A 123,837-nucleotide genomic window follows, 5' to 3' on the forward strand; every position below is an offset into this window, starting at 1 on the left:
TTTCAAACACTAGCTTTCGGAGCGCAGCTCCTTCCTCAGGTGAATTCAAATTTTACCACTGCCATTGTGGGATTCAAACCTGGAACCCCCAAGCCATGAGGTGTCTGGATTACTAGTCCAATGGAAGTACCACTACGCCACTGTCTCCCCTGAATTACATTGCGAATAGTAATGTAACATCAATTGTGATACCTACGAGGTAATGTAAATACATTATTTTCCCCATGGACCACCTGCATTGCCCCATTGACAATGTCCTATCTGAAGATTCTGCCGTCAGAGAATGGCAGAGCACCTCCATAAAACACATGGCGGGTTGCATGGAAAATCCAATCCTACATCTTTCATGCCCTCCAAATGTTCCAAAGTTTTCTTTTGAAGTGCGTTAACTTCTATGCAAATCAACCAGAATGGCCAAATGATGCACAGGCAACCGAGAGATAAATAATTTTAGTGATGTTGGTTCAGGGATAGATGTAATAATAATAAGCTTTTATTGTCACAAGTATGAAGTTACTGTGAAAAGCCCCTAGTCACCACATTCCGGCGCCTGTTTGGGTAAGCTGGTGTGGTGATATGATCTGCATATTCGTCTGCCATTGGGCCAGAACGTCGGCTTACCATTGGCCCTGGTCGGTCATGTGCCTCTCGACCGATTGGCCGAGAGGCCGAGTTAACCACGCCTCTATTAACGAGGTATAAATGGTCAGATGCCTGACGATCGTCCCTTTCCATTGCAGACGATCGCAGAGCTGTGTTCTAGTCAATTAAAGCCAGACTTTGGTAAATCACTCGCCTCACGTACAATTGATGGTACATCAGCTGGTATTGGAATTGAACCTGTGCTGCTAGCCTTGTTTTAACATAGAACAGTACAGCACAGAACAGGCCCTTCGGCCCTCAATGTTGTGCCGAGCCATGATCACCCTACTCAAACCCATGTATCCACCCTATACCCGTAACCCAACAACCCCCCCCCTTAACCTTACTTTTTAGGACACTACGGGCAATTTAGCATGGCCAATCCACCTAACCCGCACATATTTGGACTGTGGGAGGAAACCGGAGCACCCGGAGGAAACCCACGCAGACACGGGGAGGACGTGCAGACTCCGCACAGACAGTGACCCAGCCGGGAATCGGACCTGGGACCCTGGAGCTGTGAAGCATTTATGCTAACCACCATGCTACCGTGCTGCCCCTATAAATTTAGAATATCCAATTCATTTCATCCAATTAAGGGGCAATTTCTTGTTGCCAATCCACCTAACCTGCACATCTTTGGGTTGTGGGGGTGAAATGCACGCAGACCCGGGTAGAATGTGCAAACTCCTCACAGACAGTGACCCAGGGCCGGGATGCGAACCCGGGTCCTCAGTGTCATAGGCAGCAATGCTAACCACTGTTCCACCGTGCCGCATCACAAACCAGCTGTCTAGCCCACTGAGCTAAACCAGCCCTATGTTGGCCAGAATGTCAGGACAATCTCCTTGCCCTTGGTTCAGTAATGCAGTAGGATCTTTTATGTCCACCTACAAAGACACATCTGAACATCGCATCTGAGAGACAGTACCTCTGCCAATGAGACACTCCCTCAGTACTACACTAGTGTGTCAGTGTGAACTATAGGCGGGATTCTCCGACCCCCCCGCTGGGTGGGAGAATCGCCGCGGCGCCGCGCGAATCGCGCCACACCGCCCCGACGCCGGGACTCAATTCTCCCACCCCTGTGAAAACGGCCTTGCGTGAATGGCGCCTGGCCGCACGGAGAATCGGCGCAAATGGCCACAGTGGGCCAGCGGACACGTGTTCTTCAACCCAGCCCGTCCACCGTCGCAGCCCACGGGACCGGCCATCCTGATGTGTGCCAGCCCCCTCCTCCCCCCCACCACACCGGTGGCACCCATCGGTAGGTGGCTCCAGGGCGGCACACATGCCCCCCTGTGAGGGCAGTGCCAGAGGATGGTGCCCCTAGCAGGGGGGATAGCCGACAGGTGCCAGGGCACCGAGGGGGCGGGGCTGGGGCGCGTGCTGGCAACCAGGCCTGCCATGCTGCCCATGGCACCTGGTCGTGTAGTGGGTATACCAATGATGAAACCCTGTCTACTCCAACCCCCACAGATCGTACAATGTTCAGCCATCTTCCAGCATTGTTGGCCAACGTGGCGGGGGCTGCTGCCCTGCGTGAGGCCCAGTGGGAGCTGGAACACGGGTGTGAGAGGGAGGTGGTGGAACCTGCTGTAGAGCAGCGGGCTGCAGTGGGGCACGTGCAAGCTGCCCAGGCCGCAGTGCCACACGCCCGAGAGGCGCAGGAGGTGACGGTCGCCTTCAACTTCTTCGCGACGGGGTCGTTCCAGTCATCGAGTGGGGACCTGTCTGGCATCTCCCAGCCATCGGTGCACAGGTGCATCCGGGCCGTCACCGACGCCCTGTACGACATCGTGGACCGGTACATACAGTTCCCTGCGGACCACGCCCACCAGGATGCCCACGCAGTGGGGCATGCCGCTGTTGCCCAGGTGCCCACGCTGCAGGAAGGATACACATTCAATGAACGCGCAGGTAGTCTGCGACCACAGGAGGATGACAATCCTGCACGTCTGCACCAGGTACCCTAGCAGTGTGCATGACTGCTTTATACTGGCCCAATCATTCATCCCTGCCATGTTTGAGGGACATTCCCCCCCCCCCCCCACCCCCCCCCCCCCCCAGGCTGCGGGGCTGGTTGTTGGGCGACAGGGGTTACCCATTGCGGTCGTGGCTGATGACGCCTATATGGTGGCCACAGACCGACGTAGAGCAACCCTACAATGATGCCCATGCAGCGACCAGGGGTGTGGTCAAGAGGTGCTTTGGGCTGGTCAAGATACGCTTCAGATGCCTGGACCGCTCTGGAGGGGTCTCCAGTACCCGTCGGAGAGGGTCGGCCGCATCGTTGTGGTCTGCTGCGTCCTGCACAACATAACCCAGCAGAGGGGCAATGTGCTGGAGGAGGAGGAGGATGGTCAGGATGAGGGGAACACCTCCCCAGATGAGGGGGATGGCGAAGGGGGAGCCGATGTATGGGATATGGGGTATGGACAGGAACACGAGGCAGCCTGGCGCCACCAGAAGGGCCTGGAGGCACAGGTAGCTGCCCGTTTCGGTAACCACGGTGGGCGGCAGTAGTGATGGGTATGGGCACAGACAGTGGGTTTGGCACCTCCCCAACAGACTGCCACCCTCACCTCCCCCACCCCCACCACAACATCCTCACCTCCCCCACCCCCATCACCACCACAACACCCTCACCTCCCCCACCCCCACCACCACCACAACACCCTCACCTCCCCCACCCCCACCACCACCACAACACCCTCACCTCCCCTACTCCCAACCCCCCCACCACCACAACATCCTTACCTCCCCCACCCCCACCACCACCACAACACCCTCACCTCCCCTACTCCCAACCCCCCCACCACCACAACATCCTTACCTCCCCTACTCCCACCACCACCACAACATCCTCACCTCCCCCACCCCCACCACCACCACCACAACACCCTCACCTCCCCTACTCCCAACCCCCCCACCACCACAACATCCTTACCTCCCCCACCCCCACCACCACCACAACATCCTCACCTCCCCCACCCCCACCACCACCACAACACCCTCACCTCCCCCACCCCCACCACCACCACAACATCCTCACCTCCCCTACTCCCAACCCCCCCACCACCACAACATCCTTACCACCCCCACCCCCACCACCACAACATCCTTACCTCCCCCACCCCCACCACCACCACAACATCCTTACCTCCCCTACTCCCAACCCCCCCACCACCACAACATCCTTACCACCCCCACCCCCACCACCACCACCACAACACCCTCACCTCCCCCACCCCCACCACCACCACCACAACATCCTTACCTCCCCTACTCCCAACCCCCCCACCACCACAACATCCTTACCTCCCCCACCTCCACCACCACCACAACACCCTCACCTCTCCCACCCCCACCACCACCGCAACACCCTCACCTCCCCCACCCCCACCACCACCACCACCACAACACCCACATGCACACCACCCCTCCATGACACATCCGCCTGTGGAGTCTGGGAAGAGTGTCCTGCAGTCAGCATTGCAGTGAAGCAGTCTTGGGGACTTCCAGTGTGCATCATGAAGTGAGTGAGCACACAGAGGCAGCTCCTGCCTAAGGTTGCAGAAAAGAGCTCTTTTTTGGGCAGCACGGGTTGGAATTTCGATGAAAAGGCGTGGGTGAATGTTCAAGGAGTATTTTCCCCCAGGAATAGGATGTTTCTTGGTTATCAGACCCTCAGAAACAGTGCAAGATTTGTCTGAACAGCAACAAACAAAAGCCTCTGCAAGCATGCTAGCGGGGGAAGGGCCAGCTTATAGGTCTCAAGCTGACCTGAGGGCCTTTATGAAAGCTGAATTCTAGCAGCAGAGGGAAGAACTGTGAAAAGATCTCACCAAGGCCATTGAAGAAGCGGAGACGGACTTCCGGTAGCGGTGATGCGGAGCTAAGCCGCACGTTCAGTGGCTCCCACTATTTTCGGACTTTGGGGCTCTTTTAAGGGCTCGTAGTGGTGCTGTTTGGAATTTTCCCCGTGTGGGAACACTCCTTCTCAGATTCTCCACCGGTGGATGGCCTGGACTAGGAGTGGAGCGGTCAGAAAACCGGCTTTGCAGTTGCGGCTAAGCCGCACCGCAGCTCCCGCTACTTAAGGACTTTTGGGCCGATTTGAGGGCCCCAAACGGCGCTGTCTCGACGAATCCCGGTGGGGGAAGGTGTCTAGAGGAGCATTCCCCATAATTTATGGTGCTCACCCGGAGTGGGGCAAAGGAAAAGGCTGCAGCAGCTCCACAAGAAAAGCGGGGGAAGAAGGACAAAATGGCGGCCGGCGGAACACCTGAGGATTGGTGGAAATGGGCGCAGGAGCAGCAAGCTGCTCTTCTGCACTGTTTTGCGGAGCTGAAGGCTGAGTTGCTGGACTCACTGAATGCGACTACGAACAAGCTGCTTGGGACCCAGGCGGCCCAGGAGGTGTCTATCCGGGAGTTGCAGCAGCAGGCCGCTGAGCGGGAGGAGGAGGCCGTGGTCCTCGCGGGGAAAGTGGAGTTGCACGAGGCACTTCACAAAAAGTGGCAAGACCGCTTGGAGGAGCTGGACGTTCGCACGAGGCGAAAGAATTTGAGGATCCTGGGCCTGGCGGAGGGGCTGGAGGGGTCGGATCTCCCGTGGTACGTGACCACGATGTTGAGCTCGTTGATGGGAGCGGGGTCCTTCCATTTGCCCCTGGAGCTTGAGGGAGCTCACAGAGTGCTGGCCAGGAGGCCTAAGGCAAATGAACCCCCGCGGGCGGTGCTGGTGCGGTTCCATCGATTTAGTGACCGGGAGTGTGTGCTGCGCTGGGCCAAGAAAGAGAGGAGCAGCAAGTGGGAGAATTCGGTAGTACGAATCTACCAGGACTGGAGTGCGGAGGTGGCAAAGCGGAGGGCCGGGTTCAACCGGGCGAAGGCGGTGCTGCATGCCAAGCAGGTCACATTTGGAATGCTGCAGCCTGCGCGTCTGTGGGTGACATATAAGGACCGGCACCACTACTTCGAGTCCCCGGAGGAGGCGTGGGCCTTTGTACAGGCGGAGAAACCGGTGGTATTTTAGAAAAAGTATGCGGATCTGGTGGGCCCCCTGTTGGTGCGAGCTTTCAATGAGGCATGGGAAGGGGGGGCTTTGCCCCCGACGATGTCGCGGGCACTGATCTCTCTGATCCTAAAGCGGGATAAGGACCCCTTGCAGTGTGGATCTCGGGGTATTATTGGGCGGCCAATGTGTCGATGGTGCGCAAGTGGGTAATGGAGGGGGAGGGGGCAGCATGGAAACGGATGGAGAGGGCGTCCTGTGGAGATACAAGCCTGGGGGCCCTGGTAACGGCGCCGTGGCCGCTCCCTCCTACGAGGTATACCACGAGTCCGGTGGTGGCGGCTACCCTCAAGATTTGGGGGCAGTGGAGGCGACATAGGGGTGAAGTGGGGGGCTCGATGGAGGCTCCGTTAAGGGGGAACCATAGGTTCGTCCCCGGGAACATTGATGGGGGATTTCAGGGTTGGTACAGAGCGGGCATCAGACAGCTGAGAGATCTGTTTATTGATGGGAGGTTTGCGAGCCTGGGGGAGTTGGAGGAGAAATTTGGGCTCCCCCCGGGGAACATGTTCAGGTATCTGCAGGTAAAGGCATTTGCTAGGCGGCAGGTGGAGGGATTCCCTTCGCTTCCCGCGAGGGGGATGAGCGACAGGGTGCTTTCGGGGGTCTGGGTCGGAGAGGGGAAGATATCTGATATCTACAAGGTTATGCAGGAGGCGGAGGAGGCGTCAGTAGAGGAGCTGAAAGCTAAGTGGGAGGGGGAACTGGGGGAACAGATCGAAGACGGGACATGGGCTGATGCCCTGGAGAGGGTTAATTCTTCCTCCTCGTGTGCGCGGCTTAGCCTCATCCAATTCAAGGTGCTGCACCGGGCCCACATGACTGGGACAAGGATGAGTAGGTTCTTTGGGGGTGAAGACAGGTGTGTCAGGTGCTCGGGGAGTCCAGCGAACCATGCCCATATGTTCTGGGCATGCCCGGCGCTGGAGGAGTTCTGGAAGGGGGTGGCGAGGACAGTGTCGAGGGTGGTGGGATCCAGGGTCAAGCCAGGATGGGGACTCGCGATTTTTGGGGTTGGGGTGGAGTCGGGAGTGCAGGAGGCGAAAGAGGCCGGTGTGCTGGCCTTTGCATCCCTAGTAGCCCGGCGAAGGATCTTGCTACAATGGAAGGATGCGAGGCCCCCAAGCGTGGAGACCTGGATCAATGACATGGCGGGTTTCATTAAGCTAGAGAAGGTCAAATTCGCCCTGAGAGGGTCGGTACAAGGGTTCTTTAGGCGGTGGCAACCTTTTCTCAACTTTCTGGCTCAACGATAGGGTACGGGGACAGTAGCAGCAGCAACCCGGGGGGGAGAATGGGGAGGGAAAAGGTGGGGGGGGGGGGGGGGGGGGGCGGACGATGACTATGTTTGTTTATTTAATTTAAATTTATTTTGAAGTTCTTTTGTTGTTCATTGGGGTTGGGGGGGGTGGGGGTATGTGATACATGCATCGATACGGTCTGGGGGTGGTACGGTTATTATGGGTTATTTTGTTGCATTTCATTGTTTGTCGTTATGTTTTATATTTTCTGTAAAAAATTCCAATAAAAATTATATTTAAAAAAAAAATAGGAACTGCTGAGTATCTATTCTACTCTTTAAAAAAAACTGTGTGGAGTCTGCACATCCTCCCCGTGTGTGCGTGGGTTTCCTCCGGGTGCTCCGGTTTCCTCCCACAGTCCAAAGATGTGCAGGTTAGGTGGATTGGCCATGCTAAATTGCCCCTTAGTGTCAAAAAGTGCCCTTAGTGTTGGGTGGGGTTACTGGGTTATGGGGATAGGGTGGAGGTGTTAACCTTGGGTAGGGTGCTCTTTCCAGGAGCCGGTGAAGACTCGATGGGCCGAATGGCCTCCTTCTGCACTGTAAATTCTATGAAATAACGGGATGGGGGCACGGTCGATGGTGAACATGAGTTTGCTGCAAGTCATGGAGGATGATGACAGCTTGCTCTGTGATGGGATCTGAGCCATACATCATTCGACAATGTCTGACTCATGGCCACATCACGACCCTCTACCTGGGTGGACTCTGCACGCAGTCCTGACATTGCATCTCATGGCCCTGTCGTATGGCGGGGGCGGGCTGGCGTGGAAGAACCGTGGGGGGGGGGGGGGCGCAGGTCACACGCAGCGGAACCCAACCTCTATCACAGCACCCCTCACACACACTGGCACACAGTCCCCGCCCCACCCGCATGCATCATACAGAAGCAGTTCGCATAGGTGTGGAATGTGTTTAATAACAGACGTCCTGTAGGTGTGCCCTAGCCTATCTAACTAATCTGTGCCCTGCACCCATGTCAACTCACTCATCCGTGTCTACCTTTCTAGCCTAACGGGCCCTATGACTACGTCTAGGTGTTCCCCCAGACGGTACAGCAGAACTGGAGGTGGACTCCTGTAATTCGTGCACTGCGACTGGGGTCCCCGTCGGCGGCCGCTTCCTGGGGTGGCCTGGCCTGGTTGGGCCAGGCCGCACCTCGGGCAATTGGGATGGCGTGGTGCCACCCAGTTCTGCCCACTGCCCATCTGATGCACCAGGGGCTGTAGGGGGCGGGGGTCGGAAGTGGTGCGGGGTTCTGGGCCCACGCTGGTGTCAAGCAGGGTCTGGACGTTCACGGCTTTGAAGCGCAGGGAGTGCGCCATCCGTGTCTGGCTCTGTACAACGCCGTCCATCACCCGGCCAATGGCGCTGATACTGTCAGCGATGGCCGACAGGGACGGGGCCGTGGCCTGCTGGGACTTGGCCATGGCCTGTTGGGACTGGGCCGTGGCCTGCTGGGACTGGGTCATGGCCTGCTGAGACTGGGCCGTGGCCTGCTGGGACTGGGCCGTGGCCTGCTGGGACTGGGCCGTGGCCTGCTGGGACTGGGCCGTGGCCTGCTGGGACTGGGTCGTGGCCTGCTGGGACTGGTCCGTGGCCTGCTGAGACTGGGCCGTGGCCTGCTGAGACTGGGTCGTGGCCTGCTGGGACTGGGTCGTGGCCTGCTGAGACTGGGCCGTGGCCTGCTGGGACTGGGCCGTGGCCTGCTGGGACTGGGTCATGGCCTGCTGGGACTGGGTCGTGGCCTGCTGAGACTGGGCCGTGGCCTGCTGAGAGTGGGCCGTGGCCTGCTGGTACTGGGTCGTGGCCTGCTGAGACTGGGCCGTGGCCTGCTGGGACTGGGCCGTGGCCTGCTGGGACTGGGCCGTGGCCTGCTGGGACTGGGCCGTGGCCTGCTGGGACTGGGCCGTGGCCTGCTGGGACTGGGTCCTGGCCTGCTGGGACTGGGTCGTGGCCTGCTGAGACTGGGCCGTGGCCTGCTGAGAGTGGGCCGTGGCCTGCTGGGACTGGGCCGTGGCCTGCTGGGACTGGGTCATGGCCTGCTGAGACTGGGCCGTGGCCTGCTGAGACTGGGCCGTGGCCTGCTGGGACTGGGCCGTGGCCTGCTGAGACTGGGCCGTGGCCTGTTGGGACTGGGCCGTGGCCTGCTGGGACTGGGCCGTGGCCTGCTGGGACTGGGCCGTGGCCTGCTGGGACTGGGTCGTGGCCTGCTGGGACTGGTTCGTGGCCTGCTGAGACTGGGCCGTGGCCTGCTGAGACTGGGTCATGGCCTGCTGGGACTGGGTCGTGGCCTGCTGAGACTGGGCCGTGGCCTGCTGGGACTGGGCCGTGGCCTGCTGGGACTGGGTCTTGGCCTGCTGGGACTGGGTCGTGGCCTGCTGAGACTGGGCCGTGGCCTGCTGAGAGTGGGCCGTGGCCTGCTGGGACTGGGCCGTGGCCTGCTGGGACTGGAACATGGCCTGCTGAGACTGGGCCGTGGCCTGCTGAGACTGGGCCGTGGCCTGCTGGGACTGGGTCGTGGCCTGCTGGGACTGGGCCGTGGCCTGCTGAGACTGGGCCGTGGCCTGCTGGGACTGGGCCGTGACCTGCTGGGATTGGGCGAGGTTGTTGAGCGCCACTGAGATGTTCAGCTGGCTCTGGCCTATGGCTTCCTGTGTGACGGCAGCCCTGTCCCGGGCCACGGAGGCCGCGTGCCCGGATAGCCCCAGGCCTTGCAGGCTCAGACCCACGCCCGACACCGTCGCCACCATTGTCTCCACCGTGGACGCCACCCATGCGGTGTTGGCCTGTGCGGCACTCATGACCGGTGCCATTTCCTGCTCCTGGACGCAGACGCACTCCAGCACTTGCGTCTGCAGCTGCTGGAAGCTGACCGTCACCTTCTCACGCCACTGGGTCCCCGACTGCATCGGGTCTATGGGTGGGCGGGGGAACTCCAGGGACCCGGGACCCGTCCGGGCGACAGGTGTTTGCCGGGGCTGGGCTGCCTTCCCAGTATTCCTACTCCACCTGCTGTAACGGAGCGGCTGTGTGGTGCCAGGAGCCTCATCACTAACATAGCCAACCGAGGTGAGTGTCTCTGCGATGACGGGGGTGGAGGAGATAGCTGTGACACAGCCTCAGTGACTTCATCGGACTTGTGGTCGGGGGTCCCCTGGGGTACCGTGTCCTGTCTGTCCGTCCCCACCGTGTTGGTGTCGTGTTGTGTCCTTTCATGTCTGTCTGTCCCCTGTGTGCTGGTGTCCTGTGTGGTTGTGTCATCACTGGACTGGGCCGGAGGGCTGTTGTTGGAGCTGCCCTCCCCGTTGTTGCTAGAGTCCCTGTGGGCTGGCCGCCCAGGCGCTGGATGCAGGCGGTGTCCGCCGGGGTCTCCGTGTTGGTCACCGCGTGGCCCTGCAACACACAATACAACATCATGGTTAAGCGGGTGCAGGGGGGTGTGGTTCACGGTACGGGGTGGGGGGGGGGGGGGTTGCTGAGGGGAATGGGCTGAGGGGAGAGGGCTGAGGGGAGAGGGCTGAGGGGAAGGGGCTGAGGGGAGAGGGCTGAGGGGAAGGGGCTGAGGGGAGAGGGCTGAGGGGAGAGGGCTGAGGGGAAGGGGCTGAGGGGAGAGGGCTGAGGGGAGAGGGCTGAGGGGAAGGGGCTGAGGGGAGAGGGCTGAGGGGAGAGGACTGAGGGGGGAGTGCTGAGGGGAAGGGGCTGAGGGGCGAGGGCTGAGGGGGGAGGGCTGAGGGGAGAGGGCTGAGGGGAGAGGGCTGAGGGGAGAGGGCTGAGGGGCGAGGGCTGAGGGGCGAGGGCTGAGGGGGGAGTGCTGAGGGGAGAGGGCTGAGGGGAAGGGGCAGAGGGGAGAGGGCTGAGGGGGGAAGGCTGAGGGGAGGGGGCTGAGGGGGGAGGGCTGAGGGGGGAGGGCTGAGGGGGGAGGGCTGAGGGGAGAGGGCTGAGGGGAGAGGGCTGAGGGGAGAGGGCTGAGGGGAAGGGGCTGAGGGGAGAGGGCTGAGGGGAGAGGGCTGAGGGGAAGGGGCTGAGGGGGGAGGGCTGAGGGGAGAGGGCTGAGGGGAAGGGGCTTAGGGGAGAGGGCTGAGGGGAAGGGGCTGAGGGGAAAGGGCTGAGGGGAGAGGGCTGAGGGGAACGGGCTGAGGGGAGAGGGCTGAGGGGGGAGGGCTGAGGGAAGAGGGCTGAGGAGGGAGGGCTGAGGGGAGAGAGCTGAGGGGAAGGGGCTGAGGGGAGAGGGCTGAGGGGGGAGGGCTGAGGGGAGAGGGCTGAGGGGAGAGGGGCTGAGGGGGGAGGGGCTGAGGGGGGAGGGCTGAGGGGAGAGGGCTGAGGGGAGAGGGCTGAGGGGGAGTGCTGAGGGGAGAGGGCTGAGGGGAGAGGGCTGAGGGGAGAGTGCTGAGGGGAGAGGGCTGAGGGGGGAGGGCAGAGGGGAAGGGGCTGAGGGGAGAGGACTGAGGGGAGAGGGCTGAGGGGAGAGGGCTGAGGGGAGAGGGCTGAGGGGAAGGGGCTGAGGGGAGAGGGCTGAGGGGAGAGGGCTGAGGGGAGAGGGCTGAGGGGAAGGGGCTGAGGGGGGAGGGCTGAGGGGGGAGGGCTGAGGGGAAGGGGCTGAAGGGAGAGGGCTGAGGGGAAGGGGCTGAGGGGAAAGGGCTGAGGGGAGAGGGCTGAGGGGGGAGGGCTGAGGGGGAGGGCTGAAGGGGAAAGGGCTGAGGGGAGAGGGCTGAGGGCGAGGGCTGAGGGGGGAGGGCTGAGGGGAGAGGGTTGAGGGGAAGGGGCTGAGGGGAGAGGGCTGAGGGGAAAGGGCTGAGGGGGGAGGGCTGAAGGGGAGGGCTGAGGGGAGAGGGCTGAGGGGAAAGGGCTGAGGGGAGAGGGCTGAGGGCAAGGGCTGAGGGGAGAGGGCTGAGGGGAAGGGGCTGAGGGGAGAGGGCTGAGGGGAGAGGGCTGAGGGGGGAGTGCTGAGGGGAGAGGGCTGAGGGGCGAGGGCTGAGGGGAAAGGGCTGAGGGGAGAGGGCTGAGGGGAGAGGGCTGAGGGGAAGGGGCTGAGGGGAAGGGGCTGAGGGGAAAGGGATGAGGGGGGAGGGCTGAGGGGAAAGGGATGAGGGGGAAGGGCTGAGGGGAAAGGGCTGAGGAGAAAGGGATGAAGGGGGCCAGGCCCGGGAGGGGAGGGGGTGTTAGGGTTAGGGTTAGGGTTGGGGGGTGGATCTCACTTGGTGGCGCGCCCCCGACCTCGGCATTGGCATTCTCCCGGTCCTTGGGTGCACTGTCTATGTCCAGTGCCCTCTGCCCGTGTACGGTGAGCTGGCGCAGGTCAGGTTCACCCCCTCTGGTTCGGTCTCGCTCCCGTTGGTTATGGGCGCTCTTTTCCTGGGGGGGTGGGTGAGGAATAACAGCATTGTTAGGCGGTCCACTGCAAGCAGTTGGGGCTATGTTGGCATGGTTGCACAGGGCACAGTGCCAACGCGGCTTGTATGGGTGGCTGCAGCCATGTGCCTCACATCTGTGGTTGTACCATCCCCCTGGGGCGGCGTGGGTGTCACACATGTGTGGGGTAGGGGGGTTGGTGCCGTGGGCACATTGCTGGGTACTCACCCTGGCTGCCATCAGTAGGTCGTGGAGCTTTTTGCGGCACTGCTCGCCAGTCCTGGGTGTCACGCAGTGGCACTCACGGCTGTGACCACCTCCCTCCACAGACACCGGGTCACGTTGGCTGGCACCCTCCGGCCTGGTCCAGGGTACAGACGCCCCCTCCTCTCCTCGAGGGCGTCCAGCAGCGTCTCCAGGTCATGGGCGTTGCTCGGCGTGGCACCATGGTTCCCCGTCGGCAGGTCTGTGCACTCGCATCACCTGTTCTGCGCCGCGGGGCCGCGTTGTTTATGTGACGCCGGGTTCCGACGCTGCTCCGAGGCCGCGCCCCTGCGGTTCCCGCCACGCCCCTGCTAGCCCCTTTATAGGCCGGAGAATGCCGTCTTGGAACGGGCACCGACGGCGAGGTAAAACGTGCCCGTTTTCCCGCCAATGCCCGCACTCTGTCGCCGGAGCGGCGAATCGCGGCCTATGTTCTGGAGTGGGGCTTGAATTCCTCATTATCTAAGGCGACACCGCCAGTGAGACAAGCCTGAAAAGAGAGGATTCCAATACTTTCTGTGCTATTCAATGCTGTACTGGGCAGTATCTTTTAGATGATAGAGTGTCAACGAGTCAACATGCCCAACTGAAAGATAAATTGAAATTGTCAAAGACGGAAAAAAGAAAATGGGTGGGAATTTCCAGCCGATCCTTTACGCCGCCAATGGCGATGCCCCCGTCCCCCAGCGGCAGAGGGTATGAACAACTGGAAAACCCATCGACAGCTGTGGGACTGGATGGTCACAATCTAATCCCAAACGGGTGACACGCTACCTGAAACCCTGCTGAGTGTAAATTTCCCGTTGCAGGCCTTTGTAAAAAAGGCCTTAACAGCTGCAGCACTTTATGCCCCCTATTGGCAGGCAGCAGTAAATCTAATCTGAGAGGCTCTGATGGGAATTACCATGTTCTCTAAACTTTCAGTCTAATTTAGACCCTTTTAAAATCATACATTGTGTCATAAAAATGGACATTTTGATCATTCCAAAGTCTGGAAATCAAATGAGAGCTTGAAATTTACCAACTTACTTGCAAGACTCGATGGGTGGAATCATCCCATAATTTGTCAGAGTTTCAGTCTGAAACCCAGTGTGTAGCTTTCCAGATGCACAGCCGAGATTTCTCTCCAGATTTTCAGGCACCGAGAATCTAGGGCGTGGTTTACGCCGTCACTCTGCTGGGGTAAGGACTGAGAGCTGGCAAGGCTGGCTCCATATATCGGGCACCCTTTTTTTCTGCGCGAAAATTATTCCCCCTCCTCACCCCCCAACCAACACCCAGGAGCCCCTCACAAGCATCAGGGCAACCCCCACAGGCACCGGGGCACACCCCCCTCTACCACACAAGAGGAACACTCACAATGAGGTTCTCCAGGGTGCTATATGTAAGTGTGTTCCCTTGGCGTGGTAATCACAATTGGTTTCCGTTTTTGAAAATCACTAGTGACTTGCACCGGTATGATGTCGCACCGGCTGGATGGGAAGATACATTGAGGGCAGAAATAGTGGCGTCAAGCCCACTGACAAGATTTTAATGTACGTAAATCAGGCGTGTGCCCTTCCTTGGCGTAAACCTGACCACGTTATCAGGGAGGGGCAGGAAAGAACGGAAACTGAAATCTCGCCTGCACAAATACTGTTTGTTGGTGTCTGGTGAGACCTAGTGGCCATTATGGGATTTGCGCCTGCGGCTAGTACGGCCTCGAAATCACAGCCTATTTGCTTATTTTTCTTTAACTTGCCATGTACAGATGTCTCTGGTCTGTTTCAGTGGCTTTCTGGAAGCAATCACATGAATCATAAAAGAGTTAAAATTCTGACCACAGGTTACATTGACTAAAGGTTCAAACGATGATCCAATGGAAGTATTTAAGATGATTAAAAGATTCGATTGAGTAGATGGAGAGAAACAATTTTCTGTGGTGAAGGGAATGCGGAACAAGGGGCAGGACCTTCAAATGCGAGCCAGGTCATTCAGGGGTAATGGAAATCTTGAATCCTTTCCCCCAAAGAGCTATCAGGTTGTATGAAAATTGAAAATTTCAGAACTGAAATTTATAGATGGATAGTGTATGACCTCCAACCAGCAGGCGGCAGTGCAGACACACCTTGCACTCCATATAAGGGGAGACACATCTGGCCATCTTCAGAAAAAGGAGAGGGTATTAAGACACACAAGTGAATGGTTGGTGCTAGGTACAGATTCCAGAGGAGTAATAAGCAGACTCCATGATAACGTCTCTGGAACAGATTGTTATTTTACCACACGAGGCTCAATAAAGATTCTGGTTTGGACAAGTTGAGGTGTTTGATGGATTCCTTCTTAAAGTATAGAAATAGTGGCTAAGGTATGTGGTGAATGTATAAATACTGTTAATTCACCAGTATATTGTATTATGTTATACTATGTTATTAACCCTGTGGGCTCCATTTATGGGCCATTGTGTGGCTTCACCCACAGGGGGAGATGTTGGAGCACGTACGGGCTCCACCCATGGCTCCTCCCTTTAGAGGAAGTGTAAGAGCAGCTGACCTGCGGGACCGCCTTCAGTATTGTACCGGTTGCAGGCAGGCAAAGTTGTAAGCTGATTAAAACCACTGTTTACTTCGACACAAGTCTTTGAGTGAATTTATGGTCGCATCAAGGTATAGATATAGTGGCTAACACTGTTGCTTCACAGCTCCAGGTTCGATTCCCGGCTTGGGTCACTGTCTGTTAAAAAACTGTTAAAAGATTACATACCTTTAAAACACTTGTTAAAATAGTTTCCTGTCGTCTTGAATATAAATCTATTCTTTAAATGCCTGCCCTGAATGGGGGTTCCCAAGCTGGCTGCATCATAAGGGTGCGGGCTGCACCCTTCCTGCTCCATGCTGGAGCCTGCGTGGACCGGGGCCCTGGAGGCCTGAGGCTGCCAAAGGGAAAGGAAGGTTGAACGCATCATCCAAGAACAGGTAAAAGCTCAGTTTTCCCTATTAAAATCGGAGGCCCGTGGCTTCCTGCTGCTAGCCGGACGTTACGGGCCAATATCATGTTGGATGTCTTTCAGATGTGTTTTGGAATGTCAGTGCCTGAAATTGGCCATCATTGTGCCGATATTTATGATTTATTTCTTGGCATGTCGGCGTCATGGACCAGGTCAACATTTATTGTCCATCTAATGTTGCCCCTGAACTGAGTGCCTTGCTCAGCCATTTTATTTGAAAAAAAATGTTCTTATTGGTTTTCACATTTTTATGTTACCAGTTTAAATTTACAGGCTTCATCCCACGCATAGCATTGAGGAAAGCAACCAAAGAAAAATTCAAAATTACAAGCGAGAGATAAGCCAATGAAGAACGGGGAGAAGAAAGCAAATATGACACAGACAAACAAAAATCATTGCACATTGTGGTAAACCACGTTATTATATTATATTCACTGTGCTGTATTGTACATGTCTGGGCTTGTCCAGGCTGGCTCCGTCTGTGGCTCCTCCCCTCAGGCTTCTGTATAAAGGTGGTAAGTCTCCGCCTCCGGCCCCAGTTCGGGTCCAGAGGGAGGAGACTTGCTGTTTAGTGCTTTAAAGCCTCAGTCACGTTTATCACTCATCATGCATTATTGATTGTGTATCGCACATATTTACATGTTCCCCCCCTCCCCTGTGGCTATGGGCCCCCTCTGACCGCTCTGTCTTAGCTGAACTGCGCAGTGTTGGCCATAGTTTGTCTTGCCCAGTGTGTTATTGCTTCCCTCTGCCTTTTCCTGTTTGCCCTCGGGCCCATCTCCTGCGGCTACCCCAGCTTGTGCCCTGGGGTTTATGTAATAGGCTTTTGCCCCCCTCCCCCTCCGCCCCCCTTCCCTTCCCTTTGCGATCCGTGGCTCATCTGTGCCCCCCCACCCCTTCCCTGCCCTACTAGTAGCTGGCTATGAACAGGTCTTGGAACAAGTTGGTGAATGGCTTCCCCATCTTGTAGAAGCCCTCATCTAATGCATGGATGGCTGTGGTGATATGATTTGCATACCTGTCTGCCATTGGGGCAGAACACCGGCTTACCATTGGCCCTGGTCGGTCATGTGCCTCTCGACTGATTGGTCGAGAGGCTGAGTTAACCACGCCTCCTTGCCGAGGTATAAATAGTCAAACGCCCGGCGGTCGTTCATTTTATTGTAGACAACTGCAGGGCTAAGTTCTAGTTTATTAAAGCCTAACTTTTGTAAAGCAACTTGTCTCTCGTGCAATTGATGGCACATCAATGGCAAATTTTATCTTCTCCAGTTGGAGAAATTCCAACAGGTCAGACAGCCAGTCTGTAGCTTAGGGTGGTGCTGCCGATCACCAGTTGAGCAGGATTCTTTGGCGGGCAATTAGGGAGGTAAAGGCTAGGGCATCAACCCCCCTTCCCATAAAGAGTTTTGGCTGATCTGAAACCCCGAAGTCTGCCATTTTTGGGCCTGGCTCCACCCTCACCCCCATAACCTTGAACATTGCCTCAGAGAAGGTTATCCAGAACCTGGCAAGTCAGAACAGGTGATTGGCCTCTCCTCCCTGGCACCGTTCACATTCGGGACGTACCCTGTTTATTCAGGTTCCGATTAGGTGCACTCTGTGCATTAGGCTCAGCCCTGTGCATGTGGGAGTGGAGTTCACCCTGTTTAGTACTTCAATCCAGAATCTCCTTCTTACTTCCATGCCTAGTTCTTCCTCCCATTTTTCCCTTGTCCGGTGGGAGCGTACCTCCCCCAACAGTCGTCCGTACAGGTCCTCACAGTTCCCTTTCCCTACGTCGCCCACGCCCAACAGTTCCTCAGCTAGCGAGTGTCCTGGCTTCCAGGGGTACATCGCCGTTTCACTTCTTAACCTGTATATACCTCATCTCATTCCCTTTAGGTAGTTGGAACCTCTCCGTGTGTGTGCCCAGGGTCGCTAGTCTGTCTTCTGTGCACATGTTGCTAAATGTCACTGTCCCTTTGTCCTGTCTTCACCTTTTGAAGGAGGCATCCATTGTTGCGGGCGTGAACCTGTGGTTGTTAAGATGGGGGCCACAATGGACATTCTGGTTAGACCGAAGTACTGTCTGATTTGATACCACACTTGGAGCGTAGCTACCATCACTTGGCTTTTTGAGTGCTTGGTCGGGGGGGGATGGGAGTGCCATTGTGACTAGGGCTCAGAGGGACGTCCCTATGCAGGAACTCTCCTCCATCTTCACCCATTCTGTTCCCGGTTCCTTCAACAATCCCCTCACTTTTCCTGCATGGCCACCCAGTGGTAGAGTTGTAGGTTTGGGAGGACCAGGCCTCCCATACTTCTTTTCCTTTGTAGGAACTTTTTTTTGGGATCTTTCGGATTCATCTGCCCCCACAAAAACGGCATGTTTAGTTTATAAAGTTGATCATTCCTCGTATCCGCAGGATGCCTTTTTTATGTGTGGGACATGGCATTGTCAAAATGGCCCTTATCTTCTCATTATCCTGCAGGCCGTGTGCCGAGAGCCTGTCCCCCAGGAAGGTAATGCCACCAACTCTGATTTGACATTTTGCTTTATTCAGGCCATTTTTAAAAATCTGTAGTAGGTTTCTGAGAAGCTTTCTGCCATGCTCGTCACGCGTGGGCCCCCAGATTATTATATCATCGACATAAACACAGGCACATGCTAACCTTTAACCTATGTGCTCCATGGCACAATGGAAAATTTCTGATGCCAAAATTATACTGAATGGCATCCTCAGGAAGCATTAGCACCCGAAGGGTGTATTAAACGTGCACAGCCTTGTGCTCGCTTTGTTCAGCTTGAGCTGCCAGAAACCTTGTTACGTGCCCAACTTGCTGAAACATGTCATTCCAGTCATCCTGCAGGTTATTTCTTTCCTCTTTGGAAATGGGTAGTGAACCTCTTTCTGTTAAGGTTCAGGTCTTTCGGATCCATGAATATTCGTCGGTCGTTATTTCTTTTTATGCAGACCATAGAGTTAACCCAGTTGGTAGGTTCCTCTATGGACCTGATGACTCCTAAAGCCATCATTCTGTCTAACTCAGCCTTCAGCGGAGCAGCTACATGCCGCAGTGTGTGTACGACTGGCTTCGCATTCTCCTTCAGCTGGATGCGGTTTGACAGAATGCCAAAGCCTTGAAATATCTCTGGAAAGTCCTTTATGATGGATTCTACGGCTGCATGTTGGCGGGGGCCATGCTGTCTGCAGTTAACGAGTCCAAGCACTTCACATGCTCCCACTCCTATGAATGATTCATGCTCTGTCTCCACTATGTGATCATACATGTTCTGTCCTAGACAGTTACTGCGAGCTCCTAATATTGTGATCTGATGACCATTATAGTCCTTCAGTAGTATTGATCTTCAAACCATTTTCAGTTTGATTTTTAGCCATTTCAATGCTGACAAAATGATCAGATTGGCCCTCGCTCCCCTATTGAGCTTGCATTTGGTTAGCGTTCCATTAACTATCAATGGAATCGTCCATCTATCTTCTACGGCAAGACAGAAGGGTAGCACAGTGATTAGCACAGTTGCTTCACAGGTCCAGGGTCCCAGGTTCGATTCCCGGCTTGGGTCACAGTCTGTGTGAAGTCTGCACGTTCTCTCCGTGTGTGCGTGGGTTTCCTCCGGGTGCTCTGGTTTCCTCCCACAGTCCAAAGATGCGCAGGTTAGGTGGATTGACTAAGCTAAATTGCCCCTAGTGTCCAAAATAGGTTAGGTGGGGTTACGGAGATAGGGTGGCGGTGTAGGATGCTCTTTCCCAGGGCCAGTGCAGACTCGATGGGCCGAATGGCCTCCTTCCGCACTGTAAATTCTATGATACTATGATTCTATGGTCTTCGCATCTGCATCACTATGACTGCAAATGGTGAGGAAAGATTTGCCTTTTTGGCTGGTCGGACTATTCATATCCTCCATCAAAATCATGTTCACAGCAGCCAAGTCACCGATGCATATCTCATTATCCACACTAACTGGTCCTGTTTGGTCAACCGTTGGATGTGAGAGACATCGCCTAGCAAAGTGACTCGTTCTGCCACACTTGGAACAGACATTTCCAAGTGCGGATGTCCGGCATTGTAGTGGGACATCCGCCTGGACAAGCCCAGGCATGTATGATACAGTACAATGCACAGTACAATGGCGTGGCAAATGTCAATTGCCGCATTGCTGGCACAAAATGGCGGATCTGGTCAGCCACTCAAAATGGCCACCCGCAGTGCGCCCACGTTTCTTTTTTGACTGCGTCACAGTACTTCTGGCGCTGGCGGCTTCCTCCCAATTGGCGCCAAAACATTGCAGGTTGAGCCTACTAATCTGCTGTGCAGCTAGCTCAATCTTGATGGCATTTTCTAATTTCAGGTCCTCTTCCCCCAATAACCTGTCATATACTTTTTTATTCGATACGCCAAACACTATTTGGTCACAGAGCATTGATGAGTTTAAAGTACTAAAATTGCACGACTGCGCCTTCAACCACAATTCGGTTCCAAAGGAATCAACAGATTTGCCTGCTTCTTGGGTACACGTATAAAACATACAACGTTCAAATGTTTCATGTTTCTTCGGAGAGCAATGCTGGTTCAATGTATTGCATTACTTCATCAAAGTTCTTGCTTTCGTCTTCGCTGTCCAAGGCAAAGGTATTTAATATTTATATTGCTTGATGACGTGCTACTGTTAGCAGCAACACAATACACCTCTCACCAGGCTGTTTCTACAGGCCAAGGGCTACAACATAGAGTCTAAATTGCTGCTTGAAAACACACCAATTTTCATCTGCGTTACCCGAGACCTGAAGCTGGTGGAGTGCCTTCAAACCTTCCATCTCTAACGTCACAATCTTTCCGCCGTAATTTACCAAGTCGACGGAAGAATTTTATCTTTTCTTTCTTCAGCCTGTTTCGCTCTGTCTTTTCCGTTGTTACCTTTAATTGTTCTGCACTCCTGGTACCATGTTGTGTTCTGTGTGATGACCATTGTAATGATGTACACGGAACATCTAGTTGTTTAACTAGAAAGATGATTGATTAACAAACACGTGGAAAGATAAGTAACAAACTATAATACAGACAATGGCTACTAGATGAATTCAGTGTATTCTCCTGGAGCTACTCTGAGTATGACTACACTCTTGTATGACTTACTACCAACAGGAGGGTGTCTCAAGTCACATTGTGGATCTCTATTGCCACCTGATGGTCAGAGGTCATATGGATAACTAAAAAACGTTGATAAACAACCATATACATTGATGTGTACATGCAAATGCCCACACATAAGAGGGCCATTCAGGAATCTGGTAACAGCAGGGAAGAAGCTGTTTTTCAATCTATTGGTGCATGTTCTCAAACTTCTGTCCAACGGAAGAGGTTGGAAGAGCGAATAACCTGGTGGGAGAGACCTTTGATTATGTTGCCCGCTTTCCCAAGGCAGCGGCAAGTGTAAACAGAGTCAATGGATGGGAGGCGGGTCCACGTGATGGACTGGGCCGTGTTCACGACTCTCTGTAGTTTCTGAGGGTCTTGGGCTGAGTAATTGCCATACCAAGCTGTGATGCAGTCAGATAGGATGTTTTCTATGATATATCTATAGAAATTATTAAGAGTCAGTGTGGATATAGAACATAGAACATACAGTGCAGAAGGAGGCCATTCGGCCCATCAGGTCTGCACCGACCCACTTAAGCCCTCACTTCCACCATATCCCTATAACCCAATAACCCCTCGTAACCTTTTTGGTCACTAAGGGCAATTTAGCATGGCCAATCCATCTAACCTGAACATCTTTGGACTGTGGGAGGAAACCGGAGCACCCGGAGGAAACCCACGCAGACACGGGGAGAACGTGCAGACTCTGCACAGACAGTGGCCCAGCAGGGAATTGAATCTGGGACCCTGGTGCTGTGAAGCCACAGTGCTATCCACTTGTGCTACTGGGCTGCCCGATATTCTGAATTTCCTTAGTTTTCTGAGGAAGTATATGCCCTGTTGTGCTTTCTTGGTTGTAGTATCGACGTGGGTGGGCCAGGAAAGTCCCCCCCCCTCCCCCCATGATGAGACGGTGTAAGTCTATGTCAGGCATTTCCGCCATGGTCTTCTTTATGAATTCTTTGTCATCCCAGTTAGGAGCGTACACATTGAAAAGGACCTCTGGTGCTGACCATGAAGTACTGTCCCCTGGGTCCGTAACCGTCTTTGTCACTGTAAACACTGTCCCCTTATGGAGCCCTCGCCCCGTAGCATGAATGGTATGTCTGTCCCACCCAGCCCTTTCTTACCCAGTCCTCCTCCCTCAGGTGGGTCTCTTGGAGAAAGACTATGTCGGCTTTCATACTTTCCAGGTGGGTGAAGACTCCGGGTCTTTTCACTGGGCTGTTCAGAACCCAGACGTTTCAGAGTATTATTCTGATGGGGGATTACTGTCTCTCCCATCCTACGAGATTAACCATACCTATTTTGTGGACGAGCCCCTGCACTCCGGGGTTTCCCTTTGTTTGGGGGCCCTCCAAAGTGGCTGTTTGTGGTGCCTTTGTGTTCCTTGCTGTCATGTGTGATCCGTTGTAGCCATCTTAGAGCCCTCCCCCCCCCCTTGTCCCTCTGTCCTTTCTTTCCCCCTTACCCCACCTTGCTCCTGTGAGTGCCCCCCCATTTACCTCCCCCTTGATACCCCCCAGTTTGTAGTGTCCTCTCCCCCTGTCACCAGGCACCCTTTTCCCCGCCCTTCGCTTGTTCTTCCTGGTGTTAGCTTATCTGATAGTGTGGTGGCCTCCCTCCTGTAGTCGATCAGTATCACCCCACCGACCGCTGTGTGTTTGTTTGCCCTTCCTCCTCCTCACCCCCTGCGGTTCTCGCCCACCCCTTTGTGATATTTAGCTCCAGCATTCACAATGAGGCAATACAGTTTCAAAATGTCTCAGTATGTTAGTGTGTCCGGTTCATCGCTGGTTCTGTTGCTGGCTTCCCAGCCCATGTTTGCGAATTCATCCGCTCCCGCTGGTGGGGTTAAGTACTATTCCCTGCCTTGGAAAGTCACACAGAGCTTAGCTGGGTACAGCATTCCAAGCTTCACATTATTACTATGAAGGGCTGCCTTGGCTTTATTGAATTCTGCCCGGCGCTTGGCCGGGTCTGCCCCAATGTCCTGATTCACACTGACCGAGTGGCCCTCCCAGTTACAGAACATTGTCTGCCTGGCCCGGGTCAGGGTTCTTTCCCGGTCCTTGTACCGGTGATGGCCCTCGGTTGTTCCCCGGCCTTGGGCTCTAGCCAGAGTAATCTGAGAGTTCTGTCTATTTCCTGCGGCTTGGGGAAGCGATTTCTTCCCACCGGGTTACCCAGCATTTGGGCCATGTATTCTTTGGGGTTCCTGCCCTCGGTTTCCTTTGGTAGGCTCATTATGCAGAGGTTCTGTCGCTGTGATCAAATTTCCTGATCCTCAACCTTTCCCCCGGTCGCTCTGGTCTGTCGAGGCCTTCTCTAGCTCCCTTATTGACGTGTCCTGGGTCTCCAGCTGCCTTTCCAACTTTCGAGAGCCGTCTGTAGGGTGACCAGAGCCAGTGCCTCTGCCACCACCACCTTGATTATTTCCCTCATCTCTGTCTTAATGACCTCCTTGAGCTCCTTTGTGAGGAACTCCTTCTATCTGTTCGTCGCGGGGAGGGGAGCTCTTTGCGCTGCCTGCTGATGTGGCGGGGGCCTTGCCGCTCCGCCTGCTTGGCTTCACCTCATTCCTCTCTCCAGGCTTTTATTGCCTTTTCTGTCCTCTTGGCTCCTGGAGCTGCTGCCGCTTGACACGTCTTGTCCTGATGGTATTGGGGGAGGGCGAGGGGTGTTCTCTCCTGATTTTAGCGGGCTACTTTGGGCTTAAAGTGCCTTTTTCCAAGTTTTCAGGAGGACCTTTCATGCGTCCACAAAGCACATGCCCGTCACTGGAAGCTGATGCGCCATTTAAGAAGCCATTTAAGGGTCAATCGCATTACTGTGAGTCTGGAATCATGAGGGCCAGACAAGTTAAGGATGGCAGATTTCCTTCCTTAAAGAGTATTGAGGAACCAGATAAGTTGGTCACCATAAGGTAAGAATAGTGGTTAGCACTGTTGCCTCACAGCATCAGGGACCTGGCTTCAATTCTTTCCTTGGGGTGATTGTCTGTATGGGATTTGCACCTTCTCCCTATGTCTGCGTGGGTTTCTTCCGAGTGCTCCGATTTCCTCGCACAGTCCAAAAATGGGCAGGTTAGGTGGATTGGCCATGGTGAATTACCCCTTAGTGCCCAAAGATATGCAGGTTAGATGGGGTTTCGGGATAGGGTAGGCTAGTGGGCCTACGTAGGGTGCTCATTCGGAGGGTCGGTGCAGGCTCGATGGGCTGAATGGCCTCCTTCTGCATTGTAGGGATTTTACGTTAAAAAAATTAATTTACGTTAAATTTCATCTGCTGCCATGATGGGGTTTGAACCCATGTCCCCAATGTATTAATCTTGAATACTAGTCCAGTGACTTTACCAAATGCCCAACATATCTTGAAGGGGTATGGGAAGTGGAGAGGTGGAGCTGTTTAAGCAGTTTCAGTGGCACGGGCCTCAGTGGGCTTTAAGTTGACAGTGAGCATATCATAACCACAGCTAAGGTCAAATCCCGCTCTCTCAACAATATTTCAGTTGTGCCGAGAAGATTGAATGGCTTGGAGGGCGAAGGGAAATATTCCCAGATCACCTCACTTCACTTTACTCCTCCTAGAACCTCCACTGTCTGGGTCTCTCCTCCTCACCCTCCTGTTCATGCTCCTCGGCCATGTCCCCCAGGCAATGCCTCTTGCTGGAGGGATGCCTCTCCCTCCTTTGCCTCTTCCATTGAATGAGGACTCTGAGGAACTCAGCCTGGAGCCCTGGATCCATTCACACTTTTGCCTTCTCTTTGAAAATAAACATAGAAGACAATATTTAAAGGGTGCAGAAAGGGAAACTGTGATTGAAGAAATGTGACTGCACAGCTTTGGGGGCCTTGCCTGCATTTTGCCTGATGCAACCTTAACCTTAAGACTCTAGCACACACATAGAAGGCAGCAGCATTCCATACATTCCATTCCAGAGATGTGAGATCTGGATTTTGGGGGGAGGTGTTCTGTTGCTCATGGTCAGTGAGTGGAATCTGTTTGCCACTGGTGAACGGCGTTAGTAGTTAACCTGTGTCTCCCCTTCACTGATTGCAGGAATAAAGCAGCTGTACTCTCTCCACTCTCCAAGGCTGCATTTCAACCTTCCACTTGTGGTGAATGTAATATATGAATGTATATATACTAATTCACACTGTTATTGTAAGCGCAGTAGCGCCATCCTACCACTAGGGGGAGTAGCGCTGGGAGCACTTAGGAACTTGTACTGGGCTCCACCCTTGGTTCTGCCCACGACTCCTCCCCCTAGTGCAGCTGTATAAGTATCCGTGTCCAGAGTCAGCCTGGGTCACTACGAGTTCATCGACAGGTAACAGGCTGGCTCTGAAGTAAGTCGATTAAAGCCTAGATTCACATCGGAAACACGTGTCTGGTGAATTGATGGTTCCATCAATTTAATCGACTTAAGAACAGTAAAGATCGATTATGGAATCGGCCCTCAAGCCTGGACGCCTGGAACTCAACCCGCAGGATGCAGAGGCTAAAGAAATCTTCTCCCATTGGATCCGGTGTTTCAAGGCCTACCTGGCCAAAGCAAGCATAGCCGAAACTACAGAGGATCAGAAGCTGAGTCTACTGCACGCGAGGGTGAGCCATAGAATCTCAATGCAACTAAACTCGGCCAGTTCATATACTGCGGCGCTAGCAGTTCTCGAAAAAATGTATGTAAGGCCCATTAATGAAGTTTACGCTCGCCATGTGTTTACAAATCGCCGTCAGCGGCCTACTGAATCACTCGCCGAATTCCTAAGAGAACTTAACAATTTGTCCAATGACTGTAATTACCAAGCGGTTACCGCGGCTGAACACAGGGAATTGGCGGTACGCGATGTTTTTGCAGCGGGCCTCAGGTCTAACTATGTGCGCCAACGACTGCTGGAAAAGGGGGCTCAGGACTTAGAAACGACAATGGAAGCTGCGACCATGATGGAGGTCTCCTTCTGTAGCCTTAACTCGTTCCCCGCGACCCCATCATGGGCCCCCGACCAGCGACTCCCCCAGGCCTGTGCTACCCGGCCGCCCAGCCACCATGCTGCCCCAGCCAGCCACAATGCTGCCCCAGCCAGCCACCATGCTGCTCCAGCCTGCCATTTCTGCGGCCAGAACCAGCACCCGCGGCAGCACTGCCCGGCTCGCAACGAGACCTGCAGCATCTGCGGGCGAAAAGGGCATTACGCCAGCGTGTGCCTTGCAAAAAGGGCCCCAGCTTCCAACTCCCCAGCAACTCGCAGTAACCGCTCCCCGCACTCTCAGCCCCGCAGGGCCCGAAGCGCTGCGGCCTATGCCCCGACTCCGCCCCCTCCAGCCACGTGCGATTCATGGGGGCCGCCATCTTGGAAAACCTCCACCACGCGACCGGCCACGACTCATGGGGGCCGCCATCTTGGACGCCATCTTCCTCGCCGCTCGCCAGGTGCGATCCACGGGCCCGATCGGCATCTCCGCGCTCAGACAACTCAGCGGAGGAATTCGACCAAGACTACGAACTCAGAGGGCAGTCATCACGGGGCCACTCCAGCACAGCTGATCGAGCCGCCGACTACCCGCAACTCAGCGCGGTCACCCTAGACCAATCCCGACCGAAGAACCTACGAAACTCGATGGCAGAGGTCCATATCAATGGGTACAAAACGCCATGCCTCTTCGACTCCGGGAGCACAGAGAGCTTCATACAGCCAGACCTGGTAAGACGCTGTTCGCTCCCCGTTTTCCCCACGCAGCAAACTATCTCGCTCGCTTCAGGCTCAGGAAGTTTAAACTCAACGTTTTGCCCGACCTCTGCGCGCCACTCTTATTAGGCCTAGACTTCCAGTGTAACCTCAAGAGCCTCACCCTCAGCTTCGGAGGGCCCCTTCCCCCACTCACAATCTGCAGCCTCGATACGCTGCAAATCCCTCCCCCTCCTCTCTTTGCCAATCTCACTAAGGACTGTAAACCCTTAGCCACTTGTAGCAGGCGGTATAGCCTGCAGGATAGGGTATTTGTCAGAGCAGAGGTCCGAAGGCTACTCAGTGAGGGGGTTATAGAGGTCAGCAATAGTCCCTGGAGAGCTCAGGTGGTGGTCGTTAAGACTGGGGAAAAATTCCATATGGTGGTCGACTACAGTCAGACTATAAATAGATTTACGCTCCTCGACGCGTATCCCCTCCCCAGGATTGCAGACATGGTAAATCAGATCGCCCAGTATCGGCTCTTCTCCACGGTGGATCTGAAATCTGCATACCACCAGCTCCCAAACCGACCGGAGGACCGTCACTACACGGCATTCGAGGCCGATGGCCGCCTCTTCCATTTCCTTTGGGTCCCCTTCGGCGTCACTAATGGGGTCTTGGTGTTCCAACGAGCAATGGACCGAATGGTGGACCAGTACAGGCTGCGGGCCACGTTTCCGTACTTGGACAATGTCACTATCTGCAGCTATGACCAGCAGGACCACGACGCCAACCTCCACCGTTTTCTCCAGACGGCACAGAAACTCAACCTAACGTACAACAAGGAGAAATGCGTTTTCCGCACATCCAGACTAGCCATCCTCGGCTATGTTGCGGAAAATGGAGTCCTGGGCCCCGACCCGGACCATATGCGGCCCCTCTTAGAACTCCCTCTCCCCTCCTTGCCCCAGGGCCCTCAAACAGTGCTTGGGATTTTTTTCCTACTACGCCCAGTGGGTCCCTCAATATGCTGACAAAGCCCGCCCTCTCTTTAGGACCACACGATTTCCCCTGTCAGCCGAGGCACGCCAGGCCTTCGGACGGCAGTCACGGAGGACATCGCCAAAGCGGCCCATGCGGGCGGTGGATGAATCCACCCCATTCCAGGTAGAGAGCGATGCCTCAGAGGTAGCTCTTGCAGCCGCGTTAAACCAGGCAGGGAGACCCGTTGCATTTTTCTCCCGTACCCTCTCCGCTTCAGAACTCCGACACTCCTCAGTCGAGAAAGAAGCACAAGCCATTGTGAAGGCCTTCCGTCACAGGGGGCACTACCTCGCAGGTAGGAGGTTCACCCTCATCACCGACCAAAGATCGGCTGCCTTCATGTTCGACAACTCGCAAAGGGGCAAAATAAAAAACGAAAATTCTGAGGTGGAGGATCGAACTCTCCACCTACAATTACGATATCAGATATCGACCCAGGAAGCTCAACGAGCCTCCGGATGCCCTATCCCGCGGGACATGCGCCAGCGCACAGATCGACCGATTAAAGTCATCCACAATGACCTCTGCCACCCGGGGGTCACCCGGCTCGCCCACTACATCAGTGCCCGAAATCTGCCTTTCTCCAACGAGGAGGTAAAATCGGTCACCAGGGACCGCCCGATCTGTGCGGAGTGCAAACCGCACTTCTATAGACCAGACAGGACCCACCTGGTCAAGGCTTCTAGGCCCTTTGAACGCCTCGTGATTGATTTCAAAGGGCCACTCCCCTCAACTAACAAGAACATCTACTTCTTAAACGTCGTAGACGAGTTCTCCCGTTTTCCATTCGCTATCCCGTGCCCCGACATGACCTCCCACACAGTCATTAGGGCCCTGCATAGCATCTTCACCCTGTTTGGTTTCCCCAGCTACGTACACAGCGACCTGGGTTCGTCCTTCATGAGCGACGAGCTGCGTCAGTACTTGCTCGAAAAGGGCATTGCCTCAAGCAGGACTACCAGCTACAACCCCAGGGGGAATGGGCAGATGGAAAGGGAGAAAGCGACGGTCTGGAAGACCGTCCTACTGACCCTCCGGTCTAGAAAGCTCCAAGTCTCCCAGTGGCAGGAAGTCCTCCCAGACGCGCTCCACGCTATTAGGTCCCTCTTGTGTACGGCGCCCAACCAGACCCCTCACGAGAGGCTCCTCATTTTTTCCAGGGGCACTACCACGGGGGTCTCACTTCCGGCATGGCTGAGGACGCCGGGCCCCGTACTCCTGAGGAAACACGTCAGGGGGCACAAAACCGACCCCCTTGTTGAAAAGGTGCGCCTGCTCCACTCCAACCCCCAGTACGCATTCGTCGAGTTCCCTGACGGCCGTCAGGACACTGTATCCCTCCGGGATCTGGCACCCGCCGGATCCAGCACCCCCTCTGCCCCCACAGAAGGATCTCTCACCCTACACCCCATGCTGCCGCCCCCTTGCGCTCCCGAGCCCACGAGCTCGCTCCACCAGTCCCGCGCACCCGCGCCAGCCAGCCCCCAGCGCCCCAGTCCCCGGTCGAACCAGGAGAGTATGAAGCACGAATACAACCCTCCCTGGAGTCCGCCATCGTACCCCAGCACACTACACCCGTCCAGCCACCGCAAGAGGCTGCAACCCCGGTGCTCCGCAGGTCTCAGCGGACAATACGACCACCGGACAGACTGACGTTATAGACTAGACCACCACCCCCGCCGGACTTGATTTTTTTTGCAGGGGGTGAATGTGGTGAATGTAATATATGAATGTTTATATACTAATTCACACTGTTATTGTAAGCGCAGTAGCGCCATCCTACCACTAGGGGGAGTAGCGCTGGGAGCACTTAGGAACTTGTACTGGGCTCCACTCTTGGTTCCGCCCACGACTCCTCCCCCTAGTGCAGCTGTATAAGTATCCGTGTCCAGAGTCAGCTTGGGTCACTGCGAGTTCATCGACAGGTAACAGGCTGGCTCTGAAGTAAGTCGATTAAAGCCTAGATTCACATCGGAAACACGTGTCTGGTGAATTGATGGTTCCATCACCACTCTGTCGACGTTGGAACTTTGAGCTGAGGCTTTGAGTTCTGCCTATCCCTTTAACATCGCAGAATGAAATTATTGGCTTGCCGTTGCTTTCTGAGCAAAGGTCTCTACTGTAGAATTGACCTGGATCCTGTCCGTTGTAGCAGCACCAACGAGTGAGCATGCATCCCAAGAAGTAGCCCAGCTTGGGAGTTCTCCCACAGTCCCTCCTACCCCTCCCAGATGGAACCAGTGTTAATTTGTCGTTTTGCACTATGCCATTCTGGGACTTTAAGATGGCGATGCTGCACCTTTTGAACAGGATAGAGTTTGACACTCCTCCCTCACTGTGCCTCTGATTTATACCTGGAGCCTCATGATGTAAAAACGGCACCTGCTATTCTCCAGCCACCATGACTCATACTGGATCCCCCCGCCACCATCACCTGTGAGGCTCCTATGGTCTTCGTGGACAACTCCTGCCCCATCGAAGGCTGTGTGCATCTTTAGTACAGACGTGGCACTCGCACCACAATGTAAGCTTCACATCCTGCCCCCCATCACGCTTTCTTTCTGTACCAAGAACAAGGAACAAAGAAAAGTACAGCACAGGAATAGACCCTTCGGCCCTCCAAACCTGCGCCGACCATGCTGCCCGTCTAAACTAAAATCTTGTACACTTCCAGTGTCCTTATCCCTCTATTCCCATCCTATTCATGTATTTGTCAAGATGCCCCTTAAACATCACTATCATACCTGCTTCCACCACCTCCTCTGGCAGCGAGTTCCAGGCACCCACTACCCTCTGTGTAAAAAACTTGCCTCCTACATCTCCTCTAAACCTTGCCCCTCGCACCTTAAACCTATGCCCTCTTGTAATTGACCCCTCTGCCCTGGGAAAAAGTATCTGGCCATCCACTGTCTACGTCCCTCATAATTTTGTAGACCTCTATCAGGTCGCCCCTCAACCTCCTTCGCTCCAGTGAGAACAAACCAAGTTTATTCAACCTCTCCTCATAGCTAATGCCTTCCATACCAGGCAACATCCTGATAAATCTTTTCTGCATCCTCTCTAAAGCCTCCACATCCTTCTGGTACTGTGGCAACCAGAATTGAACACTATAGTCAAAGTGTGGCCTAACTAAGGTTCTATACAGCTGCAACATGACTTGCCAATTTTTATTCTCAATGCCCCGGCCAATGAAGGCAAGCATGCCGGATGTCTTCTTGACTACCTTCTCCACCTGTGTTGCCCCTTTCAGTGACCTGTGGACCTGTACACCAAAATCTCTCTGACTGTCAATACTCTTGAGAGTTCTACCATTCATTGTATTTTCCTGACCTGCATTAGACCTTCCAAAATGCATTACCTCACATTTGTCCGGATTAAACTCCATCTGCCATCTCTGCTCAAGTCTCCAAATTATCTAAATCCTGCTGTATCCTCTGACAGTCCTCATCGCTATCCACAATTCCACCACCCTTTGTGTCGTCTGCAAACTTACTAATCAGACCAGTTATAGTTTCCTCCAAATCATTTATATATACTATGAACAGCAAAGGTCCCAGCACTGAACACCACTAGTCACAGCCTTCCAATCAGAAAAGCACCCTTCCATTGCTGCCTTCTATGACCTAGCCAGTTCTGTATCCATCTTGCCAGCTCACCTCTGATCCTCTGTGACTTCACCTTCTGTACCAGTCTGCCATGAGGGACCTTGTCAAAGGCCTTACTGAAGTCCATCTTGACAACATCCACTGACCTACCTGCATCAATCACCTTTGCGACCTCCTCGAAAAACTCTATCAAGGTAGTGAGACACGACCTCCCCTTCACAAAACTGTGCTGCCTCTTGCTAATACGACCACTTGCTTCCAAATGGGAGTAGATCCTGTCTCGAAGAGTTCTCTCCAGCAATTTCCCTACCACTGACGTAAGGCTCACCGGCCTGTAGTTCCCTGGACTATTCTTGCTGCCCTTCTTAAACAGAGGAACAACTTTGTTTATTCTCCAGTTTTCGGGACATCACCTGAAGACAGTGAGGATCCAAAGATTTCTGTTAAGGCCTCAGCAATTTCCTCTCTTGCCTCCTTCAGTATTCTGGGGTAGATCCCATCAGGCCCTGGGGACTTATCCACCTTAATATTTTTCAAGACGCCCAACACCTCATCTTTTTGGATCTCAATGTGACCCAGGCTATCTACACAACCTTCTCCAGACTCAACATCCACCAATTCTTTCTCTTTGGTGTATACTGATGCAAAGCTGCAGGTGCCCCCAGTCACCATCACCATGCTCTCTGCAACCCAATACAAAGTCTGCCAAACCCAAGGACAGCGGTCTGTAAGACCGATTGCACATTATAATGTGCTTTTTCCCTGTCGAGCATACAGTCCTGTCCTTCCCTAAAGCTGAGGCACACCACATTACCAATGATTGCTCCTGCTGCATGGCTCTGCCTTCTGCACAGCCTCCGATCTCAAACATCTGACTGTGTGGTCCACATAGCCCCTAAACTGCCTGTTATGTGTGACTCCTTTCCTTTTTGCAGTTGGAATGTCTTCACTCTCTGACTCCTGTCTGCCAGCCCCTGCATTAAAACAGGAGTCTTGACATAGTTCCCATTTCTAAAGAGGATTCAGGACAGCAGTGACCCTCCAAAACAAATACAGCTGCGACCTCTGAGTGCTGGTGCAAACCATTGCTAAAGTGCCACACTAACAAACCTCTGCATGCATCCCCCTGAATAAAATATGTGGTATCCCTTTGACCCTCTTGTGCTTGAGCTTTTCATGCAGCCTTGTCAAGGTCTGCCCCTTCGGTCTTCCGTCAAGCCCCCTGGCCTTGCATAACTCTCCTTCCTCATTGCCCCAATTGTGTTTGCCCTCCCTTTGGCCCAGCCCTCGTTACACACTTCCCCCCATGGCGTTGTCAGCCCCACTCCCGGTCGAGCTTCAGTCTCTTCAGAGTGTAGGCTGCAAGAGTACCACAGCAGAGTGCTGTCCAGACATGCAATGGTTTGTGCACTCCCCAAGCTCGGGCGCAGTGCTGAGCCGAGTCAGTGAAAGGGGAGGGTCAATGAATCCAGCAACACAGTACTGTCTATGAAGACTAGCTCAGGATGGAGCTGGACAGTTCAAACTGGTCTGCCCCAGCAGAGTTCAGTCCATTAGGAGCAATGAAGCGCTATGGCAGATAAGCTGTCTATGTTACACTCACCTTGAAGTGTCTTGCGAACTGATGTCTGCCTTAGAAGGGGGGGAGGAGTTGGATTACTCGTCAGAGATGATATCACAGCTGTGATTAAGGAGCCATGATGTGGAGATGCCGGCGTTGGACTGGGGTGAGCACAGTAAGAAGTCTTACAACACCAGGTTAAAGTCCAACAGGTTTGTTTCAAACACGAGCTTTCGGAGCACGGCTCCTTCTTCAGGTGAATGAGCTCGTGTTTGAAACAAACCTGTTGGACTTTAACCTGGTGTTGTAAGACTTCTTACTGTGATTAAGGAGAGCACGATGGAGGATTCGAGCACTGAGGCAATATGGGTGGAGTTAAGAAATAGGAAGGGTGCAGTTACATTGTTGGGACTTTACTACAGGCATCCCAAAAGCGAGCATGAAGAAGTGGTACAAATAAGCAGACAGATTATAGAAAAATGTCGGAGCAATAGGTTGGTTGTGATGGGAGATTTTAATTTCCCCAACATTGAATGGGATTTGTGTAGTGTTGGAGGTGTAGATGGAGCAGAGTTTGTAAGGAGCATCCAGGAGAGTTTTTTTAGAGCAGTATGTAAATAGTCCAACTCGGGAGGGGGCCATACTGGACCTGGTGTTGGGGAATGATCCCGGCCAGGTGGTTGATGTTTCAGTCGGTGATTACTTTGGGAATAGCGATCACAATTCCGTAAGTTTTAGAATACTCATGGACAAGGACAAGAGTGGTCCGAAAGGAAGAGTGCTAAATTGGGGAAAGGCAGAGTATAACAAAATTCGGCAGGAGCTAGGGAATGTGGATTGGAAGCAGCTGTTTAAGGGTAAATCCACATTCGAAATGTGGGAGTCTTTTAAGAAAAGGTTGATTAGAGTGCAGGACAGACATGTTTCTGTGAAAATGAGAGATAGAAAAGGCAAGATTAGGGAACCATGGATGACGGGTGAAATTGTGAGACTAGCTAAGATGAAAAAGGAAGCATTCATAAGATTGAGGCAACTCAAAACTGATGAAGCTTTGGAGGAATATCAGGAAAGTAGGACGAATCTCAAACGCGCAATAAAGAGTGCTAAAAGGGGTCATGAAATATCTTTGGCTAACAGTGTTAAGGAAAATCCCAAAGCCTTTTATTCGTATGTAAGGAGCAAGAGGGTAACTAGAGAAAGGATTGGCCCACTCAAAGACAAAAGAGGGAATTTATGCGTGGAGTCAGAGGAAATGGGTGAGATTCTTAATGAGTACTTTGCATCGGTATTCACAAAGGAGAGGGACAAGACGGATGTTGAGGCTAGGGATGGATGTTTAAATACTCTAGGTCAAGCTGTCATACGGAAGGGGGAAATTTTGGATATTCTAAAAGACATTAAGGTGGACAAGTCCCCAGGACCGGATGGGATCTATCCCAGGTTACTGAGGGAAGCGAGGGTCGAAATAGCTGAGGCCTTAACAGATATCTTTACAGCATCCTTGAGCATGGGTGAGGTCCCGGAGGATTGAAGAATTGCTAATGTTGTCCCTTTGTTTAAGAAGGGTAGCAGGGAAAATCCAGGGAATTATAGACCTGTGAGCTTGACGTCAGTGGTAGGCAAACTGGAGAAGATACTGAGGGATAGGACCTATTCACATATGGAAGAAAATAGACTTATCAGTGTTAGGCAGCATGGTTTTGTGCAGGGAAGGTCATGTCTTACAAACCTAATACAATTCTTTGAGGAAGTGACAAAGTTAATTGATGAGGGAAGGGCTGTAGATGTCATATACATGGACTTTAGTAAGGCGTTTGATAAGGTTTCCCATGGCAGGTTGATGGCAAAAGTGAAGTCGTATGGGGTTCAGGGTGTACTAGCTAGATGGATAAAGAACTGGCTGGGTAACAGGAGACAGAGTAGTGGTGGAAGGGAGTGTCTCAAAATATGTTGGGCATTTGGTAAAGTCACTGGACTAGTATTCAAGAATAATACATTGGGGACATGGGTTCAAACCCCATCACGGCAGCGGATGAAATTTAACGTAAACGGGCAGCATGGTAGCATTGTGGATAGCACAATTGCTTCACAGCTCCAGGGTCCCAGGTTCAATTCCGGCTTGGGTCACTGTCTGTGCGGAGTCTGCACATCCTCCCCGTGTGTGCGTGGGTTTCCTCCGGGTGCTCCGGTTTCCTCCCACAGTCCAAAGATGTGCGGGTTATGTGGATTGGCCATGATAAATTGCCCTTAGTGTCCAAAATTGCCCTTAGTGTTGGGTGGGGTTACTGAGTTATGGGGATAGGGTGGAGGTGTTGACCTTGGGTAGGGGGTAGGGTGCTCTTTCCAAGAGCCGGTGCAGACTCGATGGGCCGAATGGCCTCCTTCTGCACTGTAATTTCTATGTCTATGTAAAATGGAGAAGGGTGACTAGTGGTGTTCCACAGGGATCCGTGCTCGGACCACTGTTGTTTGTGATCTACATAAATGACCTGTAGGCAGGTATAGGTGGTCTGATTAGCAAGTTTGCAGACGATACAAAGATTGGTGGAGTTGCAGATAGCGAGGAGGACTGACAGAGAATACAACAAAATATAGATAGATTGGAGAGTTGGGCAGAGAAATGGCAGATGGAGTTTAATCCAGGCAAAAGCGAGGTGGTGCATTTTAGAAGATCAAATTCAAGAGCGGACTATACGTTCAATGGAAGAGTCCTGGGGAAAATTGATGTACAGAGAAATCTGGGAGTCCAGGTCCATTGTACCCTGAAGGTGGCAACGCAGGTTGATAGAGTGGTCAAGAAGGCATACAGCATGCTTGCCTTCATCGGACGGGGTATTGAGTACAAGAGTTAGCAGGTCACGTTACAGTTGTATAGGACTTTGGTTAGGCCACATTTGGAATACTGCGTGCAGTTCTGGTCGCCACATCACCAGAAGGATGTGGATGCTTTCGAGAGGGTGCAGAGGAGGTTCACCAGGATGTTGCCTGGTATGGAGGGGGCTAGCTATGAAGAAAGGTTGAGTAGATTAGGATTGTTTTCATTGGAAAGACGGAGGTTGAGGGGGGACCTGATTGAGGTCTACAAAATTATGAGAGGTATGGACAGGGTGGATAGCAAAAAGCTTTTTCCAAGAGTGGGGGTGTCAGTTACAAGGGGGTCACGATTTCAAAGTGAGAGGGGGAAAGTTTAAGGGAGATGTGCATGGAAAGTTTTTTAACGCAGAGGGTGGTGGGTGTCTGGAACGCTTTACCAGCGGAGGTGGTAGAGGCGGGCACGATAGCGTCATTTAAGAGGCATCTAGACGGGTATATGAACGGGCGGGAACAGAGGGAAGTAAACCTTGGAAAATAGGAGAAAGGTTTAGATAAAGGATCTGGATCGGCACAGGCTGGGAGGGCCGAAGGGCCTGTTCCTGTGCTGTAATTTTCTTTGTTCTTTGTAAATCCTTCTGCAGCCCCCCAGCTTCCTCAATACTACCTGTCCCTCTACATATCTTTGTATCATCTGCAAACTTAGCAACAGTGCCTTCAGTTCCTTCTTCCAGATCATTAATGTATATTGTGCAAAGTTGTAGTCCCAGCACAGACCCCTGAGGCACACCACTAGTCACCGGCTGCCATCCTGAAAAGGAGCCCTTTATCCCCACTCTCTGCCTTCTGCCAGTCAGTCAATCCTCTATCCATGCCAGGATCTTACCCTTAACACCATGGGCTGCTAACTTATTTAACAGTCTCCTCAGCGGCACCGTGTCAAAGGCCTTCTGGAGATCTAAATAAATCACGTCTACTGGTTCTCCTGTGTCTAACTTGTTTGTTACCTCCTCAAGGAACAGATTTGTCAGACATGACCTCCCTTTGATGAAGCCGTGCTGACTCAGTCCTATTTTATCATGTACTTCCAAGTACTCTGCAATCTCATCTTTAATAATGGATTCTAAAATCTTCCCAATGACTGAAGTCAGGCTTACTGGCCTATAATTTCCCGTCTTCCGTCTCCCTCCCTTCTTAAACAGCAGTGTTACATTAGCCGCTTTCCAGACCTCTGGAACCCTTCTGGCCTCCAGTGATTCCTGAAAGATCATCACCAATGCCTCCACAATCCCCTGAGCTATCTCTTTTAGAACCTGGGGTGTCATCCATCCGGTCCAGGTGACTTATCCACCTTCAGACCTTTCATTTTCCCCAGAACCTTCTCCTTAGGGATGGCCACTGCACTCACCTCTGCCCCCGATTCTCCTGGAGCTTTGGCATCCCACTGGTGTCTTCCACGTGAAGTCTATTGCAACGTAACTATTCAGTTCCTCTGCCATTTCTTTGTTGCCTACTATTACTTCTCTAGCCACATTTTCCAGTGGTCTAATGTCTATTTTTACCTCTCTCTTACCTTTTATATATTTGAAAAAACTCTGTCTATCTTATTTTATATTACTAGCTAGCTTGCATTCATATTTCATCTTCTCCCCTTAGAGCTTTTTTGGTTGTCCTCTGCTCACTTTTAAAGATTTCCCAATCCTCTGCCTTCCCACTAATGCTCACATTTTGTATGCTTTTTCTTTTGCTTTTATGCTGTCCATGACTTCCCCCGTCAACCATGGATGCCTTGTTCTCCCCTTAGCATATTTCCTCCTCCTTTTGTCCCTCCCGAATAACCCCCCAAAACCTCTGCCATTGCTGTTCCACTGTCTTCCTGCAGAGCTCCTTTTCCAATCAATATTGGTCAGCTCCTCCCTCATGCCTTTGCAGTTACCCTTATTTAATTATTTAATTCCCTCTCAAACTGCTCCCTAAGGGTCCCTTCACCTTAAGATCCCTAATTAAGTCTGCCTCATTACACATCACCAAATCCAGAGTTGCCTGTTCCCTGGTAGATTCTGTCACAAGCTGCTCCAAAAAAACATCTCTTAGATATTCCACAAATCACTTTTCTTGAGGTCCACTACCAACCTGGTTTTCCCAGTCCACCTGTACATTGATGTCCCCATGATTATCTTCCCATTTTCTTTTCACCTCCCTTATCGGGACTCCCTCCCATTCCATCATATCCTTATAGATCCAGAAACATTCCCCTCTCCTACTCCTGTTCTCGACACCACCTTATCCTGTAGCCCCTGGGTAGGCAGGTGCGGGAAGGTCAAAACCTGACTCCGCACAAAGCCCTCACTTGCAGATACCAGAACCGATTCCCACCTGGCAGCTCGAACTCCTCCTCCAACTCCTCCAAGCTCAGGAAGCCCTCATCAATAAAAAGGTCTAAAACTTTCTCGATCCCCACCCACTGCCACCTCTGGAACCCCCCCATCAAAGACCCCGGAGTGAACTGATGGCTACCACATATCGGCGCCCACACAGATGCACCTTCCAGTCCCATGTGCAGCTGCTACTGTCCCCACACCCTCAGGGCTGCCACTACTGCCGGGCCTGTGGAGTACCGAGCCGGCGAGAACGGCAGAGGTGCCGTTAACAGTGCCCCCAAACTCGTGTCTTTACATGAGGCCGCTTCCACCCACTGCCAAACCGATCCCTCTCCCAGTACCCACTTCCTGACCATCGCTATATTCGCCATCCAATAATAATTTATAAAATGCGGAAGAGCCAGCCCATCCCCCCCACGCCCCCGCTTCTGCAACACCTTCCCCACATACGTGCCGGCGTCAGCTCCCTCACTCCCCTCTGGCAGGCCACAATCCTAATATTCTGACTGCATGACCGGTTCTCCAGGTCTTCGACTTTCTCCTGGAGTCCGCCTCCGCTGGTCCCGCATCAGACCCATCTCCGCTGCCATCAAGGCGAACTGCTCCCCGTGTTCCCCCACCACCACCTCCACCTTCTGGATCACCTGACCCTGGGCCTCCAGCCTCGTCTCCACGCAGTCGATCACCGCCTTAATTGAATCCACTGCCCGGGCCAGGTCCTACAGATTCTCCTTGCATTGCTGGGTGAACTTCCCATTCTGGCAGCTCACCAGCTGCTCTGTTGACCACTGAGCTAGGAGGGCTGCTCCCTGACCCTCCGCCATCCCCACGTGTGTTGGAGACACTGCACCGGCTTTTGCATTCTGTTCTATTTTTTGACTGCTTCTGGCCCTCAGCTCCATGCACCAGTGTGTCACTCTCTTCTACTAGCTCTCCTGCATCTTTTTACCTCCTCAGATCCACCCGTTAATCGGGGAAAAGGTCCAAAAAAACCGCCATGAGCAGGAGCCACCAAATGTGCGACCACTCACTCCATGGTCGCCACTGGAAGTCATCATTAGACTTATAATTCCAGATTTTCACCATTTGCAGTGGTGGGATTTGTTCCCTGGTCTGCAGAACATTACTCTGGGTCTCTGCTTAATTAGTCCAGTGACAATACCACTATGCCATCACCACTGCCTATCCTGGCCATAGGCAAACTTGCTTCTGATCTGTCCCCCCTAGTCAAATCTTTAAAAAAAATAAATTTTGAGTACTCAATTATTTTCTTTCCAATTGAGGGGCAATTTAGCATGGCCACTCCACCAATCCTGCACATCTTTGGGTTGTGGGGGTGAGACTCACGCAAACTCTGGGAGAATGTGCAAACTCCACACGGACAGTGACCTGGAGCTGGGATCGAACCCGGGCCCTCAGTGCCTTGAGGCAGCAGCGCCAACCACTGTGCCACCGTGCCATCCCTCCCAATCAAATCTTTAACTGAACTGCAGTGTGACCAGATGCTTGGTTTCTGCTCACATCTCAATCTAAAAATAAATTAAACTGTTTCTCTGCAAAATGCCTGGTACTCGAGCTCCTCCCATTAATTACATCATATTGGGGCTGGTTTAGCTCACTAGGGGCTGGTTTAGCTCACTCGGCTAAATCGTTGGCTTTTAAAGCAGACCAAGCAGGCCAGCAGCATGGTTCGATTCCCGTACCAGCCTCCCCGGACAGGCGCCGGAATGTGGCGACTAGGGGCTTTTCACAGTAACTTCGTTGAAGTCTACTCGTGACAATAAGCGATTTTCATTTCATTTTCATATTACCAAGCTAAAACACAATGTATCTAATTAACTACTCCACAGGAAATCGTCTTAATCCAAACAAAAATCCTTTAACCCGAGTTTTTATGATGTTTTAATTGCACATCTGGTTCCCAGAAACAGTCTTTTAAATCAGGATTTTTAATAACACTACTGCAGCAGTCATACTTTTAATCCTTCCTGCAATATTTTACACTCACTTGAGAGGCCACTGTTTCATCTGAAAGACAGTGGGCGGGACTCTCCGCCGGCGGTATGCTCCATTTTGCCGGCACCCGGGGATTTCCTGATGGCGTTGGCCCACCCCACAATGGGAAACTGCATTGACCGGCCTGAGTAACGGAGAATCCCGCCGGCGGGTCGAGGCAGAAATGTGGCGCGGCGGGGTGGGGAATCCAGCCCAGCATCTCTAATAGTTCAGCCCACCCTCAGTACTGCTCCGAGTGTGAGCCTTGACTATGTGCTAAAATGCTGTAGGAAACTGAACTAGGATGTGGGGAATGCCGAAGTCCAAGTACTTGGAGCAGCGCAGTCATGCAGTGGTTAGCACTGCTGCCTCACGGTGCCGGGGTGCCAGGTTTGATCCCGTCTCTGGGTCACTGTCCGTGTGGAGTTTACACATTCTCCCCGTGTTTGCGTGGGTTTCGTCCGCACAACCCAAAAATGTGCAGGGTAGGTGGATTGGCTGCACTAAATTGCCCCTTAATTGGAAAAAATGAATTGGGTACTCTAAATTTATTTAAAATAAATGAATCCAGTATTTACAGGTCAAATCTGGGTGGTTATAGACCCATTAGGAACAAATCGCAAGTGATCCTCCAAGGCTTATTTGGCCCAGTCTCAAAATGGTCTCCCAGTTCTACTGCACAATTGTTTGTGCTGCTTTGGACAAAATGTGTGCACAAGAACCTGCTCTACAAAATCAAAGCCTTGACTAAAATACTGTTTCACTCCATTAGTCAGCCCAAAATAACCCCCATTGGTCAGTCCCTGTCAATGGCTGGTCAGCCCAGAAGCACCCATATTGGTCAGCCCCTGTCAATGTTGGTCAGCCCAGAAAATCCCCATGGACAGCACAGTAGCACAGTGGTTAGCAAAGTTGCTTCACAGCTCCAGGGTCCCAGGTTCAATTCCCGGCCTGGGTCACTGTTTGTGCGGAGTCTGCACATTCTCCCTGTGTCTGCGTGGGTTTCCTCCGGGTGCTCCGGTTTCCTCCCACAGTCCAAATATGTGCAGGTTAGGTGTATTGGCCATGATAAATTGCCCTTACTGTCTAAAAGTGGTTAGGTGGGGTTACGGGGATAGGGTGGAGGTGTGAGCTTCAGTACTGTGCTCTTTCCAAGGGCTGGTGCAGACCCGATGGGCCAAATAGCCTCCTTCCACACTGTAAATTCTATGATCTCCATTGGTCAAGCCCAGGGTCACCTCTTCCCCAATTGGTCAGTCCAAGTAGCACCTCACTGGCCAGGCCCAGAGCCATACTAGTGATCAGAAACAGCTGGCCCCTGCCATTGGTCAGTCCCAGTGACCCGCCCGCCCCAAGCCCTGGGCTCTCTAACCGTCACGTCCGCGTGCTCCGCTTTGAGTGGGCGGGAGACCCGCGGCGTCTGCTGGGAAGTGTTGGTGCTGACCAATCAGGAGGGGGTTTTGTCGTGGCGCCTGCGCAGTGCCAGCTGCCGGTCCGGGCTCAGTTAGTGGGAGGATGGCCGAGCAGTCAGACAGCAGCTCGTTCACTGCAACGGAGCACTTCACCACTCGCCATCTCGCACTCACTCTGCGGGTGGAATTCCAGAGCCGGCGGATCGCTGCTTCAGCCGCACTGACTGTTGAAGCTCTGCGGGACGAGCTGTCCGAACTGGTAAGCACACGGCCACTGCCTCGGTTCCTGCGAGCAGTGGACCCAGAGCCGGTCACTATGCAACCCCTCCGGGCGAAGCACCTTAGAAACCGACTGCCAGGCTCATCCACAAACCGTTAGAGGTGTGCGCCCCATGAGGTGGTGGGGAGTGATGTGCGGTCCTAATGGACGGGGGCGGGAGGGCGACGTGCACCCTGTGGGTTTGGGGGGGAGGTGATGATGTGCACCCCATGGGTTTGGGAGGGGGGGGGAGGTGATGATGTGCACCCCATGGGTTTGGGGGGGGGGGGGGGGACGTGCACCCTGTGGGTTTGGGGGGGGGGGGGGGAGGTGATGATGTGCACCCTGTGGGTTTGGGGGGGGGGGAGGTGATGATGTGCACCCTGTGGGTTTGGGGGGGGGGGAGGTGATGATGTGCACCCTGTGGGTTTGGGGGGGCGGGGGAGAGAGGTGATGATGTGCACCCCATGGGTTTGGGGGGGGGGGGGTGACGTGCACCCTGTGGGTTTGGGGGGGGAGGAGGAGGTAATGTGCACCTGTGGGTTTGGGGGGGGGGGAGGAGGAGGTGATGTGCACCCTGTGGGTTTGGGGGGGGAAGGTGACGTGCACCCTGTGGGTTGGGGGGGGGGGAAAGGGAGAGGTGATGTGCACCCTGTGGGTTTGGGGGGGACGGGAAGGTGATGTGCACCCTGTGGGTTGGAGGGAGGGAGGAGATGTGCACCCCGTTGGTTGGGGGGGGAGAGAAGGTGATGTGCACCCTGTGGGTTTGTGGGGGGAGGTGACGTGCACCCTGTGGGTTGGGTGGGGTGATGTGCACCCTCTGGGTTTGGGGGGGGGGGGGGGGGGGGTGACGACGTGCACCCTGTGGGTTTGTGGGGGGGGGGGGAGGTGACGTGCACCCTGTGGGTTTTGGGGGGGGGGTGACGTGCACCCTGTAGGTTTGGGGGGGAGGTGATGATGTGCATCCCATGGGTTTAGGGGGGGGGGGGGGAGGTGATGTGCACCCTGTGGGTTTGGGGGGGGGGGAGGGAGGTGATGTGCGGTTTTGGGGGGGGGGGAGGTGATGTGCACCCTGTGGGGGGGGTGAAGGTGACGTGCACCCTGTGGGGGGGGGGGGGGTGAAGGTGACGTGCACCCTGTGGGGGGGCGAGGGGAAGGTGACGTGCACCCTGTGGGGGGGGGGGAAGCACCCTGTGGGTTGGGGGGGGGAGAAGGTGACGTGCACCCTGTGGGTTTGTGGGGGGGGAGGTGACGTGCACCCTGTGGGTTTGTGGGGGGGGGGGGAGGGGAGGTGACGTGCACCCTGTGGGTTTTGGTGGGGGGGGAGGTGACGTGCACCCTGTGGGTTTGGGGGGGGGGGGGGTGGTGGTGACGTGCACCCTGTGGGTTTGGGGGGAGGTGACGGTGTGCACCCCCTAGGTTTGGGGGAGGGGGGGAGGTGACGTGCACCCTGTGGGTTTGGGGGGGGGGGGGGGAAGGTGATGATGTGCATCCCATGGGTTTAGGGGGGGTGGGGGGGAGGTGACGTGCACCCTGTGGGTTTGGGGGGGGGCGGGGGAGGGAGGTGATGTGCGGTTTGGGGGGGGGGAGGTGATGTGCACCCTGTTTGGGGGGGGGGGGGGGAAGGTGACGTGCACCCTGTGGGGGGGGGGGAACGGTGACGTGCACCCTGTGGGGGGGGGGGAGAGCACCCTGTGGGTTGGGGGGGGAGAAGGTGACGTGCACCCTGTGGGTTTGTGGGGGGGGGGGGGAGGTGACGTGCACCCTGTGGGTTTTGTGGGGGGGGGGGGAGGTGACGTGCACCCTGTGGGTTTGGGGGGGGGGGGGGAGGTGACGTGCACCCTGTGGGTTTGGGGGGGGGGGGGGGGTGGTGGTGACGTGCACCCTGTAGGTTTGGGGGGGGGGGGGGGAGAGGTGACGTGCACCCTGTGGGTTTGGGGGGAGGTGACGACGTGCACCCCATAGGTTTGGGGGAGGGGGGAGGTGACGTGCACCCTGTGGGTTTGGGGGGGGGAGGTGATGTGCGGTTTGGGGGGGGGGGGAGGAGGTGATGGGCACCCTGTGGGGGGGGGGGGGGGGGGGCAAGGTGACGTGCACCCTGTGGGGGGGGGGGGGAGGTGACGTGCACCCTGTGGGTTTTGGGGGGGGGGAGGTGACATGCACCCTGTGGGTTTTGGGGGGGGGGGGGAGGTGACGTGCACCCTGTGGGTTTGGGGGGGGGGGGGGGGAGGTGATGATGTGCATCCCATGGGTTTAGGGGGGGGGGGGAGGTGACGTGCACCCTGTGGGTTTGGGGGGGGGGGGAGGGAGGTGATGTGCGGTTGGGGGGGGGGGGGGGAGGTGATGTGCACCCTGTGGGGGGGGGGGGGTGAAGGTGATGTGCACCCTGTGGGGGGGGCGGGGGGAAGGTGACGTGCACCCTGTGGGGGGGGGGGGGAGAAGCACCCTGTGGGTTGGGGGGGGGGAGAAGGTGACGTGCACCCTGTGGGTTTGTGGGGGGGGAGGTGACGTGCACCCTGTGGGTTTGTGTGGGGGGGGGGGGAGGTGACGTGCACCCTGTGGGTTTTGGTGGGGGGGAGGTGACGTGCACCCTGTGGGTTTGGGGGGGGGGGTAGTGGTGACGTGCACCCTGTGGGTTTGGGGGGAGGTGACGGTGTGCACCCCATAGGTTTGGGGGAGGGGGGGAGGTGACGTGCACCCTGTGGGTTTGGGGGGGGGGGGGGGGGGGAAGGTGATGATGTGCATCCCATGGGTTTAGGGGGGGGGGGGGGGGGGGGGGGAGTGACGTGCACCCTGTGGATTTGGGGGGGGGAGGGAGGTGATGTGCGGTTTGGGGGGGGGGGGGGGGAGGTGATGTGCACCCTGTGGGGGGGGGGAAGGTGACGTGCACCCTGTGGGGGGGGGGGGGAGGAGAAGGTGACGTGCACCCTGTGGGGGGGGGGGGGAAGGTGACGTGCACCCTGTGGGGGGGGGGGGAGCACCCTGTGGGTTGGGGTGGGAGAAGGTGACGTGCACCCTGTGGGTTTTGTGGGGGGGGGGGGAGGTGACGTGCACCCTGTGGGTTTTGGTGGGGGGGAGGTGACGTGCACCCTGTGGGTTTGGGGGGGGGGGGGGGTGGTGGTGACGTGCACCCTGTAGGTTTGGCGGGAGGTGACGACGTGCACCCCATAGGTTTGGGGGAGGGGGGAGGTGACGTGCACCCTGTGGGTTTGGGGGGGGGGGGGGGGAGGTGATGTGCGGTTGGGGGGGGGGGGGGAGGTGATGGGCACCCTGTGGGGGGGGGGCAAGGTGACGTGCACCCTGTGGGGGGGGGGGGGGAGTTGACGTGCACCCTGTGGGTTTTGGGGGGGGGGGGGGAAGGTGATGTGCACTTTGGGGGGGGGGGGGGGGGGGGGTGGTGCCGTGCACCCTGTCGGTTTGGGGGGGGTGGTGGTGGTGGTGACGTGCACCCTGTAGGTTTGGCGGGAGGTGACGACGTGCACCCCATAGGTTTGGGGGAGGGGGGAGGTGACGTGCACCCTGTGGGTTTGGGGGGGGGGGGGAGGTGATGTGCGGTTGAGGGGGGGGGGGGGGAGGTGATGGGCACCCTGTGGGGGGGGGGCAAGGTGACGTGCACCCTGTTGGGGGGGGGGGGGGGAGTTGACGTGCACCCTGTGGGTTTTGGGGGGGGGGGGAAGGTGATGTGCACTTTGGGGGGGGGGGGGGGGTGGTGGTGCCGTGCACCCTGTCGGTTTGGGGGGGGTGGTGGTGGTGGTGACGTGCACCCTGTAGGTTTGGGGGTTGGGGGGGGGGGGGAGGTGACGTGCACCCTGTGGGTTTGGGGGAGGTGACGACGTGCACCCCATAGGTTTGGGGGAAGGGGGGAGGTGACGTGCACCCTGTGGGTTTGGGGGGGGGGGGGAGAAGGTGATGTGCACCCTGTGGAGGGGGGGGGCAAGGTGACGTGCACCCTGTGGGGGGGGGGGGGGGGAAGGTGACGTGCACCCTGTGGGTTGGGGGGGGTGGGCGGTGATGTGCACCCTGTGGGTTGGGGGGGGGGGAAGGAAGGTGATGTGCACCCTGTGGGTTGGGGGGGGAGGTGACATGCACCCTGTGGGTTTGGGGGTGGGTGACGTGCGACGCATGGAGATGGAGGGGGGTTGGGTGATGAGTGACCCATGGAGATGGGGGGGGGAGGGTTTTATGATGTGTGCCCATTGGCCGGTGGGGGGGGGGGGCAGGTGGGGGTGTGTGTGCCCTATGGAGATGACGGGGGGATGTGTCCTATGGCGATAAGTTGGTGTGTGCACCCTTTGGAGATGGGTGGGGTTTGTGCGCTTTGGAGATGGGAGGGTGGGTGTGCCTTATTGAGATGAGAGAGGGAGTGTGCCTTATGGAGATGGGAGGGGGTGTGTGCCTTATGGAGATGGGAGGGGTGTACGCCTTATGGAGATGGGAGGGGGTGTGCGTCTTATGGAGATGGGAGGGGGTGTGTGTCTTATCGAGATGGGAGGGGGTGTGTTCCTTATCGAGATGTGGGGGGGGGGTGCCTTATCGAGATGGGAGGGGGTGTGTGCCTTCTTGAGATGGAAGGGGGTGTGTGCCTTCTTGAGATGGGAGGGGGCGTGCGTCTTCTGGAGATGGGAGGGGGCGTACGTCTTCTGGAGATGGGAGGGGATGTGCGTCTTCTGGAGGGGGCGCGCGCCCGATGGGGACGGGAGGGGGCGTGCGCCCGATGGGGACGGGAGGGGGCGTGCGCCCGATGGGGACGGGAGGGGGCGTGCGCCCGATGGGGACGGGAGGGGGCGTGCGCCCGATGGGGACGGGAGGGGGCGTGCGCCCGATGGGGACGGGAGGGGGCGTGCGCCGGATGGGGACGGGAGGGGGCGTGCGCCCGATGGGGACGGGAGGGGGCGTGCGCCCGATGGGGACGGGAGGGGGCGTGCGCCCGATGGGGACGGGAGGGGGAGTGCGCCCGATGGGGACGGGAGGGGGCGTGCGCCCGATGGGGACGGGAGGGGGCGTGCGCCCGATGGGGACGGGAGGGGGCGTGCGTCTTCTGGAGATGGGAGGGGGCGTACGTCTTCTGGAGATGGGAGGGGATGTGCGTCTTCTGGAGGGGGCGCGCGCCCGATGGGGACGGGAGGGGGCGTGCGCCCGATGGGGGCGTGCGCCCGATGGGGACGGGAGGGGGCGTGCGCCCGATGGGGACGGGAGGGGGCGTGCGCCCGATGGGGACGGGAGGGGGCGTGCGCCGTATCGAGACGGGAGAGGGGCGGCGCCGTATCGAGACGGGAGAGGGGCGGCGCCTTATCGAGATGGGAGGGGTTGTGTTCCCTGTGGAGGGGGGTGCATGCCACTTGGAGATGGTGGAGGGGGGCGTGTGCCCCTTGGAGATGGTGGAGCCGGATGTGTGCCCTGTGGAGCCTGATGCGTGCCACGTGGAGACGGCGGAGGGGTGTGTGCGCGCCCCGTGGAGACGACGGAGGGATGTGTGCGCGCCCCGTGGAGACGGCGGAGGGGTGTGTGCGTGCCCCGTGGAGACGGGGGGGGGGGGGGGGTTGCATGACCTGTGCAGGGGGTGTGCCCTATAGAGGTGGGGGAGTGGTCTGTGAGAAAAATGGAGATGGGGCTATATCCCTGCCAGAGAGAGGTGGCAGGGCAGACTTTTACTCGGGTGGGAGACCCTATTGGACCTGAGGAGCAATGGGAGACCTCAATACGAAGTCTGAATTCCATGAAACCTCGTAGCATCAGATCAACATGAATATGGAAACCTGCTGATCAGCAGCTCTTCTGCTTCTGAATCAGTATACCACCTTACAGAAGTACTGAAAGTAGAGAGGGCATACCACAGTGTTCTTCTAACTTTTTTTGCTGGTGACCCATTTTTTCCAGCCAGCCGACATTTGCGACCCACGCCGGCCGACATTTGCAACTCGCCATTTTCTCTTACCTTGTTTGCTGCTGACAAAAATGGAGGAAGTGGTTTTGGGTCTGTTTGGACCTCGTACACGCTCCTCCCATAGAGCCTGTTGGATGAAGGTGAAGCATTCCGGTATCGGAAAGTATGGAGTCTCTTATCTGTCCAAAGTTCTGAATTTTCTCCCTGTAACATTTTATCAATTAAACCCCCCTCCCACCGAACTTGTAAAGAAGAATAAAATGAATAAAATAAATGAAAAAAAAAATTAATTGAATAAAAACCACTACAGAACTGTGCCCGATTTGCACATGCGCGTCGATCATCGTATGCGCAATGCGGCCGAATTTTATTTTGACATGTTTGCGGGCGCTTGCAGACGGCGTTATGAAAAGCCAGCTGCACGCGGGGATTTGCGCGATCGGGAGCGCCGCGGACAAAGGCTCTCCTGAAACCCGCCCGCGGGTCGCATCCCCGACTTTGAAGAACACTGGCATACAGTGTCCATCGCCAAGGAAGCTTTGACAAAGAGTCATTGGACTCGAAACATTAGCTCTTTTCTCTCCCTACAGATGCTGCCAGACCTGAGATTTTCCAGCATTTTCTCTTTTGGGTTCATAAATTGCAGTAGCTGAGTTTCACGTGTTCAGTTTTCATTTTATGCTACAGATTAGTAAATTAGCTATTTGTAATGCTTTGACAATATGATCAGACTTTGACTGGATACATTTTGGTGACTATTATCTTGATTTGCCGCTGTGATTGAGATGCAGCATAACAGTTGTTCCCAATGTTGCAGCTACTGACTGGAAAAATCCAAGGAGCACACTCAGCAAAATTGATCTGACTGAGACCGTTTTGCTGAACCACTTCCTGGAGAGAACCTTGGTACATGGACTTTGTGACATGATGTGATAATTAGCTCTCTGAATTTTGCTGATGTGGAAGTTATTGTAATCTACAGTTTAAAAAAACTACAATGTATTATTTTACTCCCTGTGATAAGCTATCGTTATTGAAAGATTACCATACATTTGCTTGATTTTGAAAAATGAGAAAGTTATGCTACTATTATTGCCGCCTTTCCCAACTTTCTTTTCCCTTCTGAAGGCAGCAAGCTGGAGCTGCAGTAGCCTTTTATGGGTATTGACTGCTCACTGGGTTCATTTCTTTCACCGGTGTGTTGGTTGGAGAATTATAGATTTATGTTATCTGTGTAACAAAAGTGTAAACTAGTTCTGTCTGAATTTGTTTTGCTTAATTCATTTAGTTTGTCACCCCAGTAAACAAAGGAAATCTTGGTAGTTGAACACTTTTATATTCAGTTTTTGGGGGTTCAGCTGCTTCGTTGCAGGCAAGTGAAATCAAGCTTTCCAGTTTTTAAAGGATGCTTAAAGTGGCTTTGTTTGATTTAGCTTTGGAAATGATTTAAGCAAAACTGAGTCGTACTTAACTGTGATTATTTTGTGTAGTTTCAATATTTGCCCTTTATTTACAGACTTTGGATACAAGAGACCTTAAAATACTCAAGATTACTGCCAATGGACAGGAGGTCAAATTTGCACTTGGAAATAAGCACTGCTTTAAAGGAGCGGCCTTAACAATTTCCCTTCCATTTAAATTGCTACGGTATGATGTTAAAACCTAGAAAGTGTTCTCTACTTTGTTTAATCTTATATTTTTAAAATTGGTCTCAAATCTTGTTATTTAGCACTAGCCGATTTCTATGGAGTTACAGGTGCTCTAAGGAGTCACAGGTGGGAGTTAAGACCCAGTAGTTTGTGGGTGACGTGATGTTAAATGGTGTAGGTTAGTTGGACCAGGATAAATGGATTTAGCTCCCATTTTAAAGGTTTTATAATATCCTTGTGTTTCTATCCATCCATGTAAGTTCCTGCACCTACATTCAACATGGAAACTGCCAATATAAGAGTTGCACTTTAATTACACCCTCCTGTTAATGTTGTTGTGCCTTCATGGGGCAGAGTTTCTGGTAACTTGACAAGTACTGGTTTAGTACACGGCTAAATCGCTGGCTTTGAAAGCAGACCAAGGCAGGCCAGCAGCACGGTTCAATTCCCATACCAGCCTTCCCGAACAGGTGCCGGATAGTGGCGACTAGGGGCTTTTCACAGTAACTTCATTTGAAGCCTAGTTGTGACAATAAGCGATTTTCTTTTTCATTTTTTCATTTTCAAGTATTACATCAGTTTCCAGTATCAATCTGGTTACAGGAATGAGAACATTTATAATGACACTCACTTTTGAATTTGTTTGTTACAATTCCATTTATAATGCATTCACACTCAGTTCTGCAATTTGTACAACAACAAAAGGCATGTTTACAGAGATCCAGAGATATTTTTAAAGGCATTTGTTTTCGGATTTCTTTCATATTCGATTCTGAAGAGTCCATTTTAACCCTTCCTTCCCTGCCACAGGCTGCGAAGATATGAAAAGACCAGCTGGCCCCTGAAGCCTACCCACACTTAAGATTGTTGGGTGCCTAATGACAAGTCACTTCCCACCACCTTGGACCATAAGATATAGGAGCAGAATGAGTCTGCTCTGTCATTTGATCATGGCTGATTTGTTCCTCATCCCCATTCTCCTGCCTTCTTCCCATAACCCCTAATCCCCCTATTAATCAAGAAATTCCCTTATTAATCAAGAAAACCAGATTTGTGCTTGAGGTGCTGTTACCTACAGGGCTCCAGACCAAGAGCTGGAAGGTGGAGTTAGACAGAATAGTTATTTCTTATAACAGAAGAACTTGAAGCAGGAGTAGGCAGGTTAGCCTCAACTCTGCTCCACCGTTCAATATGATCATGGCTGATCTCATCATGGCTTCAACTCCACCATCCTGTCTGTTCTCCGTAACACTTCAATCCATTGCTAATTAAAAATCTGTCTAACTCTTCAAATTTACTCACTGTCCCAGCATCCACTGCACTCTGGGGTAGCGAATTCCACAGATTCGCATCCCTTTGGGAGAAGTAGTTTCTCCTCATTGCTGTTTTAAATTTGCTGCCCCTTATCCTGAGACCACCTTATCCTGAGACCACCTTATCCTGAGTACCCCACAAGAGGAAGCATCCGCTCCATGTCTACTTTATCTATACCATTTATCATAATATACGTCAATTTGATCTCCCCTCATTCTTCTAAATGCTAGAGTATAGGCCTAAATTGCTTACTCTTTCATCATAAGGCAAACCGCATAACCTCTGGAATCAATCTAGTCAACCTCCTCTGAACTGCCTCCAATGCCACTACATCTTTCCTCAAATAAGGGAACCAAAACTGCACGATACTTCAGGTGTGGTCTCACCTATGTCTTGTACAGTTGCAATAGCACTTCCTTACCTTTATACTCACAGTAACTTCATTGCAGTGTTAATGTAAGCCTACTTGTGACACTAATAAAGATTATACTCTATTCCTTTAACTGTACACGTCAACATTCCATTTGTTTCCTTTACCTGCTGTATCTGCATGCTAGTTTTCTGCGGCTCATGCACGAGGACATCCAGATCCCTCTGCGCCTGAGCACCCAGAAGCCTCTCTCCATTTAAATAAGTTGCTGTTCCGTTTTTCCACCCAGAATTGATGACCTCACACTTATCCAAGTTAAACTCCATCTGCCACATTTTGTTTTTTTAAAAATTATTTTTTAAATTTTCCCCGAGAAACTTGACGAACGGCAGCCACCTCCAGGTGAACCTGACCGTTGACCCTCTTAAGTCAAACTTTATTTTCTCGAGACTGAGAAACCCAGCCATGTCAATAACCCAGGTCTCTACACTGGGGGGGGGGGGCTTCTCCTCCCTCCACATTACCAAGATCAGTCTCCGGGCTACCAGGGAGGCAAAGGCCAAGATGTTGGCCTCTTTCGCCCCCCTCCCGGCTCTTCCGACACTCCAAAGATCGCACCTCCAGACTCGGCACCACCCGTGTTTTTAGCACCGTGGACATTGCCGTAGCAAATCCCTGCCAAAACCCTCTTACGTTTCGGGCATGCCCAAAACATGTGGACATGATTTGCTGGGCTTTCCGCGCACACCTATCTTCTACCCCGAAAAACCTGCTCATCCGAGCCACACTCATGTGTGCCCGGTGAACTACTTTAAATTGTATCAGGCTGAGCCTGGCACTTGATGAGGAGATGTTAACCCTGCTGAGGGCTTCCGTCCATAGACCTGCCTCTATCTCTCCTAGCTCTTCCTCTCACTTGCCCTTAAGCTCCTCCACCGGAGTTTCCTCTGCCTCCGCAAGCTGCTGGTAAATATCTGAAACCTTCCCCTCTCCCACCCAGGTACTGGAGACTACTCTATCCTGTATCCCCCCAGTGAGTGCTGTTAGAATAGAACAGGGAACTTGCAATAATAAAGTACTTTCCATATTATTAGGATCACCTTAAAGTGCAGCTTTTGACATGTATTCACACTATTGAAAGAAGGAACTCTCTTTATGCAGTGCAAAAATCCAATAAAGCAAATGTGATAATTGACTAATTAATCTGTTTTAAATTTGCAACGGGATGAATATTGACTCAGGAGAGTTCCCTTGCTTCTCGGCATCTTTCATGCCCACTAGAGCAGGTTTAATATCTCATCTTAAAGATGGTGCTAAAATAAGAACATAAGAAACATAAGGACTAGGAGCAGGAGTAGGCCATCTGGCCTCTCGAGCCTGCTCCGCCATTCAATGAGATCATGGCTGATCTTTTGTGGACTCAGCTCCACTTTCCGGCCCGAGCACCATAATCCTTAATCCCTTTATTCTTCAAAAAACTATCTATCTTTATCTTAAAAACATTTAATGAAGGAACCTTAACTGCTTCACTGGGCAAGGAATTCCATAGATTCACAACTCTTTGGGTGAAGACGTTCCTCCTAAACTCAGTCCGAAATTTAATTCCCCTTATTATGAGGCTATGCCCCCTAGTTCTGCTTTCAACTGCCAGTGGAACCTGCCCGCATCTATCCTATCTATTCCCTTCATAATTTTATATGTTTCTATAAGATCCCCCCATATCCTTCTAAATTCCAACGAGTACAGTCCCAGTCTACTCAACCTCTCCTCGTAATCCAACACCTTCAGCTCTGGAATTAACCTAGAGAATCTCCTCTGCACATCCTCCAGTGCCAGTACGTCCTTTCTCAGGTAAGGAGACCAAAACTGAACACGCTACTCCAGGTGTGGCCTCACTAGCACCGTATACAATTGCAGCATAACCTCCCTAGTCTTAAACTCCATCCCTCTAGTAATGAAAGACAAAATTCCATTTGCCGCCTTAATCACCTGTTGCACCTGTAAACCAAATTTTTGTGACTCATGCACTAGCACACCCAGGTCTCTCTGCACAGCAGCATGTTTTAATATTGTATCATTTAAATAATAATCCCGTTTGCTGTTATTCCTACCAAAATGGATAACCTCATTTGTCAACATTGTATTCCATCTGCCAGATCCTAGCCCATTCACTTAACCTATCCAAATCCTCTGCAAACTTCCAGTATCCTCTGCACTTTTTGCTTTACCACTCATCTTAGTGTCGTCTGCAAACTTGGACACATTGCCCTTAGTCCCCAACTCCAAACCATCTATAAATTGTGAACAATTGCAGGCCCTGAGGGACACCACTAGCTACTGATTGCCAACCAGAGAAACACCCATTAATCCCCACTCTTTGCTTTCTATTAATTAACCAACCCTCTATCCATGCTACTACTTTACCCTTAATGCCATGCATCTTTATCTTGTGCAGCAACCTTTTGTGTGGCACCTTGTCAAAGGTTTTCTGGAAATCCAGATATACCACATCCATTGGCTCCCCATTATCTACCGCACTGGTAATGCCCTCAAGAAATTCCACGATATTAGTTAGGCACAACCTACCCTCTGTGAACCCATGCTGTGTCTGCCCAATGGGACAATTTCCATCCAGATGTCTCGCTATTTCTTCCTTGATGATAGATTCCAGCATCTTCCCTAATACCGAAGTTGAGCTCACTGGTCTATAATTACCCGCTTTCTGCCTACCTCCTTTTTTAAATAGTGGTGTCACATTTGCTAATTTCCAATCCACCAGGACCACCCCAGAGTCTAGTGAATTTTGGTAAATTATCACTAGTGCCGTTGCAATTTCCCTAGCCATCTCTTTTAGCACTCTGGGATGCATTCCATCAGGGCCAGGAGACTTGTCTACCTTTAGCCCCATTAACTTGCCCATCACTACCTCCTTAGTGATAACAATAATCTCAAGGTCCTCACCTGTCATATCCTCATTTCTATCAGTCACTGGCATGTTATTTGTGTCTTCCACTGTGAAGACCGACCCAAAAAACCTGTTCAGTTCCTCAGCCATTTCCTCATCTCCCATTATTAAATCTCCCTTCTCATCCTCTAAAGGATCAATATTTACCTTAGCTACTCTTTTTTTATTTTATATATTTGTCGAAACTTTTACTATCTGTTTTTATATTTTGAGCAAATTTATTCTCAATCTATCTTACTCTTTATAGCTTTTTTAGTAGCTTTCTGTTGCCCCCTAAAGATTTCCCAGACCTCTAGTCTCCGACTAATCTTTGCCACTTTGTATGCTTTTTCCTTCAATTTGATACTCTCCCTTAATTCCTTAGATATCAACGGTCGATTTTCCCTTTTTCTACCATCCTTCCTTTTTGTTGGTATCAACCTTTGCTGAGCACTGTGAAAAATCGCTTGGAAGGTTCTCCACTGTTCCTCAACTGTTTCGCCATAAAGTCTTTGCTCCCAGTTCTTCTTAGCTAGTTCTTCTCTCATCCCATTGTAATCTCCTTTGTTTAAGCACAAAACACTAGTGTTTGATTTTTACCTACTCGCCCTCCATCTGTATTTTAAATTCCACCATATTGTGATCGCTCCTTCCGAGAGGATCCCTAACTATGAGATCATTAACCAATCCTGTCTCATTACACAGGGCCAGATCTCGGACCGCTTGTTCCCTTGTTGGTTCCATTACATACTGTTCTAGGAAACTATCGCGGATACATTCTATAAACACCTCCTCCTCAAGGCTGCCTTGACTGACCTGGTTAAACCAATCGACATTTAGATTAAAATCCCCCATGATAACTGCTGTACCATTTCTACATGCATCAGTTATTTCTTTGTTTGTTGCCTGCCCCACCATAATGTTACTATTTGGTGGCCTATAGACGACTACTCTCAGTGACTTTTTCGCCTTACTCGTCCTGATTTCCACCCAAATGGATTCAACCTTATCCTCCATAGCACCGATGTCATCCCTTACTATTGCCGGGATGTCATCCTTAAATAACAGAGCTACACCACCTCCCTTACCATCCACTCCGCCCTTCCGAATAGTTTGATACCCTTGGATATTTAACTCCCAGTTGTGACCATCCTTTAACCATGTTTCAGTAATCGCCACTAAATCATAGTTATTCAAAATATTGGGCTAGGTCGTGTGCTTAAGACTTGGAGTGGTTTGATTCTTTGCTAAGAGGTTTACCAACTAGGGTACTACCAACTGAGCTAATCTTAAAATGGCAATCTAGTCCAAGATGGGTGAATCACAGCTAAACTCATCTCTGTTTCATTTCTGCATACAAGTTTCTCTCAGGAATAAATGGGTGGCATATTTGCATTTCCTGCCATTTGGAACAATAAAGACAATTGAATTAACTAAATGAATCTCGGTAAGGATATCAACTAACTCTGCATGAAAAGGGTGTGAAGCCTGAGATTTTCTTGCACCATTCTATTGGAGGAACGATGTGAGTTTATTGATAGCGATTTGTAACCTTTCTAATCCTGCAGGGGCCAGCATGTGGTTGTGGAGGTTTCATATGAGACATCACCAGAAGCTTCAGCTTTGCAGTGGCTCACTGCAGAACAGACAGCCGGGAAGAAGCACCCATACCTGTTCAGCCAATGTCAGGTACAATATTTAGAATACCTGAATTGCTTCTTTACATCATGCAGTGGACTTCTGCGTTTAAATATAGCTTAAATTTGTTTTATTAAGTAGAATAAGCTTGACCAATTTCTGATGAGTGTGAGTTCAAACCCTAAACTTCTCATGATTATTATTGAATTGAGAATTTTTACTCCGAGCTGGGAATAATAGCAGACCTAGGAAATTAGTGACTATTCATAAAGTTTGTTATACCATCTCTTTGTGATCTAGGTTTTTTAATTTTCCTGTGCTGAAGTTGGGCAGGGCACCTATTGTTTCTTTGTCTGCTTTCTAAATTTCATATTCTCATACCTGCAGTTCCTGAAATTGCAGTTTTATGGATTGGCTAAGAGGCTCTGTTAAGATTGTATTGCGAAACATGCACATAATTCTATGTATTAGTACTTTTGCAGCAATTACACTGTGAAACAACTGATTTAATCATGCTTACTCAGCTCTGCGACTGTCTTCGCTATTTACGTTGTTTTGCAAACCAGTTGACATTGTCTGATTGGCTGTTTCTCAGCTCTGCATGCATGCACAACATCACCTTGCATTTGTATGGTTCTTGTAAAGTTATAAAAGATCCCAAAGCATTTTTCAGCAGTATCTTCAAGCAAAATTTAACACCTAGTCACATCAGGCGATTTGAGGGCAGGTGATCAAAAGCTTGGTCAAAGAATTAAGTTTAAAGGAATGTCTTAAAGGAAGAAAGCGGTCTGAAGGACAATGGCTTCTGTCTCCAGTGGTGGACTGACGCAAGTCAAAAATGCCTGAGGCCAGATCGATGTACAATTCAACTCCGTAATGCAAATCATCACAGTCTCTCTTCAACCAACTCGCCTGTCTTGGCTTTCAGACTTAAGTGCCCCCCATCACCACCAACAAGTAGGTAATTGCTATCCTTGCTGAGATTAGTTTAGTTAATTCAATTGCACCAGGCTACAGACAAGGTTTACTTTAGCCCAAGCCTGCTGTTCTTCAGTTCCTTTCTTAATGCACAGCAGTACACATTCCCTCACGCTACTCTATATGGTTAAACCCAGCACATTTGCGGTGTAACAGCTGAGGACCTGTGACAGGAGGAAAACATCCATCAGAAATTACACTCATTCGGGGGGACCTGTTGGAATTCTTGACTCTTGAGAAGGTTAAGTTTGAACTGAGGGGAAGGATGAAGGGGTTCTACAATTCATGGGCATTATTCATTATGCACTTTCAAGAATTGGATAACATCGAACATTAGTGAGGGTGAGGTGGGGTGTTGGGAGGGGGACTGTATGTGTTAATGGTGATTCCCGATTCCTTTTTGTTATTTGTTTATGTTAACATGCGGGCAGTTGTTTGGGGGTTGGTGGGAGGATGGGATTGTTCTTGGTATGGGGATTGACATTATATTCACTATTGTTTATTGTTGGTGGGTGCAAATTTGGGAGAAAATGTGAAATAGGAGGAGAATAAAAATATTTTAAAAATAAATGACTCTCATCATAGAACCCACTTCTCATTCACCCAGATCCCACCGCAACAAGCCAGTTAAATCATTTCCAGCCTGGCCAAGGCCTCTGTGTAGCCACTCGACAGTAATAGTTTGGCTAAGAACATCTAGAACATAGAACAGAACAGGCCCTTCGGCCCTCAATGTTGTGCCGAGCCACGATCACCCTACTCAAACCCACGTATCCACCCTATACCCGTAACCCAACAGCCCCCCCTTTAACCTTACTTTTATTAGGACACTACGGGCAATTTAGCATGGCCAATCCACCTAACCCGCACATCTTTGGACTGTGGGAGGAAACCGGAGCACCCGGAGGAAACCCACGCACACAGGGGGAGGACGTGCAGACTCCACACAGACAGTGACCCAGCCGGGAATCGAACCTGGGACCCTGGAGCTGTGAAGCATTTATGCTAACCACCATGCTACCCTGCTGCCCTTTTTAAAACAAATCCCCTTATCGCTGCTGTGACTCGGATTCGAACCGAGGTTGCTGCGACCACAACGCGGAGTCCTAACCACGAAACGATCACGGCGCCACACGTTACTGCCTAGACCAGGAGTTCCCAAACTGGGGTCTGTAGAACACCAGGGGTCTGTAAAGGTCCAGTCGGGGGCCCGCAAAGCTGGTGGCTACCACATTACCAGTAAACGCTGGTTGGAACATGCAAACTCTTAAATTGCAAAATTAAATATGCCATGTAGAGCAAGACCTCTTGAAGCATTGAATGCTCATAGGCTGCCTAGTCAACCTTCAGCAACCAGCGCTCTGAGAGGCTGTCTCTGGGCCCCTGGGAACTGAGCAGGCTGAGGAGGGGTTTCTGGCATTGTGCAATGAGCAGGGTGAGTGTTGCGTGTGTGAGGATGCCCAGTATTAGAACTATTTCTCGTATATTTCCAACCTGACCCATTATGAGGTCAGAATTGTATCACTTGGATATGTCTGAACAACACTAATGTTAATATTAAAGATTTATGTTGGTTTTATGAAAGAGCCTTTCTAGTGAGTTACTGTTTAGTATCAGAGCTTTGGGATAATGGTTAATCAAGTATTAAAAATCTGCAAAAAAAACACTGAGGCTGATTTTTCATTTTATCTAACTGATCAGGTGCTAAATTATTTATCTGTTAAAGTCAAGTGTTAGAGTCTGATCTGTAATTATTGTGTTTTTGTGTATTTATAGGCTATACATTGCCGAAGCATGATCCCTTGCCAGGACACGCCCTCTGTGAAAAGCACGTATTATGCTCGGGTAGGTAACTACACGTAGGCCAGTAAAATGAATGGAGATTTATTGCCCAAACCAAACTAAGGTGCTGACACGATTGCATTGCTGTTAGTACTAGGCTGCTCCAACTTATTGCTCAGTTCTTTGAACTTTACACTATGCTCAATTTGTGTGGAAAGAACAGGCTTCATTAAATCATTTGATTGGCCACTTTTGAAGTTCCTGTGGATCGGTTTAAAGCTAATATGTTTTGCAACCTTACTTGTGATGCTGTTTCTTTTTGGTTGCCAAGGTCATGACATCTTGGCTTTAAATTCCTCCAAACTTGCTTTTCATTAGACAATGAAAGGCAGTCTTTTGGGTGTGATCAGTCTTTGTTTATTTATTAATTTGCATCATCTATCTGCCCACAACCCTCCCTTCCAAAATATTTTTATGCAATCGTGTGCTCTGGAGACAAAGGCTGACATTTATTGAAACTTGACTGTTTGTCTTGGCACAGTTTTTGTTTCCTTTTGTATCATTTTTCACTTAGTGTGAAACAGTAAGTGAAAATGATCTTCACTTGTGGGTAAAAGAGTGGCAAATTACATTAAAGAATCAAAGTGAGGATACTGGATACCCCATTGAACTCCACTTTATTAAATGTGATCATTTCATCACTATACAAGGGTATTTTTTTAAAAAACTGCTTTACCATCCAAATGGGCTTTTATAACTTTATTAATCAATTTGGCGCTTTATTCCATTTCCTGCCAGTGCCTTGGTAGATGTATCTACATTAAATAAATTGAAGTACATGGGATTACAGAGGCAGTGTGGGTGCAAAGTAGAATGTTGTGGTCAACAATTGTTGGCCGGTTTCTGTTCCATGTCTTATGTATATTATTTTCCCGGAGACAATATTAGGACCACTGCACTTTTGCTGTGCATTAATGAACTTGATTTGGGTATTGGGCTACAGTTTCAAAGCTTACAAATGACACAAACCCTGGAAATTTGGAAAATAATGAGGAGGGTAACAACAGATGTAAGGAGGTGTAATAGATCTACACGACAGTTGGAATTTAATGCATAGAATGTGTTGCATTTTGGAAGCAGAATCAGGAGAGACTATATAAATGGTAGTAAATTTTAAGAGGTTACTCGGAGAGAGGTCTGGCAGTTTGCACATACACTAGTCTTTCAAATGGCAGGGCAAATTGACAAAAAACCTTTTTGAGAAAAAGCGATGTGGGATCCTTCTATAATTCAGTTCTTTCATGGGAATGTTGTTGTTGCTGATGAGGCCATCCCAAGTTGATATTTGTGTGTATGAATCGAGGCATAGCTTATAAACACAAGAAAATGGTACGCACAATCTTCAAAAACGACTGGTAAAGTCTCAAGCTGCAGCAGGGCCGGCTCAAGGCACCGGCAACTCGGGCAGTCGCCCGGGGCGCCATGTGCTAGGGGGCGGCAGAGACTCGGATCCCGCGCATGCGCAGTTGGGCCGGCGCCAACCAGCGCATGTGCGGTGGCCGCCCTCCCCCATGGCGGCCCCCCCCCCGGTCCGCCCCCACCCCGGTCCGCCCCCACCCCCCCGCTCGGTCCTCTCCCCCGCCCACCCCCCTCAGTCCCCCCCCCTCCGCCCCCCCCTCCGCCCCCCCCCCCCCCCCCCTCGGGTCCGCCCCCCCCCCCCCCCCCCTCGGGTCCGCCCCCCCCCCTCGGGTCCGCCCCCTGCCCCCCCCTCGGGTCCGCCCCCCGCTCGGCCTCGCCCCGCCCCCTCGGCCCCGCCCCGCTCGCCCCCCCCCCCCAAGGGCGCCGAAGTTCATCTTGCCCGGGGCGCCAGCAACCCTAGGGCCGGCGCTGAGCTGCAGTGTTGTCGAATTCTGGACACTACTTTACTTTGAAGGATTATCAAAGCTTTGAAGAGTGTGTAGAGGAGATTTATCAGAAGAATACCAAATATGAGTGTCTTCCGTTATGTGGGATCGTTTTTAGCGCAGAGAAGATGAAGGGGAAATTTGATGAAGGAATTTAAAATGGAGGGGTTTTAAATCAAGTAAACAAAAAGGGAAACTTTGACGTGTCAGAATGGTCGGTACCCAGAGGGGACAGATTAAAGATAGAATCATAGACTTTCTGCAGTGCAGAAGGTGGTGATTCGGCCCATCAAATCGACACCAACCCTCTGAAAGAGGACCCTACCTCGGTCCACTCTTCCACCCTATCCCCGTAACCCCATAACCCACCTAACCTGCACATCTGTGAACACCAAGATGAAATTTAGCATGGCCAATCACTTAACCTGCACATCTTTGGGCATCAAGGTCGTTGACAAACGATCCAGTGGGGGAATGATCTGGAATGCACTCCCTGAAAGGCGTTGTGGAACAGATTCAATAGTAACTTTCAAAAAGAAAGATAAATACTTGGATAAAGAAAAAAACTGCAGGGGAGTGGGACTAATTGAACAGCTCCTTCAATGGGCTGAATAGACTCCTGTGTTGTGGGATTCTAAATGCTTTTAGAAGAAACTTGTTAACTTTTGCTTCAGAATTGTATTAAAACTATTGTATTTTAATCCATTATGTGAGGTATCTGTAGCTTTACTTTTCTATCTTAAAGTTACTGAGATAACTAGGCAGTTTAATCATTTTTTGTTCCCATTTAGGTATCTGTTCCAAAAGAGCTTGTTGCTCTAATGAGTGCGAACCATGATGGGGAGTTTGCTGATGACCAGGACAAGAGCAGAAAGATTTTTTGTTTTCGACAAACGGTAAACAATGGATATGAGACACTTGGAAGTGGACCTCGTTATAAGCTGGTGGATAAACTGTTAAAATGTTTTATCTTAATAGTTTAATTTGGTGAAAGTTTTTCAGTTGTCAAGGGTTTAATTGGTCCCCTATGCTAAGATAAATTGGTGTGTGTATTGAAATAAGTAGCTATTAGTTTGAAGATAATATTTAGGGATCAGACTGGCTGCTGCTGTCCTTCTATTGAACATGCTTGGTCAATGTAAAGGGAGTGTTGTGCAGGAGGGAGGGAGTAAACAATCTAATTAGAAACCATTTCAATGGGCGGAATGGCTGTGGTGGCTGGTATGAAATTAGGAAAATCAGGGGCTGGTTTAGCACAGTGGGCTAAATAGATGGCTTGTAATGCAGAACAAGGCCAGCGGCGCAGGTTCAATTCTTGTACCGGCCTCCCCGAACAGGCGCCGGAATGTGGCAACTAGGGGCTTTTCACAGTAACTTCATTGAAGCCTACTTGTGACAATGAGCGATTATTATTATCCAAAAATATTCCTAGTTTTGTTGCTTTGCCACCTTGATCTTTTCTTCCTTTCAATTGAATGCTATGGTTATGTAAAGAAAATGGACAGTATAGTAATCTAATTTTTAGAATCACTCCCTACTTGATTTCCTCCATGTGTTGGGCATGCATCTTATAAAGTAATGGGAGGAATGGAAATTGAAAACTTAACCAGATTTGGCTAATGGTTATGACATTTAATGAAGTTAAAAATACAGATAGCAAATTCAATTTAACACTGAACAATGTAAAGTATTTCCACAAAGCTCAGATGTCCGGGTAATGTGGTAAGTCAATTAAAAAAGATAACAAGAATACCTAGCGAGAACTACAGAAGTAATGGTAAAGCTTTACAGTGCACTGGGCAGATTGCACTTGAGTACTGTGCTGAGTATGTTGATGAAGGCTCAGTACAAAATGATCATTGGGCCTCTTGATTAAGGCAAAAGTTGATGGCCGTGGCCATGTCTGGGACCTAGACTAATTTCTAGGCCCGTACTTCACAGTAATCCAGAACAGCAAGACTGCAGGAAAATATTGAAAGGTGACTTGAAATATTGAACGGTGGGCAGCGGAGTAGCACAAGTGGATAGCACTGTGGCTTCACAGCGCCAGGGTCCCAGGTTCGATTACCCGTTGGGTCACTGCGGAATTTGCACGTTCTCCCCGTGTCTGCGTGGATTTCCTCCGGGTGCTCCGGTTTCCTCCCACAGTCCAAAGACGTGCAGGTTAGGTGGATTGGCCATGATAAATTGCCCTTAGTGACCAAAAAGGTTGGGAGGGGTTATTGGGTTACGGGGATAGGGTGGAAGTGAGGGCTTAAGTGGGTCGGTGCAGACTCGATGGGCCGAATGGCCTTCTGCACTGTATGTTCTATTTAAAATCTGAGGGAAATTACTCATAAATGTTTGGAATAAGTCGTCGCAGAGCTATAGATGTAAAAACTCTGGGATTGGTCAAACTCTAGTCTCCTACTCTGATGGGAGAGTTGATGGAACAAAGGATCAATATTCCATGACTGGCTTCTCTTTATATCAGTGAACCACTCCGTGCAAAATGCTGTTTTGATTGTCGCAGATTTATGTGAATTTGTCCAGAACAATTATTTGATTTAAAGTTAAAAGTAGAAAACATGCTTCCAGTAACATTGCCACAGACGTGCCCCTTATTTAAGGAAAACAGAACTGTAACATGAAGGTATTTATTAGCTTTTATGTCACATTTTACAACTATCACTTTGTTATGGCTAGGGCTTGGCAATAGGCTATTAATTTATGAAATAGATTCAAAATGCATTGTCTCCCAAAATTGAATTATATTTTTCTCTCTAGGTGCCAATGCCATGCTACTTAATTGCACTGGTTGTTGGATCTTTGGAGAGCAGGTATGTTATTGAAATGATTGCTATACTTAAACATGGTGATTTATATGCCAAACCTAATATTCTCTGAAAGTATGGGTAAGTAGGAAATTTAAACTATTTTGACTAAATCACGATGGCATCTTTCTGCCATTTCTGCCTGAGTTGTATGGCTTTTTAACTTCCCAAGAACCACAATTTGAATACGTTGGTCCTAGTGGGGGCTTTCCTTGGTAAGTTCTTGAATCCGTATTCTGTAAAGTTCAGCAATGTCATTGGCTTTCTAAATTGCTCCAAAAAATGATGTTCTGTAACCATTTTTCTTTTTCAGCAGACAGTTGCAGTCTCATATCAACATTTCTGTACTTGACCTTGACTTTGCTTTCTCAAAATGCATTAGCTGAACTACAGGGATAGTTCAATCTTTAATTTCATGAATGATTTCCTAAACTGTTGCATTACAAAGAAATCACTTGGAAGATGACAGTAAATTACAGAAAAGCTAAAGGAAATTTTACTGATCATTCTCAAAAGAGTGAAAGTGTGCTCTAACCACTATTTTGTATTACCCAATGAGAGAACTTGATTTCTACTGGTGTGCATTGCAGATATATATTGATATAGGTGATTGTAAGTTAAAGTGCAATGAACTGTTTTCTGACATTAGAAATATGGACCATAAGAATGAGACGCTTGTGTTCAATGAGGGTCATCCAGCCTATCTTCATTCCTCCACTAAGAGAAGGTCTTCAGCTCTTGGTTCTTCAGCTCTATCTTCTTGGTTCTGATCTTTTTTCCTTCACTGCTCCGTAGACTCCATTAAGTGAGTTGATATGTCTTTGTATGCATAATGACTTCTGAAACCAGTTCAGTAGAATGAGGTTTTTTAAAGATTTCAAAATTAATTTCCTGAAGGGATCATGAAGGATGAATGGATCTTGTCACATATGACCTTCCTGGTACAAAGAACTGGGGCTGGTTTAGCTCACTCGGCTAAATCGCTGGCTTTTAAAGCAGGCCAGCAGCACGGTTCAATTCCCGTACCAGCCTCCCCGGACAGGCGCCGGAATGTGGCGACTAGGGGCTTTTCACAGTGACTTCATTGAAGCCTACTCGTGACAATAAGCGATTTTCATTTCATTTCATTTCAACTGTAGGGTGGAAAACTCTGGTTGAATTAACCAACAGGAAGAGACCCACTTCGATAATGTTATAAGCTCAAGAGATAATCTATGTCTTGTACTCAGATTACATATGTTCTTCCCCATATGTTGCCCATGTAGCTGTAGGTGAGAGGTTGGATTGTTCTATTGCTGAGTTCTGTCTCATAGTCTTGGTAGTGATGAGCGTGATGCACTTGTGTCAAAATCCTGGAACTCCCTGCCTGACTGCACTGTGGGTGTGCCTACACCACACTGAATGCAATGGTTCAAGAAGGCAGCTCACCACAACCTCGAGAGCAATTGGGAATGAGCAGTAAATGTTGACCTTGTTAGTGACGGCCCCATCCTGTAAATTAATTTAAAATGTATTTTTTATGCAGTTGCTAAACTTTAATGCTCCTTTACAGAATCTCAAACTAGATGCTTGACCAATACTTAAAAAAACAAATGTTACTTATTTATATAATGTGAATTTACTTTGCAGAGTAATTGGCCCAAGATGTAGGGTCTGGTCAGAGAGAGAGATGGTGGATGCTGCTGCATATGAATTTGAAGAGGTTTGTTTCAAGTGCTTTTAAATGTGTACTGGAGTGCAGTTGTATTCCTTCTCTATGTCTCTAACTTTGGAATGGTCCACACTATCCTACAACAACACAGCTCAATGTCCAACTCATTGGAACTGTCCGTGTCTATTATCTATTACTGTATCCCCACCAATGGCTTTAGTTCCTCACCCCCAGTACCTTGGAGTCCTCCATTTCCTGCATGCAACCCCTCAACAACATCACCTTCACTGCCCTTTTTGTTTAATTGAAGTGTTTGAAAATATATTTATCCATTCATGGGATGTGGGCGTTGCTGGCTCAGCCAGCATTTATTACCCATCCCTAATTGTCCTGCTAGGCCATTTTCAGAGGGCTCGGAATGGTCAACCATATCGCTGTGGATCTGGAGTCATCCATGGCCATTTTCTTCCCTTAAAGGACATTAGTAAACCAGATGGGGTTTTATGGTTTCAGGTTATCATTCGACCTTTAGTTCCAGATTTTTATTTCATTCAAATCTGCCGTGGCAGGTTTCAAAGTTGGGTCCCCGGAGCACCATACATTATGCCACCGTCTCCCCATTTACTATTGGATGAACTGCAATTTCAGCTAAACATTGGGAAGATTGAAGCTGTGAGCACTGATGTTATCCTAGAAGCAGTGCCAAATGAGGCCTAATTGGTGTCAGAACAGGGCGGTATTCAAGGGGGTGCAAAAGAGGTTTCAAAATAAATCTGTTCACACAAAGAAAAATTACCCCACCCCATACAGGTGTTGAGTACAGAATATGATGGGGCAAAAAAGGAAAATTGTACAAGGTGTCAAAGCTCTGCAACAATACTGCAGAAAGCAGAATAGAAAATGCAAGTGTGAAATTATAGAGGAAATCACGAAAACAAAGAGTTAGCATGAAAAGCATTGGAAGTAAAATCAAGGAAAACCCAAAGAAATTTCTAATACTTAAAAACTGGAGAATAACAAAGGAAGGAGTAGATACCAGAACGGTATGTGCAGAGGTCAAAGGGCCGGGCGTAATTCTTAATGAATACCTTTTATTCATTTTTGCAAAGGAAAAGGAAGAAGCATGTAGAATGTAGTTGAGGATAGACTGAATCAGGGAGGAAATTTAATCCTTGAAAATGGATAAGTCACCAGGCCCAGATGAAATGTACCCCAGACTACTAAGGAAAGAATTAGAGGAACCTCTGACCACCATGTTCCAGTCCTCCCTGGCTCTTTGTTTGGGGAGTGCTAGCATTGTACCATTGTTTAAAAAGAGCAAATGGACAGAGTATTAACACACTAACCTCAGTGGTGGCGAGATTATTGGAAATCAAGTCTGAGACAGTATAAATTGTCATGGACTAATCAAGGACTGTCATCTTGGATTTGTTAAGGATAGATTAAATCTGACTAACCTGACCAAGGTCAACAGGGAGGGCTGCATTTTTCACGTGGTCTACATGGATTTTGGCAAGGTTTTTGACAAGGCCCCACATGAGGGGCAGCAGGGTAGCATGGTGGTTAACATAAATGCTTCACAGCTCCAGGGTCCCAGGTTCGATTCCCGGCTGGGTCACTATCTGTGTGGAGTCTGCACGTCCTCCCCCTGTGTGCGTGGGTTTCCTCCGGGTGCTCCGGTTTCCTCCCACAATCCAAAGATGTGCGGGTTAGGTGGATTGGCCATGCTAAATTGCCCGTAGTGTCCTAATAAAAAGTAAGGTTAAGGGGGGGGGAGGGGTTGTTGGGTTACGGGTATAGGGTGGATACGTGGGTTTGAATAGGGTGATCATGGCTTGGCACAACATTGAGGGCTGAAGGGCCTGTTCTGTGCTGTACTGTTCTATGTTCTATGTTATGATAGACTGGTAGAAAAATATTGGGCGGGATTCTCCCGGCCCCACGCCGTAGAATCCCCACAACCGCGTCCTGATGCCGGCACAGGATTCTCTGTGGTGCGTTTGGCGCGGCGTCAGTTGCGGGCCGCTCTACGCGGCCTGGCTGCCGATTCTCTGGCCCGGATGGGCCGAGCGGCAGCTCTAAAAAGGCAGGGTCCCACTGGCGCCGCCCACACCTGGTCGCAGCTGGCGGGAACTCTGCGCGCATGGTCGGGGGGTGCCCTGTTTAGGGCGGGGGGGGCGGCCTCTCTCTTCCCGGGCCTATTTTCTTACACACCGGCCCCTGAAACCCCCGTGCCATGTTGTGCGTTGATGGAGGCCACCGCACATGCGTGGATTGGCGTGGCGCACAGTTTGCGCCGGGATGGGAGGCTGGAGCGGCGTGACCTGCTCCAGCGCCGGTACTCCCAGTGGCCCGTTCACACCTTTGTGAATAGTGATGGCGTTTCCGGCGGCATGGACACTCTGCCGCTGAATGGGAGAATCCCACCCAAAAGTTCATGAGATCTAAGGGTAAGTAACTAGTTGGATCCAAAATTGAACCTCGAGTCCGCCTGTTCTTTTACACCACAGAATCCTTCGATGAAGATAGCAGGACGGGTAGATAAGGTGACCAAGAAGGCATACTTAATACTTTTTATTGGCATGGCCTAAGAGTATAAGAGCAAGGAAATGCTAGAAATTTATAAAATACTATTTATGCCACAAGTAAAGCCCTGCATGCAATTCTCCTCACCACATTACCTGAAGAATGAGTTTGCTGAAGAGAGAATATGGAGCAAGTTTATGTGGATGTTGTCTGGAATGTTGAATTTTGGATACGAGGGAGTATTGGATAGGTTTGAATTGTTTTCTTTGGGACATAGGGGTTTGAGGGGAGATTTAATTGAGGGGCCTGGATACAATTGTAGGAAGGGCCCAGGTCCTTTAGTGTCCTAAGTCTTAACAATCCTCAGCTGCTTCATCAATGACTTTCCCTCCAGGGCAGCACAGTGGCACAATGGTTAGCACTGCTGCCTACGGCGCTTGAGGACCCGAGGTCGAATCCCGGCCCTGGGTCACTGTCTGTGTGGAGTTTGCACATTCACTCCACGTCTGCGTGGGTTTCAGCCCCACAACCCAAAAGATGTGCAGGGTAGGTGATTGACGATGCTAAATTGCCCCTTAATTGGAAAATAAATAAATAATTGGGTACTCTAAATTTATTTATTTTTTTAAATTTAAAAAATGACTTTCCCTCCATAATAAAGTCAGAAATGGGGATTTTGGGGATGATTGCACAATGTTCAGCGCCACTCGCAACTCGTACTGAAGCAGTGCATGTCCATTTGTAGCAAGATCTGAGCAACATGCAGGCTCGGGTTGATAAGTGGTAACAACATTAACACCACAATAGTGCCAGACAACCATCTCTAACAAGGTAGAATCTAACTCATTTCCCCATGATGTTTAGTGGTATGATCGTCGCTGGTTGCCATTGACCAGAAACTAAACTGGACCAGCCATATAAATACTGTGGCTACGAGTCGGAGGCTGGGAATTCTGTGGCTGGCTCGCCTGTCCACTGGCACAAGCCAGACATGTGATAGAATATTCTCCACTTGCCTGGGTGAGTGCAGCTCCAGCAACACTCAAGAAGTTCAACACCATCCAGGATAAAGCCTATTTGATTGACACCCCATCTACCATAATAATCATGATCTGGCGATGCCGATGTTAGACTGGGGTGAGCACAGTAAAACGACTTAGAACACCAGGTTAAAGTCCAACAGGTTTGTTTCGAATCACTAGATTCAGAGCACTGCTCCTTCCTCAGACCTGAAAGCTAGTGATTTGAAACAAACCTGTTGGACTTCAACCTGGTGTTGTAAGACTTCTGACCATAATAATCAGCCACCCCATCTATCACTGATGCATTGTGGCAGAAGTGTGTACCATCTTCAATACTGTACCAAGAATCCTTTGACAGCACCTTCCAAACCTACAGTCTCTACTAATTCTAAGGATAAATGCAGATACATAGGAACACCATCATCTGCAAGTTCCCCTGCAAACCATTCACCATATTGCCTTGGAACTATACTGCTGGGCCAAAATCATGGAACGGCTTCTCAAACAGCACTGTAGGTTCAAGAAAGTGCCTATCTTCTCATGGGCGATTTGGAATGAATAACAAATACTGGTCCAGCCATGGACACCAACATCCCATGAACAAATAAAACCTCTTTGTTAGATATTTAAAGCAGGAGCATAGATTTAAAAATAATTGGTAGAAAGAATAGAGGGGAGTTGAGCAATTTTTTTCACCCAAAGAATGAGGAGGATCTGGAATGCACTGCCCGAAATGGTGATGGAGGATAAAACCCTCACTGCTTTTACATGAATATGTGCTCGAATAGAACCATAGAATCCCTACAGAATGGAATAAGGCCATTCGGCTCATCGATTCTGCACCAGCCCTCTGAAAGAGATCCCTACCTAGGCTCATTCTCCCACACTATCCCTGTAATCCCTGCAAATCTTTGTATGCTAAGAGGCAATTTAACATGGCCAATCCAATTAACCTGCATATCTTTGGACTGTGGGAGAAAACCGGAGCACCCAGTGGAAACCCATGTAGACACAGGGCGAAAGTGCAAACTCCACACAGGCAGTCACCCAAGGCCGGAATTGAACCCGGGTCCTTGGCGCTGTGAGGCAGCAGTACTAACCACTGCCACCGTACTGCCCTGTTAGGTAGGAATAGGCTGGATCACAACTTTATGGCAGTATGGCCTCCTTTGCCAAAATCTTACTATATTTCTATATCTTATCATATTTTGTGTGTTGCCACGTATTCCAATTTCAAAACCAATTCTATCCTTCTTGCAACCAGTGTCTCAAGCTGAATCGGTCTTTCTGATCACAAACTTGCTTCCAACTCGATTTGGGCTTGATTACAAGTACCTGCACCTCTCTTAATCATAGAATTTACAGTGCAGAAGGAGGCCATTTGGCCCATCAAGTCTGCACCGGCTCTTGGAAAGAGCACCCTACCCAAGGTCAACACCTCCACCCTATCCCCATAACCCAGTAACCCCACCCAACACTTAAGGGCAATTTTGGACACTAAGGGCAATTTATCATGGCCAAACCACTTAACCCGCACATCTTTGGACTGTGGGAGGAAACCAGAGCACCCGGAGGAAACCCACGCATACTGGGAGGATGTGCAGACTCCGCACAGACAGTGACCAAAGCCAGAATTGAACCTGGGAGCCTAGAGCTATGAAGCAATTGTGCTATCCACAATGCTACCGTGCTGCCCCAAACATCTGTCTTCACCCATGCCTCATCAGCCAAACATTTGATCCATGTGTTTGTTACCTCCAGGCTCAACTCTTCCAATGTCCTTCTGCCTGAAATGCATTGTCGTAACTTCAACGCATTCAATCCCCTGTTGCTTCACCTACCCTGCAAAGTTCTGTTTTCCCATCATCATTGTCCTTACTGACCCTCAATCCCCAACATCCAAATTTTAAAATGTTCTGGTGTTTAAATGTGTTGATAACCTCATCCGTTCTTTCTTCCAACCCCCTCCAGCTGCTCCCTAAACTCTTGTTAGTCATGGACCTTCTCATTCCCTCTTCGAACACCTTTTATTGGCACTTGCTTTTAGCCATGTTATGTTACCTGCTGTGGAATTCCCGTTCTGGGCACCAGTGTCACTCCATCTCTGTTCGTTCTAAAGACCATGCTTAAAACTCACCTCTTTGACCAAGCTTTTGGGCAGCCTCCTAGGCCTAGCCCTTCCATGATAGAAAAACAAAGAAAATTAAAGAGCCAGTTGTTACGGAGCATTCATGAACATCATGCATTAATTTTAAAGCTGCATTGATGGAAAGGGGCTTGAGAGCAAGCTCACAGCAGTCAGGACATGGGCAAGAGACAAAAAGGGAATTTGCTATCAATTTAAATACAAAATATGCTGTCTGCCTTGACAAAGTGACAAGTGTTCGCAGTTGCTCATAGGCTGAAATTGTTGAAGGGAAATGCGCAGCATGTGTAACTGATATAATGGAATGCCTTCTTGTGACACTTTCCGAATGTCCTAAATTCTAATATTATTTGTGCTGACAGACTGAAACCATGCTGAAGAAAGCTGAAGATCTAATGGGCCCATATGTTTGGGGACAGTATGATCTCCTTGTACTTCCTCCATCATTTCCTTATGGTGGAATGGAGAACCCCTGCCTCACCTTTGTAACGCCAACTTTGCTGGTAAGATTTGAAAATGCACTTTGGTTATCTGGCAGTTCTGTATTCTGTGTACTGATAAACTGAATCTGATGTTGTAAATAATTATTAAGTGTTATCTTTGAAAAATGAATTTTATTGTATATTTATTTGGACGGCTAGCATATCATAGTCATAAAATGTAATAAATTTTAATCCTGACTAAAGGTTGCAGACTGTAATATATTTTTATCTTGTTCTAGGCTGGTGATAGAAGTCTTTCTAATGTAAGTACAATATTTTATTATTAAGATGAAACTTGTTGAATAGTTCTGCTCAAAATTATTTCTTACAAACCAGACTGGTGACTATCTTTTCAGCTACTGTGATTGTCCTATACTATGGGCATCACGATAGCACAGTGGTTAGCACTACTGTTTTGCAGCACGAGGGTCCCAGGTTCGATTCCCGTCTTGGGCCATTGTCTGTGCAGAGTCTGCACGTTCTCGGTGTCTGCGTGGGTTTCCGCCGGGTGCTCCGGCTTCCTCTCTCCAGTCCCGAAAGACGTGCTTTTAGGGGAATTGGACATTCTGAATTCTTCCTGTGGACCGGAAACAGGTGCCGGAATGTGGCGACTAAGAGCTTCTCACAGTAATTTCATTGCAGTGTTAATGTAAGCCTACTTGTGACACTGATAAAGATTATTGTTATTGTCAGAAACTTGAACAATGCAGAGATCAATCATAGTAAATCATGTCTTGCAGCCAGTTAACTTTGTGTCCCTTTTAATTTAATGTGCTTTGGTTGTGGGAGGAAAAAGAAAAGCTGTGGAAAGTTCCCTTTTCATGGTTCACTAAATTTTTCTTTTGTTTCACTGGTCACTGAGCTGTTTCACTGGTCACTGAGCTGTTTCACTGGTCACTGAGCTGTTTCACTGGTCACTGAGCTGTTTCACTGGTCACTGAGCTGTTTCACTGGTCACTGAGCTGTTTCACTGGTCACTGAGCTGTTTCACTGGTCACTGAGCTGTTTCACTGGTCACTGAGCTGTTTCACTGGTCACTGAGCTGTTTCACTGGTCACTGAGCTGTTTCACTGGTCACTGAGCTGTTTCACTGGTCTCAGCTGTTTCACTGGTCTCTGAGCTGTTTCACTGGTCACCTGAGCTGTTTCACTGGTCACCTGAGCTGTTGTGTTTGGTGTTTGATATCTAGCAAGGAATCCATAGAACTGCTTGTGACTTGTCCAAACCAAGATCTTTCTTAATACACATGATAAGGTAACAATCAGATACAGAGCAAGTTATCATGGAGTTTCTTTATACTCCCCTAGAACTACTCCTATGATCGATTGTCTTCATGTACATTTTATAACCTTCTCAGGATCACCGTATCTGCCCTGGCTTATATCGGAGTACCTTGTCACATGACCACGGTCTCGAGACCGCATGGTGGATCTGCACCACCACCTGCTGGTTGGAAGTCGCAACACCAACTATCTACAATATTGTTTATAGGCAGAAATATTAATGTTTGTTTACAAACATGATTACTATTTTAATTTTATACGTATGTGATATGTTTAAACAATACGAACAGATTTAACTAGGGTGACCATAAACATGATATGTCTGGTCAGTGTCCATCCCTTTCACACAGGTCATTGTGCCTCCCTCACGGGATCGCCCCTATGATCACTTGGGCTGTTGCCAGCCTTTTCGAAAACTGGTTTATGTGCCGGTCTCTTGTTTCGTATCCTCTTTACTCTGTGCCTTTGGAAGGCTTGCATCCGTGATTGCCATGTGTGCGTCACCAGCTTCTTTTTCGTTTCTTGCCGGGGTGCTGTTTTCTGCTTCGCTGTATGTTTTCTGTCTTTGGCTTGTCAATCATGACCCCACCTTCTTCTCTCTTTCTTTTGTCAGTGGGATAAGTTAGTTCTCCCAGCCTTCTCTTCCTCCTTGTTTTAACAATTAGTTTGCAAATTCTTTTCTTTTTATGTTTGGGCTTGGCAGCCCCTGGTTCGGTGCTGGTCTGCACCCTGTGCCAAGAAATATTTGGATGCTCAGGTGGAGCCTGAGGTGTCAACGAGTCATCACTGGGTTGTGTGACCACGCCCAATTCTGCAGCCTCAACTGGATGTTGGAGGTCTTGCTTTCTGGTGCCTGGGTGGAGCTTGGATCTATGACAGCAAGTGCTGCCCCTTGGCTCGCTGGAGCAGCGCTCAAAGGCTCCTTATTACTGGGAATATCGATGCAGACACTCTGGTCGTGGCAATACAGGTGTTGGTCTTGCTCGAGTAGATGTGCGTGATCCTTCGAGCTACACAGTGAGATAGTCATCCGTTTCTCTCACTCATCTTCATCAATATCAATGCTATTGTATTCATCATCAATGTTTTCCGACTCATACTCAGTATCCTTGAGGATCAGGGAGTCCACTACAGAACCATTTCAGAGGCTTGCAACGATTCACCAAATTCCTCTGGAGCAAGTTTCTCTAAGACTGGCACAAAGTCATCTGTTTCTAGCTTGTTCAATAGTTGGTCCTTGGAGATATCAGCCACTGCAATCTCAGTTTTTATTTTGGAGTGCACCATCTTGGAGCTCCCCTTCTCAGTTTCCAGTGCAGTCTGGACATCCCCGTGACCACCTCGTCATTCCTTCCAAACCACCGGAGTAGTACTGCTTGGGCCTCTTCATTAAGCCCGTCCTTGCTCCTGCGAAAGAGATTTACAAGCATTTTACATGGGTTTTCACCTGGCTCAGCTTCCACGCCATTACTTTCCACATCATCTTCGAAGTCTTCAGCGATATCTTCATAGTACTCATCGTTGGATTACGCATCGTCTGCAATGATTTCTCCTGTAAAATACAGCATTGCACATGGAATTGTGTGTTCGCACAGGAGGCAGCCAAGTTCAAAGTCAGCATCGAGCTTTGTTGCTGAACTGTTACTTAACATGCTGTGGAACTTCAGGAGGACTGAAGTAATTAAAGAATGATTCATTTGTTACAGTTTTGTAACTGTTCTGCGAGTGCTTCAACCTTTGTGCTTCGGGGTAGTTTTAATTGTTTTCAACATGACGTTTTTGCCCTCCCTCCAGTCGATCTTACAGCCTGCACACCCCATGATTTCTGGTTTATCAAAGAATGAAGATTCAAGCTTGTCAGGCTGCTAGTCCATCTGGTATACGTTCGTGATCACCTCGTTTGTGAAATAGCCATTGGACTTGAACTTGCTCCAGAGTGAAGATCCTTGGCTTCTCATGCTCTGAACATTTAACATTCACATCTTGTTGATGCTTTAATACGGGCTTGTCGTGCTCCTGTGTCATGCCACTGAGCACATGCATGTTCTTTAAGACTGTTAACCAGGATTGCAGAATGCTTGCTGGCCCTTCCGTCTCTTTGTTTGATTTGTAGTCCTCCGGCTGCATTTCTTCTGAATCCTCATCAGATGTGCACACTATGATATCTTGTGTGGATTTATAGTATTCAGCTGGCCACCCATTTTCTGGGACATAGTCGCTCAACTAAGTTCAGGGATTCGTATGCATCCGTTCCCAAGATGGGCTAAATTTTCATGTCCACAATATAAAACAGTAACGTGTATATTATGTCATGCACGGAGAGCTCAAATTGACATTCACCGAACGTTCTCCACATTTTTTGTACCGGAATGTACCGGCAGTCCTGGCCAATCAGTGACTTTCCGCTACATGTTCAGCTGATGCAAGGCAGACCGACAGAAGAGGTAGGCCCTCGTTTAATGTCAAGGTTGCATCGTAATAATTTATTTAGGAACACCCATTGTTTTCCATGGTTTTTGAAATTGTGTCTTCATCTTTTATGGTCCTTGTTTGCAATGAGATTGATGAAGAACTGTTTGTCCGGAGGTATCTCACCAACCACATTTACTGATCTTCTATGCTCCATTGTAGCACGTGCAAAATACTTTTGCAAAATGCCCTACATGGCCGCACCTGGAACAGACTTTTCCAAACTTTGGACATAAGGTTGCGGTTCCTGTCAGCTGCTTAAAATGGCTGCCCGCACTGAGAACACATATCTTCATGACTTGCTCTCAGCATTAATGGCGCTGGCGTCGTCCTCTATTTTGGCGACAAAATGCTTCGAGTGGAGTCTGATGTTTGGCTGTGCAACCATCTCACTCGCATGTCATATCTTAATATGGCTTTCTGACTGAAGCCCTTCTTTCTAGGTACACGTACTAAATGTGTCACATTCATGTGCTTTGTTTTTTTAAGAGAGCAATACCGATTGAAGTACCTCAATGCCTCATCGTAGCTCCTGTCCTTTTCGCTGCCACAGGTGAAGTTGTTATATACAACATAGAACATACAGTACAGGAGGCGGCCATTCGGCCTATCGAGTCTGCACCGAGCCACTTAAGCTCTCACTTCTATCCTATCCCTGTAACCCCTCCTTACCTTTTTGGTCACCCAAGGGCAATTTATCATGGCCAATCCGCCTAACCTGCACGTCTTTGGACTGTGGGAGGAAACCCACGCAAACATGGGGAGGACATACAGACTCCGCACAGACAGTGACCCAGCGGGGAATTGAACCTGGGACACTGGCGCTGTGAAGCCACAGTGCTATCCATTTGTGCTACTGTGCTGCCCCATAGTTCTGTTGCTTGAGGACCTGCTGCCGTGAGCAGCAATGTAATAAACCCCTCACCAGGCTGTGTCTGCAGGCCAAGGGCTACAATCTCGAATCCGAATTGCTGCTTAACAGCACGCCAATCTTTTCCAAGTTACCTGTGAATTGAAGCTGGTGAGGTCCCTTTAAACAGTCAATCTCTATTCCGCTTAGTCGCCAATGGTCACAGTTCACCAGGTCGGTTCTTCCACCGAATCTTAACTTTGTCACTGCCGTCGTTGTCATAATATACATCCATGGATATGATGGAGTGCAGACAGGCAGTGATTGACACACAGGCTGACCAGTGAGCGCACAGAACACAGCAGCCAATCACCAGACAGGACACGACCACTATAAAGCCAGAGGGCACCAGTTTTCCCGCTCTCTCGGGATCCAGCCGCTGAGACAGTCAGAGCTCGTGAGCAGTAGCCAGTGCAAACACCATGTGGTAGTCAGTCTGGTCAGGCTAGCCTCAGGTCTCCAGTCAAGTCAGCATAGTGTCAACCCACAGTCAAGCATGTAATATAGTTAGATGTTAAATAAAATCGTGTGGCATCACATCAAGTGTTGGAAGTCTGTCTCTCTCTACACTGCATCAAACACGATGACTCAGCCAGCCCAACACATCATGGTACCAGGTCTGGATGCTGAGAATTGGCGGACTCACCTTGAGGTAATCGGCATTGACCAGCAATCAGCCATCCAGTAACATGGACGGGGTCCACCCTCCTCGCATCGCCGACAACCTCAGTGCAAACTGGAAGATTTTCAAATAGAAGTTCCAACTCTATCTTGAAGCCACCGACCTCGAGGCCGCATCGGATGCCAGGAAGATCACACTATTCCTTTCTACAGCCGGGGACCACGCCATCCACATCTACAATTCCCTTACATTCGCTGAAGACGAGACGAAATTTAAAACAGTCCTGCTGAAGTTCGACAGCCACTGCGACATTGAAGTGAATGAGAGCTTTGAACGGTACGTTTTCCAGCAGAGGTTTCAGGGTAAGGATGAACCTTTTCAGTCCTTTTTGACCCATCTCCGCATCCTCGCGCAGTCATGTAACTATGACTCGACAACTGATTCCATGATCCGGGATCAGATCGTTTTTGGGGTCCACTCCGATTCCCTTCGCCAGCAGCTCCTGAAAGTCAAGCAGCTCACCCTCACCATTGCCATCGTGCGTTCTCCACATCCATGCTCACAACCGGCACTCCCACATCAGGGAGGCAGAAAAGGCAAAGCTAAACCCCACGAGGCAGAATGGGTGCTGGCCATCACACAATTGCAGGGCCTGAGTCTTGATGAGAGTGGCCATTTTGCGCGCTTTTCTCGGGCTCCAGCACATGCGCGCCACGACTGAGGGGACGGCGAGACCGACGACCAGCCTGCGCAGGTGTGTGCGTCATTCAACTGCGCATGCGCGTTGGCGCACAGAATGCGCTGACGTCGACGTCATGACGTGTCCGGATTATGGCTCCGCCCATTTAATGTGGCAATGTCAGGCAAAATCATGACGCTGTCTCCAGTGTGGCAAGCTTGGCCACTACGCAGCCCTTTGCAGATCTGCTCCACTGCCCAGCATCCAGTGATATCAGCCATAGCGCAGAAGCGTCCGTTCGGTTCAGCAGGCCGTGCCAGACTCCGACCCTGACAGCCCACCAGATCCTGGCGGCGAGTGCCTCAAATCCCCATTCCGGGTGGGCATCATTACTAAGAATGCTCTGCCTTTTTCAAAGATGCTGAAACACTTCCCAATCCTCATTTCGAAATCCGATCTTGACACCATCCGCGTCAGACCAAGCATTCTTCCACTGGCCTGCCAGCTCCTTGACTACAATGGCAATGCCATTGCTGTCAGTGGCTCATGCCAACTTGGAGTATCCAATAGGTCACTTAAAGCGACGCTGCGATTTGAGATCGTCGGACCTGACAGAACTTCCCTGCTCGGTGCCCGGGCCTGCAAACTCCTGAACCTGGTTCAACGAGTCCACTCCATGTCATCCTCATAGGCAACAGCCTCACCTGATGATAACTTCCAGGCTCAAATTGATGACATCATAGCGCAACACCATAGCGTATGGGCGCACTCCCATGCCAATACAAAATCCTACTGAAACCAAACGCCACCCCTGTGGTTCACGCGCTGCGTCGGGTGCCGGCACCCTTCAAGGACTGCCTCAAGCAGCAGTTGCAAGACCTCCAGGACCAGGGCGTCATATCAAAGGTCACGGAACCCACAGACTGGGTTAGCTCCATAGTTTGCGTCAAGACGCTGTCAGGGGAGCTTCGAATCTGTGTCGACCCCGAAGATTTAAACCGCAACATTATGAGGGAACATTATCCGATACCAAAACGAGAAGAGTTAACCAGCGAGATGGCTCATGCCAAATTCTTTACGAAGCTGGACGCCTCCAAGGGGTTCTGGAAAATACAGCTGGACTCGTCCAGTTGCAAGCTGTACACATTCAATACCCTGTTCGGTCGCTACTGCTACAACCAAATGCCCTTTGGCATCATCTCTGCCTCAGAGGTATTTCACCGCATAATGGAACAACTGATGGAAGGCATCGAGGGGGTGCGAGTGTACGTCGACGATGTCATAATCTGGTCCACAACTCCTCAAGAGCACATCGATCGCCTCAAGTGGGTGTTCCATAGGATCTACGGTCATGGCCTCCGACTCAACAGAGCCAAATGCTCATTCGATCAACAAGAAATCAAATTTCTTGGCGACCACATCTCGCAGCAAGGCGTGCAGCCGGATGCTGACAAGGTTTCTGCGATCAACGCCATGAAGACCCCAGAGGACAAGAAGGCGGTCCTCCGCTTTCTAGGGATGGTCAACTTCCTTGGGAAGTTCATTCCCAACATGGTAGCACGGTAGCATTGTGGATAGCACAATTGCTTCATAGCTCCAGGGTCCCAGGTTCGATTCCAGTTTGGGTCACTGTTTGTGCGGAGTCTGCACATCCTCCCCGTGTGTGCGTGGGTTTCCTCCGAGTGCTCCGGTTTCCTCCCACAGTCCAAAGATGTGCAGGTTAGGTGGATTGGCCATGATAAATTGCCCTTAGTGTCCAAAAATTGCCCTTCATGTTGGGTGGGGTTACTGGGTTATGGGGATAGGGTGGAGGTGTTGACATTGGGTAGGGTGCTCTTTCCAAGAGCCGGTGCAGACTCGATGGGCCGAATGGCCTCCTTCTGCACTGAATTCTATGGCGTCCCACACCATGGCCCTCCGCCATCTCGTCAGAAAAATGACGGATTTCCAGTGACTACCCAATCATGAGAGAGAATGGCGCGAGCTGAGGGCAAAACTCAGCAAAGCCCCGGTTTTGGCATTTTCCGACCCTGCCAAGGAGACAAAAATATCCACTGACGCGAGCCAGGACGGTATTGGGGCGATGCTCCTCCAAAGGGGTGACTCCTCCTCCTGGGCCCCAGTTGCATATGCCTCTAGAGCCATGACGCTCACTGAGCAACAGTACGCTCAGATTGAGAAGGAATGCCTGGGCCTCCTAACGGGAATTGACAAGTTCCACGACTGTGTATGGCCTCCCTAAATTCACGGTTGAGACGGACCACAGGCCATTGGTGCACGTCATCCAAAAAGACCTCAATGACATGCGCCATGGTTAGAACGCATCCTTCTCAAGCTACGCCGCAACGATTTTGACCTGGTCTACACCCTGGGCAAAGAGCTCATTGTTGCAGATGCACTTTCCAGGTTTATCACCACACCGTGAGAGCAGACTGACATCGTATGTCAAATAGACGCGCAGGTGCAATTCTGTGCCTCCAACTTTCCGGCCTCTGATGAGAGGGTCATTCAAATTCATGAGGAAACGGCCAGGGATCCTCTGCTCCAGCGGGTGATGCAGCACCTCACGAATGGCTGGCAGAAGGGACAGTGTCCCCAGTTTTACAATGTCAAGGACGATCTGACGGTGGTAGACAGCATCCTCATGAAGCTTGACGGAGTTGTGATCCTGCAGAGCATGCGAGCTATGGTGCTCGGCCAAATCCACGAGGGTCACCTGGGGGCCGAGAAATGTCAACGTAGAGCTCAGGAGGCAGTCTACTGGCCGGGCATCAGCCAGGACGTTGCCAACACGGTCCTCAATTGCCCTACGTGTCAAACATTTCAGCCGGCTCAGCCTAAAGAAACTACAGCAACGTGAGATGGTGACATCCCCGTGGTCCAAAGTCGGTGTTGACCTGTTCCATGCCAAGGGGTGTGACTACATCCTCCTGGTCGACTACTTTTCAAATTCCCCTGAAGTGGTCAGACTGTCTGACCTCGCGTCGGCGGCAGTGATCAAGGCATGCAAGGAAACTTTTGCCAGACATGGGATACCACTCACGGTGATGAGTGACAACGGCCCATGTTTTTTCAGCCAGGAGTCGTCTGATTTTTCCCGGCTATACAAATTTTGGCACGTCACATCCAGCCCCCACTACCCACAGTCAAATGGGAAGGCCGAAAAAGGGGTCCACATCGTCAAAAGATTATTATGCAAGGCTGCAGACTCGGGCTCCGATTTCAACCTGGCGCTGTTGGCATACAGAGCGACCCCGCTGTCCACTGGGTTGTCTCCAGCACAGCTTCTCATGAATCGCACACTGCGAACGACGGTTCCAGCCATCCACATTCCAGACCTTGACAACTTCCCGGTCATACAGAAGATATAGCAGTCTCGGGCCCAATCTAAATCAGCATACGATGCTCATGCCGCAGATCTCCCCGAGCTGGTCCCAGCTGATCGAGTTTGTGTACAGCTGCCTGGCGGTGGCTGGTCCGCCACAGCTGTGGTGGTCAAGCAAGTGGCCCCGAGATCGTTCCTCGTTCACATGGCTGATGGCTCTTTCCTCCGACGCAACAGGCGGGCACTGCGCAGACTTCCACGCCCGCCACCCGACCGTGATATCCCACCTCGCACAGTGCTTCCTCCGGACGAGCCCTGCCACGAGGCCACCAATCTACCAGCAATCCTGCCGACCTCTGCGACCACCGCATTAGATCATAGAATTTACAGTGCAGAAGGAGGTCATTCGCCCCATCGAGTCTGCACCAGCCCCTGGAACGAGTACCCTACTCAAGCCCACAACTCCACGCATTGGAGGCAGTCCCGTCCGTCCAAGTGCAGGCGGCCCCTGATCCACCCTTGTGTCGGTCAACCAGAATTCGTCGCCCGCCACAGAGACTAAACTTATAGACCGAATGTTGCATAACCTTGTTACCTCATCATTTTGACATCTGTACATATCATTTTTTTTTTTTACTGCTTTATCTGCCCTGTATCTGCACTAGCGACACCTTCCTATGTATATAAGCTAGCATATTCTGTATATAGTCATGTACATATACACATCTTCACGCACACGCACCTCAATATTTATTACCTGAACACAAGCTTTTAAAATAAAACGGTGGTGAGATGTCATAATATACATCCAGGTATATGATGAAGTGCAGACGGGCAGTGATTGACACGCAGGATGACCAGTGAGCGCACAGAACACAGCAGCCAATCACCAGACAAGACACGACCACTACAAAGCCAGAAGGCACCAGTTTTCCCGCTCTCTCGGGATCCAGCCTCTGAGACAGTCAGAGTTCGTGAGCAGTAGCCAGTGCAAACACCATGTGGTAGTCAGTCTGGTCAGGCTAGCCTCGGGTCTCCAGTCAAGTCAGCATAGTGTCAACCCACAGTCAAGCATGTAATATAGTTAGGTGTTAAATAAAATCGTGTTGCATCTCATCAAGTGTTGGAAGTCTGTCTCTCTCTACACTGCATCAAACATAGTCCACATAGATCCAGCCAGCCCAACACATCAGTTGTTACCGTCAGATCTTAACTCCGGCGCCATCTTCACTCCGGCACCATGTGTTCGGTGTCCGATGTCTAACAACAAATCCACAGAACTGCTTGTGACCTGTCCAAACCAGGATCTTTATTAATGCACATGTGGTAAGGTAACAATCGGATACAAAGCAAGTTATCCCCGGAACTACCCCAATGCACGTATGTCCTCGTGTACGTCTTATAACCTTCTGAGGATCACTGGCTCTGCCCTGGCTTCTATCCGAGTGTCTTGTCATATGACCATCATCTTGAGACCGCATGGTGGATCTGCACCACCACCTGCTGGTTGGAGGTTGCATCACCAACCAGCTACGATATTGTTTACAGGCATGTAAACAACAAATTTCAAAGGGAGTTGGGATATAAGAGTAAAGATCTTGCTGCATTTATGTGGAGCTTTACCTCACTTGGAATATTAGGTACAATTTTGATTTCCTTGCTTAAGGAACAATGTACTTGTCTTAGACTAGTTTAGTGGACAGATACCTGGAAAAGGGGGATTTTCCTGTGAGGAGAGATTTGGGTAGAATTGGGGGGGGGGGGGGAGAACACAAAATCGCAATAATAGACTGCCCCCCTTCCCATGAAGAAGAGTTGTGCATGATCTGAAACCCTGAAGACTGGCACTTTTGGGCATGGCTCCACCCTCACTCCCACAACCCTGGACATTGCCTCAAAGAAGGTTGTCTAGTACCTGACAAGTCTGGGGCAAGCCTGGAACATGTGGGTGTGGTTGGCCAGGCCCTCCTGCACATGTGGGAGGTGAAGTTTGCCTGAGGGTGCTTCCTCCCCCTATCTCTATGCCAAGTTTCTGCGCTCATATTTTCCTTGTCTCATCCAGTGGGAAGCGTACCTCCGCCTTAAATAGCATGATGGCACAGTGGCTTGCACTGAGTGCCAGGGTTGATTCCGTCCTCAGGTGATTAGCCGTGTGGAGTTTGCACATTCGTCCTGTGTCGGCATGGGTTTCCTCCGGCTGCTCCGGTTTCCTCCCACAGTCCAACGGTTAGGTGGATTGTCTATGTTAAATTGCCCCTCAGTAGGATTGGGACTAGATAGGGTGCTCTTTCAGAAGGTTGGTGCAGACTTGATAGATCGAATGGGCTTCCTCTGCCCTGTAGAGATTCTATGAACAGTCGCCCGTACAGGTCAGTGCAGTTTCCCTTCCCTAGGTAGCCTGTGTCCAGTAGTTCTCCTGCTAACAAGTGTCCTAGTATCTGGGAGTATGTCGCTGTTTCCTACCGAAGGAAGCTTTTGACCTGACTGTACCTTTGGTCGTTTCCTCCTGGTAAGTAGAACCTCTGAGTTCCCCCAGGGCTGCTTCTCTATTGTCGTGTATATGTCCCTAACCATCAATGTCCCTCGTCCTGTCTCCACCTTTTGAAGGTGGCGTCCATTATTGCGTGAGTGAACCTATGGTTGTTGCAGATAGGGGCCATTGTGGTCAATTCGATTAGCGGTGCCTCTTTTGGTACCATGTCCGGAGCGTGGCTGCTACCACTGGGCTCCTCTGGCATTTGGCTGGCGAGGGGTTGGGAGAGTGGCTGCGGCTAGGGCTCGGAGGGGCTTCCCTATGCAGGAACTCCTCCATCCTCACCCACTCTGCTCCCAAGTTCCTTGACCCATCCCCTCACTCTTTCCACAGTGGCCGCCCAGATGTAGAACTGGAGGTTCAGGAGGGCCAGAACTCCCACGTTTCTTTTCCTTTGTAGGACCACCTTCCCAATCCCTCTGGTTTCTCCATGTTTACCCCACCCGCTACCACCAGAGGCACACACCCACCCTTCGCCAGTGGCTTGAACAGTAGGGATAGTGGGCATCACTGTCTTGTGTCCCTGTGCATCCAGACATATTTGGAGCTGATGGTGTTGGTCCGGACGCTCGCCATGGGAGCGCTGTACAGTAGCTTCAACAGGTGAAAACTGGTCAGAACCCAAGCTGTTCCAGTACCTCTGAGGTGCTTCCATTCAACTCCGTCAAAGGCCTTTTCTGCGTCCAGGGAGATGATCACTTCTGGTGTTCTCTCCCCAGATGGGCTCATTATCACGTTGAGCAGGTGCCTAATGTTCGATGTTAGCTGCCTGCCCTTGACGAAGCACGTCTGGTCCTCCGTGACCATTTCTGGCACGCAGCTCTTCAGCACCTCGCCAGGATCTTTGCGTCTACGTTGAGTAGCGAGATGTAGGACCCGTTCTCAGTTGGATCTTTGTTCTTTTTGGATATCCGTGATATTGAAGTTTGTGCCAGTGTTGGTGACAGGGCTCCCCTTCCCAGTCAGTCGGCGAACATCTGCAGGTGTGGGGCCAGTTCTAGCAAAATTTTTATCGAGAAGTCTGTTGGGAATCCACCTGGCCCTCCGCCTTCCCGTCTGCATGGAGTTGATACTCTACATGATTTGCCCCAATTCTAATGGTGCTTCCAGACCCCGTCTCATCTTCCCCCATGACCAGCATGCACAGTCCGTCAAGGAACTGCTTCATCCCTGAGACCCCCTTGGTGAGCTTGGAGGTGTACAGCCCTCGGTAGAAGGATGCGAAGGCTTCAATGATCCTTTCTGGCATGGCAAATAGCCTATCATTGTCCCTCACCTGGGCTGTTTCCCTTGTGGTTGCCTGCTTTCTCAGCTGGTGAACCAGCAGGTGTTGGCTTTGCCTCCATGTTCATTGAGGGTCGCTGTGTTTGGTGAAGCTGGTGCACTGCTTTCCCAGTGGAGAGCAAGTCAAAGTCCATAGCTTTTTTCTCTCCGCCAGCAATTCCATGATTGGGGTCGAGGAATACTGCTGATCCACCTCCAGTATGGAGTCTGGCTCCACCTGTACCATGAAAATATTTAATTCCGTTGCCATGGGTTGGCCCACTGAAGGACAGGGGAGGGAATCTGTGTGGACCCAGAGGAAATGGGCGAGGTGCTAAATTAATACTTTGCAAGAGTATTCACCAAAGAGAAGGAATTGGTGGATGTTGAGTCTGGAGAAGGGTGTGTAGATAGCCTGGGTCACATTGAGATCCACAAAGACGAGGTGTTGGGCGTCTTGAAAAATATTACGGTGGATTAGTTTCCAGGGCCTTATGAATCTACCCAAGAATACTGAAGGAGGCAAGAGAGGAAATTGCTGAGGCCTTGACAGAAATCTTTGGATCCACACTGCCTTCAGGTGATGTCCCGGAGGACTGGAGAATAGCCAGTGTTGTTTCTTTGTTTAAGAATGGTAGCAAGGATAATCCAGGGAACGACAGGCCGGTGAGCCTTACGTCAGTGGTAGGGAAATTACTGGAGAGAATTCTTCGAGACATGATCTACTCCCATTTGGATATTAGCAAGAGGCAGCACGGTTTTGTAAAGGGGAGGTTGTGTCTCACTAACTTGAGTTTTCGAGGAGGTCACAAAGATGATTGGAGGTAGGGCAGTGGATATTGTCTATATGGACTTTGGTAAGGCCTTTTACAAGGTCCCTCATGACTGGTACAAAAGGTGAAGTCACACAGGATCAGAGGTGAGCTGGCAAGGTGGATACAGAACTGGCTAGGTCATAGAAGGCAGAGAGTAGCAATGGAAGGGTGCTTTTCTGATTGGAGGGCTGTGACTAGTGGTGTTCCGCAGGGATCAGTGCTGGGACATTGCTGTTCGTAGTATAGATCAATGATTTGGAGGAAAATGTAACTGGTCTGATTAGTAAGTTTGCAGACGACACAAAGGTTGGTGGAATTGCGGATAGCGATGAGGATTGTCGGAGGATACAGCAGGATTTAGATCGTTTGGAGATTTGGGCCGCGAAATGACAGATGGAGTTTAATCTGCAAAAATGTGAGTTAATGCATTTTGGAAGGCCTAATACAGGTAGGGAATATATAGTGAATGGTAGAACCATCAAAAGTTGACAGCCAGAGAGATCTTGGTGTACAGGTCCACAGATCACTGAAAGGGGCAACATAGGTGGAGAAGGAGTCAAGAAGGCATACGGCATGCTTGCCTTCATTGGGTATAAAATTTGTCAAGTCATGTTGCAGCTGTATAGAATCTTAGTTAGGCCACACTTGGAGTATAGTGTTCAATTCTGGTTGCCACACTACCAGAAAAATGTGGAGGCTTTAGAGAGGGTGCAGAAGAGATTTACCAGGATGTTGCCTGGTATGGAGGGCATTAGCTATGAGGAGAGGTTGAATAAACTTGGTTTGTTTTCACTGGCACGAAGGAGTTTGAGGGGCGACCCAATAGAGGTCTACAAAATTATGAGGGGCATAGACAGATTGGATAGCCAGAGACTTTTTCCCAGGGTAGAGGGGTCAATTACTCGGGGGCGTAGGTTTAACGTGCGAGAGGCAAGGTTTAGAGGAGGTGTACGAGGCAAGTTTTTTTTTTACACAGAGGGTAGTAGATGCCTGGAACTCGCTGCCGGAGGAGGTGGTGAAAGCAGGGACGGTAGTGATATTTGAGGGGCATCTTGATAAATACATGAATAAGATGGGAATAAAGGGATACTGAGCCTGGAAGTGTAGAAGATTTTAGTTTAGACGGGCAGCATGGTCGGCGCAGGCTTTGGGGGCCGAAGGACCTGTTCCTATGCTGTACTTTTCTTTGTTCTTTGTTTACTTTATTACCTGATTTCACTTTGACTTGATTTAACTTTACTTCCTGATTGCTAGTGTTCATCACTGACATCCAAGGAGCTACCTTGTAATACATTTTTCTCGTTCAATTGCTTTGCTTGGTTGCTATATACCTTTGAAGATGATGTAATGGTCTTTGCTTGCTATTTTCTGATTAGTCCTGTTGAGATGTTTTTTGTTGTTTTATCAATTGCACCTCAGTGATGTTTCTTTTTTTTGAGAAATGAGGGGTGTGGAGGAAGTAAAATGTAGGCAGTAATTTGTGTCCAACTGCCATTGATTGCAGTTTGTTCAAAGTGCCATGAATAGGGGCTGGTTTAGCACACGGCTAAATCGCTGGCTTTGAAAGTAGACCAAGCAGGCCAGCAGCGCGGTTCAATTCCCGTACCAGCCTTCCCGAACAGGCGCTGGAATGTGGCGACTAGGGGCTTTTCACAGTAACTTCATTTGAAGCCTACTTGTGACAATAAGTGATTTTCATTTTTTCCGAATGAAGACCCCACCCCCTCCCCCCAGTTCTGCTGGTACAGCTGTTTTTGTTCTAATGCACAAACATTAGTGATTACATTTCAACAATTGAAGTGATTGAACAGGAAAACATTTGCATTTGTAGGTAATCGCACACGAGATTTCCCACAGTTGGACAGGAAATCTGGTCACCAACAAAACCTGGGAGCATTTCTGGTATGTACATGAATAATGACTGGAATTTCAGTAGCTATACTTCTCTCTTGTTTGAGCTTGGTTCTTATTCATTTGAAAGTTAAATGTCAACAGAAATGACGCAATTTGCAAATTTTCAAAGTTTACCAACTAAGAATGGAGGGAACAATCGCCAAATATGGCAAATTGCCTGCCAGGTGTCTGTTTTATTGAAACCAAAAGAATGAAATTTGGGTCTTTTCATTCTAGATCAGACTCTGCCGCCTTTGCCTTGACTGCCGACAAGGGAACATTCTATTAATGGCTTCAATTTAGAAATGAATGCAAATTAATTGTTAAAAATATCACCAAAGTAGCAATGGTAATGCAGTCTAAGGAGGTAGTTCAGAAATAAGGAAAGTGATTGGATAAGGTACGTATGTGAATGGAATAATTGCAGATGAATATAAAGTACAGTATTGAGGAAAGAAAAAGATAGCACAATTCAGTGTTCAAATAGTTTGGTAGTATAAAATGTGTTGCTGAGAAAAGTAATTTTGCCAAAACATTTGGCCTTGTGCTCATCAGGACAATTGCAAGAATATCAATGTCGGGAAACAACAACTTTATTCTGTCTGAGAAGAGAGCGCTGATTGGTTGGCAATTGGACTCTGGTAGAGATGTTGCCGTGAGGAATACACCAGTTGAGGTGACTGACAGTTAACTGCCAAGCATTGTTCAAAATTTCAAATGGACAGCTTGATTACGGTCCAGGTTTTGCCCTGAGGAATGCACCAGCAAATGGCTATCACTTATTAGCTGAAACAGGCGCAGTGTGTGTATGTTTTCTTTCTGTTTGCAAAGCCTTGTATATTAATTTATGGAGCTCTCAGTACACACACACACTGGGCCATACTGTAATCCCGACTACCTTCAATTGGTTGTTGGTGTATGTTTTAGAGCACTGAGGATTGTTTTTCAAATTTTGTCAAATTGCGGAAACTTATCGAATGTTGGGCACTTAAGTTTTGCAAGCACAGGCTTGTTAGGTACAGTCTGTATCCTGCCCATTTGTGAACAGTAGAAGGGACATGCTGTTTGATGTGATCTGCCTGTCTTATATACGACCTACATTCTTGGCATCACACTTGCAATGAAATTCATACACCATATTATTCTTTATGTGACAGGCAGAAGGTAATTTCTGCTTAACATCAGCATCCTGTTAGTGGTGAATACTAGCATTAGAACATAGAACAGTGCAGAAAGAGGCCATTCGGCCCATCGAGTCTGCACCGATCCACTTAAGCCCTCACTTCCACCCTATCCCCGGAACCCAATAACCCCTCCTACCCTTTTTGGTCACTGAGGGCAATTTAGCATGGCCAATCCACCTAACCTGCACGTCTTTGGACTGTGGGAGGAAACCGGAGCACCCAGAGGAAACCCACGCAGACACTGGGGGAACGTGCAGACTCCGCACAGTGACCCAGCGGGGAATTGAACCTGGAACCCTGGCGCTGTGAATCCACAGTGCTATCCACTTGTGCTACCGTGCTTATTAGTAGCAATGTGAAACAACCAGGTTCACCTGTTGCTCAAATTGTTGAGATACCTTGCCCTTCCAGGGTAATTTGAGGTAGACTGGGCACTTTACAGAGCCAAAAGTGATGACCGTAGGCCCATTCATGAGTTTGTGCGATATACAGTGTGAAATGATCTGATCAGGGTAGCCATTGTCCTGCACTATTTCAGCATCAAGCTTGCATGATGAATAAATAGCTCGGCCCTATTTACAAGGTTGCTGATAAGGCTAGTCTAATAGCATGTGGAACTGTAAGAATCAAGTAGATAGAATTTCAATGTATGCATTGACTACTAAATGTAGGCTTACGATCGACCGAGAATCCTCAGGCAGATATCTCAACTCCACATAAAGGAAAAAATTAATTTCACTGCTCCATTTCTGCTAAACATAATAAGTGATGGCCATTTGCTGGTTTATTCTTCAAGGCAATGTCTTGTGATCCCAGCTGATGTTATGACTGGCCAAGTTAGATCCCATGGTAGAACCTGGCTTTATAGATCCTAGCTTTTATTTTCTGCATAGAAACGTGGAGGGTGGCTACTGGAAAGTGTCAGAGGCTGCAGATGTACTTTTAACAAAAGAATAAGACATTTATTAAGTAAGAAAAGATTAACTATAATACACTACTCCTTCACCCTAGCTATACTTTTAAAGATATATACAGAATTGTAAAAATAACGCCAGTTACAAAAATCCAACTTGTACTCTAATGTTCACAGTAAGCATGTAGTCCACGTAAACAAATCGGGGAACTGTGGTTAGACACATCACACTATGGCCACTTGGTTTCAATGCCAACAAAACAACTTCTATGCGCGCCCCCCCTCCTCCTCCTCCCAAGATGTCGTATAAGCCAACTGGTCTCACTAGAACCCGTATCTTTCACAGGAGGGTTTCCAATCTCTGCTCTTGAAGAATATGCCTTGGAGTATTCTCCCAAACTATGCTTTCTCTTGATGTCTTCACCAAGAATCCATCTCCAGGGTATCAACCTCTCCTTCTGATGTTTCTCTGTCCTGGAGCGCCATATGCATTTTAAGCTTTGCCTTCCTCGCAATCTCTCTCAAACCCAGCTATGCCAACAGAATATCACTGCTTCACAGGCAACCTGGGTCTCCTGGGACCTCTGGCTTCTTGCAAGTCCACATTCCATGGTCAGCTGTTCCATTTGTAACTCTCTATTAACTTGAACCTTCTACTCTCCAATCTTGATCTCACTTCGCATGACCTTTTCCGGATTCCTGTTCTTTTTGTTACGACACCCTAGACTAGTATGGGGTCGATTCTAGCCCCGCTTGACCCGGAGTCGCAAGACAGGTGAAATTAGATTTTATTTAAAATACCTGAGGTCCTTGGTTGAACCCAATAAACTGCAGTCACCAAGTTTGTAACTAACATAAGTTACCTTCTATTATGTACAGTATTATAATTAAATGGAGAAAAAATGTAACTGGCTACACGATGCCCCTTCCTAACTACCCCCACTCTATATGCACACGGACTTATTTTCCTCAGCAATCCGCTGGTATGTCCACCTGGACAGAGACTCCCTTAACCTTCAAGTATAATCACCAACTGAAATTGAAACTGCTTTCTGTTTCCCTGTGGCCTCTTGTCAACACTTTTTTTAACTCTATGTTTGCTTTAGCTTCCCTTCAAAGATGCATGTATATGAACAACGAGGATCCACAGGCAACGTTTAAAGTGAAACAAGTTTCCTTAACACAACCACAGAAATATAAATTGATCTTAAACTTAAACTGTGCCCAACACATTCATACATATACACACACGCACGCGCGCACACACATTCATGTAGAAATATAAATGATCTAAAACTCTATTTTTAAAAATACTTTAATATTTTGCATCAAGAATTTCCAAAGCAAAACCAACTAGCCCATGTATCAACAAAAGAAAAACTTCCAAAAGACAACTATACCAACAACTTCCTCCCCTCTTAACGCAAACACGTTGCTTGCTAACTTTACATTGCCAAAACACGTATTTACAATAGTTTGGATCCATTGTGATTCAGGCATTCGTTTGCCGGCAAACCGGTCTCTTGTGGTTTTCTTCCCTTCCGCTTGTTCCCTGTGATCCTGTTGGGTGCATTTGTCCCCTCTCTTTGTTTCTTTTCCTTGATCTGTGACTTGTCTGTGTCTCCCACCGTCTTTCTTCGCACCCCACTTGGTTGCTAGCCACGAACAAGTCTTGAAACAAGTTGATGAACGGCTTCCACTTCCTGTGAAAGCCTGCTTCCATCCCACAGATGGCAAATTCTCCAACCGGAAATTCTGCCAGGTCGGACAGCCAGTCTGCAGCATTGGCTGGTGCAGCCGAGCAGGCGTCTCCGGGAGGCAAAGGCTTGGGTGTCAGCTCCGCTCCCCATATAAAGCTCTGGCTGCTCTAAGAGAGGTAGCACGGTGGTTAGCACAATTGCTTCACAGCTCCAGGGTCCCAGGTTCGATTCCCGGCTTGGTCACTGTCTGTGCGGAATCTGCACGTTCTCCCTGTGTGTGCATGGGTTTCCTCTGGGTGCTCCGGTTTCCTCCCATAGTCCAAAGATGGGCAAGTTAGGTGGATTGTCCATGCTAAATTGCCCTTAGTGTCCAAAATTGCCCTTAGTGTTGGGTGGGGTTACTGGGTTATGGAGATCGGGTGGAGTTGTGGACTTGGGCAGGGTACTCGTTCCAGGGGCCGGTGCAGACTCGATGGGCGGAATGGCCTCCTGCACTGTAAATTCTATGATCTATGACTCCGAAGACTGCCACTACCTCACTCCCACAACGTTGGACGTGAGATCAAAGAAGGACATCCAGTACCTGACAAGTCTGGGGCATTCCCAGAACATGTGGGTGTGGTTGCCAGACCTCCCTGGCACCATTTGCATTTGTCCTCCACCTCTGGAAAAAACCTGCTCATTTATGTTCTGGTTAGGTGTGCCCTATGCACCACCTTTAGCTGCGTTAGGCTCAGCCTGTGCATGTGGAGGTGAAGTTTGCCATGTGCAGTGCTTCGATTCAGATGTCTGCCCCTAGTTCTTCTTCCCACTTTTCAATATAGGTACCTCACATTATAGGACTTCCCGCAGTCTAATTGATTTGATACTCCCTCAAAGTCAACAGTTAATCAGGCAGGTTAACGTGCATGTTCAATCGGTAGTTAGGAAGGCAAATGCAATGTTGGTATTCATGTCGAGAGGGCTAGAGCACAAGACCAGGGATGTACTTCTGAGGCTGCATGAGGCTCTGGTCAGACCCCATTTGGAGTGTTGTGAGCAATTACAGTAACTTCATTGAAGCCTACTTGTGACAATAAACTATTTTCAGTTCATTTTCAATTTTGGGCCCCGTATCTAAGGAAGGATGTGCTGGCCTTGGAAAGGGTCCAGAGGAGGTGCACAAGAATGATCCCTGGAATGAAGAGCTTGTCGTATGAGGAACGGTTGAGGACCCTGGGTCTGTCCTCATTGATGAGTGGGGGATCTTATTGAAACTTACAGGATACTGCGAGGCCTGGATAGAGTAGATGTGGAGAGGATCTTTCCACTTGTAGGAAAAACTCGAACCAGAGGGGACAATATCAGACTAAAGGGATGATCCTTTAAAACTGAGATGAAGAGGAATTTCTTCAGCCAGAGGGTGGTGAATCTGTGGAACTCTTTGACGCAGAAGGCTGTGGAGGCCAAATCACGGAGTGTCTTTAAGACAGAGATAGATAGGTTCTTGATTAATAAGGGGGTCAGGGGTTATGGGAAAAGGCAGGAGAATGGGGATGAGACAAACATCAGCCATGATTGAATGGCGGAGCAGACTCGATGGGCCGAGTGGCCTAATTCTGCTCCTATGTCTTATGGCAGACGTTTCCTTTCTAAAGTAGTCGCTGCTGTTAAGTGAGTTACCAGCATGGAAATAATGCTCAAGTTTACTCATCATTTCAATTGTACAATGTAGATCTGTAGTTACTTGTACCCTGGTTAACTATGGCATTTTTCCAAACTACTGGCGGTTTGGTCAACTGAAATTGTGTAAAGTTGGGGATTAGGGAAAGAAGTGATGCTTTTTGCCTCCAATACGTGTAGCTTGTTAAACTTGGGGCAATATGTATTTAAGATTTTTCCAATGTTTATATTTGTGCAAGTTAGTGTTTTTGGAAAAAACCTACATAGAACTAAAAAGTAGATAAAATTTTAACAAAACGTCTCATGGGATGCACCTCATTGACGATGCGAGCATTTATTGCCGAATTATCCTTGAGAAGGCGTGGCACAGCGGATAGCACTGTTGCTTCACAGCGCCAGGGACCCAGGTTCAATTCCGGCCTTTGACTGTGTGGAGTTTGTACTTTTTCCCCGTGTCTGCGTGGGTTCCCTCCGGGTGCTCCGGTTTCGTCCAAAGATGTGCAGGTTAGGTGAATTGGCCATGGTAAATTGTCCCTTAGTGCTCAAAGGTTAGGAGGGGTTACGGGTTTACGGGGGAGTGGGCCTAGGTAGGGTGCTCTTTCAAAAGGGTCAGTGCAGACTTGCTGGGCGAATAGCCTCCGGCACTGTAGGGATTCTATGATTCCAAGGTGGTGGTGAGCTGCCATCTTCAAACGACTGCAGCCTTGTGTGGTGTAGGTACACCCATGGTGCTATTAGGGAGCGAGTTCCAGGATTTTGACCCAGTGATCGTGAAGGAACCGTGATATAGCTTCAAGTCAGTGTGGTGAGTGGCTTGAGAGAATCTTCCACATGGTGGTGTTCCCATGTGTCTACTGCCCTTGTCCTTGATTGCAGTAGGTTAGAGTCCAACAGCTTTGTTTCAAACACTAGCTTTCGGAGCACTGCTCCATCCTCGGGTGAATGAATAGGTACGTTCCAGAAACATATATATAGATAAATTCAGATGCCAGATAATGCTTAGAATGCAAGCATTTGCAGGTAATTAAATCTATACAGATCCAGAGATAGGGGTAACCCCAGGTTAAAGAGGTGTGAATTGTCTCAAGGCAGTAGAGTTGGTAGGATTTTGCAAGCCCAGTCCAGTGCCGGCATCTCCACATCACTTCTTGATCGTAGACATAATGGGTTTGGAAGATTCTATCAAAGAATCCTTGGTGAGTTGCTGGGGTGTATTTTGTATGTGATGCACGTTGCAACCACTGCACCTGTGAAGGTATTGGGGTGCCAATCAAGCAGGCTTTCTCCTAAGCTGTGTTGTTTAAATAATGTAGACTAAAAAATGGAATTTGAATGTTAAGAGGTAAAATTGAATTAGGTTTTCAGGATATTCCGGGGAACATTTAGAGTAGATAGTGAGAAACCACTTCCTGGTTGGGGAAATCTAAGATAGCCAAAGTAAAAATTGCAGCCAGATATTTCGGGAGTGAAATAAGGAACTATACTACACTGAGTGTGGTAGAAGTTTTGAACTCTATTCTGCAAACAGCAATTGATGCTTGGTCAGTTCATTTAAAATCTGAGATTGAAAACTTTTATTAACCAAAAATGTTAAGGGGTGTAAGCTACATGATGTTCAGGTCACAGATCAGTCATGATCTCACTGAATGGGAGCTAAATGGCCTACTCCTCTTATGGTATCTGATCATTGTCCCATGACGCACTCAAAATAGTAGTGAGTTCTTGCCACATCCAAACAATTGAAGACACATTTGCATGCTGCAATGATGGTAAGGAAGGTTTTTCTGGATCAATGGGCTGGGTGGCCACCTTTTTATTTGGAATTGCCTGACAGCTACTGCTCTTTGACTGGCCCACCAGCATACTTGCTGAACTGTACCCATTTTTGTTTACCTCAAGTGGTGACTTGACTTTTGAGAAGGTGGTTTCTATGAAGGGGAAGATCATCTGTAACTATTTTTTGGGCATAATTATGCTGTATGTTTTTATACAGAACTTCATTGTGCCAGTTTTAAGTTGGTTTCTAATTCAATAATTTTTCAGTGCTACAAAAAACTCATTGCTTCAGTTGTGCGCTCCCTTGTGCTGAGAATGTATGTCTGGCTGCTCATCCAGTCAGGCATGGCATGTAGAGTGTCTCTTCCATTCATAAAATAATCTGTTGATCCCATACACTGCCTTAAAAATGGACAGTTTGTGGAGCTGTTGATAACACTGGGAGTAAATGTTGTTGTATTTCTTTAATAACACTAGGTTAAATGAGGGCCACACAGTGTATTTGGAGCGTATGATAGGCCGTTCCATGTTTGATGAGAAACACAGGCAATTTGCAGCTATAGGAGGCTGGAAGGATCTTCTCGAAGCGGTGAGTTAATTAATTATGATCCTTTTGAGAATTACAAGATGCTGTGCATATTACAGTTAATGCTGCTTCAAATTAGTATCTTTTACTTTAAAAATAAATAATTAGACCATTTAGTTGCTCCGTGCAATGTTACACCCCTTTGCAGGCATTGGAATAAGTTGATGTGTGAGATGAAGGCTGACCTCAGTTAGCTCCCTCTTTCTGCCAGTCTGTGACTACCATTTTGTACAATGCTTTGTGATTATAGCACTAAATTTTCTGTTTTGTGAATGGCAGTGAGAGCCACGGCAGAGGCTCAGGCCAAGTTGCAGGGAGACTGGACAAGGAATTGGCCTGACATTGACAGCAGCTGATGAGGGTGGAATCGAGCATTCCCCATGACGTGACCACAACAATTCGCATTTATGTAGTGCATCTAATGTAGTAAAATGACATGGTGCTCCACAGGAGTATAGTCAAATAAAATTGACACCAAGCCAAAGAAAGACCTTGGGACAGGTGACCAAAAGCTTTGCTAGAGAATTGTGTTTGAAGGAATATCTTAAAAGGGGGAGAGATGGGTTAGGGAGGAAATTCCAGAGCTTCAGGCCTAGACATCCTATGGCAATGGTGGGAGATACGCAAAAGACTAATGAATACATATTAATGATCAAAGGAGGCTTTCAAAATGTGAGTGATAGCTTTGAAAAGCTGTCTGTCTTTAGTTTATTCGTGCAGCATCTTTATTCCAGTGGATGGTGCTGTTGCCTTTGTGAACTTCACAAGGTTTGTGTGGAATTCTTGGATTTATTAATTTTGAACAGTGATGAGTCTATTCCTTTTCTTGAGTTGACAGCATTATTTAATAATTCCCACTTTCTATTGCTGTTTGTAGTTATATGTACATTTATAACTGAATACATCTAACGGACAGATTTGTTTCCCTATTTTTCTTTTAAACAGCAAGTCGCTGATCTTCTAATTAAGTGGGTTCCAGTGGCCTAAGTTATGCAGTAACTCCCATGTGTCGAGGCACTGTAACTTGTAATTCACTATTTTAAAATCCTTTTAATTATCTTCCAAACCGCATCTACTGGTAATTTTTCTTGCTTTGAAAATAAAAGCCTACTTGTACTTCCCTGAAAAGCAAGTTATAAAGCTACCTTCCTAAAATACCAATTAAAGGCCAGCTGTATGATTTGTATATTAGCCAGGATATGAAGACTTTGTTCCTCATGCTAATGAATTTGTACATTGCCACAAAATTAATAGGTCCTCAGGAATCCAATAGACACCTTTCATCTTTTGTTTTCAAGTAAAATATCCTTTTTTCTTGTTTCACAACTTCTATGCATCAAACCCATGTATTTATGATTGGCACCAAGCATAAATATATAACCTAGTTTTAGTTTTGTAATTTCTATATCTAGGACATTCAAAAATAACAGGAGAGTTTAATGGTCTCCAGCAATGCTGCAATTAGAGGTTCTGCGCAAACTATCCCATTCACAGAACATGGAAGGACATCATTTTAGTTTGTAGACTCTACTTGCTAATAAAAACCATCCCTTTGCTATTAGCGCACGGCAAAATTTTCAGCGGAAGCCTGGACTGTATCAATTGTTTCATTGGGAACGTGTTTAGTGTACCTAACGGGAGTGATGAATGGGAACTATTGTTTTGAGTGCTGTTTGGATGGAATGTGGTGATATTATTCATTAGCATTGAGTTCTACTTCAAATATTTTCATCTCCATTTTCCAACAGCAGAATCACTGTGCATTTCGCTCAAGCCTGCATAATTACTATGCCTGCAGAGGAAATATGTGTGTGTGTGTATATATAACCTTTATATTAGCACCTGACCTCAAAAGTTGATTTTTAAATAAAGGAACTCATTTTAATTTTGTTTCTCTCCACAGATGCCGCCTGATTTGACTCTGTGTTCTCCTGGTTTTATTTCAGATCTCCAGCATCCACACTCCATTGCTTTTGTACTAATTCTAATTTGATTTCCATGGACCAGGATGAAGCATAAACTTTGAATTATAAATAGGTTAATATAATTTTGTTAGTAGGTGCTATCTTTTCAGAAATTGATAGGTAATTGAAATTCATGCTTTCTGTTAGATTGAGACATTTGGTGCGACTAATCCTTTGACCAGTCTGGTCCCCAGACTCTGTGACACTGACCCTGATGATGCATTCTCATCAGTTCCATATGAAAAGGGATTTGCTTTACTTTACCATCTGGAGGAGCTACTTGGAGGACCAGGTGAATTCTGCATGTTGGAAATTAAAATTTGGCTTTGTAAATGGACATTATGATTTGCATTCCTTTAGATTAGTCAAATTGAAGAAACCTATTTTTTTGCACTTGTTGCTAGATATCTTCATGGGATTTGTCAAGGCATATATTCAGATATTTGCCTACAGCAGTGTAACCACGGAAGACTGGAAGAATTGCCTGTATTCGTATTTTAGTGATAAGGTTAGTTCCTTTAGATGAATATGTGGAATTAAGTTTTTTTTTTTTATTGTCATTTTAGTTAGGAATTTCTCTGCATTACTTTAAATGTCAGTAATCCCAAAAATATAGAAATCTGAAAGTTATCAGCGTTTTTGTTTTGCACTTTTCACTCTTAGCTTTGCACATATGTACAGGTATAACATTTTTTTTTAAATGAACTCTGTAATAATGGTGCCTCGGAGGGAGCATTTGGAATCCACATCTCCCCACTTTCCACTCGCAGGCTGAACAGTGTAACCTCGCAACATGAAATGGGTGAGCCACCATGCCTAGCAGCCACATCATAACACTGCAAGAAGTTGTCCAAGTTTCATTTAGTTTCTATAACACTGGTTATGTTATTACGCCCTGACCAAGTTAAATGCAGCATCGCTATAGAATCATAGAATCCCTACAGTGCGGAAGGAGACCATTCGGCCCATCGAGTGTGCACCGATCCTCCGAAAGAGCAGCATGTTTAGACCCACTCCCCACCCTATCACTGCAACCCTATTTAGCCTGAACATCCCTGGACACTAAGGGGCAATTTTATCATAACCAATCCACCTAACCTGCATGTCTTTGGACTGGGCAGAAACGGGAGCACCCAGAGGCTACCCATACAGACACGGAGAGAAAGTGCAAACTCCACACAGTTACCCAAGGCCAGGATCAAATCTGGGTCCCTGGTGCTCCGAGGCAACAGTGCTAACCACTTTGCCACCGTGCCGCCCATTCTTTCATGTACCACCTAACTTGGTGAGCCTTCCACGCTCGCCAAAACCTATTTCCTTAAGAATTCTAGACGTTAATAAATTTGCTATTAACGTTCTTTGAGAATGGGTCCTAGAAAACCATTGGTGCAACAAAGCCTCCAACCTGACAGGACATTGAGTTGGAAGGGCACCATCTGCTACATTGACAAAGGCAACAAAAAAGATGGCAAATAAAACCAGGTCTCCATGTGACCTAACTAGCAGTCCTTAATGGGAAAGTTGCAGTCCATCACCAAAATGTTACATTTTTAAGGTTTACTTCGGCTTTGTCAGGGGAGGTCGTGCCTAACAAATGTGATTGAATTTTTGGAGCGTGTAACCCAAGTGTGTAGATGAGGGTAGTACAGTTGATGTAGTTTACATGGATTTCAGCAATGCCTTTGACAAAATCCCACATGGGAGAGTTATTAAAAAGGCAAATGCATATGGGATACAGGGTGATTTGATAAGGTGGGTTCATAATTGGCTAAGCGGTAGCAGACAGAGGGTGATGATAGACGGCTGCTTTAATGTCTGGAAGCCAGTGACCAGTGGAGTACCACAGGGATCCGTGCTGGGCCCCCTATTGTTCGTCATTAATATAAATTACATAGATTACTATGTGGGGGATAGAATCAGTACGTTTGTGGATGACACAAAGATTGGCCGGGTGGTTAACAGCAAGGTTGAGTGTCTTGAGTATTAGGAAGATATAGACGGGATGGGCAAATGGGCGGGTAAGTGGCAGATGGAATTTAACCCTGAAAAGTGTGAGGTGATACACTTTGGGAAGGATAATTTGACAAGGAAGTATACTATGAAAGGTCTGACACTGGGAAGCTCCGAAGAACAAACGGCCCTTGGCGTGTTCATCCAGAGATCTCTGAAGGCAGAAGACAGATTAATAGGGTGGTGAGAAAGGCATTTGGCGCACTCACTTTTATCAATTGGGGCATAGATTCCAAAAGCAGGGAGGTCATGATGGAGTTCTATAGAACTTTGGTGAGGCCACAGCTGAAATACTGTATGCAATTCTGGTCGCCATATTATAGGGAGGGTGAAATTATACTGGAGAGGGTACAGAGAAGATTCACCAGAATGTTGCCTGGGATGGAATATTTAAGTTATAAAGAGAGGTTGTATAGGCTTGGGTTGTTTTCTTTGGAGCAGAGAAGACTGAGGGGTGACCTGATCGAGGTGGACAAGATTATGAGGGGCCTGGACAGGATGGATATGGGGCAGCTGTTCCCCTGAGTTGAAGGGTTAGTTGCGAGGGGACAGAAGTTCAAAGTGAGGGGTAGGAGGTTTAGGGGGGATTACCCAGCGGGTGGTGATGGTCTGGAATGCACTGCCTGGGAGGGTGATAGAGGTGATAGACCCTGTGTATACGGAGGGCTTGTCCATAGGGGATGGCTTCTTTTAACGTGTTTAGGTTGGAAGCTGGAGAAGTGGAGCCATAGTGAGGTTATCCGTGGGCTTGCGGTAAAGTGAAGGGCTGAGGTGACTGTCCTTGATGGAGATGAGTGTGTCCAAGAAGGAGTATTCCAAGTATCCTATGATACTGCTCCCGGCTCCATGTTAAATTTGAAAGACAAAAGGTAGCTAAAACGTTCATGACTTGGCGTTTAAGTTTACCCAAAGAACAAAATCAGGGAGCAATTTGTTAGCTTGTCCAGGTAATCAGTAGACGTCTTTTATTATTTTTTGAGATTCCAGGTCCTGTGTACTTGCTACGTCATGCCAGACACGGGTTCTTCCCTCTGATTCTGGACATGGAAATAAGAGACAGAAACATGATAATTGGGTTAAGAGAAAGCTGCTGGAGTGTACCTTTTGTTAGACTTGAGGTTAGAATGTAGGAGGCTGTTGCACAAAGAAGGGTAGATTGTCCAGTTTGGCATTACTATGTGAATAAGCCTTATACTGACTAAATTGAGCGAGACTGACCATAACTGTTGCTATGTATGTTCTCTTGCTCTTTTGAAAATAAAAATGACAATGTTTGTTCCGGCCCCAATTCGTTAAAGTATGAATAGTCGAAAGTATGAGCACTGCTCCTTCCTCGGATGCATTCACCTGAGGAAGGAGCAGTGCTCCAAAAGCCAGTGATTCGAAACAAACCTGTTGGACTTTAACCTGGTGTTGTAAGACTTCTTAGTGTGCCCACCCCAGTCCAATGCTGGCATCTCCACATTACGGCTAATGAAGGCAGGCATTCCGTATGCCTCCTTCACCACCCTATCTACCAGGCATCATGGACTTGTCCACCAAGGTCCCTTTGTTCCTCAATGCTCCCTAGGGACCTACCATTCATTGTGTATATCCAAGCCTTGTTCCACCTTCCAAAATGCATCACATTGCACTTATCAGGATTAAATTCCATCTGCCATTGCTCTGCCCAATTTAGCAGCTGATCAATATCAGTCTCAAAGAAAAATGGCACCGGAGCGAGGCGACTTCTTGCAAGCTGTGCCCAGCATACCCTCTAAATCTATCTTTTACTCTTGTTCAGTCTCTCCTGCCTTCCCTATGTATGGTATGCATTGTTTGCACATCATGCAAGAAGCAATACTTTTCACTGTATACTAATACACCTGACAATAATAAATCAAACCAAAGTCTGTTGCCTTAGACTATCCACCTCACTATCAATAATGTATTTAAGCTGGCCGGGTGCTTCCATTTTTATGCAGTTTCTATCTTTAACATGTGTTGGTTGGATTTCGGCCGTGGGAAAATCCAACAAGTAAAAAGGAATTGAGAAGGACTGGATCCATCAGGAATGTGCTTTTACCGCACAGCTTGTGGATCAGGGGGAATTAGTGTTTCTTCCAGGCCAAACAAAATAACCTGTAAACATCCCCCCCAACTATTCAATTTCCCACCTGCTCCAACAACAAACTGACTTCTTCTGATCTCTCTTGGATTCCTCATCCACCATCTCCAAATAACCCAACCAGGATATCTTTCCTGAAGTCTGATCAACAGTTGACACCCCACACCTCCATTCCACCGTCACCACATAACTTGCCTTATCCTCGGCTGCAGCCTTTTCCATTGTTCCCTGACAGTCATTCAGGCCTGTTGTCATGGAGCTGAAACGGCATGGTGTTCAGGGAAGCTTGAAAACCCCATCCTAGAAAATATTGGGGAACAAGAACATCCGATTTGAACATTAAAACAAATGGTTTATGATGTCCTTTACATTTAGTAACAAATAGATATTGAGCAGGTTTGGTAATATGTAGGTATTGAGCAGTGTGAATCAGTTTCAGAATGCGAGGGGCATGGGATCTGATTCCAGGAATAATTGATACTTGCACACACTAAGGTACCTAAGGCAGGCTCCAAATTGTAATCTGTGCCGATACACATTGAGAGAGCTCAACATGAAACTGTCACCTTAAATTTATTCTATTTTCATTACATTACATGAGCGTATTTTTTTGCATTAGAAGGTAGCCATTAATCAATATACAGTACTGCATTAATGTTTTTACTTTTCACTAGACTGAGATTTTGAATAAGGTTGACTGGGATGCCTGGTTCCATTCTCCTGGAATGCCACCATTCACACCACAGTGAGTCCCCTCTCCCTTATTCCAGTAAGGTTTCTGAAATTAAACAACAACATAAAGGTTAACACTTTACTTACATAATTTATTCAACTGGTATGTTAGATTATCTGTTTCACTTGAAGAACATGATATATGAAATTTTTAAATATGTGATAATTATTGCCATCTCGATTAGAAGTGGCCTGCTGTTCTGCTCTGGAGCAGTAAATTTAAAAAAAATTATTTCATGTGGCTTTAATCTCCATCTTACATTTTGAAAATGTGATTTGCGTATGCATGTGTAATGGGCAGAATGTCACCTCAAATTTTGTACTTGCGTTTGGAAGATCATAGAATCCCCACAGTGCAGGAGGCCATTTAATCCATCAAGATTTCTCACTGACATGCACAAGTAGTTTTTCCTGTAATGTTTGGAGAGGGGAACCTATCATAGAATCTCTATAGTACAGAATAATAATCTTTATTGTCACAAGTAAGCTTACATTAACACTGCATAGAAGTTACTATGTAAAGCCCCTAGAAGGCATAAGACACCTGGAAATTAGAATTGTTTACAAACATACGAACTAAGGGTAAACTGCCTCGCCCCCCCCCCCCCTCCCCCAGTCTGCTACATCATTCAAAAAGCTCATGGAAGATCTGATTGCAACCTCAACCCCACATTCCTGCCTACCCCCGATAACCTTTCACCCCCTCGTTAATCTATAATCTATCAAGCTCTGCCTTAAAAAATTTAAAGACCTGCTTCCACTATTGGATGACGAGAGGGGGTGTGCTTTCTTCAATTGACCTTTGTACTGATGGAACCTATAACCATAGGTGCAGAATTGTGCAATAGAGATTTCATTTGGCACAAACAGTGTATTTCAAACCTGTATGAAAGTAAAGTGCCCCAAGTTGAACTGCAGATGATTACTTTCTGAAAAATGCTGCCATCATCCCACAGCTTGTTGTTGAATCGGTTTGCTTTGACTTTTGATCCAAGGTTAATTCTTGGGCTGAAGCTAATGAGTATCATGGCATTTGTTTTGCAGTTACGACACTTCTATGAATGATGCTTGCGTAACTCTTTGTAAACGATGGACAATAGTGAGTAAAATTGTTCTGTTTAAGTAAAGAAAAGCTACAAATTCTGGACATGCACTCAGTCAGCCTACAGTTATTGACATTTTGAGACATTTGATTCTGATAATGGATAAACATCCCAAATGTTTGCGTCCGTCTGGCATTGAAGTGGTTCTGCGAAACCTGTTTGCTAAACCTATTGCAGAGACCCACTTGTCTGTGTATTTCTGATAGCACATTGCACCATTGTAGGCTGGCACATTTCTTCCTGGAAATTACATCATTTAAAAACTAAAATGTAATCTCAAAAATGAAACAAATTGAAAACTTAATCTATTTCATTCACCATCTGCTTCCCACTGAGGAAGTTATTTGAAAATAATATATTTCCTGTAATTGGTCACTCAAAACTCCACCATAGTTATGGTGTCTAACCTTTGACCACATTATTGGTGTCTGACCAAATCTGCCTTTGATTTGTACATCATTTTTCTTTTGCAACGCAGTACCTTATCTGCTTTGACTGCAGGCAAATATTGGTTTGGGAGTTTGGTAATATCTGAAACCTTCAGTCTGTTTCCTGAGCAGCATACTGTATACTGATCCATTTAATAGATATAGTCAGAAATGAAAATATCTAATCATGTATAAGTAGCATAATGCAGCAACAGTGGAATCCATCCAGAAACATTGGAATTTTCCATGAATTTTATTTTTTAAATTAAAGTAGAGACTGTTATAAGTTTGTTGCTTTAATTTGTGCGACTGAACTGAGTCCAACACCTATTTGGCCGAGTTTTAAAGTGATTTATATGTCCTGAATTTGGTTATGTTATGAGTTTGGACCAGAACCCTTTTGAATAAGATCCTGGACTAGAACCCAACTATTTCCATTTGGTAAAACTGAGGAATGTTACTGCACCACAGGAGTGATGACACTGACCAGTTAGCAGCTTTTATATTAAGACACACTAATTCAAACCACGATTAAGCACATTAGCAACAAGAAATAGCTTTACAGCACCTTACAACATCATAACTTGCTTCCTGAAACTTGCCTCTATATTTCAATTATGCAAAACCATGTATTTGAAATACCACTTGTGTATAAAATTAACAAACCGGTTTTACTTATCTTGGTGCAGAGTCCTTGGAGAGAGAAACCTTTTTTTAGTACCAAGCTGCAAACCTGCTCAGCTTAGAGTGCTGGACGCAATCCCTCTTTCCAGACATGGCTCCATCCATTAGCTATACCTGGTGCACTCAAAGCACCCAGCATTCTTTTGTCTCTTGTTGCGAGATGTGCCTTAATTTGTTTAGCTCTGGCTCAACCTGTTACATCGTTATATCTCTGTCTGCAAACAGGTATAATGGCTTTTAATATCTATTTGTAAAACGCTTCCGTTCAAAATCACTGATTACCTCACTTTTAATCACAGCTCCAGCACACATACTGTCTGAAAGCATTTTAACCTAGGTTTTTAATAACCTAGGTGTGCAAATCACACTAAAATATGACACTTTTATTCATTACACTGATTTCATCTTCTAGTTTTACATGTGTGAACTTGTATATTCCATGATGACTGTCTTGCTACCATTAATTTATATATGTCAATTAAAACTGATTTGATACCAATACTGAAATTCACTTGTAAATGTAAAGTTAATTTTTCTGAATATGAATGTATATTGAATAGAATCATTGCTTTCAGGCCACAGATGTCGAGTTGGACTGCTTTACTGAAAGCGATCTGAAGGAAATGACATCAATGCAAAAAATTGAATTTCTTGCTCTTTTGCTCTTGGAGGTAGGATAGGTGCAATGTGACTACATAGATTGACTCATTGAAGTGGAGATCATAAAGGTTCACTCACCAGCATCTTGCAACGGATTAAGTATAATTTGAGGTTAAGCATGGATTTCAATTTGGTTGTAATGTTTAAATCGCATTGGCTGCCCTTAAACTTTGTATGGACTTCACAGAAAAACATCATTCAAACCTGTTCTTGGAAAAATGCTTTATATTTACGTTTCTCTTTTCTGATTAGATATTCATTTTAATAATTAACATGTGTTCAAAAGAAAATTTGTATTCAGATCTACAATGGACATTGTTGGATTTAGTGTTTAAATTGTCAATGTTGCAGACTATCTAACTGGTGTGTCGCTTCCCCGAAAAGCAGATTAAATAGCATTTGCTAGCATTTGTATATCTTTAATTATAAAAGTTCGCAAAACACTTTATAATGAATTTATAAATGCCGTGCAGGGAATAGAATCTTTAGGCACACCATTAACACTTTTTATTAACCCTGACTATTCTGTTGTCTCATTAATATTTAAGAATGGGCTGGAAAAGATGGTGGAAATGACTGTTGTAGTTCATTTTAAGATTTTATTTAATAATTTCTCGCCACAAAGAAAGAAAGCAGTGATGTAAAAAATAAGAAAATGATTTTGAACAGGACAGATGTTCAGTTCTTGTTAAATAAATGTTCTTTATTACCGTAACCAGTTCTCTTTTTGATCTTCAGACACCACTGCGTCTGAACAATGTGAAACGAATGCAGCAAGTCTACAAATTCAACGACGTCAAAAATGCAGAGATCAAATTCAGGTATAATTCAGTGAAAACTATTAAACTGAGTGAGAAGCAATGCAGAGAGAGGCGGACCCAGTGAGTTAAAACAGCGGGAAAAGGGAGAGCAGGTCAGAGTGAGAAGCGGTGTGGAGAGAGGCTTTGAATACCGGGAGTTGTCAGTAGGGTTAGGTGCAGTCCAAGGCAGGAGATCTGGGGCATAAGTTGCAATAGCACTTCGGTATAAAGTTAACACATCTGTGATATCACCAGTAAGTGACTGGTAGGCGAGTCCTTCTACCTTTCTGACTTTGGAAGTGAAGGTTAATTCGGGAAACACAGCGGGAAGTAAAGATTAGTGAAGTAAAAACAAATTTAAATTCTAATTAAATTAAATAAGGATGCAGGGCCAGGCGATGTGTTATATCTAGAACATGTGGGAGCTGGTAAACCCCATTGTGGTTCATAGCGACCATGCCTGTAGAAAATTGTGGTTGCTCAAGGAACTTTAGCTCCGAGTTAGTGAGCTGAAGTCTGAGCTTCAGATATTGCGACGTATCAGTGAGGGGCAGAGTTTCCTAGATGCAGTGTTCAGGGGGGCAGGCAGTCACATCTTGAGATTAACTGCCTTAAATTCTGTCAGTGGTCAGGGACTGGAAGGTGTGACTGAAAGTGAGGTTGATAGAGGGATGTAGGGGATAGCACTGCAGGAGCCTCAGTCCTTGTTCCTGTCTGAGAAGTACGAGATTCTTGCTCCTTGTATGGACGAGAGGGGGCTGTAGGGAGGATGAGCAAACTGACCATGGCAAACTGGTTCAGGGAGCCGTTGTGGGAGGAGAAAAGACAAATGTAGTCGTATTTGGGGATAGGGAAATAGACACTTTTCTCTACAGTCAGGATTGAGAGTCTCGCAGGCTGTAAGGATGTCAAAGTTAAAGGTAGGAGTGCAGGTTAGTGATCAGTTTGAGTGTCAACAGAAACAAGTAGGAGCAGATCATATGAAATATCGGACCAAGGACTCATAAGAGCCCTAACCAGGAGGGTTCCAAGAACGGAAGGTTTAAAAAATCAGGGGTATATGAGAGACTGGTGGCACAGGATAGTGAGAGGGAACTTGACTGTCATAGTGTGACAGGCTGGGGCAGGAAACATAAACAAAAATATGCAACACAGAGAAAATCCAGAGTTGCAAGCAAATGTAAAAAATCAAAGCTAAATGTTCTTTATGTGAATGCATGAAGCATTTGCAACAAGAGAGATTTCAGCATTTGCAACAAGATAGATGAGTTAATAGCACAGATTGCAATGTATGAGTATGATGTATTAGCTATTACAGAAACCTGGTTGCAGGTGACCAAGACTGGATACACAATGTTCCAAAAAAAACGGGCCAAATGGGAAAGGAAGTGGGATAGTGTAAATCAAGGAAGGTTTCAGAGCAGCGCTGAGTCATGATATAAAGTGATGGAGAATCAGTTTGAGTTAAAAACATGAATAGCAGGGGAAGGAAGACCAGGGTGGGAGTAGTCTATAGATGCCCAAAATGTGGCACCTCAAGAAGTCAGAGTATAAATGGGAAATATCAAGGGCATGTTTGAAAGGAACTGCATGGGAGATTTTAGCCTGCGTATTGATTGGACAAACCAAATTGGCATGGGTGATATAGAAGAATTTATGGAGCGCATCAGCGATTGGTTTTTGGAGCAGTATGTTGTGGAACCTACCTGGGAACGGTCTAGTTTTGATTTTATTTTGTGTAACGTGGAAGGATTAATAAGAGATCTTGTGGTTAAGGTTTCCCTAGGGACCACGATATGATAGATTTCCAGATACAGTTTGAGGTTGGTCCAGAGCCAGTGTCTTCAACTTACATGAGGGCAATTATAATGGTATGAGGGAGGAGTTGTCTAAGGTGAACTGGGTAAACAAACAAAGTAGATGAGCAGTGGCAGATATTCAAACAGTTGGTCCATAATGTTAAGCAGGCATTCATCCCAATCAAAAAGAGATTCCATAAGAAAGAGGCAACATCCATTGTACCCTGAAGGTGGCAACGCAGGTCAATAGAGTGGTCAAGAAGGCATACAGCATGTTTGCCTTCATTGGATGGGGTATAAGAGTCGGCAGGTCATGTTACAGTTGTATATGACCTTGGTTATGTCACATTTGGAATACGGCGTGCAGTCCTGGTCGCCACATTACCAGAAGGATGTGGGTGCTTTGGAGAGGGTGCAGAGGAGGTTCACAAGGATGTTACCTGGTATGGAGGGTGCTAGCTATGAAGAAAGGTTGAGTAGATTAAGATTGTTTTCATTGGAAAGACGGAGGTTGACGGGGGACCTGATTGAGGTCTACAAAATTCAGGTATGGACAGGGTGGATAGCAACAAGCTTTTTCCAAGAGTGGGGGTGTCAATTACAAGGGGTCACAATTTCAAGGTGAGAGGGGGAAAGTTTAAGGGAGATGTGTGTGGGAAGTTTTTTACTTCAGAGGGTGGTGGGTGCCTGGAAAGCTTTGCCAGCGGAGGTGGTAGAGGCGGGCACGATAGCATCATTTAAGATGCATCTAGACAGATATATGAACGGTTGGGGAACAGAGGGAAGTGTAGATCCTTGGAAAATAGGCGACAGGTTTAGATAAAGGATCTGGATCGGCGCAGGCTGGGAGGGCCAAAGGGCCTGTTCCTGTGCTGTAATTTTCTTTGTTCTTTGTTCTTTATCCATGGTTAACAAAGGAGGTCATAGATAATGTTAAATTGAGAGCAGGATATACAAAGTGGCACAGGATAGTTGTAAACTAGAGGACTGGGAAGTTTTTAAGATCCAGCAGCAAAAGACTAAAAATCTCAAGGGAGAAAATGAATTTTGAGAGGAAACTTGCCTGCAGTATAAAAACAAACAGTAAGAGTTTATGGCTAAGGTAAATGTGGGACCTCTACTAACGAGGCTGGTGAATTAATAACAGCAAACAAAGAAATGGCGGATATGTTAAATACATTTTTTGCATCAATCTTCACCGTGGAAGACATTGCAAATATCCCTAAGATATTAAATGGGCTGATTTCAAATAACATGGTAGAGTAGAACTAGTAATAAAACCCAATCATAAGAGATAGAGTATTAGAGAAACTCAAGGGGCTAAAGGCGGGCAAATCGCCAAAACCCGATGAATTGCACGCTAGGGTTTTACTGGATTCATTGGTTGAAATTTTTCGGAACTCGCTAAATTTCAGAATGATACCAGAAGATTGGGAAACAGCTCTTGTTCAAAAAGAGAGGAAGGCAGGGAACTATAGGCCAGTTAGTTTAACATCTTTATTGGCATGCCGCTGGCATCAATAATCAGAGGAAATAGCTAATCATTTAAGAAAGCTGAATATAATCAAACCGAAGCAACATGGTTATATGAAAGGCTTGGATCAGTACCTGGGAATATGATGTTATTGGTATTACTGAGACTTGGTTGAGGGAAGGGCAGGACTGGCAACTGAATATCCCAGGGTATAGATGCTTCAGGAGGGATAGAGAGGGAGGTAGAAGGGGTGCAGGAGTTGCATTACTCGTCAGAGATGATATCACAGCTGTGATTAAGGAGGACACGATAGAGGATTCGAGCACTGAGGCAATATGGGTGGAGCTAAGAAATAGGAAGGGTTCAGTAACATTGTTGGGACTTTACTACAGGCCTCCCAAAAGTGAGCATGATGTAGAGGTACAAATATGCAGACAGATTATAGAAAAATGTAGGAGCAATAGGGTGGTTGTGATGGGAGATTTTAACTTCCCAAACATTGAATGGGATTCGTGTAGTGTTGGAGGCGTAGATGGAGCAGAGTTTGTAAGGAGCATCCAGGAGAGTTTTTTTAGAGCAGTATGAAAATAGTCCAACTCGGGAAGGGGCCATACTGGACCTGGTATTGGGGAATGATCCCAGCCAGGTGGTTGATGTTTCAGTCGGTGATTACTTTGGGAATAGCGATCACAATTCCGTAAGTTTTAGAATACTCATGGACAAGGACAAGAGTGGTCCGAAAGGAAGAGTGCTAAATTGGGGAAAGGCAGAGTATAACAAAATTCGGCAGGAGCTAGGGAATGTGGATTGGGAGCAGCTGTTTAAGGGTAAATCCACATTTGAAATGTGGGAGTCTTTTAAGGAAAGGTTGATTAGCGTGCAGGACAGACATGTCCCTGTGAAAATGAGAGATAGAAATGGCAAGATTAGGGAACCATGGATGACGGGTGAAATTGTGAGACTAGCTAAGGTGAAAAAGGAAGCATATGTAAGATCGAAGCGACTCAAAACTGATGAAGCTTTGGAGGAATATCGGGAAAGTAGGGCGAATCTCAAACGCGCAATAAAAAGGGCTAAAAGGGGTCATGAAATATCTTTGGCTAACAGGGTTAAGGAAAATCCCAAAGCCTTTTATTCGTATATAAGGAGCAAGAGGGTAACTAGGGAAAGGATTGGCCCACTCAAAGACAAGAGAGGGAATTTATGCGTGGACTCAGAGGAAATGGGTGAGATTCTTAATGAGTACTTTGCATCTGTATTCACAAAGGAGAGGGACAAGATGGATGTTGAGGCTAGGGATGTATGTTTAAATACTCTAGGTCAAGTTGTCATACGGAAAGGGGAAGTTTTGGGTATTCTAAAAGACATTAAGGTGGACAAGTCCCCAGGACCGGATGGGATCTATCCCAGGTTACTGAGGGAAGCGAGGGTCGAAATAGCTGGGGCCTTAACAAATATCTTTGCAGCATCCTTGAGCACGGGTGAGGTCCCGGAGGACTGGAGAATTGCAGTGTTGTCCCTTTGTTTAAGAAGGGTAGCAGGGAAAATCCAGGGTATTACAGACCTGTGAGCTTGACGTCAGTGGTAGGCAAACTGTTGGAGAAGATACTGAGGGATAGGATCTATTCACATCTGGAAGAAAATAGACTTATCAGTGATAGACAGCATGGTTTTGTGCAAGGACGGTCATGTCTTACAAACCTAATAGAATTCTTTGAGGAAGTGACAAAGTTAATTGATGAGGGAAGGGCTGTAGATGTCATATACATGGACTTTAGTAAGGCGTTTGATAAGGTTTCCCATGGCAGGTTGATGGCAAAAGTGAAGTCGTATGGGGTTCAGGGTGTACTAGCTAGATGGATAAAGAACTGGCTGGGCAACAGGAGACAGAGTGTAGTGGTGGAAGGGAGTGTCTCAAAATGGAGAAGGGTGACTAGTGGTGTTCCACAGGGATCCGTGCTCGGACCACTGTTGTTTGTGATCTACATAAATGACCTGGAGGAAGGTATAGGTGGTCTGATTAGCAAGTTTGCAGATGATACCAAGATTGGTGGAGTTGCAGATAGCGAGGAGGACTGTCAGAGAATACCACAAAATATAGATAGATTGGAGAGTTGGGCAGAGAAATGGCAGATGGAGTTCAATCCAGGCAAATGCGAGGTGGTGCATTTTGGAAGATCAAATTCAAGAGCGGACTATATGGTCAATGGAAGGGTCCTGGGGAAAATTGATGTACAGAGAGATCTGGGAGTTCAGGTTCATTGTACCCTGAAGGTGGCAACGCAGGTTGATAGAGTGGTCAAGAAGGCATACAGCATGCATGCCTTCATCGGACGGGGTATTGAGTACAAGAGTAGGCAGGTCATGTTACAGTTGTATAGGACTTTGGTTCGGCCACATTTTGAATACTGCGTGCAGTTCTGGTCGCCACATTACCAGAAGGATGTGGATGCCTTGGAGAGGGTGCAGAGGAGGTTCACCAGGATGTTGCCTGGTATGGAGGGTGCTAGCTATGAAGAAAGGTTGAATAGATTAGGATTGTTTTCGTTGGAAAGACTGAGGTTGAGGGGGGACCTGATTGAGGTATACAAAATTATGAGAGGTATGGACAGGGTGGATAGCAACAAACTGTTTCCAAGTTTGGCCTCACGGTAGCATGGTGGTTAGCATCAATGCTTCACAGCTCCAGGGTCCCAGGTTCAATTCCCGGCTGGGTCACTGTCTGTGTGGAGTCTGCACGTCCTCCCTGTGTGTGCGTGGGTTTCCTCCGGGTGCTCCGGTTTCCTCCCACAGTCCAAAGATGTGCGGGTTAGGTGGATTGGCCATGCTAAATTGCCCGTAGTGTAAGGTTAATGGGGGGATTGTTGGGTTACGGGGTTACGGGTTACGTGTGTTTAAGTAGGGTGATCATTGCTCGGCACAACATCGAGGGCCGAAGGGCCTGTTCTGTGCTGTACTGTTCTAAAGAGTGGGGGTGTCAGTTACAAGAGGTCACGATTTCAAGGTGAGAGGGGGAAAGTTTAAGGGAGATGTGCGTGGAAAGTTTTTTACTTCAGAGGGTGGTGGGTGCCTGGAACGCTTTACCAGCGGAGGTGGTAGAGTCGGGCACGATAGCATAATTTAAGATGCATCTAGACAGGTATATGAACGGGCGGCAACAGAGGGAAGTAGACCTTGGAAAATAGGAGACAGGTTTAGATAAAGGATCTGGATCGGCGCAGGCTGGGAGGGCCGAAGGGCCTGTTCCTGTGCTGTAATTTTCTTTGTTCTTTGTTCTAAATCATGTTTGACTGTTGTAGATAGAGGGGAACCTTTAGATGTAGTGTATTTAGATTTCCAAAAGGCATCATAAGAGGTGGTACATAAAGTAAAAGCCCATGTAATTGGAGGAAGTGTGTTAGCACAGATTGAAAACTGGCTGCCATATAGAAAACATTTGGAATAAATGGACTCTTTTCAGATTGGAAACTAATGGAGTACCGTAGGGATCAGTTCTCGGCCCGCAATTGTTCACTATTTACATTAATGACCTGGAGGAAGGAACAGAATGTATGATTTCCAAATTTGCTGATATGTAAATAGGTGAATGGGCATGTTGTGATGAGATATTGTGAATCTGCAGCGGGATAGAAATAGATTGGGTGACTGGGTGAAAACCTGGCAAATGGAGTTCAATGTGGGGAAGTGTGAGGTCATGCACTCTGGTCGGAGGAATCAAAAGGCAGATTGCTGTCTAAATAGAGGTGAATGAAGTACAGAGGGATCTAGGTGTTCTAGTGCATGAATCTTAAAAAGCTAGTAGGCAGGTCCAACAAATAGATACGGTAAATGGCATTTTGGCCTTTATTGCAAAGGGGTTGGAGTTTTAAAAATAGGGAGGTTTTGTTGCAACTGTACAGGATGCCGGGAGGCCTCGCCTGGAATACTGCATACCATTTTCATCCGCCTACCTAAAAAAAAGATATGGTACCATTGGAGGCAGTCCAAAGGAGATTCACCAGAGTAATTCCTGGGATGGGAGGGTTGTCCTATCAAGAGAGACTAAATAGTCTGGGTCTGTGTTCCTTGGAGTTTAGAAGAATGAGGGGTTACTTTATTCAACCATACAAGATGCTGAGAGGGCTTGACACGGTGAATGGTGAGATGTTTTCACTAGTGGGAGAGCCTCAAACAAGGAGACAGATACAAGATAAAGGGCCGGTCGTTTAAAACTTGAGGTGTGTAGAAATTTATTTTCCTAGAGGGTGATGAATCTCTGGAATTCTCTGTCCCGGAGGGTGGTGGAGGCTGGATCATGAGAAGTATTTAAGGTGGAGGTGGATAAATGATGGATTGAGGAATAGAGGGCTATGGGGAAATGGCACAGAAAAGGAGTTGAGGCTGGTATAGATCAGCCATGGTCGTATTGAATGGCGGGGCAGGCTTGAAGGGCCTGGTGACCTATTCCATCTATGTCTTGTGTTGTGTTCTGATATGGTGCTACTGTCAGCTTTTGGGTACATGGACTAGGGATGTGAAAATCAGTCAGGGCTCCTTGCCCTTGTCGCTATTCAATTGAATCCCTGCTGGAAAATGTGTGGACATTCTGGGAAACTAAGAATTTTCCCATCTGCAGTAGCTCCGTTTTCCCAAGTTTGAACAGCTTGCCCACTCTAACTAGAGGCTTAGACCATAAGACGTAGAAGCAGAAGTCGGAAGTTCAGTGAGATCATGATTGATAACATTGTGATCAACCATGGCTGATCATCAAATTCAATACCCTGATCCTGCCTCTCTCCCCCCCCCCACCCCCTGCATATCCCATCAGCTCCAAGTGCCAAACCTAATTACTAGTTGAAATCACACAACAGTTTAGCCTCAACTACTTTCTATGGCAGTGAATTTCACAGGATCACCACTCTCTGGGTGAAGAAATTTCTCCTCACTTCAGCCCTGAAAGGTTTGCCCTTATCGTCAAACTATAGTCCCTAGTTCTGGACTTCACCACAATCATGAACATTCTTTCTGAATCTACCCTGTCTAATGCTGTTAGAATTTTATAGGTTTCTATGCGAACCCCTCTCACTCTTCTAAACTCCAATGAATATAATTTTAGTCTCTCTTCATATGACAGTCTTGCCATCCCAAGAATCAGCCTGGTAAACCTTTGCTGCACTCTCTCCATAGCAAAAACATCTTTTCCTCAGATAAGGACAACAAAATTGCACACAAGACTCCAGTTGTGGCCTCACTAATGTCCTACACAGTTGGAACAAAGAACAGTACAGCACAGGAAGTGGCCCTTCGGCCCTCCAAGCTATCGCCAATCATGATGTGTGTGTGTGTGTGTGTCTAACAAGTATAGGTGGAGCAAGCGTACATTGGTAGGGTGTTGAACGGATATTGCACGTATATAAATGACATAGATAACTAATGACATAGATAACTATGTGGGAGGTAGGATCAGTAAGTTTGCCAATGACCCAAAGATTGGCCGGGTGGTTAACAGCAAGGTTGCGTGCCTTGGGTTACAGGAAGATATAGACGGGATGGTCAAATGGGTGGATAAGTGGCAGAAGGAATTTAATCATGTAAACTGAGGTGATGCACTTTGGAAGGAGTAATTTAACATGGAAGTATACTATGAAAGGTCTGACACTGGGAATCTCTGAAGAAAAAAGGGACCTTGACATGTTTGTCCATAGATCTCTGAAGACAGAAGAGCAGGTTCATAGGGTGATGAAAAACGCATTTGGGACACTTGCTTTTATCAGTCGGAACATAGATTACAAAGCAGGGCAGTCATGATGGAGCTCCATAGAGCCTTGGTGAGGACACAGCTGGAGTACTGTATGCAATTCCGGTCACCATATTATAGGAAGGATGTAATTCTACTGGAGCGGGGTGCAGAGAAGATTCCCCAGAATGTTGCCTGGGATGGAATATTTAAGTTATAAAGAGAGGTTGGATAGGCTTGGGTTGTTTTCTTTGGAGCAGAGAAGACTGAGGGGTGACCTGATTGAGGTGGACAAGATTATGTGGGGCATGGGATAGTGTCGATAAGGAGCAGCTGTTCCCCTTAGTTGAAGGGTCAGTTACGAGAGGACACAAGTTCAAAGTGAGGAGGGGGGGGGTTTGAGGAAAAACCTTTTTACCCAGAGGGCTGTGAAGGTCTGGAATGCACTGCCTGGGAGGATGTAGAAGCGGGCTGCCACACATCCTTTAAAAAGTACCTGGATGAGTACTTGGGCATGTCATAACATTCAAGGCTATGGGACAAGTGCTAGCAATTGGGATTAGGTGGGCAGGTCCGGGCATTTCATGCATCGGTGCAGACTTGGTGGGCCGACGGGTCTCTTCTGCACTGTAGTATTCTGTCATTCTATACTCAAACCCTCACGCTATGACGGCCTACATACCATTTGCCTTCTTTACTGTCTGCTGTACATGCATGCTCACTTTCAACAACTGATGCATGAGGACACTAAGGTCTCACTGAGTATCCACCTCTCTCAATTTCGAGCCATTCAAATAATTCCTATTCTTGCTACTGAAGAGGATAATCTCTCAGAAGAAAATAGAACAGTCTGCAAAAATACAATATTAGAGGGACACCTATTCCGTTAAAGTATTTCAGTAGAGATGTGTACTCAACAGTGATAACAAACATTGGACAGAATACTGTAAAATATATGGATTTTGGTTTATCATTTTAAGAAAAGGTGAGATAATTGAGGTGATTTATGAGTTAAGGGCATCCATCATACAAGAGTAATAAAGTCTAATCCTAGTAATGCAAAGTTTTTGTGCTTAAAATGTGAATTATCCAATCATTTAAATTAAGCAATGTCAACAATACGAGAATATTCGGGAATATTGACTGCATCAAGAACAGTGGAGTCATAAACGTTACAGCACAAAGGCAATTTGCTCCATCGTATCTATACTGATTAGTCCAAAACTAATATCATTGTCCTGTGGCCACCCCATCGCTCTGGAGACTATGCTATAGACTGTATCATTTTGTGTCATTTAATTACTGTTTTTTGAGTCTAGTGATAGAAGTTTAAATAAAATTCCTCGTTTATGTTTCCACTCAAGGTGGCTGCGTTTGTGCCTCCGAGCTCAGTGGGAAAAAGCCATTCCTCTTGCTTTGGAGATGGTAACTGTGCAGGGTAGAATGAAGTTCACTCGTCCTCTTTACAGGTATCATTTCAATTTAAAATTAAATCATTGCTGTGTCACTAATGTGAACTGGCCAACAGTTCTTTCTGTCCTTCAGGTAATGAGTAAGATACAGGTTGGAAAAGCAAATAAACAAAATTCTTAAATATGAAAATCCTGGCTGCTTTTAATTATGCAACATATTAAAGTGGTTAAACCAAATAGGGTTGATGCTGAGGTTTAGCAATATTTTAAACCAGCAATTTATAAACCACCGTTAACACAGTAGAGACTAGACAGCTGAAGGCATGACCATTGACTCGTGGGGTAATTCAAATTGGGGATGGTAAAGGGGCCAGAATTAGATGAGTTCAGATTTCTGAGGGTTGTTAAGGCTGCAGGTTACTGAGATAGGATGGAGCAAGGCTGTGGAAGGATTTGGAAATCAGGATGAGAATTTGAAATACTGTGGTGGAGGGGGGATTTTCCATGCCCCCTGCAGCATGTTTCTCAGTGGTGGGAGGTGGCGGCGGGATCAGCACGGTAGCATTGTGGATAGCACAATCGCTTCACAGCTCCAGGGTCCCAGGTTCGATTCTGGCTTGGGTCACTGTCTGTGTGGAGTCTGCACATCCTCCCCGTGTGTGCGTGGGTTTCCTCCGGGTGCTCTGGTTTCCTCCCACAGTCCAAAGATGTGCAGGTTAGGTGGATTGGCCATGATAAATTGCCCTTAGTGTTGGGTGGGGTTACTGGGTTATGGGGATAGGGTGGAGGTGTTGACCGTGGGTAGGGTGCTCTTTCCAAGAGCCGGTGCAGACTTGGTGGGGTGAATGGCCTCCTTCTGCACTGTAAATTTTCTGCACTGTAAATTCTATGTAATCTATGTCTATGAAACCGGCAGCAGGGGTTCGCCGTCAACGGGGCCGGAAGATCCTGTTGCCGAGAACATCTGGAAAATTTATCCCATTGTTGTTGCTTAACCAGGAGCCATTGTAGAAAAGTGGACACACTGGGTGAATGGGACTTAGTGCAAGTTAAGACGAGGAGAGCAGCGGTTTGGGTGACCTTAAATTTAAGGAGCATAGAATGTGGGATGCTGGCCCAGAGTGCTTTGGAATAGATGGCCCAGAAGTAACAAATACAGTGTTATGTATTGAAGAATATTTAACTTTTGAAATTTTATAGTCTGATTTTCTATAATGTACAAACTAGGGTTGCAGAAAAATGAAGCAGAGTTAAATGTAACTTTCTTCAGCCACAACTTTAATAGCATCTTTAAAGTATAAGAGCTTCTCGGGGCGCTTTGCGCATTATGAAACAAAATATGAGGCCGAGCCACAAGAACATTAAATTAGATGAGCTTGATCAAAGAGGGTAGGTTTTAAGAAGTGCCTTAAGGAGGGGAGAGTAAGGCAGCAGAGCTTTAAGATTTAGGCAACTGAAGGTGTGGCCATGAAAGGAGGAATGACTAATTGGCTCAAGAATCCAGCATTAGAGGACCGCAGATATCTGAGGGGTTAACTGCTAAATGTTTACCCGGATAGCAGTTTTCTGGGGAGGGGAGCTAGTCAACGCAAACCATCACAGCACCCTATTCTACTCGGAACATTTACTGATTTTCTGGGAATTGTTGGACATTGACATTCCCTGGATAATTTGCAACTTGTCTTCCTGTTTATTTAGCCAGCTTTCCCATGTACGTGTGTAAATACACTACACAAAATACAGCTTCAAAGCTACTGAAATATTTTAGTCTGTGTTCATTATACTGTTTTGATAGCTCACTGGTCCTTAGTGTTGCTCACGTCTACTATCTTTTTTTAACTTGATGTTGGGCTGCACGGTGGCACTGTTGCTTCACAGCTCCGGGGTCCCAGGTTCGATTCCCAGCTTGGGTCATTGTCAGTGCGGAGTCTGCACGTTCTACCCGTGTCTGAGTGGGTTTCCTCCGGGTGCTCCAGTTCCCTCCCACAAGTCCCGAAAGATATGCTCTTGGGTAATTTGGACATTCTGAATTCTCCCTCTGTATCTGAACAGGCACCGGAATGTGGTGACTAGGGGCTTTTCACTAACTTCATTGCAGTGTTAACGTAAGCCTACTTGTGACAATAAAGATTATTATTTTAAGATTAATAATTTTGTAATTAAAAGTAGCTAAGAAACATGCAGCAGAATGTGTAATGTATCAAAGAATTCCTACGGTACAGAAGAATGCCATTCGGCCCATTGAGTCTGCACCAGCCTTCTGAAAGAGCACCCTACCATGCCGAATTCTCCACCATTTCGCCATAACCCCACCTAGGGGCAGTTTAGCATCGCCAATCCACCTAACGTGCACATCTTTGGACTGGGAGGAAGCCCAGGCAGACAGGGGAAGAATGTGCAAACTCCAAACAGTCACCCAAGCTCAGAATCGAACCTGGGTCTTTGGCGCTGAGGCAGCCATGCTAACCACCGTGTCACTCCAGTAGTCAAATGGCGGATTGTCTTTGTTTATTTGGGGTAAATTATTTTTTTAAGTATGAATTTAGAGTGCCAATTCTTTTTTTTTCCAATTAAGGGGCAATTTAGCATGGCCAATCCATCTACCCTGAACATCTTTGGATTGTGGAGGTGAGGCCCACGCAGACACTGGGAGCATGTGCAAGCTCTACACGGACAGTGACCTGGGGCCGCTGTGAGGCAGCAGTGCTAACCATTGTGCCACATGCAGCAGAATGTTTGGAGTAGTGTAGATCACTTATTTCCCCCTCTTACAGGCATTTATTTGAAACTCAGTTAAAACTGAGGTGCCAGAATCCAAAGAGAGTAAAAGCATAAATTTTCCTGTGTTCAAATTGTTTGTTGTGTTATGTATAGCACAACTGACGTCACCTTTCTTTATAAATTTGTTACAGAGATCTGTACAACTTTGAAAAAGCTCGCCCGCAAGCAATTGAAACCTTTCAGAAGAACAAACCCTCAATGCACCCAATCACAGCTGCACTGGTAGCCAAGGATCTCCACCTGGTCTAATAATTGACCATTACTGCAGGAGCGCACTTTTCAGTTTACAGTGCAAAATGAAGCACTTTGGTTACAGTGGCACCTTCTCAACTGATTGGAATCAACTGATTGTTTATAATCAATTTTCAGCAGTTTACTGTGAAATAGAATTAGTCGTTTGGTAGTACAAAACATGAATAATGCTGAAAAAGAGACATCTTGGCAAAGCTTTTTGTCTTGCACTCATCAGGACGATTCCCCATTGGAATACCTTGATCAATCAGTCGAACTCTCTGGATTGAATTTGAACAAAAGCTTGGCAGTTAACTGTTCCCTAGTGCATTCTCCTTGACCAATCATAGCCCACTTGCCAACCAATCGGCAAGCTCTTTTCATGTAGCATAAATTGTTTCCGTCACTGTTATTCATGCGAACTGTCTTGAATGCAAGGCGAAAAACTTTGCCAAACGTTTTTTCTTCAGCATTACTGAATACAATTGTTCTAATAGAAGCCTTGAATGGATTGTGTTGTTCCAAGAAATCAGTAAGTGCATTGTTTGAAATAAATTTTTGATCTTCAAGTTTGTTCTCGTTTTTTGTCCTTCCTCAAGTCCAAAGGACACGGGTGTTAACGGATGTGGCAAACAACTGGTTTAGCCATTCACCCCAGATATGGTTGGAGTTGGTCCTGTTTTTGTCTGCAAAAATCTGCTCACTTCCAGGGTCACCTGGAATGCAAAGATAGCTCCAGCTTCTGTTATCTTCTGCACAAATCTTAAACATGTCTCCTCCAATCGCACCTTCAAGTGCGGGGAGCTCATTCATTTCTTTGTCACAAAGACTGGGATCATTGACTCAACTGTTTATGCATTTCCCCCTCTTTCCCAAGCCTACTGGACCAAATTTTCTTTAAGGTTCTGTACTGCCCTAGCCCTACATTTATATCTTTAGCTTCTCCCATGCCCTTTCCAAAGTCATCTTGTCCACAAGAACATCTACTCTTTTGAGTTGATTCCCACTAAACTAATGACCATTGAACTTCGTTTCCTGGTTCCACATTAATTGATATTGTTAAGTGTTCTCTTGAGTGCTGCCCCACTCTCAAATCTGTTATCAGCATCTGCAGACCTCCCTTCTCAAGTAAACATGTTGTCACCTCAAAACTTATGCTCACCTTTCCTGATCTCCATATTTGAATCCCTGCAGTCTGATTTCTGTCCCTGCTACACAAAACAAACAGCTCTTTTGAAATCACAAATTACATCTTGTGTGACTGACAAAGGTTACGTATCCCTCTTCAACCTGTCTGAAGCCTTTGACACAGCTGATCGCCAAATCCTCCTCCAATGCCTTTCTACTGACATCCAGTTGATTGGGACTGCATTTCCCATTATCTATGTAGCCAGAGAAATTCTGCAATAGTTTATCTTGCTGCTCCTTTGGTGTCCCCCAACAATCTGTCCTCATCACCCTTCCGTTATTCATTTTAATGTGCTTCGGTGACATAATTTTTCACATATACACTGACAACATCTAGCTCCACCTCAACCCTATTTCTTGACTCCTCTGTGCTCTCTAATGGTCAGACGGCTTGTCCAGCAGTGAACAGAAATCATTATTAAATGTTAGGAAGACCAAAGCCTACTGTCTTCAATTTTCTCTGCTCCCTACCAACTCTGTGGACTGCACATGTGGCAGCTTTGGAAAGGGTGCAGAGGAGGTTTACCAGGATGTTGCCTGGTCTGGAGAGTGTGAGCTATGTGAAGAGGCTGAATAGACTCTGACTATTTTCATTAGAAAGACAGAGGTTGAAGGATGACCCGATAGAGGTCTACGAGACGTGGGCAGCACGGTAGCAGTGGGCAGCACGGTAGCATGGTGGTTAGCATAAATGCTTCACAGCTCCAGGGTCCCAGGTTCGGTTCCCGGCTGGGTCACTGTCTGTGCGGAGTCTGCACGTCCTCCCCGTGTGTGCGTGGGTTTCCTCCGGGTGCTCCGGTTTCCTCCTACAGTCCAAAGATGCGTGGGTTAGGTAGATTGGCCATGCTAAATTGCCCGTAGTGTCCTAAAAAGTAAGGTTAAGGTGCGGGGGGGGTTGTTGGGTTACGGGTATAGGGTGGATACGTGGGTTTGAGTAGGGTGATCATTGCTCGGCACAACATCGAGGGCCGAAGGGCCTGTTCTGTGCTGTACTATTCTATGTTCTATTGAGGGGCATGGGTAGAGTGGATGGGCAGGCACTCTTTCCCAGGGCGGAGGGGTCAGTCACCAGGGGGCATAGCTTTAAGGTCCGTGGGGCAAAGTTTAGAGGAGATGTGCAAGTCAGGTTTTTTATGCAGAGGGTGGTGATTGCCTGGAACGCATTGCCAGGGGAGGTTGTGGAAGCAGATACATTAAAGGCATCTTGACAAATACATGGATAGGATGGGTATAGAGGGATACTGCACAAGGAAGTGCTGAGGGTTTTGGCAAAGGTTTGTATCATGACTGGTACAGGCTTAGAAGGCCAAAGGGCATATTCCTGTGCTGTATTATTCTTTGTATAACCTTGGTGTTGTATTTGACTCTGACACTACATGTACACCCTCACAGAAAATGTTGCCCAACCAATGGTTGACTGAGAAAGCTGAGAAGCTGCAACCCTTGCTGACTAGCATGACGCCCGGGGCGTCTTTAGTGCCACCAGGACAATTCATGGACCCAATACCCCACGCCTCAAACTTAACCCTCTTGAGAGAGAGAAAACATCATCCGTCGATGCAGATAACACTTCAAAGAACACCTAAACCGTGATATAAGCACAGATGAGGATGGGTTTGAGGATATCCCCCCTCCTCCCAATCGAAGATCTTGGACTCCCACGAAGCGTGGACAAAGTTGAAGCCGCCGTTACACACATGAAGAATGGAAAAGCCGCAGGAGTGGACAGGATCCCAGCGGAGATTATAAAACTTGGAGAGTTTTAAACTTGGAGAAGAGATCACCTGTCATCGACATCAGCTGTGGCTGAAAATCTGGGACAGAAGAAATTATTGATGACCTCAATGATGTCGCCATTGCTACCATCTTCACGGAGATGAAGCGGACTGTGGGAACTAGCGGGAAATCGCTCTACTCTCCATTGCCGGGAAGATCATCGCCGAATCCTCTTCAGTTGCTTTCTCCCAGTCTCTGAAGAAATCCTTCCGGAAAGCCAGTGTGGCTTCTAGCCAAACAGTGGACATATTTTCACTGCTCGGCAACTTCAAGAGAAATGCCAGGATCTGACTATTGACTCAGTCAATTGGAGAAGTGCTATGGAATGCCCCAATCAAAGGCCAGCTAGCCAGAGAAATTTAACATCCTCCTTCTCTACAGCAAGATACCGGCAACAGTCTTCATCGGCGGAAATCAGACCAAAATCTTTGCGTCAAGACTGCAGTCAGGCAGTCATCACCCCCACCCTTTCCTCGATCATCATTGCCACCGTTCTTCACCTTGTTGAGTGAAAACTTCTCAGTGAGCGGACATTGTCTCAACAGTTTGAAATCCAAGAAGAAAGCGACACTGACATCACTCGTGGAGCTTCAGTATGTGGATGACATCACCATCTCTTGTGTTATAATGCCCTCTGAAATGTTTTGGGAGATTTCAATTGGTTAAAGAGCTGTGTTTTTCTTTTGAATTTAAAGGTGTTGTCTCCATAATCCACACCCGTTTCCCTTTTGCTCCCTGGATCCACATCTAATTCTGGAGCATACCATACTGTTTGGATATGGAACCAAACCCCAACCGGACAAGAATTCCAAACTATTTTTCTATTTGTAAAACGGAGGAAAGGATACTTCACCCCAGGAGTGATGTCTCTGACCGATAGAGTCATGAATACAGACCAGTCCACGCAAACCCGCCTCCCATCCATTGACTGTCTACACCACCCGCTGCCTTGGGTAAGTGGGCAGCATAATTGAAGACCCCTCCCATCCGTGTTATTCTCTCTTCCATCGGGCAGGAGATACAAAAGTCTGTGAACATGCACTAACAGGTTCAAAAACAGTTTCTTCCCCGCTGTTACCAGTCTTCTGAATGATGACTCTTTTGGACTGAAGTGATCTCTCCATGCATCTTTTACTGAGTACACTCCATATGCTTCGCCCGATGTCTATGCATTTACATTGTGTATCTATCGTTTGTCAAAGCGGTTACGATCTGTAAGTTTGGGAATGACACAAAGATTGGCTGGGTGGTTGACAGCGAGGTGGAGTGACTTGGGCTGCAGGAAGTTATAGACGGGATGAGCAAACGGGCGGGCAAGCGGCAGGTGGAATTTAACCCTGAAAAGTGTGAGGTGATGCACTTTGGAAGGAGTTATGTGCCAAGGAAGTATTTGATGAATGGCCTGACACTCGGACGTTCCGAGGAACTTTGGCGTGTTTGTCCATAGATCTCTGAAGGCAGAAGGGCAGGTTAATAGGGTGGTGAAAAAAGCATATGGGACATTTGTCGTTATCAATCGAAGCATAGATTACAAAAGCATGGAGGTCATTTTGGAGTTGTACAGAACTTTGGTGAGGCCACAGCTGGAGTACTGCAATTCTGGTCACTGCATTATAGGAAGGATGTGATTGCACTGGAGGGGGTGCAGAGGTGATTCGCCAGAATATTGCTTGGGTGGAAGTTATGAATAGAGGTTGAGTAGACTTGGGTTGTTTTTGCTGGTGCAGAAAAGACTGGGGCGACCTGACCACGGTCTGCAAGATTATGAGGACATGGACTGGGTGGATAGGGAACAGCTGTTCCCCTTAGTTGAAGGGTCAGTTACGAGGGGACATAAGTTCAAGGTGAGGGACCGGTTTGGGGGGGATTTGAGGAAAAATCTTTTACCCAGAGTGTGGTCTGGAATGCACTGCCTGGAAGGGTGGTAGAGGCGGGTTGCCTCGCATCCTTTAAAAAGTACCCGGATGAGCACTTGGCATGTCATAACATTTTTGGACCAAATGCTGGAAAATGAGATATGGTAAGTAGGTGTTTCTCATGCGTCGGGTACAGACTTGATGGGCCGAAGGGTCTCTTCTGTGCTGTGTTTGTCTGTGATCTGGCTCCTCCCATTAATTAAATCATCTGTATCCCACTACTGGGGGCAACACGTTAGCATAGTGGTTAGCACATTTGCTTCACAGCTCCAGGGTCCCGGGTTCGATTCCTGGCTTGGGTCAGTGTGCACATTCTCCCTGTGTCTGCGTGGGTTTCCTCCCACAGTCCCAAAGATGTGGGGGTTAGGTGGATTGGCTATGCTAAATTGCCCTTTGTGTCCAAAAAGGTTAATTGGGGTTACTGGGTTAAGGGGATGGGGTGGAGGAGGTATGTGCTTGATTGAGGTGCTCTTTCCAAGGGCCGGTACAGACTCAATCGGCCGAATGGCCTCCTTCTGCATTGTAAATTCTATGAAGATGCCATATGACCTGCTTAGCTAGGACTAAATACAATCCTTCCTAAATTATCCTCTCTAGGGAATCTCCAGCAATCATAATATCTCATTAGCCCTTTATCTGTAACCAAGTGGTTGGAATGAATCATGATCTCACCATTTACGATCCCTTAATTACAGCTTTAGCAGGCACAGTCTGAATTCCTTAATCTAGGTTCTTTATTATTGCAACAAATATATACCTTAACCCAGGCATTTAATGACAGTACTGCCACAAATATAATACATATCAATTTCTACTTTAATCATAATACTCG

General features: G+C 48.4%; 1 protein-coding gene across 1 annotated transcript; it reads left to right on the forward strand.

Annotated features, from left to right (window-relative positions):
* Window positions 1-41,298: 41,298 nt before the first annotated feature.
* lta4h (leukotriene A4 hydrolase) lies at window positions 41,299-118,694 on the forward strand. Its single transcript, XM_038810903.1, has 19 exons — window positions 41,299-41,508; window positions 48,909-49,039; window positions 55,238-55,358; window positions 58,062-58,130; window positions 60,763-60,867; window positions 62,738-62,790; window positions 64,414-64,486; window positions 70,492-70,632; window positions 70,851-70,874; window positions 86,342-86,412; window positions 94,116-94,227; window positions 96,336-96,480; window positions 96,593-96,696; window positions 100,980-101,050; window positions 102,082-102,136; window positions 103,828-103,923; window positions 104,651-104,733; window positions 115,066-115,170; window positions 118,026-118,694. The coding sequence occupies exons 1-19, from the start codon at window positions 41,353-41,355 to the stop codon at window positions 118,141-118,143; spliced, it is 1,833 nt and encodes a 610-aa protein (XP_038666831.1). The 5' UTR covers window positions 41,299-41,352; the 3' UTR covers window positions 118,144-118,694.
* Window positions 118,695-123,837: the final 5,143 nt, after the last annotated feature.

The sequence above is a fragment of the Scyliorhinus canicula genome, chromosome 11 (genome assembly GCF_902713615.1).
Source record: "Scyliorhinus canicula chromosome 11, sScyCan1.1, whole genome shotgun sequence".
NCBI lineage: Eukaryota > Metazoa > Chordata > Chondrichthyes > Carcharhiniformes > Scyliorhinidae > Scyliorhinus > Scyliorhinus canicula.

What these genes read in the sequence shown, in the direction of transcription:
- lta4h (XM_038810903.1), top strand. Translation starts at nt 41,353, where the DNA reads ATGGCCGAGCAGTCAGACAGCAGCTCGTTCACTGCAACGGAGCACTTC. An exon ending in GGGACGAGCTGTCCGAACTG is followed by an intron (nt 41,509 to 48,908) that starts GTAAGCACACGG and finishes CTTTATTTACAG; the next exon opens with ACTTTGGATACAAGAGACCT. An exon ending in TTCACTCGTCCTCTTTACAG is followed by an intron (nt 115,171 to 118,025) that starts GTATCATTTCAA and finishes AATTTGTTACAG; the next exon opens with AGATCTGTACAACTTTGAAA.